Source organism: Rosa rugosa, chromosome 5 (assembly GCF_958449725.1).
Source record: "Rosa rugosa chromosome 5, drRosRugo1.1, whole genome shotgun sequence".
Classification (NCBI taxonomy): Eukaryota; Viridiplantae; Streptophyta; class Magnoliopsida; order Rosales; family Rosaceae; genus Rosa; species Rosa rugosa.
In genome coordinates, this window is record NC_084824.1 from 7700009 (window position 1) to 7826033 (window position 126025).

At 38.2% G+C, this 126025-nt stretch overlaps 10 protein-coding genes, 2 long non-coding RNA genes and 1 pseudogene across 14 annotated transcripts; 6 read left to right on the forward strand and 7 right to left on the reverse strand.

Moving 5' to 3' along the window:
• Positions 1-2740: 2740 nt before the first annotated feature.
• Positions 2741-7224, reverse strand: LOC133712158 (ubiquitin receptor RAD23d-like). The gene is made up of 11 exons (XM_062138242.1): positions 7056-7224; positions 6454-6615; positions 5779-5832; positions 4856-4935; positions 4712-4759; positions 4370-4541; positions 4029-4178; positions 3778-3909; positions 3589-3698; positions 3407-3485; positions 2741-3063 (listed from the first exon to the last, which is right to left on the reverse strand). Exons 1-11 carry the CDS (start codon positions 7119-7121, stop codon positions 2947-2949), a joined length of 1170 nt encoding a protein of 389 aa, XP_061994226.1. The 5' UTR covers positions 7122-7224; the 3' UTR covers positions 2741-2946.
• A 4966-nt stretch (positions 7225-12190) lies between these two features.
• Positions 12191-12924, reverse strand: LOC133712459 (uncharacterized). The gene has a single exon (XM_062138565.1). The coding sequence runs from the start codon at positions 12835-12837 to the stop codon at positions 12241-12243; it is 597 nt and encodes a 198-aa protein (XP_061994549.1). The 5' UTR covers positions 12838-12924; the 3' UTR covers positions 12191-12240.
• Positions 12925-18334: 5410 nt separating this feature from the next.
• On the forward strand, positions 18335-19320 carry LOC133709255 (uncharacterized). Its single transcript, XR_009846191.1, has 3 exons — positions 18335-18589; positions 18827-18891; positions 19264-19320. It is a non-coding gene; the product is annotated as an uncharacterized LOC133709255 (long non-coding RNA).
• A 20713-nt stretch (positions 19321-40033) lies between these two features.
• LOC133711142 (protein NIM1-INTERACTING 2) lies at positions 40034-40336 on the reverse strand. Its single transcript, XM_062137308.1, has one exon. It carries the CDS (start codon positions 40334-40336, stop codon positions 40034-40036), a length of 303 nt encoding a protein of 100 aa, XP_061993292.1.
• A 1423-nt stretch (positions 40337-41759) lies between these two features.
• On the forward strand, positions 41760-47473 carry LOC133711143 (alpha-xylosidase 1-like; annotated as a pseudogene).
• A 5526-nt stretch (positions 47474-52999) lies between these two features.
• Positions 53000-58168, forward strand: LOC133709292 (alpha-xylosidase 1). The gene is made up of 3 exons (XM_062134976.1): positions 53000-53301; positions 53405-54084; positions 55975-58168. The coding sequence occupies exons 1-3, from the start codon at positions 53078-53080 to the stop codon at positions 57849-57851; spliced, it is 2781 nt and encodes a 926-aa protein (XP_061990960.1). The 5' UTR covers positions 53000-53077; the 3' UTR covers positions 57852-58168.
• An 8526-nt stretch (positions 58169-66694) lies between these two features.
• Positions 66695-69197, forward strand: LOC133710117 (ethylene-responsive transcription factor ERF118-like). Of its 2 annotated transcripts, none has more exons than XM_062136112.1 (3): positions 66695-66819; positions 67149-67424; positions 67538-69197. In XM_062136112.1, exon 3 carries the CDS (start codon positions 67749-67751, stop codon positions 68790-68792), a length of 1044 nt encoding a protein of 347 aa, XP_061992096.1. In that variant the 5' UTR covers positions 66695-66819; positions 67149-67424; positions 67538-67748; the 3' UTR covers positions 68793-69197. The 2 variants fall into 2 exon arrangements, 1 of the variants encoding a protein (XP_061992096.1); XR_009846518.1 differs by lacking the exon at positions 66695-66819 and having other exon boundaries at positions 67020-67424; positions 67538-68878; positions 68919-69197.
• A 2326-nt stretch (positions 69198-71523) lies between these two features.
• On the reverse strand, positions 71524-74029 carry LOC133710994 (tetraketide alpha-pyrone reductase 2-like). Its single transcript, XM_062137152.1, has 6 exons — positions 73777-74029; positions 73454-73626; positions 72954-73139; positions 72645-72807; positions 72062-72251; positions 71524-71944 (listed from the first exon to the last, which is right to left on the reverse strand). Exons 1-6 carry the CDS (start codon positions 73880-73882, stop codon positions 71803-71805), a joined length of 960 nt encoding a protein of 319 aa, XP_061993136.1. The 5' UTR covers positions 73883-74029; the 3' UTR covers positions 71524-71802.
• Positions 74030-77711: 3682 nt separating this feature from the next.
• LOC133712277 (uncharacterized) lies at positions 77712-79642 on the reverse strand. Its single transcript, XR_009847276.1, has 2 exons — positions 79311-79642; positions 77712-78692 (listed from the first exon to the last, which is right to left on the reverse strand). It is a non-coding gene; the product is annotated as an uncharacterized LOC133712277 (long non-coding RNA).
• A 10969-nt stretch (positions 79643-90611) lies between these two features.
• Positions 90612-91104, reverse strand: LOC133711144 (uncharacterized mitochondrial protein AtMg00810-like). Its single transcript, XM_062137310.1, has 2 exons — positions 91092-91104; positions 90612-90982 (listed from the first exon to the last, which is right to left on the reverse strand). The coding sequence occupies exons 1-2, from the start codon at positions 91102-91104 to the stop codon at positions 90612-90614; spliced, it is 384 nt and encodes a 127-aa protein (XP_061993294.1).
• Positions 91105-94904: 3800 nt separating this feature from the next.
• Positions 94905-97962, forward strand: LOC133713165 (uncharacterized). Of its 2 annotated transcripts, none has more exons than XM_062139280.1 (8): positions 94905-95708; positions 95790-95921; positions 96022-96186; positions 96269-96694; positions 96845-97153; positions 97253-97340; positions 97440-97526; positions 97622-97962. In XM_062139280.1, exons 5-8 carry the CDS (start codon positions 97119-97121, stop codon positions 97901-97903), a joined length of 492 nt encoding a protein of 163 aa, XP_061995264.1. In that variant the 5' UTR covers positions 94905-95708; positions 95790-95921; positions 96022-96186; positions 96269-96694; positions 96845-97118; the 3' UTR covers positions 97904-97962. The 2 variants fall into 2 exon arrangements, with proteins under 2 accessions (XP_061995264.1, XP_061995265.1); XM_062139281.1 differs by having other exon boundaries at positions 96269-96685.
• A 1115-nt stretch (positions 97963-99077) lies between these two features.
• Positions 99078-101861, reverse strand: LOC133711145 (uncharacterized). Its single transcript, XM_062137311.1, has 3 exons — positions 100805-101861; positions 100534-100594; positions 99078-100104 (listed from the first exon to the last, which is right to left on the reverse strand). Exons 1-3 carry the CDS (start codon positions 101859-101861, stop codon positions 99078-99080), a joined length of 2145 nt encoding a protein of 714 aa, XP_061993295.1.
• A 5260-nt stretch (positions 101862-107121) lies between these two features.
• On the forward strand, positions 107122-108980 carry LOC133709346 (3-ketoacyl-CoA synthase 6). The gene has a single exon (XM_062135061.1). The coding sequence runs from the start codon at positions 107228-107230 to the stop codon at positions 108722-108724; it is 1497 nt and encodes a 498-aa protein (XP_061991045.1). The 5' UTR covers positions 107122-107227; the 3' UTR covers positions 108725-108980.
• The last annotated feature ends 17045 nt before the right edge of the window (positions 108981-126025 follow it).

Consider the following 126025-nt stretch of genomic DNA (forward strand, 5'->3'; position numbering starts at 1 on the left):
TTATAACGTCCGTTGGTTGCGTAAGTTGCAGCCGTTGTATTCCAGACTTCTCCATGATGATCGAGATGAGTGGGGCTAAAACGGGTCCAAGAAAGAGCACCTAGCTAGCTAGTGGTCCTTGAAGTTGAATAAGATGGACTCCATCAGCAGTGACTCACCCCACGACATCCATGCATGCAGTTGCACCATTTTGCTTGCTTCATCGGATTCTTCTGGTTTTGTTTGGGATGATTTTTATGGCTTTCGGGGACCAACTAGGGGACGCCCGCATTTTTGACTACATGATCGGCAGAGATTGGTTCGTCCGGTACGTAAGGTCCATAATCCCACAATAATGTGATTGAGTTGTAATTGTCTTTACGATAAGACGTTTTGCATCTTATTTAATACTTCTTTGAATCATGGAATGCATAAATTAGTGCATTGATTAGAAGGCGATATTCTAATATGTGAAGTTTCAAGGATAGAGAGCTTTCGGTTTGAAAGTGTAATATACAATATGATATGAATGGGGATATATACAGGGCAGAGAGAAAGAAATGAACAGAAGAAGGTGACACAGATGTTTGTAATTACTTATATAAATGGAACGTTTTAGCTTCTTAATCCTTCTTTTAGTTTTGATGTTTTAAGTTGCAACTGCAATAATGCTGCAAATGGTAGATACGGCCGGTACTGAATATAGGAGGCCGGTGGAATTCAAAATGCCTTTCGCTACGAAATTAATTATTTTCATTCTTTTCATCATGCATTTCATTAGTTACAAGTCCATTTCAATTACTGAAACAGAAGAACATTAGGTACCTACTCAGAAATTTAATAATTAGTCACTTTTAAATGATAAGCTAGCTGCAACGCAACCCTAAATATCAGTATGCGTAACAGCTCCCCTTGAGTTGAACCCTTCATTCAATCTTTAACTACTTCTAATTCCTTCAGTTTTATTGGCTCATTCCTTGACCAAACCGATTGATCAAGTCACTTAATGTACTTCTAATTTAACTTTGTTATCCAGTCTTTTTGCTTAGAATTTGTCCAAATTGCTAAACCCCACAGCCCATGGGTTGTTTACAAAATCATCGACCCTAACCTCATTAGTTTTATAGATTTTTGGAAAAAATTTAGATTATATATTTTAATGTTTGTCATCCACATATGATATAATAACAAATTTAGTGTTATTGTGGCATCGTGAGTCATTTTTCATATCCAATACTAACGTTAAACTAATAATGCCCCAAATAAAATAGGCTATGTGAATAGTGATGAAAGATGGCGTTAACAACTTTACGTAAATGTTTCTTCTTCATCATAAAGAATTCATTAAAAAAAAAAAAAAACAGAGAGAGAGAGATCAAATCGTAGAAATATTCTCTCTCGTCCTCTTGCTATTGCTCCTTTTGCTAGATCGGTGTTCAGATATATCATACATATCGTCCCCCAGCCAAAAACGCCCTAACTCAGTATGCAAAACTCCTCTAGTGCCACAAGCACATATTGCCGAAGGTTAATCAGTGGCTCTAGACGTTCTACAACATGTGTTATATCATGATCCTGTACATGACGGAACTCATAAAGAACAGAATGTCCAATACCTGATGGACTTCCGGATAGCTTTGAAATTTTGATCTTAGCGCTTTAGGGTCCCGAAAAGACAAATTATGGAATTTGGAGAGGACATGATTTTGAATCGAGCACGTCTGAGTCTGACAGTGATAACACTGTTATGTCCATTTTGAGTTCAATAATCATACATATCCGCAAGACGTCTCGCCTTTTTTGACGAGTCCTATCCCATGTTTGATCATTTTGGCACATTTGTACTGGATCATAGTGCATGCGCCTAACAAGCCTGCCGGCCACCACATATTCTCGTCGGCTAGGTCAAGTACCTTTTTGTTTTCCTTTCATCTTGAAAATATTTTGGGCATCTCTATCCCTCCGAGAATCGTACATAGGCTATAGGTCTCGGTAAATTGTCATACCAGAGAGGTTTGTGTAGTCGAAAATAAATCAGATTCTCGTTTAGAGCTTCCCTTCTTCCTTTTCTATGTTTACTTTGAGCTTCCATACGTACGCTAAGTTAGAAGATAATCTTTTGGAACCGGCTTTGAGAATGTCCAAGCAAGCACACATTTCTAGCGGAGCATGCCTAGAAAAACAACCTAATTTAACTTTCCCAACTGAGTCATGATGACATTAGCCTTTGCTAATTCGTTCCTCATATTCATCCATATTCTATATAGCTATGTAATATCTGTGACGATGACTGCTTACCTGAAACAATGTGTTCAGACCATATTTCATGCCCTGCTTCCTGATTGTGATTCGTGACTATAATTGGACCATAACACCCATTAATCTTGAATTCATGATGACACAAATCTTCCATTTTTTTGTCTCTCTACAAAGTCTTGACGTCTATTTAAGCCAAGTGGTGTGTTACATCATCTCTCCGAAAAGGCCAAAGGCATACTGTTCTGTCATACCCATATTGTGATAATGAGCTACCACTTTGCCATCAGCAAGCTATTCATCCCACTTACCCAGTCCTTTCAGCTCATAAAAAGCTTTAAAGAAAACATAATAACAATAAAAGGTAAAAAGTAAAACTCAATCTTCCATTATTCCCAAAACAATCTTCCTTTTTGTAACAATTGATTTGAGTAGTAACATTTCATTTTGGTTTAAATCCGGTTTTTAAGTATTTGAGAAAAGAAGTTAACATGCAGCCATGAAATGAGTATGAAGACTATTGTTCATTATAGACAATAAACAATTCTATTGACAATCCATATCACCGAAGCTCCAAACTTCAAAAACAGCTAAATGTGAGAAGATGCAATAAAATTAGAAAATGAAGGAAGCCACGAGAAGAAGGGGTACTTAGATTTTTCCTATCCTCCTTTTCTGATGGAGGGGGTTGAACCACTGATCTACCTTTGATCAATCCTCAAACTCGTGCATGTGATCTAAGAGATAGTTTGCAGCCAATTCTTCATTCCTGTTGCAGGCAACGAACACCTCCAATACAAGTGCTCTATCAAAGCCCATTGCTTCAAGCTGGCGTGGAAAAAGAAAAATCATCGTCATCTCAACAAGTAACAGAAAACAAATAATAAGCAAATTCAACAATTCTAATGATTCCCTCACAATCACTACCACAAAGAGTAGATAAGTAGGCCACATGAAGCAAGTTTAAGTTTTTCAACAGGAATAATTGATGCAACACTAAAATTATTCTGATAAGCCAGCCAAAACAACAAATTGGATGACTAAAATTACTAGCTCGGATCATTTTCGCTTTCTAAATGATGAACAAAACTGAAAATAGTTTCACATCCCTGAGATTCACTAATGATTACACTTAAGAACTTGTAGTATTTATAGAAAAGCAAGAACTTACACGTTCTATGGCTTCACGCTCCTCGGGAGTGACAGTTATTGCCTGTGGCATTGCTGCATCCAGTTGTCCCAACACATCCCTAACAATTCATAAATGAGCATCATAAAATCCAATATTGCATACAAACACGTATACCCCCAAAAGATGAAAAGTATATAGAAGCTAAAATAATAAGTTCTCACCCTTCTCCTCCTTCGACAGGTTCATTAATTAGGCGAAGGAAGTCAGCCTGATGTTGTTGAATTAACCTTACAAGCTGAGGATTTTGTTTTCCCAACTCTTGAAGCATAGGCTGTAACCAAAAGAGAAGAATGAGGGATGAATGAGAAAAAAGGGAAGAAATCACATTCCCGCAAGGATGGGAGGTAAACCTGCAATATTTGTGGATTAGCTTGCACCATAGCTCGCAAGGCTTGGAACTGTGGGCTGTCACGCAGAAAATCAAGATTACCCGCACCCGCACCCGCCCCCGCACCAGCTCCAGCACCTAGGTTCGGAAGGCCCTGTAGTCACACAAAAAGATAAGTATATCACCGAGAAGTTCGCTCCTCATAATTTATCGAAGCTGCATATCACTAAGTTCTCTCATCATAATTTATCTAAGAAGCTGCATGATAAGGACCTGTGGAAAGAGGTCTAAAGGATTGGCATTAGGTCCTGTTGAAGGAGTGGATGCTGGCTGTGCTGATTGAGGAGGTTGTGCTGGAAGGTTTGCAGCATCGCCACTCACAGGGATACGAGCTACAGGAGCTTCAGGTTGCTCAGGGATACCCTGCAAGAAACATCAAATTGACATCAAAAGAGACACAACCAATTCAAGGAGTGGCAGGGAAAACCACAGCCTGTTTCTTGTTGAAAACCAATACTCTTACCAATCTTTTTTTTAAATACTATTCAAACATCATTACTAACAGAAATGGTCTAGAAAATATACATTTAAAAGAAAGTAATATCTTCACTTACTGAATATAAGTAATCAATTGCTCTAGCTGGGTTGTTGAACGCAGCACGAAGAGCACGTACAACAGTATCCCTGTCCCAGGTTCCTCCACCCATATCCAGAATTTGCTGAATTGTTCCCTCCAAGTTGTTTCCAGCTACTAGATCAGATGCTGCTTGGCCATAGGAATCTAAACTGCTTGAACAATTATATTGAGTTTAATAATAAAACAAAAGAAAAATTATATGCCAAGTTGGTGGGGAAGAGATGTGGAGGAAGACACAGGGAGAATAGTAAGCAGAATACATATAGACTTGTGCTCCGGTTTTAAACTGAAAGCACAATCAGAAGGAATAAATACTCACTCTGTTGTGGCCGAAGAGACAGGAGCTGGCGTGGTAACAGATGCCGGCCTGAGAAATAAAGAATATTACAGACAGTAATTGTATTGTAACAGTATACAATATAACTGCATGCAAAAGAATGGCATAATAAATCTTAAGACTCACGGTGCTGATGTTGAGACAGGAGCCTGAGGTGTCGCGGATGTTGCAGTTGGAGCAGCTGAAGGTGTACTGGGCTGTGGTGCCTGTGCCAAAATATACACATACATTAAAAAGTATATTCCGTGTCAAATTTAAATATTGTACAAGAGAATATCTTCTCCCCAAAATATTGAACAGTGAAATTACATTAAGTACATTTACACCGTCAAAAAATAATAATGATAATAAATAATAAATATTTCATAACCAGAAGCATCAGATACAGCACGTAATAATTAACCGAGTAAAGAGAAAGTTGAGATTTTGAACTTTTTAAGCTGTTGACTACCGTTTTTTGTCAGCTGTCAAAACATCTTTTAAAGAAGTCCCTATAACCCTAATAGGAGTGCCTATCTCAACCTACAAATTTAAGTATCAATATCTCAAACTTTAGGTACTGATGCTATGGAATGAGCATGTACACAATTCTCCGCCTAAGGGATTCTATAATATAAGCACCATTGCAGTAAACGAAAATCCCAGACCGAACATAGAAACAGGAAACAGAATGGTTCAGTAATGCTCCAATACATCCTAATAAATGCAGTTTACCAAGATTGTTCACCTCACTGACTCTGAATAGAAAGGTTCTCTTTCCATAAGACCACACAAATAGGTATCCATTTAAAAAACAAAAAGCAAACCAAAGATTTACACATTCAAAATACACTCTATCTCTACATTATAACAATATGTCAGCCACAGAGAAACTAAAAAGTAACAGAATTCATCCAATCTATTATTAGAAAAGTAAATTGTGAATTAAAGAAACTCAATTAAGAACTTTGCATTCATCCAAAAAGATTGGACACATGGTCTTCTTTTCCACCCAAATACCAGAAAGAACAAATCAGTGAAAAGAATGACAAAAGAGATGTTGGTCTTACATTAGTCGTAGTTGCAGTTGACGCACTTGAGCCCTCACTGGATGAGCTCTTACTCTAGCATTTTTAAGAGCACCAAGTCAGTACCAAACTAGTAAGAAGGAATTGAAGCGGTAACAACTTGTCATCTTTACAACAGACAAAGAAAACAGATTGAGGAACATTATACATGTATGTGCCTGAGTTGGTGGGGGAAGGAATTTAGACCCCTTACGAGTTAACAAAAATCAGATTTGAAAGAAATGGCAATCAGAATGTCACCAACTTCGAGTAATAAAAGAAAAAAATATTACAATAGAATAAGTACTGATGACGTTACAGCAACAGTGCATTCACAATAAGACATAAGTTCCACAAAGAAATTTCAAAAGAAAAGACTGACATACTATATGCTTTCTTAGATGCTACATCTATTTTATCAAGGCACTACATATATAATGCAATCACGGTTACAGTCGCTAGTTTACTTTCCAAGCACACCTATTGTCGCTACTTTATGCAAAAAATCAATCCATCTGACTTTCGAAGATCATCCATTACCACCATATTCCTGGATTCATCCCTGCTTCCTAAACCTAAAACTATGTTTAACATCATCTAAAGTACTTGATACAACACACGCATATTTCTTTGAGGAAAAGGTAGTACTTTAGAGTACCGAATGGAAAAGAAAAATACCTTCGTCAACATTATCACAACAAAGCTATTCTCCACAACTTTGTTTTCTTCCAATGTCGTCCCATCCTTAAGTACTTTTCCTTGATGGATTAGCATCTGTTGTGTAGCAGGATATACATCCAAACCTTGAGAAGTTTCTATCGACTTCTTCACATCAGCAACCTAGAGATAGAGCAGTCGTTCATCATCACAAATATTGTAAATTGAATTAAATAGCCACACAGTAAAATTTGCACAGCATGAGGCAAAGTAAAATCAAAATTACACTCAATTCGTATACTGTAAAACCAAAGTCACGCCAAAACTCAATCAGAAACATCAATTTCACAACAAAATCGCAATAATCAGATTCTAAATTCACAAATTAGAAGCAAAAACCTAAGTCCTATTAATCCAAAACACTCTACTCAAGCGAATTCGGCACAGTACCTACGGCTCGGGAGCACAATCCATGCTTGAAAGTTATATCCTTATACCCAAACTAAGATTCATACATAACTAAACAGAGCAAAACCCTAGAAAAAATTCCAGTTACGATCATAATGCTCGTTGCGAATTGCCCCTAATAAATAACCAAAAAAATCAGAAGGATTGAGGCTAACCGAGTCCTGAGGCTTGACTTCGACTTCGAAGTGAGTCCCCTTGAGAGTCTTCACGAAGATCTTCATCTTCTCCGACTTGAATCGCCGCCGTGAAAAAGTCCCGAAGCTTCTGATCTGAAAAAGTTAGAAGAAGCCGAATGCGCAAGTAAAGTGGAGCAGGAGCAATAAAGAAAAAGAAAAACCCGAATTTTCGGGTTTATATACGAGGGCTACGTGGTGATCACTATACGCGCTGAGGAGATCGTGCGAGACACGCAGACCTAAATGGACGTTGAATTGAGATGGGCCGTGTGAATGGGAGCGTGGGTTCGTGATTTTCAGGCGGCGCGTTGGGTGTGTTAGGGATCGGTGAGTATAATGAGCTAGATTTTTGTGTCTGATAAGGTCTCTTGGAAATTTTGGCTGTTATATTTATCTCGTGTCAATGGAGGTTTGGATCACACCGTTTGATCCACCGCCGATGTGGGCCCTTTAGAGGCTAATTATTCTTACAACTTTTAGTGACTGGGATTGGGCTTAATTTCTTTTTCGATCCCATTATAGTGTAACTCTACTCCACATATTTGGACATTTATGTTTTAAGTCCAATCATAGTGTGTAAATTATTTCCAATTTTAGGCCTTAATCCTTAGGGATCAGTTTGTGGTATTGGACCGCATCTTCTACAACCTTTGGGCTTTTATGAAACATGCATTCGGTTTGGAGATTCACTTTTTACTCCACTAACACTTTTTTTTTTTTTTTTTTTTTTGAATGAAGGGTTGGTGCAGCTGCCCTCAAGCCTTGATTAATGAAACTGTTGAATACAAGAGGGGGACAATGAGCCTAAACCCCTGTTTACAATAAACAACTAGAGTATGTCCCGAAATAATATCAGAAATCTCTAGCAAATACTTGTATTCTAACAAGCACCAACTAGCATACACTACTTTCTTCTTCTTTTCAGAGAAAAGAACTGCACACTATAATGCCGTCGCAATATTTACATCTGATATAAGTACGTCCCCTAGCCAATGTTTTCATCTTAAAGAAGGATAAAGAAAGAAAGCGTAGGTATACTCCATCGCCTCGTCAACATGCTTTGAGGTTGATGACGTAACTCAGTGGCTCAACTACATATCGATCTTTTTCTATGTATTCCATATCGGTCTCTCTTTTGTCTTCAAGTGTCGCCATAACTCTCTCACTCAAATAAGGAACAAAAATGATGGACATTATTGTTAATGTATACATCCAACAAATCTCGAAGGTGGTGGAAGAGGTGAGTCAAATGTTTATCGAGTTCCCAATCCTTTAGGCTTTAGGTTGATATATTCTCAGTAAGGCACTGAAAATGTTTTAAATTGGACAATATGTTACTGAAAACTCATGCAACAATTTATTAAAAAATGTCAAACAACTTCATACATTAATCAACTCAAAGATTTACCAGTGAGTTATGGCTTGTTGATTTGTTGGACTGCAGAGGTCATGTTGAATCTCATTAGCATCATGAGTAGGTGGTTTATAGTGTGATTTAAAAACATAATAATTAAAAAATCCAAAATTAAGTTAGAAGTCTAACAAATAATTAAGATTTGCGGTCAAAATGTATTCACATCTGCCACATCTTGCCAAAAAAATTTGCTATCCTAGTGGTGTTGATAAAGGTAGATATATAGAGGTTAGAATATCAGAGTTTTTTTTTAGAGGAATATTCATATATTCTCTCAATTTCACAGAGTCTAAGCTCCCGAAGCATAAGAAAAGTTGCTTTTGTGTTTTCGGCTTAATCGGGAGACAAAACTCTAACAAATAACATCAATACTATAACTGGCATCACACTTTATTCAAAGCAACTAACATAAAGAACAAAAGTAAATTTATAACTGTTGATACCCAAATTTCCACAAGTTCAAATTTAAGGAGTGACAAGCAAAGGGGACGAGTCATCAACCTCGTGACCTAATTGGGTCTTCAAGCAAGCCCACTTCATGTCAAAAGGAAGCCATCTAGTTAGCAAGAGATACGACAGCCCAAATTCTCAAATGACTAACATACGTTTTAAAAGAAGCCGACACGCTAATTTACCATGCGATACGCGTAGACCCAAGCTAAGTTTGGGGCTTATACGGAAGGGTGTGGTGTGGAAGGTAACAGATTCTGTGAGGCCTATTGTTAAGTTAAGACCCATCGACAATTTTGGTTTTGGGCTTGGGCTTGGGGACGAAAATTCATGCTTGAGGGGCTAAAATCTCAACAAAGGCTAGTAGAGAGATGAAAGCAGGCCCAGCAAAACTCAAAGCCCATTAGAATTATCTCCTTACCAAAAGCCCATTACAACAACCTCTAGCCCAAGCCCGTTGAAAGCATCTTCTTCCCCAAACCAGAACGTCGTTCTATCAAAATTGTTGCTGGGATTAGTGCTTCACCATTTCTGGAAAGAACCCAGAATCTATGGAGAAGCTTTCTGATTCATATACCCAGTAATCCCGTTTCAATTTCCAATAGCTCTCAAACTTTGTGATTACAATTTACAATAGCAGAAAAAAAAGGGATTAGAATCCCTCAAAGATCACAGCAGCACAAAATCTGGGATCTTCACCACCCTATGCGGCTATGCCTATACCACCGACCTTCACTCTCATAGCCAGAACCAGCTTTCACCCTTTTGGTTTCATGGAGAAAACAAAAGTTGAAAGCTTTAGGATTATCCCACCAAAACTAAGAATACCACTTCAAAACCCCTGGTTATTAGCACGAATCTTCCCCGCCTATCTCCGCTATAAAAAGCGGGTTCATCGCCGTTGGAAGCAGACCATAACAACCCAAAAACATCAAGCAAGAGATCAAACTTTATCTCTGAATCCCTAGCCATCAATTCCCCAAATCAACACTAACACAAAACCCAGAAATCATGCCATTGCTGGAACTCGCTCTCTCTACTAAACTCCCAAGCATCTAGCTCCCACACCATATCCACCTATAAGCTATGTTTTTTGTGAAAATAGTTCTAATTGCTGCTGTTATCATCTAGCTGGTCACAACGAAGTTGTTCTCAGGTCTAACCTTTGATCGATTTTGGGCCTAGTCTCGCTTAATCAAGAGGGTTTTGCTGCCGAAAATCCAAAACACAAAAATCACCCTCACAATAACAATCACCCACCTAAGAACGCAATTATTGTATGAGACTTCACTACATCTATCTGGGAGCAAGCCACAAACCCGCCTGGATCCCACCCGTGTAAAACATGCTTGATTCCTCAGTTCATCACCGCCTCTTCGCAGAGACCCGAACACGACATAAATTTCTACCCGCGTAGATAAGCCGCATTTCCTCAACCGCCGATTCTCTTAGCTATCGTCCTAAAACATCGGTAAACACACCCCGTGTCAAAAACACAGCCTTCAAATCATAGTTGTGACCGGTGCAATAAGATCGTTGGCTCGCCTACGCAACAGGCAAGCACCGAAACTCATGGCTGCTACCACCGCCTACAACGAAGCGCTAGGGTTTGTAAAGAGAAACCCTACCTTCGACTAATAAATGGTTAGAAGATTAGAGTCGTAAACGAGCGAAGGTGATAAGAAGTTATTTGAAGTTAAGAAAAATTATGGGGTGTGAAATTTGCACACCCAAATTTACAAACTACACACCCTTTCATTTTTTTAATAATTTTTTATCTCACATTTTTTTACACTTCCTAAAATGCCCTAAATCAGAGTTTCCTTTTCTTTCTTTTTGGGGTCCTCTCTCTCTCTCTCCAGGATTGTTTTTATGCTTGTACTGGTTTCAATGTTAGCATTTGCGATTACTGAATCTGATCAACTTGTTAATGGTGTTTGTTAAGAATCCAGCTAGAACATGTAATGATATGGATTGTTGAGGGCCTGAGGCTAAATATTTGTCAAGTTATTGAATATCAATTGTAATGGAATTGTAACCTGTCAAAGTCCAGAGATTCAATCTGGGGACCTTGGAAAAAGGAAAAAAGAAGCCATTTTTCCATCTGGGTATTCACAATTCTGTTTTCTTATTCTGGGTTTTGAGAAAAAATTGAGTCTTGAAGCTTTTTCTCATCTAAGTTTTGAGAAAAGTTTGAATCTGGAAAACTTTTCTCATCTGGGTTTTGCGAAAAGTTTGAATCTTGAAGCTTTTCTCATTTGGGTTTTGGAGTATTTATGACCTTCTAATCCACCACCAGTCACAAGCGAGCGATTTTGAATTTGCTGGTGACCGCAACACCGTGGACGGCGGCGATAAATAAAGTTGGTCAATGAATCCCTGATCTTTAAACCAAACCAAAGGTCTGCAGATCAGATAAGTTAACAGCTAGCTCTCCATTTGCCCTCTCATCCCTGCTGAATCTAGCTAGCAACAACCTTCGGTGGATTAAATTCTATTTGAAACCCGCAGAAAGACAAGAACAAATACGCCTTCGCCGAGCACGCCTTCAAACTCGTCGCCAATGCATGGGCCCTTCTCTCCGACCCGGCCAAGAAGTCGGTCTTCGACACCGAGCTGGGTCTCTACAGCCCAGTCGATCTCACCGCCGCCGCCGGTCCAAGAGATGTCAGAAAAGCAGGAAGTGCGTGAGGGAAGTGCAGGTTTTGGAGAGGAGAGAGAGATAGAGAGGACCCAAAAAAAAAAAAAAAATTCTGATTTAGGGTATTTTAGGAAGTGTAAAAAAAGGTGAGATGAAATATTATTAAAAAAAATAAAAGGGTGTGTGTGGTTTGTAAATTTGAGTGTGCAAATTTCTTAGGTTTATCTACAGCTACCTAACAAATGACATAACTCATTCATTTTAAATGTTTTAAAGGTCTCAAATCCGACTCATCAACTGCAAAACTTTAGAAACTAGTAACACTATTTTTCTAAGATAATCTCTTTCTGAATTCTACCATGCCACACGCGTAAACACAAATCATGCTGCATCTTAACATGATACAACGTATTCTTCATGTTCTATCAATATTCTTTGACGTAATTACAGTTTAATCGTGTAAATTTTTCTGGAGTAGTAGATCGAACCAAATTTCCTTGAGTGCAACAAGGCATCTTTCTCTTTTGTTGTTCATGATTCCTAATTTCATATCAGTCTGCCCTACATATTTCTTATGACCCCTTTAAAAGATTAAAAAGAATTTACAAATCTGTATCAATGTATCATATTCCATTAGCCGTAAAACGTTTCGTTTCATCCTACTCCTCCGCAGGCAGCGTTTCAAAACGCCACGAAAAATCGGAGTAATCAGACGATTCAAAATACACATCTGAGTGCTCAAACAGGCCATCAAACGCCCCGTAACCGCTGTCATCAAAGTGACTACCAGCTCCGCCGTTAAACTCGAACGAGTCGTAACTCGGACCCTGGTCATCAAACCGCCACAACTCGCCGATTCCGGACGAGTCAGACGACACTCTGACCAACTCAGACTCTCTGTCGTTCGCCACCTCGCCGCTAAACCCGCCGGACGGCGGAAGGCCGAGCTCATCATCAGACGCTTCTAGAAGGTGTGCGAGATCCGGATTGGACTCGCCGGAATCTGACGTAAGATCGACCACCGGCACCGGAGCGGCGGCCGTGTCGGGCTCCGGACGAGGCGAAGTTGAGCAAGAATTGGAGATCTCTTCCTCGAAGCTCTTCATGAACGAGTCGAGGTCCTGAGTCGCCGGAACGGGATCGAAATCGTCGAGGAAGTCCAGTAGGTCGTCTCTGAGTCGCTTAACTTCGACCGAGTCGTGCTCCGAGTCGGACTCGTAGTCCCGAACTCGCTTCTTGATATTCGTGTCTTCCATTAAAAATCGAAGAAAATCTGATGAGAGATTTTTCAGGTAAGATTTTTCAGATGATCGTAAAGCAGTGGTGGTGTGGAAAAGCGATGAGAGAAGCGATCGATATATATAGGGGGACAATTTAGAGAGAGAAAGTGAGAGTGTGGGTGATGATGGTGACGCGGGCGCGTGGGATCGAATACTTAGGCCATCACGGACGCCTTGCCTTTTTAAAATTTTTCTTTTTCTCATTTCATCTGTTACTTCTTTCCATGATGTCTGCTTTTTCCAGATTTGTTTTCTATTAATTGGTTTGAATTCCGGGTTCAGGTCCGGGTCAGTTGTGTTTGGCCCACTCGCCCTTAGTCAATCACGGCGTTATTTTCTTTTATTTTTCTGATAAACCTGCTTTTCTTGACTCCTTCGTTGGGCTCGGCTCGGCTTGACTATGATGGTGGGATGGAGTGGATGAAATTCTTGGTAATAGCGAGGGTGTTTTGGGTAATATGGATTGGGTGTTTTAGAGTGGAATCAGTGGATTGAATTGAATTGAATGGGTATTGGATTGGTTTCGGGTTGATTGAGGTGGAATTAATGGGGAGGTGAGACTGACTTTTTCAATAAAGACCGGTGTGAGAGGAAGGTTGTAGGTAATTGATTACGTAATCTTTCTGGAAATTGGACGACCTTATTGGGTGGTTAATGGTTTGACCGTTTAAGTGATGACACCGATGGCTACTTGAACGAAGCAATTGCAGATAACATACGAAATTTCTTTTATAATTAGAGAGTCGGAGGAAGACGTATCTGTTTTAGCAGATATCTTGAAAAAATGAATATTAGGGTTTAGGATCTCAAATATTGATAGAAATCAATTCATTTTTTTTTTAAATTACACTTAATAGCGCCTTAATTATCAGCACGTGACTAAAAAATTATTATTTAAATAATATTATCACATTTAAAATAATAATACCGTATAATATAATGGTATGCCTATAAAGAAGAACAATTGATATAACCTCATAACCTGTCTTACATTGACTCCTATAACTGTTGTGATTTCCCAAAAATAGGGAAATGATATTTTGCAACACATACTGCATTTTTAAAGACATAAGTCGCACGCGAGAACGCGGCCTTCCGCATGTACATGTGCATGCAGGAAGGCTAGTGTAATATAATGATATGACTATAAAAAATAACAATTGATATGACATCTGAAGTGATATATCCCATCTGACTAAAAAAAAAAAAAAGTGATATATCTCATATCTTTTATTTTGTTAATTGTAAAACAAACTAACGAGGAGCTTCGATCTCCAACTGAATATTTCTGTCTTCTTTCAATTTTTCAAAAATACAATCATTAGATATGTCATAACTTATTAGTCATAAGTAACACATTTACGTTTGACTATCGAGAACTTCAGAATAATCTCTTAAAAATTTCAACCAGTGTGTGTAACACAAAAGTCTAAAAGGACGCCATTCTCGAATCAACGACATGTCAATAGGGGATCCAGCGGGTGCTTATTGTTCTGTTCCAACTCAAAGAAAAAATTGGGTGGGCGACAGCCCGATCCACATTTTCCTCTCTCCTCCGGTTTGGCGCGCAGGCGAGCCAAATTCCCTTTTGGCGCGCCGACAGCAACACATGGCAGAGGCAGATGATCGACACGTCAAAGTTAAACGTATGCGTAGGCCAGCCGCTGTTTTGATAAAGTCGACGGTCGTTGATTAGATTTTGGGTTTGCTCCAAGTTGCCGACTTGCCGTTTGGCCTTGGCTTTCAAGTTTCCACGTGGCCGTACCTTTTTTCAATTTATTATCTACCCGCCTTTAGGCGCCAGATTTCGCATCTGTTTTTTCAATAATGGCAATGTGAGAGGGAGAGAAAGAGAGAGAAAAGAGAGATCTAGAAATAAATTATTAATGCACTGGGCAAGAGTGGGTCCACCTGTATACAGGGTATTTAAAAGCATTCACATGATGCAGGGTGGGTGTACGTTATTTATGTCGTGGTATTCACTTTTCACGAGGAGTTTGGTGTTATGGTAATCAGGTAATGGACACAACTATACTACGGCTGCACTGCTGTACCATGGCCTGTACCATACGGCCATCTTTTGAAAACAATCAGTTTAGATTATAATAATAATACATGAATTTTTACGGTACAAATAATATCTAATCACATATTCACATTAAAGTTGATATGGTTTGATACAAGTATAAAGTTGTTCTAAAATAGTTTATAAGGAGTCGATCTAACTCTAAACCAAACTAATCTACATGATAAATTGATTTATTAATTTCTAATAATAAAAATCTTTAATATATTATACCAATCAATAAATAGCAATCCACCTAATACCCATAAAACCAAACACTTATTAAATGTATTAAATGACATAAAACTTATAATATATTGGTAAAATTCATGAACACATCAGATTGCTATTATTTGACATTCGTCTGATATACATTGAGCTTAGTTTAAGCTCGAGTCAACCACCACAGGTGGTCGAGTTGGTAAGAGCCTCGAAGTGTGGAACCCCCACACCCGGGTTCGAATCCCGCCGACTCTTATTGGAGTTAAATCCCAATATATTATTGGTGGCCAGGGGGGAGGAAGCGTTCTGACATGATCTCCAGACACGGATTAGTCTCTGGGCCTAGGAAGCCTTTGAGGAACCATGTGATCTCAATCAAAAAAAAAAAAAGTTTAAGCTCGAGTCTCCTTAGTTGACAAAATCCATAAAAACAAGTCTTTAATGAGCCTTCGTTCGATTTCAAGGTTGGATCAGAAAAATAGAGCTTGGTGATAGATGTTGGAATCAAAAGGTAGTTAAGGATTTGTACAGTGAGGTGGGTTAGAATCTAAGGGAATCCTAGGCTCTCTTGGCCTCGATGCCTAGAATCACAAAATTAAATGTTGAAATTTGAATCCCAAATCAAAACGGGTGATATTGCTAATATTGATACCATTTTGATCATATTGTATTGATTTATATATCACTTTATGATCACGTAAATTTTGCTTTGGTGAAACCGCACTGCAACTGTTGAATCTTTCTGGCTCGCCAATAAGAGAGAAGTCTCTTACTGCAATAAGATTTTCATCAAATTTGACAGATACAGAAAACTAGTGAACCAGAGAAAATGTCAATTATCCCGCCAGGCTTTCAGATTTGTTGAGGGAGGAGAAGAGGAGGAGTCACATTGACGAAAGGAAACGAGAAAACGAACGTCTGTTTGTATTGAAAATCAAACTTTTAGGTAATATAAGAAACAGCCGCTGACGTGGATGATTAAATAACTCTTGGATTTGAAACAAACGGGTGAGATTAGAAGTTAAGGACAACTAAGGAGAGAGGCTCGCCAAAGAGATGATCCTGATCCCTCATTTTTACACTAGAGTCCATCAAAATTGAGCTCATGCTTAAGTTAAAAGTTCAAATCAAGCTAATTTGAACTTGCAGGAAAAATAAAATAATTTTGTAAATCACTTGATCTGAATAAAAAACAAAAAAAATTGAGATTTTTCATCTCTGTATTCACTTGAATTAATGTGATTCACATCTTTTTCGTGATTATTTTAGACGGTGAATAATTAATCTCAAAGCTAGAATCGTAAATATTTAAGTTACAAATAATTATAATAATTTTGATACACGAGAGTTCGTGAAACTTTTATTTTACAGATCTTTAACATACACTACAAAAAATAATTGCAATGGCCACCCCAGTTAGCGTCGGCGCAAAAATGCCGTAGCTAATGGTCCTAGATTTGCTACGGGAAACAAGGAGTCGCAAAAAAAAAAAAAAATTGCGACGGCAAAAGGGAGCCGTAGCATAAAAATTAAAAATTTTGCGACGGCAAAGGAGAGCCGTAGCATGAAAATGCTTAAATGGCAACGGCATTAAAAATGCCGTAGCAAAATTTTTCCTAATACATGCTTCGCTGCAATTGCCGTAGCCTTTATTTACAAACTTAACCTAGCTCCAAGGCACCCAGAGACGAAAATTAGGCGCGTCTAGATTTTAGTTCCCTGTGAACTAAACACAAACTCCCCTGAGATCTGAAACCTAAACACAAACTCTCTTCTTTTCTTTCTGGCTAGGCGGATTTAGGCCTTTTTTTTTTTTAAGCTCTTTTCTTTTGATCGCAAAACAGATCGATTCATTCGATCCCCAAAACCAGCAAAACAGACCCAAGCGACCGCAGCTCTTCGCTCTTCACCATCCCCCAAGCCATAGCAGCTCCACCGCAGCACTCTTCGCTCGTCGCCCTCCCCCAAGCCACCGCAGAACAGATCGATTCATTCGATCCCCAAAACCAGCAAAACAGACCCAGCCACCGCAGCTCTTCGCTCTTCGCCCTCCCCCAAGCCACCGCAGAACAGATCGATTCATTCGATCCCCAAAACCAGCAAAACAGACCCAAGCCACTGCAGCTCTTCGCTCTTCGCCCTCCCCCAAGCCACCGCAGCTCTTCGCTCTTCGTACTCCCCCAAGCTACCGCAGCTCCACCGCAGCTCTTCCGCCTTCGCCTTCCCCCAAGCCACCACAGGTCTTCGCTCTCCGCCCTCCCCCAAGCCACCGCAGCTCCACCGCGTCTCTGCCTCAGACTCCCTCTGCTCCGTGCCTCTGCCTCGAAACGGTAAGTTCTAATTTCTAAACTTCAACCGCAATGAATCTTCAGTCTGCTAAAATCAATCCCAAAACCATGTCATTGCTTGATACCCTTTGAAACCATGATGATCTTCTGTACAAAGGAAACTAATTTCATTGTAAAGATTCTACCTTTAATTCATTTTCTTACAAATTCCATTCAAATCGACAGAAATTTCGATACGATTGGAAGTTTGAATTTGTATTTCATTATTTTGGTTAGTGGGTAGTTGGGTACTGACTACTGAATCTGCTGATCTATTTTGGATACATGAATTGGTGTTGATTGTTGAAACATTGATTATTGGTGTTGGTGTTGATGTTGATTATTCTTCAGTTCTTCGCATTGTTCTTCTGTTTGAAGAGAAGAATTAACTGTTGATTGTTAATTAATTAATTAATTACTAATTATGCTTTTACTTCTAAGTTTACTGTGAATGTGTGATTGTGTGATTTAGTCTTGATTGAGTGAAATTCCTTCAATTATTCATGTTACTGCATTGAGTGCATTCTGTTAATGAATAATGACTAAATTAACAGGTGCAGCAGAAAGTTGAATTGAATCATTCTTGTTGTTATATGTGTGTGTGTGCTCAAGTCTTATATATATGTTTCTTCTTTGAACTAGCTTTCAATCTTCAGACATAATTATACACTCTCTTCCTTGAGAAGAATCAGTGCTGGGGATCAATCCCTGGTGAGACTGATGTTTATCTAGCCAAAATAAATAAATTGAGACCTATGGTGCTTCAGAAATAGATATTATTTAGTTGAGTTTGCAGATAGTGAATTGGAGATTAAGGTTTTGAGTTGAGAAAAAGTTCATGGCCGGTGATATGAATGAATTGAGAAGCCTATACCTACTATTCTGCTAAGCTGGTTTCTTTTCAGTTCCCTTGCAGATAGTAGGCAATATGTATGTATGTTTTGTTTATTTTATGTTTCCCCCTGTGATACTTGGTGGTTTTAATTTTAAGTTGGTCAATTTTAACTTATTATATGTTCAATGGAGGGTCGCAGAAATAATCAAGAGAAGTAGTACATGGTGGAGAGATGGGTTCAGCCTTGGCAACAGAGGGATCAAATGAATATAATTCAAGGTAAGAAGGCAGTGAGTGATGGAAGTCTTATTCATGCATTTTTCTGCACTGTTATTGTTTTGCAGTATAATTAGAAAATTCACTCTAAGGTAGCGAGTTACTACTTATTAGTTTCTCTTGTAATTTTCAAATGAAACTCGGGTTCACTTTCCCGGGTTTTCTCTTAATAATATATTTTAGGCCCTAGCTAACTTGCTGGAAATATGTACAGGTTCTAAACATTTTTTCTGCTTATAGGAAGAAAGACAAGCTTGGTGAACCAATAGCAGCTCCACGACGGCTTGTTTCTTCTTTGTGGAAAGGTACACAATGAGCCCTATTATGTCTCAATCACCTTATTCAAATTATAGGTCTTCATTGATCATTTTATGAATATTGTTTTTGAGCACAAGGTTCTTAGAATTGCAATTAGTAAATGCATTGTCATTTATGCAACTCATTTGGAGTTCGACTTTAATTTAAATAGAGTAAGGATCTTTGTCATTCAATTTGAGGACAGTTGTAACTTGTATTATTAGTTTCTTATTTCCCCAATTTTCTTGTTTCTTCTCGTGCAACTTGTAAGTTGGGACTTTGGTCCTTGTAGTCTTTTGTTGATGGTTGGTTAGTCCATTTTAGATGTTAATGCTTAATATTAATTAATTTTTTTGTGTTGGCATGTGATTTTGATATAGATCAGCTATTGCTTCCAATGATGAAGTGAAATCATAGGAAAGGTACTTAAGTTCACTATTATTCAATTTTTCTTTTCTTTTCTAGTTCTGTTTGAGAGTGTTTACTTATGCTTGTTTTTCATTGAGACCTCAATAAAAAGGCTAATAATCGGTTTTGGTTTTTTGGATTGCTTCTGGGATCAGCATCTTGAACAGGGAATGGAAGATCCATAGCTTGATAGAAATCTAAAGACACAAAAAGAAGAAGGTAACTTTTGTCTAGTATTCGGTTTTTTGTCATTTATGTAAATTTTGTTTTCAAATGTTGTGACATGTATTGTTTGTTGGTTTTTATCATAGAAATTCCAAAGTATTTGCAGTGAAGGGATGGTTTAGATTGTGGATATAAATGGTTGGAATTGCAGCTTTGTGCATCAAGGTTCGGTTTGACTGCAGCTATTGTGGGTTAATCCTTTATCTGTGTTTGGTACTTTGTGTAGTCAAATTTAAGTTATTTATGTATTTGTTTTAGTTTGGTTTGAAGACGTGTTTGAATCAATTTTGTTTGTAACGTTTTGTGGTGTTGTTTGTTATCTTTTGTTTCATCATTCAAAGAGCGAGTAAGCCTTTCAGAGCTGAAGTTCCTCTTAAAGTATGTGAATGATACTGTAATTTCTGACTGTTGTTAGCATCGGGTTTGTGTTGCTTCTAATAATTGTTGTTTTGTTTATGTTTTCTAGATTCTATGCAAAAAAGTGTTTAATAATATCATAGAGCTCTAGCTTTATTAAATCGTCAGTAAACTTATCTTGCAGGAAAGACAGAGAGTTCAAGGTCTGCATCAAGTTGGCGAACAAACCTGGCCTGTATCAACCAATTTAATTTGTAGACGCCGTATGTACATTTTGGTTCCTTTCAAATAATAACTTATACAAATTGGTTGGTTCTAACTTGATATCCTTTGTACAGTTACTGTGTAATTGGTAGGTTGTTCTTAAACCCTGATTTGGTCCCCAAGATGACCTTGGATATGGCTTGGAATGTAGGAGAGGCTTTTACCAAAGCCTAAGGCCAACCCAATTTGGTCTGTCCCTAAGTTTTTTCACTTAATTTTTTCCTTCCTTCTCTTTAAACTAGGCCATGTAGTAGGATGTCTCAACTCCAAGTTTAATGTAATTTCTTGCAGATTTCTCAGCAAGGGCTTTTTATGAGCCGATTCTGGTGAGAGAGTTTCTTGAGAAACATTTTGGGCACATCAATTTATACAGAACTGGCCAGGCCAAAAAATTTCAGGTATCTTGCAATACAGTAAAGCCATAAGTTGATTAAGTTCTTATAGAATTATTTGTTATCTTTTCTTTGCTCTGCACAACACATACAAAATTATTCTCTTTGCTAATTTGAAAGGCGATAGAAAAGATTAAATGCTTACATGAACATCTTTTATATGTATGTAGTATGTTCATTAATAAGAAAACTGTTTTACACTTTAGAGCACTAATCTCAATCAATCTTATTCAAGAAGGCATTACAAATTGGGTATTAAACCTGGTGAAAAAACTATTCCCTCTTCATTTTTTAATTGAAAGTCTATTTATGTTTGACAAAGCCAAATTCATTGCTTTCTTGAATTCCCAATGTTGAAACTGAAGTTTGGTTCTGTAGTGCCCTTGGCTCAACACATTGTCATGCTGATAGGCACTTTAAGGATAATTTTAGATATAGCTGTAGTGATATAAATGAGAATGCCCTGGTTTTTGCTGCATTTTTTGGCGGTGGCTATCTACAGGAGTATAATTCTATTTAGAGCAGAGAACTAAACTGTAGTTGGAGCCTTATACTTATAGTTTCGATCTGGTTATAATCCTGCATTTTTCAATCCTGATATTTACTTTTTTGAGTTCTTGGGTTGCTTTTTTTCAATCCTATTGTCAGGCCTACAAATAATACATTGTACTTTGTTGGATACATTAAAAACTGAGGTTTACATAAGAAAATTAACCTGCCAATAATTTGTATTACAATACTTCTCTTCAATCATGTTAACAGTGTTGTTAGTTATCTACTTTTGCAGGTCAACTGTAGGAAATCAAATCGTCCAAGGAAAATTCTTTTTGGAAGTTGAAGACTATCGTGGTGGTTAAAGGTTGACAATCACTTAGATTTGTGTTTTTCAGTTCGATTGTGAAGTACAAATTTTATGCATAGAAAGAAACAATAACAAGTTTTCTTATACTTTGCAATGAAGTTCTATGTTTCTCTACCTATGGCCTTAGTTGCTAATTTGCTATACTTTGTAGGTTCATATACTTCTGAGATTCCTCTTATTTCTCATTGCACCTCTGTTTCTGCTAAATTTCAAGTCTCGCGGCAACGCGCGGGGTGCTATTTCTAGTATAACTTAATTTGTACTTCTTCTAATTACCTATACTGACACTGCAACAATTTAATTACATTGCAATGAAATAGATGAGCTAATGAACAATATATGTGTTGTGTATTCATGATATTTTTATCCCATTTTTGGATATTGCAAAAATACAGGTTTTGTTAAATAAAAAAAATATTGGTTGGCTACTAACATCAGTGAATTGCCGTAGCCAAGAATATATTTCTATATAACACCACACCGAAGCTACGGCAATGAGACCGTAGCAAAATTTCCTATTGAAAAATTGGCGGGAAGCAAATTAGTTTGGCAGCCAAAAAAAAATTGGCGGGAAAAAAATTTAGTAGGAAACAAATTTTGGCGGGAAGTAATTATGCTGCGACGGCAATTTGCCGTAGTATATTTTGTAATGGCGACGGCATTAGGGGTAGCATAAAACCGTCGCAGAGTAAGTGTCGCAAAAATTTTGCCGTCGCAAAAGTGGTCTGCTACGGCAAAATGCCGTGGCAAAAGATATTGGCGACGCCACCAACGGCGTCGGAAGCTTTGCCGTCGCAGAGCCGTCGCAAATGCTTTTTTGCTACGGCAAAATAGCTTTTCGCTACGGCAAGGCGCCGTGGCTATTGCAATTTTTTTTTGTAGTGATAATCATTTAGTGTGACCGTGTGATAAAGTTATTCGAGCGACCTAACATGATATTTTCATGTCTAGTGTTCAAATCTCAACTCTCACTGCATAAGCTTGTGCCTGCAATAGCTAATAGGACATTAATTAGTCTAACTCTGCAGTTTTTAACCATTAATTAGTCTAACTCTGCAGTTTTTAACCATTGAAAACTATGTTTCAGAAAAGTAGAAGCGTGCATTGCAGTCTCAGACCACCCAGCACTTGATAATCGATACCATTATCATGTCGTCAAGGACAAGCAGCACGCCTTCACAGTACTGCTCGCAAATCTCATCGTCTATCCTTTCTTTTTGGACTAATCTGTCAGCCACCTCCCCCGGTATCACAGCAATGGAATCCAATACACTTTATAAATTGACCTAGTTTTTTATTTCAGATATAGAAATATATTTTACTTTTCTATATTCTCATTCATGTTTTCCAGAATCTCACGTTTGATTTATTTGACCAAAGAAAACAAAAAGAGCTGGATTGATTTCGGGTTTCCAGCATCTTGTTTTAACGTGTTTGATAAAATTCAAACTGTACAGGTCAAAATGCATTACAAATAATAAACATTATTTATGTTTTTAACGTTAAAAAAGGCCATTAGTTTTGCTGGATTTGAACAACAATACAAACGTTGTGCGCTTCATTATTGTAATAAGAGTCAGATAAAGACACTAATTAATCACCCAAAAAAATGGCCTGCGAGCGACCTTTGGTTTTGTTGCTGTCCAATGTTGTTTTGATCACGTCGTGATAAAAACATTATGCCTGATTACGTACACTCCAACACCAATGGAAAACAAAATTCAAAATAAAATAAAAGGCCAGCTTTTGTGTGCTAATGGCCGGAGCATGTGGTTTCCATAAATGACTATGTACGAGCATATTCGGCTTTTTACTGACCAAATAAGAGTACTAGAGGAGACTTGTGTTATCTAGATACTCAACTCCGATCTTTTTGTCGATTAATTTACCACTAAGCATTTGATAATCACAAATGACAGGCGTAAGTTTTCAATACACAAACTAGTGGATGTTTTTTTTGTTTTTTGTTTTTAATAACTAGTGGATGTTCTTTTTACAATGCTAGATTGAGCAATTTTTTCGGTATCACGTAAAATTACCTGATGTGGTAATTGAATTGATATGAAATCCAACAACTCATAAAATTTCATTAAATGATGTGATTATATCAGATTAGTTGTCATATAAGGTGGTTTGTAGGTAGTACTTCAAAGTGATTGCCTAACATCACTCTTTCCACGAAGTATATGTTCGTACAAAACTACAAATTAGAGTTGACGCACATAACAAATGAAAGAAAATATTTGAAAAACAACATTGACTCTGACATTTATATGTCAAACTTTACTTGATGAACCAAAAAGAATAACCATCGTACAATCAAATTTATATACATGAAGAAATTACAATGGGCAAAAAGCGAGATAATATGAGTAAGTGCAATATAAAATAGATTATTATTATAGAGTATTCTCTATGAACCTCTATGAAAGTGAGTGAAAATGGATAAACATATAAAAAACATTTTGAGATGCTACTCAACCACTTTTTTTTTTCTTTTTTCTTTTTGGGTTAATTGCAATTTTAATCCATGTAATGCAAATCGGCTAAATTGCAATTTTAAAAATACAATGATTTCAAATTACAATCGTATCAAAACATAAAGATCAGGACACCAACTATCTCACATAACAAATTTCAAATGAGACAACACGCAATGACTATAGTCTATTACATTATCATTTAATTATTTCTAAACAACACTAATGTTGCTAGAGGTCTGGCACGTCACTCTACAGTTTGTTTTCAAGTCCCTCAGATTAACCAATAAGTGAAGTGAAAATAAAGATACGTTAAACATGCCTTTGTTTAAATAATTAGGGGGACAATCTTTATGGGTTCCTTGTTCAATTTCCATGACATAATTCTATGATGGCTTTTGGTTTCAGAAAATTGAAGATACCAAAGAGACTTGCGCACCATGATCACATTTTCTGCATGATTTGCTTGGCTTTCAAGAAAGATGGAGGAATCACATCCGAAAGTGGAAAATATAATTTGTAGACGTGGTGGCCCATATGACCCGAATTTTCTTAATCACGAAAATGCCATGAAAGTAATTGGTAGCTAAAATTATGTGCCCCTTTTTTTGATGGGTGGGAAAGGTACAAATTCCTACTCATCTTCCTACTTTATTTCTATATTTATTAATATTTGTGGTGACTTGACTCTAATCTTCCTCCTTTTCCTTTCTTTTGCTCGAATCAATTGCCTTATAAGATGGGCACCTAACAGATTAGATCTTTTTGTTCGCCAAGCTGAAACCTAAATTTTGTTACAACTACTTCCTCATTTAAATTTAGAGAGAAAAAGAAATTAGGGTTAGTAGATTCAATTATCTTTATGAAATTACAACTACATTATCAATTGTCAAATTTATCGCTGATTTATCTTGACCAACTTGCTCATTGACACTAGTTGTAATTAAAGATTTTTTGTTTAAAAATTTTATAACTGGAACTGTTCATTTGAGATCTTCTAGTCCTATACGCTTTACCACCATGATCTTTTTTTTTTTTTTTGACTTTGTCAAGGGGAACCCAAAGGCTTCCTAGGCCCAAGATAAACCCCTTCGGCGCATGTGAAATGCTCCAACTGTGCATTGCAGCACAGTGCCTCGCCACTTTGACAGCTTCGGGGTTCGAACCTAGGTTGGGGAGCATACCCAACTAGACAAGAACCACTAAACCACCATGATCTTTATCAATACTAAAATCGTTTGATTATTTGTTTGATAAGATGGATGATTCTATTTTGATTGGTTTTGAATAGTAATTATCTATAAGTGATGTAGAAAATGAATAATTCTTTGTGAAAATTCGTTAATCACAACTGCAGTGAGATTATAAATTTAACTCTCGCAGTCAACATCTCAAAATCTCCCACTTACAAAAGATCTCAAATTTACTTTATTAAACAATTACAAGAGCCTGAACTCATAATTATTATTATTATTTTTTTAAAGAATTTGGAACTCAGCCTAGCTGGAAGCAAACTTAGAATCTTTTAACTTATTGTAAATATAAAAATCTCTTCACATTACTATACCTGTGTTATACTTCGCCGGTAAAACATAATGGGAAAATGTTCATCTCTTGAAAACAATAAAGTAAACTCACCCACCCTTCATTCATGGAAACGTGTAGAAAATGGTTGAGGTCTGCATCAAAAGGACTTGGAAAATAAATGGGAAACCTAAAAAAGCAGAGATCGCTCAACTCAATCACGTATTATATAATACTAGCTAGATATGAACCACTAAGCTAGAAAGAAAGGATCAAACTTAACCTACATATACATACGCAAGTTAAACATGCCTTGAGCATAAAGTCCCCACAACATGGAGCATCTATCACATGTAAAGACAAATGTTACGAGACTAGGACTAGTGCTTAAAGCATTGTCCTTGTTAGGTACCTGGCTAATTTAACAAAAGAAGAAATTAGCTGTACTAGCTTCAATAATGTAGCCCAAATAATAAAGAGATTCCTAATTTCTATCGAAACACATAAATTTGTTCAAAACCGAATAAAGAATTTTATTTATCTAATTAATTTAATTTTTATATACTAAACAATAACTATTTCGTTCGCCCTATAAACAAATAATCAGAAAATTATTTTGATTAATTGATTGTAATTCAAGTGTTTTGGAGTTAGTTTGGGAAAATTTTACTTAGGTCATAAGTAATTGCACCTTTTAACTTGTGAAAACAGTTTCTTGCTAACTTCTCCAAACGGTCGTCAAAATAGTATGACTTTAAAACTATACAGTTTTCAAGTATGTTGTTAATGAACATCATCGGATGAGCAGTACGAAAGACAATAAAGTGAACAAAGGAAAGATTATGGGAGATAATACACTAGTTGATGCTCATAAATCTGACTTTTACGGTAGCTGTGGATTTGTAGGCAAACCAAGTGGCAGAGTTTCTTTGTATTCGTGGTCGTGGAAGTGTCAAAAGAAGCTTTTGAATCTTATGCCTAGTACTACACTACCTAAGAATTAAGACTATTCTACACTTTAGTGGGCGATTCCAATTACAAGGGCGGTGCCGTTGGAATATTATTTCTTAGGTAAGAGGCACTATTTGACGAGAGGAGGAGATCAAAAGAATGACAAGCACACCCCATCTTATTTTGTCTTCTGGGTAGAGTTTAATGCAGATGAATCATAGGTTACCTTAAATGTGGGTTTTTGTTCATTATTTAAAGTTGGATAAACAATCCATAAGGTGAAGAAGAAAACTCGTATGAATTGGTGGAGCGGCTATTCTGTGAGAGCGTGTCTTGTACGTGTAACGTCTTTATTTAGATGATGAAGCCGGCCATGTGAGTAGCTAGGAGCCTAGGAAGGTTTAGTGACCTAATGGGTTGGTGGCCATGTATTGCAAGTAATGTGAGGAAAGTCGTGATTATTGCACGAGTAAATAGACTCTCACTTTAAAGTAGGTTCGATCTAGCGGATCAGACTTTAGATCTATTTATTCTCAACAGAATAAGTCTTATCATTAATGTTTAGCTATTAATCGAACAACGAATCTTAATGTGACTCATTTCTAAATGAAATAGAGTAGAAACATGAAGTCGTTTCTATAGTGTTTATAGGCTGAACACAATGAACTATATGCTTCAATAAAGGTAATTGTAATAATGAAATTTCAACTTGGATCGAAATACATATGAGATTCCTTAACAAGATTTTTTTTTTTTTTTTTTTTTTGAAGTAAATGGGGTTTGAAACTCAGTCACGCTGGGAGGCTCATCCCCACACCCATGTTATTATTAATAATATTTTGTTGCATCGGGGGGACGTAATACATGTATCCAAGGTTTCAAATTTCGGTTTCGGTTTCGATTTCGGTATTTCAAATTTAAGGAAATTTCGGAGAAAGTTTCGATTTCGGTGGAAATTTCGGTTAAAAATAAAGAAATCAAATTAATTGCATTTATAAAATGATATTTTTGAATGAAACTTTTACATAGACTAAACTAACCTATAATAAACCTATTTACAATGTAACATCTTTAAAATTATACATTTATAATAGAATTATGATATTTTATATGGACGAGTAATTAACTAGTACGGTAGTAAATTGCTAAACTAGTGTTTTTATCTATGTGTATTGATAATGTGTTGTATATTGATAATGTAAATATGATTTACTTTTTTTAATAATTAGAAAATTACAAGGGGGTGGGGCGGGGCACGTAAAACCAAAACCTCGTGAATGAAAATGAACAAGTACAACAAAAGGAATATAAAAGCTACTGCGATGTGGTTCGATCTAGCTGGTTGAACTGCTTTCATTTAGTATCATACAATACTGCTCCCAAGTACATGATTTTTGGAAATGATTTTCGTACTTCATCACATGGTTATTGTATGTGTACGTGTTGTTCCCTTTCCACATGCAATCCATATATCGGATATTGTGGAATTACCTAATATGATGTTACAGTGTATGAAACATACAATATTTGAGATGAAGCAAAAAGAAAATCATGTTATGGTTAGAGCATTCAACTTTGTAGCAGATAAAAACAAAAAGGTTTTTTGTTGTATTCAACTTGATTGCAAAAAAAAAAAAATCAAAATTTCATATTTTCTCTATAAAAGTATGAAGTAAAAATTCATTGTAGGTGACATAAAATTTTAACAGAAATTTTAGAGAAATTTCGGACAAAATTTCGGTGTGAATTTTTAAATATATATTGTGTGTGTAGATATTTCGGAAATTAAGAATTTCGTGGAAATGTATGGAAAATTTAGGGAAACTTCTGACGGAAATGATATAGCATATGAATTTTGTTTCGGTACTTCAAAATTACGGAAATTTCGGCAGTTTCGGAGAAATTTAAAACCTTGCCTGTATCCCAAGCATACATATTTGCGTTACAATTATCCTCATAAATGACATCCTGAAAGAAATTAGGTGCCTCAACTAAAGAAAGATCCACTACATGATCTAAACTAGCAAAGTGTGCCAACCTGTGGGCTACACTATTTGTTTCACGGAAAACATGTCGAATTCTAACATAATCAAAAGCAAGCATAAAGTCTTTACAATCATCTAAAATCCGGTTATCCTCAGAATTGTCCACCACTTGGTGATTAAGCGCAGCAACTAGCAGTAAACAATCGCTTTCCACCTCCACATGCTTCCAGCCTCCACAAGAATTTTATCCCAGCCACACCTGATAATGATGTGGTGGAGGGCGAAAGGCCTTGGTAGGCCAAAATGATTTTAATTTTTTTGTTGGACTAAATACTCGTTACTCTTCATACTTTTGCATGAAAAACAGTTTAGTCCAAAATTTTAAAATTAAACAGTTTAGTCCTTATTCTTTCTAATTCTCACACAACATGTCCTAAAATGTCCTAGATATATATATATAGAGAGAGAGAGAGGCAGAAAAAAAAAAGTGAGGGGTATAATAGTCATTTTAGGACATGTTGTGTGAGAATTAGAAAGAATAAGGACTAAACTGTTTAATTTTAAAATTTTGGACTAAACTGTTTTTCATGCAAAAGTATGAGGAGTAACGAGTATTTAATCCTTTTTTGTTTTATCTATTTACCATCTTGCAAAACTAAGATAGGGGAAATGTACAAGATTGTCTTGTTTCTATTCTTGTGCTCATGACATATATAACAGACTACTTATTTCAAAATAAATTTAAAATTACATCTGTAGAACGCGCTCCACGCGCCATACCCTAAAAAACTTTGTCGCTAGTGGTCCTGTTTCTCGTCCGGTTGCGCCTCGGCGTGGGCGTAGGCTTCTGGCCACGCCGGCGTTTGTCGAGTGCGGCCGGACGAGATGATGATGTAAGTGGTTGGCATGGTGTTCGGAGGTTGAGGCTGAGAGGTTTGCTCTTGCCTGGGTTTCGTTTGAAGGTGGCGGCGGCACAGAAGGATTCGATCTGTTGGGTGGATCCGATCTGTCTCAAATTGTGCAGCAGACGGCGTTTGCGTTCGATCTGGTGGTTGGATCCGAACTATTTCGGATTGTGCAGCAGACGGCGTCGGTGAGAGGCATGATGCTGGGTTTGCTCCTCGTATCAGTCACTCGAGGTTTGGGGCTGTGGTGGGGGAGGACGCGATCTATTGGATCTCTGCCGGAGATGGGGTTTTGACGGCGGTCGGGGCTTGGATGAGGCGGCGGCGCGACAGAGAGCTGACTGTGCCAATGTCGTCTTGGGCCGATATCAAGGTTTGGGCCCTATTGGCCTTAGTCCGATGGTGGGCCTGTTCTAGGCCTGAGGTGCCTTGGGCTTGGGGTTTTACTCTGGGTCCAAGTCTATCACATTGGTCTGGTTTTTTAATTTATGTTTTTAGTTTTACTTGCTTTAGCTGGTTAGTGATGTCTCGCCTTTGGCGTGTAATAAGTCCCTACATGTATGTTGTAGGGCTAGTCGGGCTCAATGCCTGTGTATGCACTCTAAGTGTCTTGTCTGGCCTAGCGAGGCAGTGGTGCATTGCTAAATGGTCGCTGCCTCCTAGTGGTAGGATGAAACTGAGTGACGTCGGATTTATTTTCTGGCGGCAACATAGTGGGAAAGCTGTGATTTTGGTAATTATGCTTCGTTGTAATCGAGTTATCTTTCCGGTATGCCACTGCTTTGTCAAAGCAAATAGAGTAGCCAGTAGAGCACTATGTGTTAATTGATGCTTGTTAGAAGGACTAAATACTGTTTAGTCCTTCAGCTTTTGACCATAAAATACTTCAGTCCCTGACCTTCTAATTTCACACGTTTAGTCCTTGTACTTCAAAATTTCAGACCAATAGGTCATTGCCGTCTAAAAGTCGCGGCGAAATGTCTATTATGCCCTCAGTTCTTTTTTTTTAAAATAAATTTATTCCTTTCTTTGTTTTTTTATTTATTCTTTTTTCTTTATTTATTTATTTTTTTCAAACAAAAAGAAAGAAAGGAAAAAAAAACAGAAAAAAATAAACAGAAAGAAAGAAAGGGAAAAAAAAATTCTTTTTCCAAAAAAAAAAAAAAAATTAATTAATTAAAAAAAATCTGAGGGCATAATAGACATTTCTCAGTGACTTTTAGACGGCAAGGACCTATTGGTCTGAAATTTTGAAGTACAGGGACTAAACGTGTGAAATTAGAAGGTCAGGGACTGAAGTGTTGTATGGTCAAAAGCTCAATGACTAAACAGTATTTAGTCCTTGTTAGAATACATGTATTATGAAGAGACTCCTGATATTATTTCGGGATGTTCTCTGGATGCTTATTGTAATCAGGGGTTTAGGCTCTATATCCCCCCTTGTATTCGACAGTTTCATTAATAAAGGCTTGAGGGCAGCAGCACCACCCCTTCTTTTAAAAAAAAAAAATCTAAAATTTAGCTAATTTTAGAACAAAATAGAGAGACATTGAGGAGTCTGATGCAACTGCTATAATTTGATAAAAATAAAAAATAAAAAAACTCCAAAATAGCTAAGAAACTAAGATAGAGAGTTTGCTAAAGATACTCTAAAATCGGAATAATTGAATTATCTTGTCAATCAAAACTATTTAAGGAAAAGAGAACTGTAGAGAGAATTGGGAGAGTAGTTGTAACTTTTATTGATAATAGGAGCCTCTATATATAGAGGATACAAGTACATAATCTTTGAGTACAAGGAATCCTATTCTAATTAGAACTAGGAATCTAGAATATTCTCTCATATTACAACTATAGAAAGTAATCCTAGTTAGGTAAGGCACACATAAATCGAATATCCTTCAACACTCCCCCTTGTGCCGTCCAAACGTGATGTAATCGTGACACCATGGCGCTTCAAATGTTGCCTCGTTAAAAACCTTGCTCGAGTAATAAAAACTCTGTGGGACAAAAACAACCTCGAGGAGGAGAAAAAGAGTACAACACACCATTCACTCTTCGAGATCAAACATGTCGACATCATGCCTCCCCCTGATGTCGACATCTCCCCCTGATTGCTACAATCATGGGAGTTCGGATAACTTTCTCAATCCGATACTTTTTACATGTTTCTCGAAAGTGGATTTAGGTAACAACTTAGTAAATAAGTCCGCTACATTATCCTCTAATCGGATTTGAGTCACTTCAATATTTAGAAGTGAATGTTATCGCTGATAATGAAAGAACTTAAGCGATATATGCTTGGTGTTGTCGCCTTTGATGAAACCTAACTTCATTTGTTCGATACAAGCTGCATTATCCTTCTATATGCATTTCGGTTCATCTGTGGTAGACTTCAAACCAAAAATTCCTCAAATATGTCTAATTACAGACATTTAGCCATATGCATTCACGCACGGCTTCATGTAGAACAATAATCTCTGCATGATTCGAGGAAGTGGCGACAAATGTCTGCTTTGTAGACCTCTAAGATATCGCGGTGCTTCCCATGGTAAAGACATAACCTGTTTGGGAGCGACATTTGTGAGGGTCAGAGAGATACTCTGCATCAGCAAAATTCATCAAAACATCACCATCATTTTGACGGAGGGGAGGAGAGTGACTCCGGCCACTCTTGGTGGTGCCGGCGGCGGCCATCTCGTCGGTCACGGCGGTGGGGACGGTGACATTATGCCTAATGGGGTCCGATCCCATTCTTCCGTCGTTCATTTTCTCTCTGTAGGGATAAAACAAGCCCATAGCTATCGTACTCTTTAAGTATCAAAAGATTGTATTTACACCGTTTTAATGGCATCGCGTTGGCGCAGGGCTACATCTAGCCAATAAGTTCATAACAAATGAGGTGTCCGGTCTTGTATTGTGTTAAGTACAATAATGCGCCTATTGCACTTAAGTAAGGCACTTCTGCCAATTAACATGTCTTCATCATCATCCCTGGGATGAAACGTATCCCTCTTAGGGTCAAGACTACGGACGGTCATGGGAGTGCATCTTGACTTTATCAAAATGCCAAAGCATTCATTGACACGGTATACAAGTTCTAAATCAAGACAAAACCGTGTTCTCCCAAGGTCCTTCATCTCAAGCTCGGATTTCATGTGTTCAACGGTTTCCCTTAACTCTCAAAGGTTCAAATTATGTTCATCAACATAAACCGCAACAATTGCAAATCCGGAACTTATCATGGAAACGCGTGGGCATAGTTCATCATATCCCTTCCCAATTAAGTAGTCACTTTAGTGAGCGTTTCAACCTCATTGCAAACGCGCTCCGTGGTCTAGAGCCACTTGAATTGAGTAAATGAAGTCCACAAAAACCTTCATTATATTATGTATCTAGATCTCCATAAAGATACGTAGTGACCACATTCGTAAGATGCATGTTCAGTTATTTGGAAACTACCAAACTAACAAGGTAGTGGAGTGCAATGACATCTATTACGAGAGAATATGTCTTCTCGTAGTCGATTCTCGTAGTCGATTCTAGGGCGTTTTGTGAGAAGCCTTGCGCCATAAGGCGAGATTACCATCTCTTTTTCTCATCACGCTATCTAACGAAGACCTATTAATGTTACCACCAAGATCTGCACCGACGGCCGCTCCGCCCAGCCTCACGCCCCAGGTTTTGCAGCGACCACGGCATCTCAGGCCCGAAATCCTTCCTCTTCGTTAGTGAATCCGATTCAACCTGGATCACATCTTTCCATTTAGGCCAATTTTCTATACGTTGGCATTCTTCAACGGAGTAAAGTCCGATGTCATTGATCTCAATAATCCCACGTCCTCATATATACTAGTGTAGTTTGTAGAGATCTCTATATTCTCAGGAATTTGTTCTAACATTGAGGCGTCCCCCAACGATGTCTCTTGGACATAACCACAATCCAGAATATTCTCATGAGACGGAATTTGAATATCAATGATCAATGGATCAAGGTGTGCCAAACTCGCTCTCTTTCTAGGGCGAGAATCCATCGAACCTATGGGTCTCCTATGCTCTCTAGCAGAACCCATGGCCTATGACGCCATTATGCCACCTTGTGGCGTCACCATACCACAATCCATGGTGGTGGTATTGTACCCATCTCCTCAGGGTGGCACCATGTCCTCTTGTGGGGACATCCATCCTTGCAGGCATGTTTGCAGCAGGTATATGTGATCTCGTCACTTTTAGGGGATCAAGATGAGATATAGTGGGGACAGACCACGACAATTCATGTCGTTCTTGTTGAACGTTGACTTTCTAATCTCACCCTAACGACGGGAAGACCGTCTCATCAAAGTGACAATCCGCAAATCTAGAGGTACAGAGATCGCCTGTCAGGTGTTCTACATAGCGGTCTTATAGTTGGAGATTTATATTCAACACAAATATGCATTTGTTGCAATGACCCATTTGATGTGCTGTGGCGGCGCGATTGGCACATAAACCGTACACTCAAATATGCATAAGTACGAGATATTAGACTCGCACCCAGTCACTAGCTGTAACGCAAATAAAGGTTGAGTGGCTATGGGTCGTAGACGAATTAGCATAGTTGCATGCGATATTGCATAACCCCAAGCAGAAATATTGGTGCTCATTACCAATGTCCGGGCTACCATAGTAGTCGTTTAATTGTGGCTTTTTCGCGAGACAATTGGGGTGTGTACATGAGAATATGATGCCTAATATAAATTCCCAATGATATGCAATGGTCATTGAAAATTTTCGATGTAAACTCTCTAGTATTATCAAGTCGAATTGACTGAATGTGATGATCCAGGTAGTGAGCTCGTAGTCATATGATCTGGGCCAGGAGTTTATCATAAGCAGTATTACGAGTGGACGATAGCGCGACACGTGACCAGCGTGTCCGCACATCAACCAACACCATAAAACATCTAAGCAGTCCGCAAGTTGGTTGAATCGATCCACATAATCCCCTTGGATTCTATGTAAGAATGAAATTATTTCTTTAGTGTCCTTTGCATTCTCGATCCTAAAAAACAGGCTTTACAGAACGAAAGATTGGCCTTATAATCAACCAATGAAGGTTTTGGTTGGGCCACAATGTCACAATTGACTTTGAGAAGTAGAGAGAGGAGCCAAGTCTCCATACATGGCGTCAAAGCCATGATTTTGCAGAGGGGGGATCACGGCCCCGGCGTTGGCCGGGAGGTGGTGCATGGCGGCGGCGTCCCAAGGCGCGGCGGCGGTGCAATGCTCTCTTTGAATCGACTTTTGATTCTTGCTTCTCTTCTGACAAGACCCGCCCCGGATTCCACCCTGGAATCCGAAGTGGCCCTGCGGGACCCAGTTTTAAAGAAGGTTTATCAAAAATTTCGGCATAACCTCCCTTAAAAAGGGACAACCCAAAAACCTGCGGAAAACAAATTTCACTTCTAATAATCCAACCACATACTCCTGGAGCCACCCTGCTCCCATCATTCAACCAACCCAAACTCAAAAATAATAATAGTGTATCAAGTACTTCAAGTCTAAGAAACTCCAAGATTTAGGATTCTACAATTCACAAAGTTAGGTCGTAAACCTCAAATATAATTCATTACAAGTCTGGGTCACAAATCCCATAGTAATCAGAGCAAATCTAGGAACGTAAATTAACATAGAGTACAGTAGGTTAAACAGGTAACCTACGAAATGTGATGACGGAAGCGGATGCGGTCACTATAGCTCACTCCTGAACGCCGAGCAGCAATACTGTAAACTGGGCATTTGAAGACGAAGGGCCCAGGGGAAAAGTATTGAAAAATACGTTAGCGTGAGTGGACAAAAATAAACAAATTTTAATAAAAGGAAATTTAATACTTCCCCATTTATTTCTCTAAAAACTCCCGATGCATGCAATGTTTAAGGACAACAAAACAAGAGAAGTTCTGTACACGAAAAACTGACTAGCCCCACTAGTCACAAACTAAAAGAAAAGATTGAAACTCCGATACTCAAGAAAAAATAGGACCAGCCCCGCTGGTTAAACGGAAATCGAACTAGCCCCGCTAGTCAAAAATAGTAAAGTGAGTAGGGGAAGACGATAGCCATACGAGTGAGCCTCCCAGGCTCGGGTGATCGCCTCCCAGGCTAAAGTACTCCCATTACTCCCGTAATATACCCTTACGCCACTAAGTGTAGCGATAGGATACTGGGCTTCAGAATTACTGTCACAGAGACAGTAACCAGCGCCACAAAGGCGGAGGGCTTCGGTGATCCCATCACCTCGCCACAAAGGCGGAAGATCAAAGCTAGCAATGATAATAGTCACCCAAAGTATGGCAAAAGAAAATCCGAAAACCACAGTAAAATCATAAATACATAAGGCTTCCCCAACTCTCGCAAAAGAATTTCCATGACGTGTCCCACACGCCAAGATAAACTCATATTCAAAAATAAATAAGATAAAATAAGCATAATTCAATGACGTGACCCCGCACGCCATAAAATCTTCAAATAATAAATTATCCAAAACCATTTCCGAAAATAACCATATGCACGAGAAAGTAATACGATAAATAGGTTATCATCTCGGAAACAAATAAATAAATGCATGCATCATTCTTTGAAAATAAAAGTCCACTCACAGTATATGGTCAATCCTGACGTCGCTCGATATTTTCCTCGTATGGGGACTCCTCTCGTCCTGTACGAATAGCACTCGTAAAAAATATATTTACAGGACGGAAATTAACTTTACGATAATTAGCAATTGAAATTCAAAACGTCCCCCTTCAAAATCCAACTTCTCAATTCACATCGAATCCATCCGTAATTCTCCAATAATATTCATTCATCGATATATAAATTCTAAAGTGAATTCGAAAGAAATTCGGCGATCGAATTCACGTAAATCACCAACCGATAATTTATATTCAATTCATAACTCCTCAAATTTTCAATCAAACTTCATGTATAAAATTTTACAATCATTATAGGATTTATGGAGCCAAAACAGTAATTAAAACGCAGCTCTACGCGCCACCCACAGTGGCCGCGCGTGGGGCCCACGCGCCGGCAACCACCACCTCCGATGGCCACCAAATTCTGGCAGCAGTAACATCACAACATACCCAACAATTTCTTCAACTACAACACATTCCAATTTTACCTTAAAATATTCGAATCCGGCCGGTGAAGAAAAACCCAGAAAACTCAAGAACCCTAGAAATTGCAATCGTTAATTCGACCTCCACACTGCAAATTGAAATGAAAGACCTTAGGGGAAATGATCTTTGGCAATAACCGAACCTTCGACGCCGGTTTGGTGACCGGAGATGGCCGGAATCGCCGGAAATCGACGAAAACCCCAAACTGCAACTATGAAGAACTTTGCTTCGATCCAAGGTTCCTCGGCCAAATCGCCACAATATAAGGCCACTAGGGTGCAGAGAGGAGGGAGGCGATCCTGTGGTGGCCGGCTGCACGCCGGTTGGTGGCTGGAAGACGTGGAATCGAAGGAAGGAAGAAGAACCCGAAAGGGAAGGAAGAAAAGTCGGGGGAGAGGAGAGAGGGAAGGGGTGGGTTTCCGGTTTTGGAAACCTACCTCAATAATTTCCTTATTTAACTAAATTTTTACCATGAATAGTAACTTTCGTATTTCACTCATAGCTTTCACATATGAACTCCGATTTAAGTGTACCACATGTCCACGGACTCGGTTTAACGTCCCCTACAACTTACGTGAAGGAAATTTTCTCAAATTGTTAACCCATAAAAAGTCAACTTCTAGCAACCCCTAAATTGATAAATACGGGGTGTAACATCTTCGTTCTGAAAAAGGGATGTTCGTGTGAAGTCTTTAGTATTACGGATCATCATATCATGACCTGGGTGTCTCAAACGGTTTTGCCAAAGTCTATATGTGTCGGTGTCCCAAATGTCATCTCTTATGATGTCATTGGACTTAATTACTTGAATAGTGGTTACATATAACCTACTTGAGCGACACATAAGCTTCTCTGATACTTGTTTTTGTCCGTAGTCATTAGAGGTAATGCAAAGGAACTTATGTCCATTCTTACTATGTGTTTCCACATAAAAACCATTGGCTCTTATATCTTTAGAATAATAAAGTTCGTATTAAAGAATCGACACTTTATTAATAATAATAGCCAATGATTACATCAAAGTTTCTAGACCAAAATCTAATCCAAAGTAAAAATCAAATTTAGACAAATTGTAATTACTCAATTCTTTTGGTAACTCCAATTAAACATGACCAAAAAAGTAAGAAGAGATGTCGGTGGAGCAAAGCTCACTTAAATATCACTAATCTCAACTAGTTTCCTAGACATCATACTTAATTGGGTGAGCGTAGTGAGAAAGAGTTAAGACAATTGTCATTTATTGATTTAAGGCATAATTTCCATTACATAATTCTTGGAAAATAAAAGACTATTCGAAAAATCTACGGCATTTTATCTTCATCGCCAAATTTAAAGTCTCCTTTAACTCGATGTCATGATCACCGTTGATCAGATATTCCATAAAATACCATGAAGAGGATGCTCTCTTGATTGAGGTGTATTGACACAATACATATGGTCCCTAGGACCAATGGCGTTGGAATAGCATCACCATGGCCAAAAGTGGCGCCATGGTGTCCAACCCTGATACCCTCAACTTCATGACTCCTTTGGTCATGTATTCGCCAATTTTGGCGATTACCTTCTTGAGCAGTTTGATCATATGGATCATATTGTCCATGGCGACTTCTTCTAGCCATTGAACGGTGCTCATGGTAGTCATCTTGAGGCCTACCAAATTCTATATTCACAAATTTGTGGTTGTGCCTTTCAACACAAACCATAGCTCCAATTAGCTGATGGAGATTTGTGATTCGTCATTCGTTGATTAAGATTTGATAGAATTCAAAGAATCTTAATTCAGTGACGGGGAAGGTAGTTAGGGTTTTCTCAATCAATTGTACTTCCGAACAATATTCCATAACTATTTCAAAGTTAGAGAAGCAGAGATTATTCCATCGTGCTTCTAAGTTCGGAAGATCGTGAATGTTAACTAAAACGTTCACGAAGCGCTACCCAAAGGTTTCTAACGCTATCCTCATTCATGTACTTAAACTAGCGTGCCATCTTTATGTGGCGCTTCATCAGGGTAAGTGCTCTGAAATTATCTATCTCAGTTTGAGAGTCTTGAGCGGTTCCTTTAGAACTGTGCTCTTGGATTGTAGGCAATAAATCAAGGGCAATTAGGTGGAGCTCAACATTATGAGCCCACATGAAATATCCCATGCCCGTAGAATTCAATGGAGTAAAATTGAGCTCGTTCAAGTTTGACATCCTAAAAAAGAAAGCAAGAACGGATTAGTTTCGGAGTCAATGCTTCCACGAAAACTAATATAAGATTTATGAGCCTTAATGCTACTAAGAAATCGATTTCCAAGAATATTTGGATTATACCGAAACAATGATGTTTGAATGATCAAATTTTGATGCTCACGGACACTCTTAGTCCGTATCTTACGAACGCTCTTAGTCCGTAATATTTTGATGTTTCACGAACGCTCTTAGTTTGTATAGCGTGAATCCCCACGATTCCACTTTTATAGAATCAAACCCATATTACAAAAAGGTGGGATGTAGAAGAAGGGAGGTTGCAAGTCCCCAAAGAAAAAAAAAAGAAATTAAAGACAGAAAGCAAGAACTTTAATCTGAAATACTTACTTGGATTTCTTTTCTTGTTCTTCTTCTTGGTCTTGATCTTGAACTCGAAGATGATGGCACACAGGTGTGTAGGAGGAGGAGGAGGACTTGCGGCGATGGAGGTGGTGCACGGCAAAGGGTGGTGCGCACGGGTTTTGGGGTTCTAGGGTTTGATGTTGCGCATCCAGGATGCTTTGTAGAAAAATTTTGGCTTCTGATTTCAGGGTTAGAGCTTGTGCTGATAACGTGTTTAAGGAAAAGAGAACTGTAGAGAGAATTGAGAGAATAGTTGTAACTTTTATTGATAATAGGAGTCTCTATATATAGATGATACAAGTACATAATCTTTGAGTACAAAGAATCCTATTCTAATTAGAATTAGGAATCTAGAACATTCTCTCTTATTATAACTATAGAAAGTAATCCTAATTTGGTAAGACACACATAAATCGAATATCCTTCAACAAAAACATGTATTTGGACCTACAACTCATGGTTCAACACATCAAGGGTGGAGCCTTGTATGTATAAACGGGTTGGGCCAAGACATATGGCTTGACCCGACCCATCCTCTGGCCAAAATATCAAGTTTGGGTTATTTTAACAAGGACCATTGCGTCAAGCACAGCAGAGCCCAAAAGAAAGGAAATTTCAATAATCGGCGCGCAAAGTACAATATCATTTTCACAATTCTGGGATAGTTCCTTTCATGGCTCAATTTAATCACCAATCAATAAGAGACCAAGATACAAGAGAAGAGAATGCAGGTTGAATAGACTATCACAGATTGAAAAATTACATTACAATGGAATTTAATTTAACAAACCAAAGAACAGAACCGGCGCGCTTAGCCTAAAGCCTAAAGGCTAAGATACATTACGTGATTTACGTCTGCGGCTGCCCAACAGTAAAAAAGCCTAAAGGCTAAGCCTTCCCGCGGTTTTGGGTTGATTTCTTCTGCCAGAACTGGGACCGGGTCATGGAGATGGAGAACATTCCAATTTACAGCGACGCCTGTCCGATGAGATCCCAAGACGACATTTCTGGGACTGTCGTCTATCGGAGGATTTTTTCGATGAGCTTAGCTTTCTTCCGATGGAGGATCCGAATTGAGATCCAAACCCGAATCCGCCTCCGGCCTTTTCTCTTCCTCAAAGTCTCTTGCTTCGAAAGAGAGCCTCAATTTCTCTGACGTCGTCAACTTAGGGCCGGCTGCTCCTTCCGGTTTCCCAAACTGCCTGGCCGCCACGTGTATCCTCCTGATTATGGTAAAGAACTCCTCCACCTCCTCCTCCGTCACCACCGCGCCGTTATCTTCCTCCGATTTCGCTCTCTTCCCGTCAATTTCGCCCTCATCCTCGCGCTTTCGCTTTTCTGCATCCATTATTACAAGGTTTGTGTGTCAATTTTCAATTCTGGGTTTGTAACTTTGTACTATAGAGCTTGCTTTTGACTTTTGATTCGGTCTTTGTTTTCTTATTTTAAGATTCCTGGCTGGCTGATTAGTGATGCCATTATAATTGAGATGCTCTGCGTCATGCCAGTGACGTTTGCAACGTGCATCTGCAATTTGGAAATCCACTGCTTTTGGTTTTGGTCCTCGTTTGAAGTCCACTTTGCTCCACAGTGGACATAACAATGAATAAATTATAGAAGACCGAGGACTCATGTTTAACATTAGTCGTTTTATAGAACATCGGCCGGATTCGTATTCCTTCCAATTTTGAGTTGACCGATTCGTTGCACAATCCGATTGCATTCATATGACTAAGACTCGCATTTCTTTGGCTTACACTAAATTCAGAATTGTTTTGAAGTATAGAATTTGAATTCTTACTAAAATGTTTAATCGTTGATAACAAAATCAATATTTTCATTTTACAACAATTCTAATCGATAAACTAAAGCCAGTCAAATTTTATTTTTTAAACACAGTTTCAATTTTACTCTAAAAGAATTGGTTGAACACACACATTAATCTAAAAATACAAATTGCAAGTGAATGGAGCCAAAGCAAATGTCAAAATGGTCAGACTAAACCAGTTCAAACCATGTTTTCTTAAGCTCATAGTCTCAAAAATGGTAACCACTAACCACAACAAATCCAAACGTTAAAGTTACAGCATCCATGCCACCAAATCCCATGAAACCCAATTAACTCAGATCAAATTCCGGGTCCGGTTCCGCGTTCAAATCGAATCCCACATTCTCCTCCTTCGTAGTCTTGGCCATCCCTTTGACGCCGTCCGCCTCCTCGATTGCCCTCAACTCTCCGTCCACATATTTACTGCCACCGCCGTTAGCGCTCTTAAAGTAGTTGACTGCCACGTGTATGCGCCTGATGATAGCGAAGAACTCCTGAACCTCGTCCTCGTTCACCGTCGTTTCATCCCGCGCCTTCTTATGCTTGTGCCTCCGCGAAACGACGTCGTTGCCTGCCTGCTTTCTCTTCTCTGCCTCCATTGGTTGTTTTGTTTTAGAATGAAGGAGGCGTACATTCGCCCCGTTCTATTTATCATAAAGATTGGAGGGGACACTGTCCTCTGTCAGCGCCGTGAAGATTGTCGGCTAGCAAAACTCCAATAGCATCGCGACACGTTGCGTAATTCTGATCACGTGTTTCCGGGGTTTTGGGTTTCTGCGGAGATTTTTATTTTGGTGATTGTGTATGTGACAGTGTGACGTCAGTGAAAAATGGAGTGATGACATTGGCTGATGTATTATTGAACAATGGGCTGTTTGAGACCTTTAGGCCCAATTAAACCTTTTTCTTTTGGACAAACGCCCAATCAGACCTTTTAGACATCATGTTGGATCTAGTTTGGTTTGGGCCTAAACTCAGAGACGATAACTGCCAAAGGTGATTTCCAACAAAAGAACGAGTCCGTTGCTAGTCAAGTGTATATTTTTATAATTAACTTTGGACGAACATAAATAGAAAATAGAAAATAGAAGAATATGGAAAGTCTCAATTTCCTTTTCGGAACTTGCCAAAAATGATCTCACCCACCTGGCCACCTCACGTTTGCAATGTCAGTCTCTATATGTGAACTTTATGCTCTAAATCACAACAAGTGAGCCCCCCCCTCTCTCCCTCCCTTTCAATGCTCGAGCTCAGTGGTAATTGCTAAACAATGAGCTCTAGTATTGCCCACTTCGCTTCCTTGTGTCTTTATTTTCTTCTTGTTTTGGAGCTCTGTTTCTATGGTGTAAATTCAAACCAGACAGACCCTATAATTAGAGGCAAAGGCTACCGTTTGATCTCCATTAAAATATGATAGTATTAACCGAAAGGTGAAAGCATTGGTAATCATTTCTACTTGGTTACTTTCTTACTTGCTCTTTCTATTTCATTCCTCCACTAATTCATCCCTCTCCCTGTTTCTTTCCGTGGCCTTTTGGACTCAAATGGTTAGCAATCAAGCTATCTTAATGTCTGTTCCGTTTCATATGTTCACCAATCCGAGTCCTTATTTTTGTGGCTACACAGATTACAATTCAAGGACAAAAACAAAATTGAAGATTTGAAGAGAATGGAAAGTCAAAATATCTTCGATTTCCCTTCTTCTCTTTTGAATTCAAACTCTATTAATTCTCAAAGAATGTTTACGGTGCTTGATATGGAAACTAAGACTTCACCAACCTCACATATGAAGTTGACTGTTGACTGACTATCCCTGTATTAATCTATGGACTTCTTACACTGAATCCCCTCACTATCAGTCTCTGTTAGGACTATGGTAATATATAGGCAACGTGCTCCACTACCAGTTTCCCTTCACTGTGTTTTTATTCTCTTCTTCTCGTTTTGATCATCAGTTTTAATGGTGTAATTTCGACTCACACAAAGCCTACGATTAGAGGCAGAGGCTATCGGTTGATCTCCATTGAAGAGACACCAGATTGAGGGTTTCCGGGTTATCTTCATCTTAAGCATAAGGGCAAACTATGGTCATGATATCCCCCTCTTGCAACTCTTTGTCAAGTACGTATTTAGCTTAGAATACAAGCTACTAAATGCATATATATTCTGTTTACTTCACATTTAATTGGGAGCCAAAAAACATGATTTTTTTTTTCAATGCATTTCAGTGTTTTAAGAAAATGTGGGGATCGATGTTCATGACGTTTGGTTTAATGAAACTTTTGTTACTATTTAAGATGTTTTATTTGATTTTCAAAAAAAAAAAAATTTAAAGATTTTTATTTGAGGATTGTGGTACTTTTTTTCGGAATTCAGGAGTAACATCAGCATGATGTACAAAATGTTTAATTCCAATAATGTGGGCGTGGGTTGAGCGTCTCAACTTGACTGAGTTTCAAACCTTATTTTTTTTAAATATATAAATAAATAAATATATATATATATATATATATATATATATATATATCCGATGCGAACATATTCACGAGTTTTAGACATTATTCATATTTAGGAGAGTTGTTAGAAGAAAATTGCACTCAATAAACTTTAAGATTTAAAAGTATGAATAAAAGTACTATTCTTATAGCATATTTCTATGACCATATTATTGGCCGGATATAATTTGAAATTATTTTCTTACTATTTCTCACAATTTGACCGAGTATTTATACAAGGATCTCATTTATGGATACACATTTTTTCTTTTCTTTTTCCAAATTCGAAGACTTGAAGATTTTTCCAATATATGGGGAGTTTGGTTTGACTTAGGAGACGCTACATTTTATTTTCAAAGAGGTAGAAAAGAAAATACAGAATTGTAAAATGATTCTGTGTGGTGCGTGTCCATGTTTCTAAAATTGCACTTGACTCGTTAACCATTTGATTCTTCGTGATTTTACAGGCATGAAACGCAGGACCGTTTGAGGTTGCACATAACTGATGCTAAGAAACAGAGGTGGGAGGTTCCGTACAATCTCCTACCCAGAGAACAGCCTCGAAAACCTAAACAAATCACTGCAAGGTCAGCAAAGATCAAAGCTTCAGAGCATTCTGGCTCTAAGTTAGTCTTCGGTTACACCACAGACCCATTTGGGTTTGTCGTCAAGAGAAAATCAGATGGCCAAGTTCTCTTCAATTCCAGCTCTGATCGTTCAGACCCATTTGGTGCAATGGTTTTTAAGCACCAATACCTTGAAATCTCCACCAAGTTGCCCAAAGATGCATCCCTATATGGCATTGGAGAGAGCACACAGAAACATGGGCTCGGGCTCCATCCTAATGATCCTCATACTCTGTTCACCGCTGATATTGCAGCTTTCAATCTCAACACTGATTTGTATGGCTCCCACCCAGTTTATATGGATCTCAGGAATGTGTGTGGTGAGGCTTATGCTCATGCTGTTCTGTTGCTCAACATTAATGGCATGGATGTGTTTTACAGTGGTGATTCTTTGACATATAAGGTTATTTGGGGTGTGTTTGATTTCTACTTCTTTGCTGGGACTACTCCATTGGAGGTTGTTGGTTAGTGCACTTCACTTATTGGCAGACCAGCTCCAATGCCTTACTGGCTTTTGGTAAGCTCTACTCTAACCCTCCTTTAATCCTCCATGTTTGTGTTCCATTATTTGTTTTTGCTCAGTTTTGACTATAGATTGACATTTAGGAATAGGTTATAGGTCTTATTCTTGATGATATTGAGCCATATATATGTCTATGTCTATTGTGGTTAAGCAATACTTTAATATCCAATGTCTCAATAGGAATTATTGAAGTTTAAGGAACTGAACTATGGCATAGGGAGTGGGACAGTATCGGATTCTCTATGTAAAAGGTGGAAATAAAAAATTCCATTTCCAAAATCTATCTTATTGTTGTGATGTTGCTAATAGGTTTCTTGCTTGATGGATGCTTATAGTGCATTGCTGCCTGTTACCTGTTATAGGCTTTTAGCTCACAAGTCATTTAATGATAATGCTCCATTGCCTCATGCTTGAATTTGGGTATCGAGGCGTGTCGGTTCATCTGAGCATGTCTGTGGTCAGTACAAATTTTGTTTTTCTGTTTTTTGATGTACTTTTGAGATATCTCTTATCAGTTGATATATTTGTTTAAATGAGAAATTTAATTAGTCTGATAGTTCCTCTGCATTGGCACATGGTGGACTGGTGGTGCTGGGGTTGGGTGAAAGGAGACCATTCAAACATCGTCCGGTCACTGCCATGCCTTATGAGATTGGCCATCTTTGCCTGTAGGGACTTTAATGTTAGGTTGGTGGGTTAAAATTTGGAACTTGTGCAAGTGCACTGGTTCCTTTTCCATATTTCAGTTCACACTGTCAGATACTGGTATTAGTGGTATAGTTCTTGGATTGGCATTGTGTCAGGGACGATGACTATGCCCATTCACCTAAGCACATTAAAAACTCATTCAAACTGCTTTTGTAATGAATCTGTGAGTATATGATAAACCATTTAAATTTTTCTCTCACTTCATCCTTTACAGGATTTCACCAATCCAGATGGGGTTACCAAAACTTATCAGTGGTTGAAGACATAGTTGAGAACTATCAAAAGGCTCCAATTCCATTAGATGTCATTTGGAATGATGATGATCACATGGTCAGAAAATTAGCTACGCTTCACTCTCAACCCCAAGAACTACCCTCGGACAAAGCTTTTGGCATTTGTAAACAAAATACATAGCATGGCCATGAAGTACATTGTCATTATTGATCCTGGAAATGCTGTTAATCCCAGTTACGGTGTATAGCAAAGAGGTATTGCTAATGATGTTTTTATAAAGCATGAGGGTGAACCCTTCTTGACCCAAGTTGCACCAGGGCCTGTAACCTTCCCGGACTACCTCAACCCCAAAACTGTGTCATGGCCGGGTGATGAGATCCGCCGCTTTCATGAACTTGTCCCTATTGTTGGCTTATGGATTGACTTGAACAAGGCTGCAGGTTTCTGTTCTGATAAGTGCAAGATTTGAGAGGGCAAGCTGTGTCCGAATGGGATAGTTCCTGACTATATAAGCTGCTTGGACAGCAAAAACCTTACAAAGTCGAGATGGCATCCACCTTACAAAATCAATGCTTAAGGAGTGCAGGCGCCCATAGGGACCAGAATCATAGCCGCTAGTGCATATCACTATAATGGTATTTTAGAGTACAATGCTCGCAATCTGTATGGCATCTCCGAAACCATTGCAACTCAGAAGGCTCTTGTTGGCCTTGATGGCAAGCGGCCCTTTGTACTATCCCGCTCCACTTATGTTGGTTCAGGCAAGTATGCTGCACATTGGACTGGTGATAACAAGGGTACTTGGGATGACCTGAAGTACTCAAATCCCCAACGTGCTCAATTTTGAAATATTTGGGGTGCCGATGGTTGGCGCAGATATATGTGGGTTCTATCCAGCACCTACTGAAGGGCTTTGCAATCGTTGAATTGAACTAAGCGCATTCTAGCCCTTTTCAAGGAATCATGCATTCAAGCAGTCCCCGAGTCAAGAGCTTTATCAATGGGATTCGGTAGCTATCTCTGCTCGAGTTGAGCTAGGATTGAGTATCACATTGAGCTAGGTATGAGGTATAAGCTCCTCCCTTATCAGTACACATTGAGCTACGAAGCTCATGTCACTGGATCCCCATTGCAAGGCCAATTTTCTTCTCATTCCCATCATTTACTGAATGAGTGAATGCTATGGATCGAGTACGCAATTCTTTTTTCTTTTCTTTTTTATTAAAGAGGATCAAAGGGTTTCAATTCTTGCTAGGTAGCAGTCTTATGGTATCTCCAGTTCTTGAGAAAGGAAATTCAACGGTTAAAGCATTCTTTCCCCCTGGAACATGGTACAGTTTGTTTGATATGAGACAGGTCATTGTATCAAAACAGGGGAAATATGTTACACTTGATGCGCCTTTGCAGGTAATCAACGTGCATTTGTATCAGAATACCATTCTACCAATGCAGCAGGGTGGAGTGTTATCTAAAGCAGCTAGAACAACCCCTTTTAGCCTCTCGTCATAACTCATAACCTTCCCGGCTGGGGCAAACAATGCAAAAGCCAAGGGTAACTTGTTCCTTGACAACGACGAGCTTCCAGAAATGAAACTTGTAAGTGGCAACTCCACATACATTGATTTCGATCTTTGCAACTCTAAATCACGGAATGTGAAAGTGTGGTCAGAAGTTCAGGAGGACAAGTTTGCTTTAGACAAAGGTTGGTCAGTTGGTCACTTGACCACTGTGTTGGGAATAGATGGAAGTGGTGGATCATCAGCTCTTGAGGTTAATGGAAACTCAGTGAAAAGTGTTTTGAGACATAAAGTTGAGTGCAACGGAGCATACGTACCTAGAACTCTAGAAGATATCAAAAAAGAAAAGAAGAAGACCAAGAGCGTAATGGTAGAGGTTTGTCACTTCCTATAGGTAAAAACTTTGCCGTGTCATGGAAAATCGGTACAAAAGCTTGAGAGCTAGAGGGCGATTTGTTCTCCGTCACCACCCTTTTAGTTAAAGGTCGATACTTTTACCATCTCTGTTAAACGTTGTATGGAATTAACTCTTTTACAGAATTACAGCATTTCAAGTTTTCAGCTTAATTCCGATTTGTCAAAAAAAAATAGTTTGCAATTTCTTTTTCTTTTCTTTCTCTTTTCAACTTGGGGGTCCAGGACCCAAACAGTGCATGCGGATTTTGGAACAATGACAGGTGATGAGTATAGTGTGTTAAGGGTCCAGTAAGATTATCGTCATGGGCTAATCGAATTTGCATGCTGTAAATTGTGATGGACCATTGGTAGGTTTGGGACCGGCCATTTAACAATCGTGGTCAGTAGGAGATATAACTCTTGTTCATTTCAAAGGAGGACCAGTTTAATCCATGCTCGAGAAGAACTAACTACTGGTGCTTTTTGCTGTGCCCAAAATCGGCATCAAGCATCTTGGAATATCTTTCGGTGTGGGATAAGAAAGATCAATATTACAATGCTATATATGATGTACGCTGTGGTTGTTACTGATTAGAAGTTGTACAGGACATAACGCCAATTTACTTTGTCCATCTTTCACAGCCGTGATTCGCTTGGCTAGTGTCCAGATTTGGATTTTGAGGCCCCTGCATCTTCTTCAACCTTGGATTTTCTGAGATATATTGGGCCCGAAGATTGATCACAACTTAGGGTGAAGATTTTCCAAGAATTGTCTTCACGTGGTGGTGTTCGATCTCTTCGGCTTTCTCAGACAACGATACCTTAATTCTGTCTATTTGATGCGCAAAGGATTCTGCAGAAAGCAAACTAATTAATATAAAAACCTCATGTGGTTAAAGACGTTAAACAAAGGAGGAGGGTAAGTAGTGCACTTACTTAAGTTTAAAAACTAAGCGCGATGGTCTATGACTCTATGCATGTGGTCTTGGTCGTACAATCTTATTAAACAAGTAATGAAGTAATGAACGAACAAGACACGAGTATGGGGGAACCATGCATGGACAATCCAAAGTTGATATTTGTCTTCACGTACCCACCACGCTTGCTCCCGCCATTAATGTATGTCTGTATCTGATTTTTAAGCTTGATTCCTGCAAACCCTAGATATATTAAATTAAGTTTTAATTTCTTTATCTCGATCTCTTCAGATAATTAACACCGACTATTTCTAAAGTTAGCATCCAAGGAGACGCTTGTTCGTTATAGCTAGATTGTGTTGTTAGTCTGTTATATATATTTAAAGTACACAGACATCAGATTCTAGGGTTTCATCGAGCTCGAGGGAAAATGGAAATACAGTAATAAGTACTTTTTCAAAGACTTCTGTCCATGACGGTTTTTCTGCGAGTACTAAGGGATCCATATGCAAATCCCATGTCGTCTTTTGCAAGTGATAGAATCAATTTACTAAATAAGTACAATCACAACTTAATTGGGGAACACTCTATAGTGATTCCCATGCATGTTTTTCGAGATTTAGTTCATAGATCGATACTCATAAACTATAGAGACTAGCTCACTTCATTTTTGTTGTAGTTAGTGTATAATTTTTCGTCAGAGTACTATAATCATTGTTTATCTTATGATTTAAGGCATCACCATCAGGACTTGCATCAAATCCGCGATTTCAATTAATACATTAGAAAATAATTTAATAACGAGTTTAGTTGATAAAAAATAAATATGATGATATTTCAATACGCTCAAAAATTAAAGCTCAACACATCATAGAAAATTATTAGTAAATTAATTTAGATTTCCCCTTTTTAGAATAATTAAATGAAGTAACGTGCATCATTACACATTCTCATGTCTCTAAAGATCAATATATATGCATGTACTTCTCAATATGATAGAGACTGGCTTCTCAATAAGACTTTCATTCAAAAAGGGCCGAGTTTAGTTCACATGTATGCTTTTGGAGTCCACACCCACTTGGAAACGATCGACTACAAATATCCTTTACCAGCACCTAGTTATCACAACAATAGTATCTAATCTTCAGTTTAAGTCCATATAAAATTCACTTTTGAATTAAGGTCTTGATTATATGCATAAAATAACTTTTGTTGCTGCTGTTACATTTGATAAAGAAACAAAATAGTTCATGGCCTTATCCGAATTGTAGAAACAAATTTGTGGTATATATATATGCCAAGTTACTTAGTTGAGCGAGTGATCCAAAAACAAGCATCCAAGGTCCAAATTACCTGCTTCGTTTGATTCCTTTTGATATTCGAGCTACCCAATTCTATTGTTCACCATTCTTTTTGTTTCTAAATTAAATCAAAGCATAAAGCCAGATGCAATTATAGAAATGAAATATACTAATTGTTTGAGCCCAAAAGTAATTTTGGCAATATCCTTTAGTGGATCTAGCACAGCGGGCCGATACCTGCGGCCCAAAAATAAGCCTACTAGGGTTTGGGTTATAGCTTCGCCCATTCCAGAATCCATAAGGAAAACGAAACCTTATTGGAATCAAGTAGCAGAGATTGACTAGGAAACTTCAATCAATAGTCCTTCTACAACAAGGAGCAGTCAAAACTCTAGGTATATATACCAGGTTTCAAGGAAGAATTAAGGACCTCTCTCATATCAATCAATCCTAGCGATTACAAAGCCTCCCCGGAGCAAACCTTCAACCTTGTTGAAACCCGGTGACCGTGCGCCAGTCCTAGTCTCTCCAAGAGCCGACTGTCAGCATCACCAGACCAACCCGGCGACCGCACTTCCAGTCCCAGTCTCCCAGCGAGCCGACTGCGAGCGCAACCGCCACCGTTACTACCAGCGAAGCAAGGGTAACGCCCTCGCAACCCAGCGAAGCTAAAGTCACGCTTTAGCGCAACCCGTGCTTTCTCCAAACTTCCCAGTGATTGCTCTGCTTAGTCTACAATACTAAGTATCGATTCGGTGAACGCAAGAGACCACAACCAAAGTCCTTATCCGTAAGGCAAAAGTCCTTTTCCGAAAGGCCAGAGAAGAACCCTGTGACGAGGTTGGTGCTCTCCTCGTCCACAGCGCTTGAAGAAGAAGTCAGGTCAATGGACTACCCCAACGACTGCACCCCGCGGTGCTGGCACGCCTGCGCAATCACTCGCTCAAAAGAGACAGTTTGCAAGCCAACTGGTTTTGGAGCCAAACACTAATCTTTACAGTCATGCATGGAGGTTAAGATGTGATATGAGACACAATCATGGCTTTGGATTTTCATCTTATCTCACAGGTTTTCGCATGGAATTCTCAGCATGTATATTTGTTTAGGACTTTATTCATCGCCCAACCCACATACACAAGGGACCACCCTGTCACGTTTTGATGCTTAATTTATAGATATATGTTTGACGACTTTCTGAATTTTATTTCTTGACCATATAGCTAGCTAGCTAGATCTTTTCAATTTTAAGCGATGAGGTAGCTGGATTTGAGATTTTTATCTCTTACAAGCGACTTCGGATTCGACTCATTCGAGTGAGAGCGAAATGAGACGAGGACGAAGAGAACACTATATCCTTCAAATAATGTGGTGGAATGGGGTGATTGAGTTTTCTCTAAGGCTGCCACTTGGTTTGGTAATTACCAAATCGACTAAATATAAACCGATGTTTTAAGTTTGGTAAACCGGTTTTTTAGTAATCGAGACCGATAAAACCGAAATCGAAAATTACCGAAAAAGTTGGTTTGGTTTTGGTAAATACCGAATATACTGATTATCTAAATATTAGCTTTATATACTATGATTTTCAATACACATACATATATATTAAGAAATAAACATAAAAATTTTCATAATAGTATGAACATTACTACATATACTACATGTATTTTAAGTAACCTAGTCAGAGATGGTTAAATAACCTAGTTTTACTAAAAATGACTCAAACTTGATGTCATATATACAAAAGAAAGCTATAATTATGAGATGAGTACGAATTTTACGACTATAAAATTGAAGAACCTAGTTTTGTTCGTTCTAATTTTAATTACAAATAATTAGTTGTTCTAAAGTTGGTAATACCGAAAACCGAAATACCGAATTTAGTAATTATGATTAAAAACCGAAAATTTTGGTTGGTAATTGGTAGCTCAATTTTAAAACCGAAAGTTTTGATTTTGAAGTTAGTAATACCTATAACCGATTCGAACCGACCGAGTGACAACCCTAGTTTTCTCTATTGGTCATTGAAACTAATTCATAGGCAATTGAAAAAATTTATAATTTTAAAATAGAAAGAAATCATATAAACTAAGAAATCACTAAAGCAAGAGCCGGTAATTAAGCAGGCAGACGGAGTAAGAGGATCTTCATGGAAATCATATCCTCATGTAATGCATGAGGTGTACACTTACATTTTGTAGGTCATTATGTTTTCAAATGATTTCAATATTTACCTGATTTATTAGTTTTTCCATTATTTTATTCTTAACAAATAACAATCACACAAAGATTCAATTTGCAAATTAAGTTAGCGAAAGACTTGAGGTTTATGTGCAGTTTTCATATATGGTTCAACATTTTGTGAAATAAGCGTGATAATAAAAATTAATTTTGTCGAAAAGAAGATATGAATTTCTACATTAATACTACTTTCTCTATACTAGGCCGAAAAAAATGTATATGAGGCATGGAAAACTTGGAAGTGTTTTTTTTTGAGGACTTGGAAGTGTTGGTCATGGGAACATATATCAACAAAATCAGGGTTTTGATTTCGTCATTTTTGGCCTTCAACTTCCACTTCGTCACTCAAGCAGCCTAATAATAAGCCTTCATTAATTTCATCAATCATTCTGAGTACGCTGCACTTCGGAGTCTCCTTACTACATCTGTCCAACCCTCTAAGGCTCTTTCTTCAAATAACGTTTTACTTTCCTAGATTTCAAGAAAAATGAAAGCTCAGATCGATAACACCAAAACCATGCATGCCATTCTCACACTTCTGTACCAGAAAATAGCAGACGCTGCGCTGTTTTCATTTCCAACGTTCTGAAAAGTTCTCTATGTAACTCCATATCCCTTGGCCTTTTCCATCAGATTAATATTATAGTTCATATCAACTTATTTATCCGAAAATGAATAAGGAGACTTCGAAGCTAGCCTAGTTGTATTAAGATTCCATTAAAATAGTATGAGATTTTAGGTGGTGAATTAAAACACAGTCATAACAAAAGCATCACAAAAAGCAGAAAACCTTTGTCACTTTCTCTTTTTCTAAGAAAATCAATTATTCATGGTAACTATTTAAGGTGCAAAAACATCTAGGATTCTGGCTTCCGTATAATGAACTAGTCCAACAATTCTTGCTTTAGAACACCCCTAACCAAGTTTACGACACTTTTAAGCAAGTGACTGCCATTGTGGTAGCCGCAAGAGAACACAATCAAGTCAATAAACTAATTAATCTACCAATTTTCCGGAATTTCAATATTGCCGGAGTAGCATAAAAAGTTAAAGCCTAACCCAAGTCTACCGCGATTAAAGCAAAGATAACTGAGCTAGGGTCCAGTGCGGCCGTGGTACTCTCCAATCGGTGGCCCACACGCCATCATCAATCACATGTATCATGACTCACTCTACTGGTCTAAACTCCATATCAGTCTTCTCCATTTTATATAAACCCCATCCAGTCCCAACAGTCTCTCATTCCTCACTCTCCGAAACTCACTCAGGGGTAGTAATAGTAATAGTAGTAGTAGTAGTAACTATGTGGTCTTCTACCACCACACTATGCCTCTGCTCCCTTCTCCTAGTTTTACTTCTCTGTTCCTCCGGTGCAAACTCTTACACCAACCCCAAGATCATCGGCAAAGGCTACCGTCTCATCTCCATTGAAGAAACCCCCGACGGCGGTATTCTCGGCCACCTCCAGCTCAAACAGAAGTCCAAAACCTACGGCCCCGACATCCCACTCTTACAGCTCTTTGTCAAGTACGTAAAACCAAGAAATAAAATAAAACACTAAACAGTCTCATGTGCCGAGTATCCATGCTCTAAAATGCACTAACACCGTTTGATGTTTTGATTGCTACAGGCACGAGACGGATCAACGGCTGAGGGTCCACATTACTGATGCTCAGAAGCAGCGGTGGGAGGTGCCGTACAACCTCTTACCCAGAGAGCAGCCTCCGTCGCTGAAGCAGACCATTGGGAGGTCAAAGGATCCCATAACAGTCTCCGAGTACTCAAGCTCGGAGCTCGTCTTCAGCTACACCGCAGACCCGTTCGGGTTTGTGGTGAAGCGAAAGTCAGACAAGCAAGTACTGTTCAACACCAGCTCAGATTCTTCAGACCCTTATGGGGAGATGGTGTTCAAGGACCAGTATCTTGAGATCTCCACAAAACTTCCCAAAGATGCATCCCTCTATGGGTTGGGAGAGAACTCCCAGCCCCATGGGATCAAGCTCTTCCCAAATGAACCTTATACCCTCTACACCACTGATGTCTCTGCTATCAATCTCAACACTGATTTGTATGGCTCCCACCCAGTTTACATGGATCTGAGGAATGTGGGTGGTGAGGCTTATGCTCATGCTGTTCTGTTGCTCAACAGTAATGGCATGGAGGTGTTTTACAGAGGCAATTCTTTGACATATAAGGTCATTGGGGGTGTCTTTGATTTCTACTTCTTTTCTGGGACTAGTCCACTGGCTGTGGTTGACCAGTACACTTCTTTCATTGGCAGACCAGCTCCAATGCCCTACTGGTCTCTAGGTATGTTTTTCTAATTCTTATCCCCCTTGATGTTGTTCTTGGTTTATTTCATTAATGTTTGTTCTGGCTCGGATTTGGATTAGGAATTTGGGATTATTGTTCTTCTGCAGAATCAAGAGTCTTGTTTTGACATATAATATGCTATCCAAGTGGTCCCAATTTGCAAATTTTTTGCTCATGTCTCTGTTTCTATGAATTTTAATTCAAGTTGATGATTTTATAGGAATTAGGTGTTTCTTTAATGTTTAATTTATCCCCTAATATATGATATGCCTTGTGTGTGTATGACCATGATTCTCTAGTCTAAACAATATCAGAATAGTAATGAGTAATCGAGTATAGACAACAAGATTAGCTGTATCTTTTATAATCTCGGTTGGTGGGATGGTCTGGTCCATTTTTTGGTTTTAGTCCTTTCCTGCATTTCTTTACACCTATCTCTGCAGAAGCAACTTTTTGTTACTTTTCCTTGTTTAGTGATGAAAAGTAACTTTCTAGTCCATATTAGAGATATAATCCTTCGTAAAGTTAGAATTTTTAATCATCTCCCTCACCGTCACAGATTTCTGTTTTTTTCTTCCAGCCATTTTTGTATCCTTGCCATCTTTTTCTCTTCTGAATAACTTTTTATCATCTCTTTTCTATATGAGGTGGTTATTGAGTTCTCTATCTCCAAGTTCTATCAAAACGCTGTGGTGTTTGCTGGAAGGGTCTGTTGATGGTAATGTTGAAAGCCATTCCAGTCAGAACTTAATGCTCTCTGATCTCCATACATCACTGCCATGCCCTTTGAAAATGACAACCGTCTTTGGTTGTTGGGCATTCTACAGCGTGTTAGTATTATCCCTCATACTTTATAACTATTGTCATGTCCTGGGAAGAAATTTATAAAGTCCGAGTTTATGACAGTGGTTCCTTTTACCTATTTTAGCTCAAGCATTTAATAATAATGCTTCTTCCATAGCCTCATATATAACTGATGGTTTAGAGGCTAGTTGATCTGTTCTATTCTTGTTTGTTGGATACAGTCAGTGAATACGGTTTTGTCTTATGAATGAATTACTTATTTATGTGAGTAATTTGTGTCACAAGTCAAAAATTAATTCTGACCCTCACAAGCCAAGGTGACCGTCCTTGGTTCTGTTGTCTCCCTTGCATTATTAGTTTTTGCCAAGTTGGTGAGAAGAAGTTGGAATTTATGCTAGTACACGGTGCCCTTTTGATAACTTTTTGTTGCCTCATATGACACCAGTGTCGTTTTACTCTTTTGGACTATTTGCTGGTTTCTTGTATTTCTGTTTTGAGTGATACAGTAAACAACTGAGACAATTTGAAGGAAATGTAAATTTTGCTAGCTTGATCCACTAGACATTGTTAAATGTTGACTATGGTGGCAAATGACATGTGTTACTAGTGTACTGGAAAGAATTGATAATATCTGAGAAAAACAGTATGCCCAATTCCTGCAACAATTACATGAGATTGCTTCAAATAGGACAACATTTGCTTTTTATCAAATCAAATATATTCATCTCTTTTTCTCTCTTACCTGATTCTTTTGAGTTTTGTCATATTGCTCTTCTCTTAATTATATAATTCTCTTTTCCAACTTTTCTTTTATGACTTAATCAGACCAAGTTCTTTTTTTCTACTTATTGGTTTTCAGTTTCACTCTGCTATGTGCATCTTTTATGCTCTTTTTTTTTTTTTTTTTTTTTGCTAATCTTCAACATATGCCCCAGTTCACTGGTGGTTTTCCTTATCTTGTTCAACAATATTTTCATTCTGCTATTAGCTCCTATCAATTTAGTGTCCTGTGATTGTATGTCCCCTTGACAGTTATTATTTTCCAAGCCATTTTCATTGATCTGTGTCATTTTAATTGTACAGGATTCCACCAATGCAGATGGGGTTACCACAATTTATCAGTGGTTGAAGATGTTGTTGCTAATTATGAAAAGGCTCAAATCCCTCTAGATGTCATGTGGACTGATGATGATCACATGGACGTGCGCAAAGACTTCACTCTCAGCGCCATGAACTTCCCCCGGCCAAAGCTTCTGGCATTCCTAGACAAAATTCATAAGATTGGCATGAAGTACGTTGTCATTGTCGATCCTGGAATTGGTGTTAATAGCACGTATGGTGTGTACCAAAGAGGTCTTGCTAATGATGTCTTCATCAAGTATGATAATGAACCTTACTTGGCCCAGGTTTGGCCAGGGGCTGTAAACTTCCCTGACTTTCTCAATCCAAAAACTGTTTCATGGTGGAGTGATGAGATCAAGCGCTTTCATGAACTTGTCCCTGTTGATGGGTTATGGATTGACATGAACGAGGCTTCAAATTTCTGTTCTGGGAAATGCACAATTCCAAAGGGGACGACGTGCCCTACTCCGGGTATACCTGGCTGGATATGTTGCTTGGATTGCAAGAACATTACAAAGACGAGATGGGATGATCCACCTTACAAGATAAATGCTTCAGGGTTGCAAGTCCCCTTAGGGTTCAAAACCATTGCCACTAGTGCATATCATTACAATGGCGTTTTGGAGTACGATGCTCACAGTCTGTATGGTTTTTCCCAAACCATTGCAACTCATCAAGGTCTTCAAGGGATTGCCGGCAAGAGGCCGTTCATATTAACCCGCTCCACTTATGTTGGTTCAGGCAAGTATGCTGCACATTGGACAGGTGATAATAAGGGAACTTGGGAGGATTTGAAGATATCAATCTCTACTGTCCTCAATTTTGGAATATTTGGGGTGCCGATGGTTGGCGCAGATATATGTGGCTTCTATCCAGCACCTACTGAAGAGCTTTGCAATCGTTGGATTGAAGTAGGTGCTTTCTACCCCTTTTCAAGGGATCATGCAAACTTCGCTTCCCCAAGGCAAGAGCTTTATCAGTGGGAGTCGGTAGCTGAGTCTGCTAGAAATGCTCTTGGTATGAGGTATAAGCTCCTTCCTTATCTCTACACTTTGACCTACGAAGCTCATATCACAGGAGCTCCAATTGCAAGGCCACTTTTCTTCTCATTCCCAACATATACTGAATGCTATGGCTTGAGTACTCAATTCTTGCTAGGGAGCGGTCTTCTGATCTCTCCAGTTGTTGAGGAAGGAAAATCTGAGGTTAAGGCATTGTTTCCCCCTGGAAGCTGGTACAGTTTATTTGATATGACACAGGCTGTTAATTCAAAGGGACAGTATGTTACACTTGATGCGCCTTTGCATGTAGTTAATGTACATTTGTATCAGAACATTATTCTACCAATGCAGCAGGGTGGAACCGTGTCTAAAGAAGCGAGAAAGACTCCTTTTAGCCTCGTAGTAACCTTCCCAGCTGGGGCAAGCAATGCAACAGCGAAGGGGAACATTTTCATTGATGATGATGAGCTTCCAGAAATGAAACTCGGAAGTGGCTACTCCACATATGTTGATCTCTATGCAACCGTAAGTCGAGGATATGTGAAAGTATGGTCAGAAGTTCAGGAGGGAAAATTTGCTATAGACCAAGGTTTGATTGTTGAGAAGGTGAGTGTGCTGGGATTGGATGGAACTGGAGGAGCATCAGCTCTTGAGGTTGATGGAACCACAGTGACAAGTGTTTCGAAGATAGAGCTGAGCACATTGGAGCAGGAGTACCAAGAGGAGGTGGAAGATGGAGAGAACAAGACCAAGAGTGTAATGGTCCAGGTCAATGGTCTATCACTTCCTGTGGGGAAGAACTTTGCCATGTCCTGGAAAATGAGTGCCAAAGGTTGAGAGCTAGAGAATGAGCCTTTTCCGTTAGTTTAGATCTCTTTATTACTTTTTTTATTTTTTATTTTTTTCCTTTTCTGAAGCTGTTAGCAGCGAGAGTGTTGTTCGTTTCATGTTTATTATTGTGGGTTTTTGATGGTGAGGAGATGAGCCAAGGATATGCTCATCCTTTTCCATGTAAAAGAAGCCAACAAAGTGAGCTTTAGAGAGTCTTCCATTGTTGTAGCTGCTAGCATGTATGGAATAAGGCAAATTTCAAGTCTGTTCAAGGGAAAGTGGAAAGTGAAGAAGAGATTGTTGTCAACTTTTCTACTTGCTTATTTACTAGTTACTGCTTTATTCCAGATTGATTCATCTCTTTGTCTTATTCTTCTAGCGGCTTTTGGGCTCAAATGGAAATGTAAAAAGAAATTGATGTAATCATCAAAGCTACCTTAATGTTTGGACCAGTTTGATATGCTGACCAATCCAAGTCCATTTCTTTTGCGGCTACACAAATTACTAAAACTCAGGGATAAGCTTTTTTGAGAAAAGGGCGGTGCGGCAGCCCTCAAACCTTGATAGCCTTAATTAAAGAAACTGTCGAATACAAGGGGGGACAATGAGTCTAAACCCCTGATTACAATAAGTAGAACATCCTGAAATACTATCCACTCAGGGATAAGCTTTGTTTCTCGCAAATATGAAATATCTGACCCTTCCAACCTCAGCAAATGTGTCTTACTCTTACTCGGCAAATTATGCAGCTCCATGTTCAGCAATCTCTCCCCGAATTTTAGTGATGATTGTCATCACTGCACTCTTCAATTCACAAAGTGACGTTATGTGCGTATTTCTCGTCATTAAATAATGCAGCTTACCTAGCTGAAATTTTATCATGTTTCAGAGCATTATATAACCATTCGTTATACAAGCATTCGTCGTATATTTTGTTGGAATATAAAAGTCCAATCTGTAATCAATTCTGTTTCTGGAAGCAGCATGTGATTTTGAAGAGTTCACCAAGTACATAAGTCAAGTTTGGTATCAATTAAGTCCCACATTGAAATTTGAAAGTTGTAGTGAATTTGTACTACTGTAGCAGCAAGCAATATTGGTCAAGTCTTTCAATGCTCACCAATTTAGTCTGAATCCTCAACCACTCCAGTCCCTTTTTAAACCTCTTCTCTCACTTTGGCTTGAATTTCTCATCAGCTAAAAAAGTTAAAGAGCCTTGCAAATCTGGTAGGGTGCAATTTATTAAAAGCCTAACACAATGTACGTATAATGAACCTTCCGATTAAGTATATCGTGGAAGGTTCATGATACATACATAGTGATAAGACAGATTTGACCACAATTACAGTATGATCGTACGTACATATTTCGATTACCATTTATAGGGAGATGATTTAAGGTAATATGGCTTATCAGTGTAATATACTTTTAGTGCTGCACTCTCATTCTATGAATCGAGACTACACACTCCGGCATACTTTTATGATCGGAACCACATGTATCGCTAATGTTCTAAATTTCAAGTTTTTATGGCAACATAGTATAGTATATATTTTTCTTTGCAATTCCCATGTCTTTTCTAAAACTATTTTTATCCTACTTGTTTTGTTTACTCCGTAATTTGATACCCTCCTAGTTATATCTAGAAGAAGTGGAGATTTTATATCACTGTTTCACCCTATCTACTTGTATATTTATCTAACGTGATTAGAATCATGCGATACACTTAGAATTGCGATTTTATTTCCAGCTTCATCTATGTAGTCAAGTTTAGTAGTTGATGGTCAATCAATCTTAGTTAGTATTCTACACAGTAGAGTATTACATTCCATGTACCAGCATATACACTGCTCTAATAGTCACTTTACACGAAATTGCGGGCAGAGGCCCACCTAAGATTACTGACGGCACCGGTGCAGGACATTGTCACCTCTATGTCTTCGTGTCGGATTGTGGTTCGAAGAAAGACCGGGAAAAGCGGTGTTTTGGCGGGAGAATGACGGTTGGTGTGCACCCTTTTGGCGGGAAACTGAAGCTAAAGCCGCCCACTCCGGTCCACTCATAGCAATTAGCGTAACCCACTAGGCCTCCTCTGACATCACCCATATTCTTTGGTCAACTTTGATGCATCAATCATGCCCATGCCATGACCATCATCACGCCATTCACTTTAAGCACATGATTTTGAGCCGTACGATCAAGTCCCTTATGGTCCTTGACTCTTAGTACAATAGAGGGAGTGATGGATATGAGACCGCTACCTACCGCTACTGTATTCTGTGGCTGCCTTGGGAGACGGGACACGTGACCTTTTTTTTTTTTCTTTGCTTTCTCCCGAATTTCGAAGCAAACACGGTCACGTGCAGGGTGTGAGAAAATCTCACCAAGAAGAACAGGCCGTGGGGGCCCGCGGATATCGCGTGTCTAATAGGAAAATGAGAAAAAAGGGAGATTAGGTTATGATGAGGTCGGTCTCATAATAATTCCCTCTGCAGTTTGGTTTCCTTTGATTGGGGAATAGAGCACGCGCCGACGTATTTTTACACCTCCGGCACACTCGACGCGTTTCGGCAAGGGCGTGAGGGTTGAGACCTTAATATAATGCAAGTGACTAACTGAACCAATTTACAAGTATTTTGTATCAGTCTTTTTTCTTTGATCACACAAATTTTCATTAATTAAATTCATAATAGTACATACATCAAACTTAAACTTGTTGCAACCATTATAGGTGATCGAGTTGGTAAGAGCCTCCAGGTGTAGAACCCCCACATCCGGGTGTGAATCTCACCTACACTTATTGGAGTTTAAATCACAATCTATTCTTGGTGGCTAGGGAGGAGGAAGCGTTTTGACATGACCCTCCGCGCACATATTAGTCTCTGAATCTAAGAAGCTTTTGAGGATATCGTGTAATCTCGATCAAAAAACAAATTAAACTTGTAAATGATCAAATTCTAAACTTAACGAATATTATTCATTAATGGCACGTTTACTTACTTGGAATGGAAAATAATCATGAATCGGAGACAAGTGGAATGGGAGAAGAAAGGAATCGGTATTGATTCCGGAGGAATGATTCCTAAACCCATCTCCCCCCTTCGTAATCGAATTCCTGAGTATTCAGGAATCGATTCCTGATAAGGAGGCGGGACCTACATCCATTCTGATTCCTTCACGTGTTAGTAAACGCAGGATTTCTTTTACCCGGAATCATTCCGATTCCTTTATGTGTTAGTAAACGCAGGAATGTTTTTACCCCGTAATCATTCCCTTTCCTTCCAAGTAAGTAAACGTGCCCTAAGATCACTCTGAAGCTAGCTTTGTATCGGATAATGCTTCGTTGCCCATATGTGGGTAGCACTTCTTAACCACCCCTAATGTGTATAACTCACAACCTAACACTTGTCCCATTTCTCTTTGTAAAATCTGATAACCCTTCTCTTCTTTCTTCCCCATAGTTCTAGTTCTTCCCTTGTAATCATACCGACTTGAGAGAGTGAAAGCTCACAGTGGGTTGGAGGTGAGTGCTCGGAATGATGCTGTGGTCATCGAGGAGGTTACATACTTGGAAGAAGAGAGAGAACAACAAGATCGAGGAGGGAGTGGAAGAGAAGAGTTATTGCTGCTAAGATATATTATGTACTCATAGCTCAGGGCAGCTAAAAGCTTCAAGTAATGTGACAACAACGAGGTCCTTATAGCTTATGTGTTAAACCTGGTTGAGTCCTTGAAGAAGATGTCACTATTGTGCGAAGAAGTGGAATGTAGAATAGATGGGGGAAGAGAAAATGGACAAGTATTGGACTGTGAGTTATGATGGTTAGGAAGTGCTGCCCATATGTGGGCAGCGAAGTATTATCTCTTTGCAACGAGTCGTAGACAATTAGGAATTCCTCGCTTTCCCAAGGCAAAATCATTTTCTATTCACTAGCCTGTCTCAGCATTCAATTATGGTACGATGAAAATACAAAAAACTCATAAAAGATAACTCAAAATAGCAATAACAAATCCCATTTAATTACCAAATCCCATAGGAAATCTTGATAAAGAGTCGAGTTGTCATGGACTCCTCGAAAATGCCAATCTAGAAAGTCTAACTGAAAATCGGCATCACCAAAACGACTATGTAATGCATGAGGGTGACAAGTCACCCTCCAAAGTGGCCCAACACACAAACTGGGTATGCCCAACAAGCCGAACCTGCAACCTATCCCTGCAACTAGTCCCAAAAGCCTAATCTCAAGAACAGGTAGACGAGGCATAGCCCTTCAACCCCATCACCATGTCGATGGGTCGCCTATCCCAACAAGCATCATTGGCGACTGAAGTAGAAGACTACTAATATAGAACTCAGGTGTCCGACATCGCTAGCAAACCATGTAAACCACCGAAATCAATGTTTGAACCGTTATTCCATTGCACAAGAACCACCGAAAATCGAGGCCAAGAAACTTGTAAACTGATCAACCAAGATCCACGTTTAGTGCTATCACCGACCCGCTAAAAATCAAACCAAGACTACATCCAAACAATCACAGCTTCTTCACCCGCCAAAGTCACTATAACCCCGTGTGCACCCACGAGGGAGAAGCTGCAATATGCCAAGCAGAGCATTCTATACTCGAAGCGGAGGAAAACTGCCACCGTCGCTAGCCACTAGAATGAAACCCTAGTAGATATGGTTATTAATAATGCATTTTTAAGTGTTTTCTATCAGTTAATAAATAAAGAAGGGAAAAAAAACTAATTTTCAAATTTAAGATCGGGAAAATTTAACAAAATTAAACTTTACACATGCTTGAATAACATACCAAACCAAAAAAAAAAAATATTTGAATAACGTAAAATTTCATTTACAAATTTATTGCAAGCAACTTGTAAATGAGATTTCACAAATACATAATATTGTTCGTCACGTTTTTTTTTTTTTTTAATCAAGCCCAAATCGAGCAGCAATTTCATTCATCACAAACCAGAATGACCAATACATACCGTTTCGCAGCTATGAAAGTGCGTGGCTTCATAAATAAGCTTAGGGAGCTATGAAAGTAAACAAGCCACTGACATAATCCAAGCCTAAAACAACCAGGCCCAATTTACTCAAGCCCATATGAGAATATCCCAAGAACAGTTCCACCCAAACTCTAGCAACCAACCCAAATCTTCATCTCCGTCATGATTGCCGCCCAATGTTGCCTCGTCCAACACTGCTATAGGGCTTCGTCGCTGCTGCATCCCAAAGCCGCCAACAAACAACCCCAACCACCGTGAACCCCAAAGGATGAAAATCAAGCAAACCCAAATCCATGTCTGACTTTAACTAGAAACCAGATCGATGCAATCCACAGCGAGGGCCATCATCACCGCCACCAACCCCATAATTAGAGCGCATGCAACGCGTTCTTTTCAGGAGAATCTATTGAAAAATAATAACAATTATCATTCGTAGTGTTATGTTAAATTTCACAATGTTTTATACATATTTCAGGGAATATGAAGAAATTGTCATGTGCTTCAATATTACAATGGAGAAGTTTGACAAGTATTACAATGGAGATACTTTCATATGTTTCATTTGCGTTGAGCTAATTATCCTCTTAACAAGATGACGTAGTAAAAAGTCAAGTTGTTCCGTCACTACCGTCTCATATTTTTAATGAAAATTTTCATTTAATTTTTTTTTTCTGAAAGAAATTTTCATTTACTTTCTAATGTGGATTAATACAATCCAAATCAAAATTTGGGTTATCAACTGGATTCTAAAAGTATGGAATGTACAACCTATTTGTATAATTGCATTAATACAATTATTATGATTTGAGCGATTCATATTAGCAATGACAATTTATCTAATTTTGTGCAGACCATAATTGTTGATTGAACTGTACCAATGGCCATCTATGGTAAGTCAATAACCACGCAGAGACTACCCCTACCAATATACCGATCTATATCAGCTTCGTAAACTTACAATCTTCTAAAAAACCCTAGCGTCTTTTCTATTGCCGCAGTCGTTTCCTACCCTAGCGTCTTCTCTAGCGTTTGAACAGCGCTCGTCCGTAGGGATGGCAAAAATCCTCAGATGGGCGAAGCTCTATTGGATACCCACCCCTATTCCCCTAATATGGGGGGAGAATTTGGGGACAAAATGGGGAATGGGAATGGGGATCGCTAATCCCCACTATCTAATATTGGGGATGGGGCGGGGATGGTATTGTGATCCCCATCCCCAAACCCGCCCCAATAATATATACATATATTTAATTTTTATATTTTTTAATATTATATATATATATATTAATTTATAGGATTAAATATTGTTTAGTCCTTGAGATTTTGACCATAAAACACTTCAGTCCCTGACCTTCTAATTTCACACGTTTAGTCTCTGTACTTCAAAATTTCAAACCAATAGGTTCTTGCCGTCTAAAAGTTGCGGCAAAATGTCTATTATGCCCTCAGTTCTTTTAAAAAAAAAAATTATTCCTTTCTCTGAGGGCATAATAGACATTTCGCCGCAACTTTTAGACGGCAAGGACCTATTGGTGTGAAATTTTGAAGTACAGGGACTAAACGTGTGAAATTAGAAGGCCAGGGACTGAAGTGTTTTACGGTCAAAAGCTCAAGGACTAAACAGTATTTGGTCCTAATTTATATTAGTTTTTTTTTTTTTTGAGAAAATTTATATTAGTTTTTTTATAATATAAATCACAAATATATATATTTACTACTTTACTTTAATGACTACACTTTTACAATATAAAAGGCACCATATAAACCCTAACTTCATAAATAACAACCCAACCGTTCCTATCGTTCTCTCTAACCTTAATTGAATTATGATTTATGAATTTAATCATGTTATAATTTTATTTGTTGTAGATTTTGATTTTAAAAAAGACAATATGAGAAAAAATTATTTGATTTATTAAATTCTTATTGGGGATTTGGGACGGGTTTGGAGGCCTAGTCCCCAGTGGGGATGGAGACGGGGAATCCCCAATATATTTTTATAGGAGATTGGGGCGGGGATGGGGGTGGAGAATGACCCCGGGAATGGGGATGGTATTGTGATCCCCATCCCCAACCAGCCCCATTGCCATCCCTACTCGTTCGGCGGTGGCCCAACGTCACTGCCGGCCTTTGGTCGCATTGATGTTGTGGTGCTGCCGGACGGGTGGTGGTCTACAGAGTTCAGTGATAGTTCTTGGGTTTCTGGACGGGGAAGAAACTAACATTGGTTCACCTGCGTTCATTCTTTTTTGATCCTCTTTGGCGACATTGCAGGTCGCGGTAGAATTACAAGGACTGTGGTCGGAGGCTGTGGAAGAGTTGTTGGCATTAGGACCTTCATATGTTTCACTAAACTACCTAAACATGAAAAATTCTCGTTTGAAGTGACAACTTCGTTCAAATCAATCTCCATCACCAATTCTGTAAATCATACATTAGAAAATCGGTTTATTAAATTAAGAATTTTCAATCAGTCTTATAAATACCGAAGTAAATGACAGTCGAAGATGAAAGATGACCTTCATTGGCTCATTTATCAATGTCGTAACCATAGACCTGTTGGTAAGTTATAATTCCAACACTGTAAATGTTATGAGTTCGATTCTCACTGCCATATGTAAGGGTGGAGTAGACTAAGGTTTTTTATTTATTTATTTTTGTTTTTTTAAATGTTGTAACCGTAGACTATTAGGAACCGTAACTTTATTACAAACAATTGTAAATGCTTTAATAAGGGTGGGGTGGACTAAAGTTTTTTGTTTATTTATTATTTTTGTTTTTGTTTTTTTAAATGTTGTAACCGTAGACTATTATGAACCGTAACTTTATTACTCTGTATGCGTTTTATCTTTAATGAAACAGTTGTAAATGCTTTAATGAGGCCGTTATAGATTTATATTGTATTTTGATTTTTTTGAGGCTTTGAAATTATCAACTATAAGTGGATAATAATTATATTCACTTGTAACTGACTAACTGCACGTTAAAGATGACATAGGTTGACGAGTATTTCTTTGATGAAAAGCCTTCTAATTTGATAAAAAAACACTTTTTATTTTATTTTTACCGTCATTGTTTTTTAGGTCATTAATGTGGTATTGAAGAAAGGCTTATAAAATGAGGACAAAATCTTCGTTCCCATATATGCATATTAATTTCAGTTGTCTTGGCTCTCAAGTTCACAACTCACCCATGTTTTATTCTCGCTAAAATCCAACAGTGCATATTTACTGATATCACAAAATAATCACCGTCCTGATTTTCTCCAAAAAAAAAAAAAAAAAAAAACAATAATAACTCTCCCAAAAACAGAAAAATTCATTTCCTTTCACAGGAAACTTTTTATGAGGCTCACTTTTTATAATACCAAACCTTTTTCTCATTCCGGGAAAATATATAAATGCTATCTCGTAATATATGGAAATATTATATTGGAAATTAATAAATTTGGAAAATCACTAAATAATTAGACTAAATAATCCTGATTTTCTGCGGAGTAGTCGCTCCACTCCCCAATCTGAAAGCTATTGCAGACTCGTGGCGCTGCGTTTCTGAATTCCCAAACACGCCCCTCTCGAGCGCGTGTCTACACCCGCATTGTCAGCCGTCGGATTGGCTTGTGCGCAGCAGAGTTGTGAAAGTGCGAGTGTGGCACGGAACCCTGGGAGTAACAAACTAGACAGCTGGCATGATATGCATGAATGTTAGATGCTATGGTCATGCACCATGAATGGGCCTCCCCCCCCCCCCCCCCCCCCATCCAGGCCCATGCCAGCTCATCAGCACCTTTCATAGTATCTCCATACAAGGACAGAATTGGGTAATATTTATTTACACCTCTCAGTTTTGACCGCTAGGGCTTTGTGTACATGTATGGCGTTGGCAGGAGCAGAGAGTCAGAGAGACTGAGGAGAGCAACAGAGACTGAATAGAATATTGGGCGAGAAAGCAAACGCAGGTATCTAAATTATTTTATTTATTTATTTCTTAAATTAAATTAAATTTCTTGAATTTTTCTGTGAAGCTTCTTCTATGGAGATTTGCGTTGGGTTATTTACTGTGTTTTTGGTTTGTTTAATGGGGGCAAGGCGGTCGTCGTCACCGACCGTAAAATCGATAATAACTATTTAACCACTCACTGTCACGTTTTGGGGGAGAGACAATCGTGGCCATAGATTTGTGATCCTTTTCTTTTGCTTCTTGCTTTTGACCTACCACTCTATATCTAAGCCATCACTGCCTTTAACAAGCTTCCCTTTTGCTTTGCCTTCTCTATCTCTAAAACAGAGTAGGAGTATTGAAGAGAAGAACATAGAGAGGGTTTTTGGGTGCTCTGAGGAACGGAGAGAAGAGATTAAAGGAGGCTGATTAGAGAGATTTTATGTCGGCTTGTTTTGATTTGGTGTTGATTGGGGCTCTGTTGCAGCAGCTCTGGATTTTATCTTCAAATTCTTCTTCTTGCTCAAAGGCTTGTTCTGCTATCTGCTTTATGCTCTTCTGCTGGTTCTGGCAGAGATTCAGCCTGGTGCATCCGCCGGTTTCGATGAGTTTGAAACCCATAAGGTATGTTATGTTGATTTGATTTCTGGCTTAAACCCTTGTGGGTTTTTCATTTTTGTGATAAATCTCATAGTATTTTTTTTTTTAATTCTGGGTTTTGTGTTTTGATTTTGCAGGGATTGTTCTGGATTACAAAGCTTTCAGCCTTTTCATATAAAGCGATTTTCTTTCCTCTTCTTATTCTTGAGAGTGGATCTTACCTGATACCGCCCTGATCTTGAATCTCATCACCAATTTTGATCTTTTTTTTTTTTTTTTTAATTTTTTTTTTCTGGGTAAAAATTTTGGGGGGTTTTGGAGAGTGTTATCTTTTTACCAGTTTCGAAAATGCCTGAGCCTCGTAATCCACGGCTGAATCAACGGAATAGTTTCAAGAAGTCTAAGAGGGAACAACTGTTTCCTGCTGAAGAGCCCAAGATGGTGAGGAAGGTTCGGATAATCTGCTCCGATCCTGATGCTACTGACGACTCATCTTCCGAAGATGAAGGAATTGATAGAAAACTTCACAAACGCATGGTGAAGGAAATCACTCTTCCTTTAAATTTCACGCGCCCATCTAAGCTTGTTGTTGAGCCCGAGGGTTCTTCCAACAATGGAGTCAAAACCCCAACGCCTAAACCCAAGTTGGGGGTTTTGGCCAAAACCTCGAAAAAATCATCCAATTCGCCCTTTCGAGGTGTGAGGCAAAGAAAATGGGGCAAATGGGCGGCTGAAATTCGTGACCCTTTCAGCAAGACTAGGGTCTGGTTGGGAACCTACAACACTGCTGAGGATGCTTCCAAGGCCTACGAGGAAAGGAGGCTCTACTTCGAAAAGATGCTCTCTTTGGCCACAGCTTCAGAGGTCAGCTCTGAGAAAAGCAACACCACCACCACCTCTTGTTCTGCCGTCGTCTCTCGGTCGGTCAACAACACCCAACAACCTGCTGTTTCATCCGAGGAGGAATCTGACTGCGTCTACTCCCAAAGGTCTCCGGCTTCAGTTCTGGATGTTGAGACCTGTGCTTCCAACAACATTCGCAGTGGTGGTGATTTGGAGAATGGTGGTGATATGGAGACTGAAGATGTTGGGACTAATGCCCTCGGGGAGCTGCCAATTCCCAACGACTTGGGATTCATGGACGAGCAGCCATTTGGGCCGGAGCTCAACTTTGATGGGATTGAACCAGTAAGCTTTCAAGCGGAGATCGACTCGCTTCTTCTGGATGAAATTGGGCAGTTTTTCAACGATTTTGGTAGCATTGATGATGTCCATATTGGTGGTTTTGAAGGAAATGAGCCCAGCAATCTTCCTGATTGTGACTTTGGGGATCTTGGCAAGGAGGACTTTGCTTGCTGGATGAATGAAACCTCCAACATACAATGCCAATAAGTTTTGCAGCTAGATATCTAGTTTAATCTCTGTTATTATTTAATCTCTGTTATTATCGTATAAGTTATCGTTTTTGAAGCCTGTAGGTGAATCCCATGAACTCTTAACTTGGTTTAAAGCCTGTAGGTAAATCCCATGAACTCTTAACTTGGGTTCTTGAGAGAGAGTGGTTTATGTGAGAGTTTATTTATTAATTTGTTTGTTCAAGTGAGATTAGAGGCATGTGCAGCAGCATTGTAGGGTTTAAGTATAAGTCCCTTGGGTTTTCTTGTGCTATTAGAGCTTTCCAAAGGGTTTATGCTTATCTGGATATATAGATGAGAGTCTCTGCACATGTTCTCTTTATCTCTTCTTCCCCCGGTGATGTAGCAAGTATGAAATGAGTTATTGCAGTTAATTTTCTCAGCTTCGCCCATCTTTAATTTCAAGCTTCAATCTGAAATGCTGTGTGAATTTTATGTACAAGATTTCACCAACTACATTGGTATTCATTTATGATGTGCTGCGCTCCAAGTTGTTCATGGCCCTTTTGTGAATCGCTGTCTGGTGAAGGAGCACAGACCTCGTGCCTCTCTTTATTCTCCAGTCTTTTCAATACTAAATTCTCTGGCACCAAGTGTGACTCTGACTCTTCTCTCATACTCACTGGTCCTTGCGTTCGGTATGGGACTAGTACTGAAGTGCTGGCTGGCCCTGAGAGGCCTTGGGTTCTATTCCTTCTTCCAAAACGTACCGAAGGTTGCACCAGAAGGGGGGGCCTGGATGGGGTTTCTTTTGCCAAACAAAGCATATCTTCAACCAGAGGCAGTAAAAAAGGATCCTTGTTGATGAGCTGGGCTAGCTGTGTTCCATTCCATTTGCCTATGCTCATACTCTCATGTCTCATGACTCTCATCTCATCCGCCTGTGCTCCTCATTTAGTGGCTCTAGTGACTTAACTAAAGGGTGTTTGGTGACAATGCTTCAATGTGTCTGTTTCCTTCTTCGGCACGTGTTTGAGTTTTAGCGATGGATCTTCCGACATCATGTGACACAGCTACTACTAATTTCGACTTTGGGTTGATAGCCCTCTAATAATGCCGCTGGTGAGTCTTGGCAAATCCGGTAACTTGTACATTTCTCGTCACTGTGTAGATAGTGTGTCTGATAAAATATCTAACAACAATTGAAAAAAATAAATAAAAATAAATCAAATACTGATGAGTGAGTGATCATACGGTGATCTGAGTTCGTGTTTTTCTGCCACTATGGAAAAGATTCGTGGAGCCACAAGGGCCGCAACAATTATGTTCTCGGATTTCCTAGAGGTTTAGGCTTACCAAGTCAAATTCTATTCTAGTGCAGTTCAGTTTCGATAACAGAGTTAGGTTTTCACCCAATAAGTTGTGTTATTGTGTTTAGCCTCAAAAGCTGACTCAGCTAATGCGTTGTGACTTGTGAGTCACTGAATCGCATTATGCAGCTTAATCAAATCATTAAGGCTAACTAAATTGTGGGTAATTGCTTGGTTGACTTGCTCTCCATTAATCTATGTTTTTGTCATATCAGTTTCTCAACAAAAGAAGAATGATCCCCCTTTTTCCCATCACTTTTGAATAAGTGGAACGTCTGGAAATGATTGATTTTGATTAGGAACGTTGAACAAAAAGATGTTTACTGTAGTGATCGTGTGTTAACTGAAAGGCCAAAAATAACTGGTGCTTATCACGTACCTGCATAATTTATGCCAATGCTTTAAGCTGAATAAACCATAATTATGTCTAATTATAATAATATGAATGAATGACTCAGCTACATTCCCTTCTACATATTAATGTATTATCTATCACACTCCCCAATCAGAGGGAGCTTTAGATCAAGTGGGTGATAGGATTGGGTTCTATTATTGTTGTTTGATTCTATTGAAAGGAGAGTCGTTCTTTAATCGGAAAATATACCATTTTCAGCTCACAGCTATATCCCAAAATCTCAAGGTCCTAATCAACTAAGAACTGTTTCATAGGACTCATTATTACAAGTTTTACTGCGTTAGATTTCGAGTTTTAGGTTAGTTTTATTGTCGAGCTCTAGCAGGTTTCATGTAGAAAAAGTGTGCTTGGGTAGTACATTTTTTCTGTCGTGTCTAGGGGTTACTGTGTACATCATGTGCCGTGCTCATGAGTCGAATGACGCTATTCTTTAAAAACAAATTATTACTGGTTTTACTATTGAAGCCTTGAAGGGATGACTTTAACCAAGTATAAAGGGAAAAAGTAAATTTGAAAAAGGTAGGGAAAAATATAGGGTTGTCATTCGGTCGGTTCGAATCGGTTATAGGTATTACCAACTTCAAAACCAAAGCTTTCGGTTTCAAAATTGAGTTACCAATTTCCAACCAAAATTTTTGGTTTTTAATCATATCTACCAAATTTGGTATTTCGGTTTTCAGTATTACAAACTTTATAATAACTAATTCTTTGTAATATAAATTAGAATGAACAAAATTAGGTTTTTCAATTTTATAACCGTAAACTTCGTATTCATCTACTAATCATAGCTTTCTTTTGTATATATGACATCAAATTTTATCTATTTTCAATAAAACTAGGTTATTTAACCATCTTGGACTATGTTACTCAAAATACATGTACTATTAATTATGTAGTATATTGAGTAATGTTCATACTATTATGAAAACTTTTATGTTTATTTATTAATATACATGTATGTTTATTGAAAACCATAGTATATAAAGCTAATATTTAGATAATCGGTAGATTCGGTATTTACCAAAACCAAACCAACTTTTTCGGTAATTTTTTATTTTGGTTTTATCGGTCTCGGTCACCAAAAAATCGGTTTACCAAACCTAAAGTATCGGTTGGTATTCGGTCGGTTTGGTAATTACCAAACCAAGTGGCAGCCCTAGAAAAATATGACAGAAAGAGGGTAAAGATGAGGAGAACATAACACCCTTATTAATAGAGACGGATTAAACTAGGAGAAGTTTGCTGCAATTTGTGGGATCAATTCACAGAAACCCTTTCTCTTGAAAACTTGTGATGCAGTCATCAAACATTTTTTCGAGCGTTTTGAAAGGAGGAAAACCCAGTTGAGCAATTTTAGTGGTGTCCATGCTATGTGGGTTATTGTCTCCTTCCTTGCTGCTACACCTACAATACAGTATTGCCATAGTTAATATTTAAGTGAAAACATAGCTTTCATGAATGACGAAGCTAAACCACACAGGTATTTACTGAAAACTTGCTTGTTCTGCATTTTCTACTTACTTGCTTTCATATGAATAAGATGGATATTTGGCCTTGAGCATCTCAATGATCTGCGACCAGTGCGCTACCGAACTTGAACATATAAGCCTGCCTGATGCTTTTCTTTCCTCCATTGCCAGAATGTGTGTAGCTACAACATCATCTATGTGCACAAATCCTACTGTTGTATTTGGGTATTCCCCTCTTAAACCTAATATATAAAATGTAAAGCTATGAGAGTTTACTTCTTAGTCGAAATAGGATCTTCGATATACAACCAATTAAGACTCATTCTTTTTGTGCCATTGGTGCAAAAGAGAGCACTTAACTAACAAACTATGCAAGTTTTTGGTTAATTAGCTAATCCTTTCTTATGCATGAGAGCCAAAATGAATGGATTTTCACTTTTCCAAAGATAATTCTCCTTTTTATTCTCTTTTGCACAAAATGATATAATTACCTTACACCTTCTATATGCTATAAATATGATGAGAGAAGTGCCACTAAGAATTGAAATACTTTTGCCAAAGTTTAAAGTGCATAGAAGGCAACTCCCTCCCATGACAATAACTCGAAATTATTCTGCTGATGAGGGAAACCTAACCTTTAAGTATTGCCAGTATCATCAGTATTGTGCTTGAAGGTTGTGGTGCTAGCAGAGGACCAACCACGAAAGACGGATTCACCACCACTAGATCCATTCCACTCTCCTCTGCGATTCTCCACGCCTCTTTTTCCGCTGTTGTCTTTGCATAGGCATACCAAAGCTATATGCAAACAAGAATTTCGATCACCACAATACATTAGTGCAACAATCCAAAATAATGAATGGCAAAATCTCAACTTGCATACAACATCTCTGTGTTGTCATGTAAGCATGCTACTTAACACAGAAGGCTTTGAAATGATTTACATTGAAGCGTTTGCAGTATTCAGGATCGCTCCAATGTGAGTCATTGAGAGGAGAGGCCTGTTGGGCATCGTAACGGTATCTTATTGAAGAACAAGAAGATGTGAGCACAACCCTTTTCACGCGTGCCTTCGAACAGGAACTCAGCACATTCAAGGTGCCCTTTATACATGGATCAATCAAAGTCGCCTGCCACATTAATAAAAACAAGAAAAAAGTTCATTCAAGATTCAAAGGTTTTTTCCTGGATTTCATGACTTTAACAGTTTAACCAACTTTCAGCACACTGTTGAATCATCAGACACTTAATTGGTATGAAGTTGAAAACATAATAGGATTGGATTACAATTAAACTTGCAATATCAAGATTCAAAGTTTTTCCCTTTTAGCCTGGATACATGAGCTTTTTAAGCATCAATTTTACTGAGTAACATTTAATGGGAATGATATTGAAAACACATCTGATTTGAATAAGAAGTTGCAATGTCAAGTAGTAGCTTTGCCTGAACATTGTTATCGTACGGAACGAGCACTGGTGATGCGGTGTGGAAAACCCCATCCACGCCTTGTATGGCTTCATCAAAGCTTCCTTCCACCATTAGATCAGCTTTGATCAGCTTAAGCCTTTCCTTGGCTTCATTCAACTCCCGCAGATAACCGACCTTCCCCAAATCCTCTGTGGTCAAACAGATGAAAAGGGTTATGTAAAAGCTACATAGCCATGTCACATATGTAACTGTAATTAAATCTAACATAAACTTTTTGAGTGTGTGTGCATTCTTGAGTATTGAAGCTCGAGAGCACTATAGAATTTTTGGTAAGCTACCTGGGTCTCGCACAGTGGCCCGCACAACATGGCCATTTTCTAGCAAAGCCTTCACCAAGTAAGCAGCTATGAACCCTGTACCTCCAGTCACACAATATTCAGGCATCTTTCTTTCTCTGCTAACCAGCTAGGAAGCTGTTCCTTACTTTGTTAGAGTTGCATATAAATGGAGCGGTGAAAGTGTGAAGCCAAAATAAAGAGAATGGAGTGTCATGTGCTATGCATTTTGCGTTTGTCTCATTAGTTTACAGAACATTGTTCAGGTTTGAAGTTGAGAGGAATTTTGGCAGATAGCTCATTCAAACAACGAGGTGGCCGGTGATTCATATAAAATATTTTTCATATATCTCCACCTATAAGTCGGTCGAATGTGGATGTTTTCCGCATTGTCATACTATTTTTTTTTCTTAATATTGTGAAAATCACAATTCAGTCAATTTAATTTTATTAAATTTTCTACAATAAGCTTCTAATTAAATTTTATAACAAATTATATATAAGTTTTTTTTTTTTTGAAAGGATTTGATGTAATTAGATATCAAAGCCATAAAAACAGGTCAGAGTCTAACAGAACTTACATAAGAAAGCCCGAGACAAATCGGATAACCTATCTAAGCCACTCAAAACTCATTAAGATCTAAGGAACGCTCGCTGAACAGCAAGCCTAAGCTAAGCAAGAGTAGTCTTGCTCTCTAAGGGAGAAATATTCATCTAGTCTAATCTGCCAGTCACTCAATTGTGGTACAAATATCAACTAGAAACGTCTTAGAAAAGCCTATAGAAATTACCCCTCCTTCAAAAGGCTTGAGTCCAGAATGTCTAAAAGCTTGGAGGACTTAAAAAAGCGCGAGTCCCTCCCCCATAGGGTTGGAACCAGCACCTTCTTCAGTCTCCTCAGTAGCTAACAACCTCGGCATCAGGTTGCTCCTCGGGCTCTCGTTGGGGATCTGCAGTAAATAGCCCCCATTTTCAGATATGAGCAAAAAAAGCCCAATTGCTACCTTCGGCCCAGTCATTGCCCTAGGCCCAATCACATGTGGCCCAGAAAATAGTCCAATCAAACCGGTAATCAACCCTAGTTGGGTTTCCGCCGAATTTTCAGGGACTGCTTCCTGCCCATCTTTCGCCGCCCTGACTTTCAGACGACCAATCTCCGCCACCAGCCCAAGCACCGCCGGCACCAGCCCAGGTGCTACAGAGACCCATCGCGGTGCCTCCACGAAGCGCGCCGAACCACCATGGCCTAATCCGAGGAAGCAAACCACGCCGGCCCAATCCGGCACCACTAAAGGAAACGAAACACGCCGCCACGCCGACGCAGAGCCCAATCGCCCCCAGAACTGCAGGCATCGACCCCAACGGCGCAGCTCCGACCCGATCCGCCCAACCTTGTTCACAAAAACACCCTCAACTGACAAACGCTTCAACCGGAGTCTCCGAAAGTCGAGACCCCGACGTCGTTGTAGGAGAAACCACCATCTCTCCAAGCCTACTCCGTCGTCGTCCTGCCACTGCTCGGTCTGGAGAGTACGAGACTCCCCACCGCCATCACGAAACTTAGGTTTCGTCTTCCGGGGTCGCTCCGCAAGTGTCGGAGGCCCTCCCATTCTTTCACAGAAATAATCTATATATACCAACTTCTTTGATATAAAAAGAAGAAAAATAATTAGTGACTACCATATTGATATGTTCCTGAATAAATTAGCAATTAATTTCACAATAAATCAATTATAGTAAAACATATGTATTAAATAAAAATTTATGATACATAGCCAGCCTAATTTTTTTAAAAGTTATTCTCATTTATTTATATAATGAGGAGGGGCATAGATGAAAGTTTGATGAAAAAATGAGACAAAAAATATAAGGGATGTGCATTGAGTAATTGAGGGTGTGTATTTAAAATTTCTCTTATAGTTATTACTAAAATATATATATGTAGTTATTACTAATATAACATAAATCACTTTGTTTCGGATAAACATTTTGGACGACTCTTTTTAGCTAATGATGTTTGTCTCTGTTAGCAAATGATCGAATTGCTTAGCTTAGGGTAAGTCCACCCGTAGTCAAGAAATGTCAAGGTCGAAAAGTCAAGAAACTGTTCACTGCCACTGGACATAGGTTTCCACCCGTTCTGTTTATTGACTAGTCAGATTTACTGTTCATTGAATTTATTTATTTTTTATTGGAAAATTGAAATAGATTTGATGTAAATAGATGGTAATAATGGAGATTTATGAATAATTAATGTCATAATTATACAATTGACTATTTTTCTAATATTTTCGGTGGACAAATTATGAGCCACCTATAATTACCGACAATTTATCTTGAAATGAGTGAAGCCACCACCGACAATTTTTCATGTCTAAGTTAGTGTGCTTTTATTTGGCTAATGTCTATGTTTTTTATGTTAGTGTGATTTTAATTTGGTTTGTATTATGTTTTTTATGTGCTATGATTTTGAATATAAGGTGTGTGCTTTAATAAGAGGAATTTTCAAATACAACTTTTATTTCATAAAATTTACAATACAATTACACAACATGCATAATCACCTAATTATTTAAATCATGATCCTCATCCTCTCTAGGAATCCAATTTGTGTTTGAAGGGTCATCATTAGGGTTAGGGTTGGTGGAATCACCCGTAGAGAAAGGTGAAAATTGTGGTTGTGTAGGATATCCCCCGGGGTAAGGTGGTTGCGGATAGTATCCACCCATGTAAGGGGGTTTTGGGAATCCACCGGTGAAGGGAGATTGTGGGAATCCACTGGTGAAGGGAGGTTGTGAGAATCCATCGGGGCAAGGTGGTTATGGGTATGCACCGGGGTAATTATAGTTCTAAGGAATTATATATAAGTTATTGATAAAAGATGACTTAACAAATACATCCTCTAAAAATTGAATTAAACATATAAAGACTAAATCTTACAAATAAAGACTAAATTTTTGACTTTTAATCCCCTTATGTTACTTTTTTATGAGAATAATCCATTTATCTTACTTTTTTTTTCCTTCAGAATAATTCTTTTATATTACTTCAGAAAACCTCACTCTCCTACTACTCTCATCTCACCGTCTAATCCTGCTACTGCACTCGTCCAATCATGCTACTGCACTCGCTGCACTCATACTCGTCCAGTTCTGCTACTGCACTCGTCATCCCCTAATCCTGCTACTGCACTAGTCCAATCCCGCTATTGCACTCGCTGCACTCATACTCGTCCAGTTCTGCTACTGCACTCGTCATCCCCTAATCCTGCTACTGCACTCGTCCAATCCCGCTATTGCACTCGCTGCACTCATACTCATCTAGTTCTGCTACTGCACTCGTCATCGCCTAATCCTGCTACTGTACTCGTTCAATCCTGCTCTCCACTTACCACATGTCATGAGTTAATTTACTTTTTTTATCCTTAACTAATTGACTAATTCTTTTGACTTTTAATCCCTTTATATTACTTTTTTTTTTAGAATAATATCTTTATGTTATTTTTTTTCCTGAGAATAATCCATTTATGTTACTTCTCAGAAAAAAAAAAAAAAAAAAAAAAACTCTTCCTTTTACACATTGCTAAGAGAGAGAATCTGAAAGCTCTTCGTCAAACTTCTTTTTCTTCTTTATTGCTAAACGTGTCCTTAGTTCAGTAGTAGCTTCTTTTGCTGGAGCAGCAGTAGTAGTAGCAGTAACAAGAGTAGTAGCAGTAGCAGTAGCAGTAGTAGTAGCAGTAATAGGAGCATTAGTAGTAGCAGTAGCAGTAGCAGGGCAAGAGCAGAAGCATTAGCAGTAGTAGGAGCAGGAGCATTAGCACGAGCAGGAGCAGGAGCAGTAGCAAAAGCAGTAGCAATTAGATCTGTCAATCCATGAATGAAATTGAAAATATAGAAAATCGCATTATTCCCACAGCAATATTACCAAACCAGTAGCAATTAGTCAAACCCATAGCTATTAGTAGTAGTAATCAACATGCAAAAACAAAAGGGTTTTGTATAACAACAACCTCATTGAGGACTTTCATCAAACACCTAATGTGCATGAGTTCCTACCCACCAAAACTACTCTGTTTGTACACCTTATTTTGCTTATTCCATAGCCAAGAAATTGCTAAAGAGCAAGAAAAGACATACATTAATGAGCAATGCGTGTGATTCCTCTAATCAACCCCAAGACCAAGCTCCCAAACAGATCGTGCATGCTTTTTTTCTTTTTTTTTTTCCCTTTCTGAGAGCCAAGTTACTCCTGGGAAATAATAGTCAGCATATGTAGCTTTATTACAATCTAGTGAACCAAAGATCCAACAAAACCAATCCCTTAAAGAAAAGCCACATGCACAGCATTCCGCCCAGACCAATATTGTAGTAATGAAATGACAAATGAGACCCATTGGAATCTCACATATGCAGATACCACGGTGCTATATATATGAAGAGTTGTCACTATCAATCTTCAGAGCAGAAATTAGAAACTATTCAAGAAGACAAGAAACAAAGCACACACGCATCGTATCCTTACGTACAAAAAAATCCATGGCAGTTCACGATGATCCTCCTCTGAGCTCCAGGTTTAGGCCTAATGGCTGACTCAGAATAACTACTTGTTCATTATCTTCGTCCCAAACTCGATGGAGAAGGCTTTCACCAAGGACTTGTTCCTTTCTGCGATCTCTATGGAGAATAAGAACCCATGGCAGATATGGGAAGCTTTCAAAGAATCATAAGTGAAAGACCAATTAAGAAAGAGAAGACCTCTACTTCATTACCCAACACGAGAAGAAGTCTCCAAAGGACTCCCGCAAAAGCCGAACAGTGATAGTGAGAACTCTTCATATATATAGTGCCGGAAAACCCTCCTGAGCAGAGACGGATGCAGCAGCGAGGGCCAATACAAGGATCTGGACGAAGAAGAAGGACCTGAAAATGAAACTCGAGTATTTTGATCAATGGCAATGCCCGTAAATTATGTCGAAACTTGAGTATTTTGGTCATTTTCCATTAAAATGTGGGAGTCAGGCTTGTATCATTTAGCTTTTGGGTCTGGGCTCATATCCTTATTTGTATAAATCTTTTTGAAAGTGGGTTTTCTGTGTTTACATCTTTGGTCATGTGCTACTATGTAATTTTCTATAAATTTTATTGAATTGCCACAAAAACACACATGTTCAAACAATATGAGATTCCGAAAAAACTTGTGAATTCCATTTTTGTACTTAAAAATTCTAATACACCTTCAAAAGCAATCCCGAACCAAATATTTTTTTGGCTTTAGGCGAAACTAATGAAAAAACTGATGCTTGCCACTGGACTACTCTCCAACACCAAATGATTATGGCCATTTATTGCATTTACAACCTCTGTTAAGAGTTTAATAAGAAAATCATGGAGGAATTAGGTGGTCGCCTCTCCTGGCTCACCTCAAATCTAAGCTCTGTGTAAAAGAGTATAAGTTGCAGAAGTAATGCAACAAATATTGTATTTGACAGAAAAGTTATGGAAGCTCAAAGTTTGAAACTTAAGAAACAGAGGACAAACCTTAGGAAGATGGACTGTCACGCTTTGGTCTTGATATTTGGGTACCAAAATAGAGTTGCTCCTTCTCACTTATAGACTTTTATATAAACAGGCCCGTCAGGCTCATCTACTGATCGCTCATAATATGGGCCTCAGCAGAACAATATCAGCTCATGATCTCCCCATGTTATTCAATCTACTACACTCGTATGCCAACAATTTGCCAAACTTTCCAGCTTGAAAGTCGTTTCTCCTTTTCCATATTTTTCTCTGAGGGTAGGTAGCCAAATTTGAAAGTTGCAACCCTACAAACTAAGTCGCATAGTAATTGGGGTTTTAGTAAGAAGATAGAGCTAAGATGGTTGGGCGCTAGCTAGCTGCGGGTTGTGTCATATATGATAGTATGATAAAATGTATAACCACTATGCAGTTGGGAGATGTCAATACCAATTAGCTTCTAGGGAGGATTAGATTAAGCTAGCTGTTGGGAGATGATTCGTCTCATCGGTTACATGTCTCAATAAGAACGGAGGAGGACCGTGATGGTCGCATGATCATGATAGATAGTGTTGTTTATCAGGTTCACACATGGCTTCATTCTTTCTATGGACTAGGTTTTTCAATGGCACATGGGAATTGCTTGCCCAAGAAGGGAAAGCAAGGAATTGATTTGCAAGAAAAGGTTGTCAAAGTTAGCTCTGCACTCTCGTACTAGCGTGGGATGCTTTCAAGTGTTTTTTTTCTGTCGTGATCAACTGGATATATAAGTAATATGTTTATGTACTATTTGACAATCTTAGCTAACGTTATTACTTGCTTCAATTCACGATTTAATGGTGTAATCTGATTCACAACTTGCGTATAGTATGTACGAGAGAAGGACTAGCATTCATAAGTCATGACTAAATTAAAGTATATATGCCTTGCATGTTGTTTAAGTATAGGATGAATGAACGTACCTCGTCGGGTACTTTAAAAGTGACACATTCGAGTTTCACACTCATTTATTTGCCGGCTTGTTATCAGTTGATTAACATATGTTTTGCATGTTGTCTAAGTATAGCATGCATGAAGGTATGTATTTCGGTATTCTAAATGTAAAACTTTTAAATTTTAGAGTCATTTGTTTGCCATCTTATTAATTTGATAACAAAATCTACACATATAAACATCAAAACTCCTACACACTAAAGTAGGATTTACTGCCATTTAAAAAAAAAAGTAGGATTTACTGCTTATATACATCATTTCAATTTATATAGGGTTATATAATACGAAGTTTGTGAAGCAAAATTTCATTTTTTTTGAGTCACCATGTAATCAAATTCAATAATCGGAAGCATACAACTCACCTTATTTTTGCCCCTCATATAATCTCTCTATATAATTTCTACCAACATCAACGGTCAAACTCTTTTATGACTTACTTGAAACTCTTCATGGGTTTAATTGGTTTATTGGGATTCAATCCCCCATTTTCTTGTGGACTTTTACCATTGGGATCAACTTGACTTACCTCATTTTCATTGTTTTCACTGAGTTTCATTCGGTGTCGCTAAGTTTTAATTGTAGATTACTTTACTTTTATGCATAAGGGTTTCATTTAGCCCCTTGTTTCTATTGTATTGACATTCTCTCTTTCTAAAAACTGAAGTTTGGCTCCCTTTAACCCAAAAAAAAACCCTAAGATAGTTGCCTAGCTATCCTCATCCGCATACTTTCGTTTGGAAAAAATACCTAATCTTTTTACATTCTTCATACTGCTAACCACAGCTTTAAATAGGTGATGAAACCCTACAGAATATGGGCCGCACCGTCATATATATTGTCCATGACAGGTTCCAGATTTATATCATTGTCATTGTGTTAGCGAGCAGAAGCCAATGATGCTATAGCCAACATTCAGATCAATCCTCCATTTTTTTGTGGACTTTTATCATTGGGATTAACTTGACTTACCTTATTTTCATTGTTTTCACTGAGTTTCATTCAGTGTCGCTAAGTTTTGATTGTAGATTACTTTACTTTTATGTAGAAGGGTTTCATTTAGCCCCTCGTTCCTATTGTATTGACATTCTCTCTTTCTAAAAAATGAAGTTCAGCTCCCTTTAACCCAAAAAAAAAAAAAAAAAAAAAAAACCCTAAGATAGTTGTCTATCCTCATCCGCATACTTTCTTTTGGAAAATATACCTAATCTTTTTATATTCGTCATACTGCTAACCACAGCTTTAAATAGGTGATGAAAACCCTACATAATATGGGCCGCACAGTCCCATATATTGTCCATGGCAGATTCCAGGTTTATATCATTGTCATTGTGTTAGCGAGCAGAAGCCAATGATGCTATAGCCAACATTCAGATGAATATATCTACCAACTTGTACCCAATTACGTTCCAACCGATTCATCAGTATGTTACAAGGTCACCTCATTTGGCAAAACCTAGCCTAGCTACTACATCCTCATCCAAATGTGTCATGGCTTTGGAACTAGCCTACGTATTGGTGATATGAAGATAACTTTGCCTTCAAACATTTACTTTCCTCATTGTCTGAATACCTAGAGTAGACTCATCGTGTTTATTTTGATCCAAGCAAAATTAAAGGATAGCCGATAACTAATAACTAATAACTAATAACTAGAAGTGCTTAGGGTTAGTTCAAGTGGTGGGGTTAGAAATTAGGTCAAGACTTAAGACTAGACTAGACAAGTTGAATTTCTCTCCAATATAACTAAAAAAAAAGAATCTCATAAATAAAATTAACAGATCTAAATGAAAAGATATGTGAGAAAATGTATTAATCAAGTGGTCGCTAGACTCACTAACCAAGTTTCTAACCATGATTTATACGCTGCTATATTCTTAATGGGTGGGCTCTCCACTCACATAAAAGACTAAAAGTCCGTCATTCATTAGCGAAATAGGCCGGCTATCTGGCACAGTGATCTAATGCAATATTTTAAAATTGTTATAGACAGTTTGATATAATAAAATTATTTAAAATTATGTCGTCTTCAAATACTTAACCGTAAAATAAATATGTAAAATCAAATTATTCGAATGAACATTTTTCATTGCTCATCCTCATATATAGTTAATATCCAAGCTAGACCTGAATATTTGTAACTACTGTTTTCACGTACTCTTTTGTCAGGATAGCTTTCGTTTTTTGTTTACACTGCATCCAACTTTGTAAGGTCGACGTTTTGTAAAAGTGGCGAGGCACTGTGCTGCAATGCACAGTTGGAGCATTTCACATGCGCTGAATGAGTTTATCTTGGGCCTAGGAAGCCTTTGGGTTCCCCTTGACAAAGTCAAAAAAAAAAAAAAAAACTTTGTAAGGTCGACGTTTTGTAAATAACAGTTTTCCTTCGTAGAATAATTAGCAAAACTGAATGGGTCGATCAGTGCAAGACTGGAGAGACGATTTCTGAAAGCATTTATCAACAAAGTAGTTAGAGATTAATATATTGGTGATCAGGAATCTATAAACACCACACCAATATATCAGTAGCCATATCTAACACCGTGCCATGCTCATCAATTAAGTTATCAATTCATCATCAGTAACAGGTTTTATTCATTATTGATGCTTTCGCCCTCAACCCCACGATCGGAGATTGCCCGTCACTATTGTGGGGAAACACACAATCTACACCTAATGAGGAGGGACGCGTGTCTTCGGCGGTCCTAACTGAACCAAAAAAAAAAAAAAAAAATCTTTGCGCCGTATAATGGAATTAAGATATATTACTATACTTTCTCTCAGGTGCACTCATAAAGTTGAACAATCATATATCTTTCTGATCAGCAAAGGAAAACTCCTCTGCTAGCTAGACCTCGATGGGGTTCAACTTGAAGTTCTCGGTTATACTATAGTTGCCAAGCTACAATCACTATGAAAAGTACACGAATTTAAATTCCAAGGAAGATGCACAAATTCTATCACTCTAAGTTGATGATACGCCTTACACTCATAAATTGTGGAACTAAACTTGGACACCACATGATGTACTTTAGGACCTTTGGCTCTTTGGGCAATCTTTTATACCTTACGAGTTAATAGTCATTCCACGGTAGTGGGACTCGGCTCGCACAGTTATATATGTTCAGTCCATCAAATTGTCACTATCGTTAGTACTCTTCTTGTTACATGTATACAATGATAATGAAGTGATCAAATACTCCAAAATACAAATTGAATATTACACAATAATGACTCTAAAATACTTAAATCAACCGGACTCATTATCTGAATGAGACAAAAGAAGAAGAAGAAACTCATATACGTATCATAAGCGATCGGTGGCATGAGCAACATCATTATATTCTTGAGCTACAATAGATATCTAGTACATTTAACATATGGGTGCGGCTATATATTGCCACGATACCATTTTCTATTATATATTATGAAAATCTCTCTCTCTGTCTCTCTCTCTCTCTCAATATTTCTCTCTCAATATTAGCAACTTTTGTTTTTAATCAATTGGTTATGATTTAGTTTTTCTTATAGATTTGTAATTTAAAAAATTAGTGTACTTATTAGTCATTTTACACATGACTAATATAGTTTTCAATAATTCAAATGTTTGTAGGGTGATCGAACTAAGAAAATGATAAGGTGGTAATAGCCACACCTTAATGTACAAATATCATTGTCTCTAATTGATGCAGTCAACATCATTTATTTATTGATTTATTTTATAAAAACATGAGCTGCGAATGACTTAATTACCACATAATTAAAAAATTAAGTGCATTTAATCTTTATGTGCGGCGTTTATTTGTTCTAGACGATGAAGAGCAAAAGCTGTGTGGTTGAACATTTGAGGATCGACTATCCCATTTGGGATTTAGTGCTTGTCTAATTGCATGCATGCCCACAACAAAGAGGACACACGTAAAACATTTGAGGATCGACTATCCCATTTGGGATTTATATTATATTCTCGGAAATTACTTATTCAAATTATTCACGTAAAACATCTCCCTTATAATTACTCTACATTAAAGTCTTCTCCTGCCAAAAAACCTTCTCCTTCTCTCTTTAAATGGTGTCCTCCAAAACCTGGCTACTTAAAACTTAATTTTATTGGTTATGTAATTTTGAACTCTAGTGCAGCTACTGGCTTTGTTTTTCGAGATTACACTGGAGAACCTGTCTTAGCAGCTAGCAATTTTTTTTGGAGTACAAGATGTTCTCATAACAGTAGCTTTAGCTTTACGTGCGGGACTACATGCAGCCTGGTTACATGGATTTACATGTATTGAAGTTGAAGGTGATTCTAAAATTGACAGTATTAACGGATCTTTACCAACTCCTCGGCGAGTGAGACATGTTGTACAAGACATTAAAACCCTTGCAAACATCACTCAGGCGGCTTCATTCCGTCATACTAAGAGAGAGGCCAATTTCCTAGCAGATGCCACTGCCAAAAATTGGACATAACAAGCGAGCTCAAAGGGTTTCGAGCACTCCCCCTCTCAGCTTCGTCAGCTTTCCTTCCGAACAATTTGAGTGTTGGTTGTTGTCGTGGCTTTCAGTTGCCACAAAGCGGGTCAAAACAGTGATAAACTACGACCAAAATATCGAGTAATATAAAAAAATTGTGGATGATCCGCCAAAAAAGTAACAAAAATGTATGACCAAAATATTTCGAATAAGAGAAATATGGATAATCCAAAAAAATTAAAATTTTGATGAAATTATGGAAAAATTATTGGATATAAGGAACTTATACCGATTTTTTTTTACTTTTTTTTTTTATGTAAATAAGTAAAATGAACTAAAAGTGCACTAAAATAATATATCGAAAAGATGTTGCATTTAATGTCACTACTTGTTAAAACCGAAATTCAAGAATATTATCAATATTTTAGAAAAAGGGTCATCTATTGATGACAATGATTGGTTTTACTCTCGGTGATTTCAAGGAGATTGATAAGCAGGCCAAGAAAGTCGGCACTCTTCGAGTTAGGGTGGAAATTCCTTTCAATAGACCACTGCCCTTCAAGCGCTGGTATTGGGTTGAGGATGAGGTCGAGTTTCTCTGCAAGTTCAGGTATGATAAACTCTTTGGTCGATGCTTGAGTTGTGGTTTTGTTACTCATGTAGGCCTACCATGTTCGGGGCCTCCATTGGAGGAGGATGATTATTGTGCAACACCGGTAACTAATCTATCTCCACTGACGACGCAACTTGTCACATCTGGTTCGGCGTCGACTAGTACAGTGAACACAAGAACTCGGGCTAGGGTTTCGATGACAGGTACAAATGTTGTATTTCACACTGTGGTTCCCAATCAAATGCCGGAGCGGTTGCTTCACAACTCGACAATGCTGGTGAATCGTCCCCGGTGCCAGGCTACTATCCAGGAGCTGCCAGAGATGATGGCTGCCTCTGGCAATATAACAGGTAAAATGAGACATAGGGAGGAGGTTGTTATCACTATCTCTCCCAAGAAGCTGAAACTAAGCCTAGTTGTTGGAAAAAGAAATTTGAATTTGGAACCGGAAAGCTTGGGATTGGTACCAGTGTTGCAGTCTGAGGAGCAGCCTATTCAGATGAAGAGAAAGAAGGGCAGGCCTGCAGGTAGTAGGAACAAACTACCTTATGGAGAAAAGAAAAAAGCAACACAGAAGGATGAGAATAGGGCAGTTAAGAAGAAGCTTTTACCAAAGCTCAATAAGGCAGATGCAGGTTTAGGCTCCAACTCGAAAGGGAAGGAGCTGGTTCCTTACTAGTTAAATTATTTACTTCTCTTTCAAGCCTATGTGAGGGGGGTGAAGCTTCTATATGTCTTCTATGACGTTTCTAATCTGTGTTTGTACCACAATTGCATGTCTGGCAAGCAAGGGTTAGTTGAATATTTCTTCCGTAGAAGTCAAGGTTTGATCACTTTTGTATAGGTTTGCTAATCAATGAGCGCACCAGAGACTTTAGTAGTTTGCTATAGCTTGGATAGGGCAGTCTTTTATTTTTGGCTTTCTTATGTAAGCTTTGCAGACTACAGCCAATTTGGCTGTTGATCTAATGAATATCAACTTCTATTTCAAAAAAAAAAAAAGGGGAGTTGTGATATAACTATTTAGGCTAGCTAGGGAAACATAGAGGGAAAAGAATACAGATAAGCATGTAAATGATGTGTACCAAACCGATATACTGAAGATAAAGACCTTTAAGAATTAAATTTTTGACTTGATAACATGTATATTGTTCTAGTTCTGGTAGTCCTGTACAATTGATTTATTAGTGCAATTGTTGGCACATTTAACAGTTAACTGTTTTGGTAGTCCTCGAACAAAAAATCTGTTATTGATGTGAAGGTTTTACGATGCTCTCTCTTTTCCTCTCGCGCCGCTCTCCGTTAGGGTTTGTAAGCGATGGCGGCTTGGATCCTTTGGGCTGGGATGGAGTCCCAATCTCTTCTCTGGGCTCTCATGAGGGTGGCGTCAATGTCGTCAATGTCTCTGTGCGTTGGCTATCCCTGGCATCAAGAGGTTTTGGCCTCCTCTTTATCCTTGCATGTTTTCTGCTTGGTGGCTCGCTTCAGGCGTATCGGGTGTGTTTCGACGGCGGTTTGAGTAACGGAGACGTTGTTCTGAAAGGGGATATTTTGGTGTTTTGGGATGGCGGTGATCCAGTTGTTCCACCGCTGTTTGGCAGTGAAGACGATGGTGGTGGTTTTGCTGCTGGTATCGACGGCAGTGATGGCGTACGTGGGTGCTGATGTGGCCTTTCTTCTCCGACTGTTCCCGGCAGCAAGAGTCACAGCCCAGTTCTTGGGATGATGGTGGTTAGCGGTGATGGGTTGCAGGCAGGTGATATGGCCCTCGTCGGCGGCTTAGGCAATGCGGTTAGGGGAGTAGGTCTGTGGTCTGGTGGTGCCGTGAATTTCGATAGGTGTTAATGTCTAAAAGTTCGGCGGTAGCTGAACCTTTGTTAACGCTGATCCGGTGGGCGGATCGATACTTATGGTGTTCTCAAAGCCTCCGCTACCTGCCAAGTAAAATACAAAGGGCGTCAGAGGGAGACCGCGCTGGGCGGTCTTCAACTCTCCGATGCCTAAGTTAGTCAATGTATTTATGTTGACAAAGTAATAGTAGGTAAAGTATTGAATGCGTAATTAATGAGGAGAGAGGAGAGGACATTTTATAGGTGAGGAAGAGGTTGATCTTCTCTTTGTTTTCGATGTGGGACTGATATGCTTCAATTCCCAGTTTCAGAAGCTTCTGATGCCATCTTGGCGCGGCGCGTGGCGGCGCGTTGGCGGCGATCTGGAGGTGGTCCGACGTTGGGGCTGTAGCCCTCCTGGCGGTGTGTCTGCATGTCATTCCTTTGGTTGGAATCAGTACCTTCGGCGGTACAATGAGTGTAGCCCGTTAGAGCTAATTATGCTTGCAAATGTACATGTATGTACAATAGGGTTTGGGCCCCTGGGTGCGATGCATATAGCGGCTGTTATGGAGGTGGTATCGGTTTGCTGGATGCTATGGGGTTTGGTCAACAAATCAGAGGTGATTTGGCTATTGGCTTTGCGGGAGGTGCAGAGGCTGGTGGAGGAGTCGCGGTCGTGAGCTTGAAGGTTTTCAATCTGGGCGTGGGGATGAATAAGACCACAGCAATAGTACCCCCTTCTGTTGGGAAGGACCACATGTCTTCTGGTAAAGATCCTGAACTGGAGGAACGCACTCTCATGAGTGCCCTAGCGTAGGGTTGCTTCTTGGGAACATGAATAAATTGGGATGGTCTTTTGATTGTCGTCGGAGACCATCCTAGTAGTGTCGAACTTGGTTTCTACAACACTTGAGCTTCATCTCATGGATTCATTATGTTTGATTAGTCTAGGTTTCTTAGATTTTTCATTCATGACTTTTTCTGTCGTTGCCCGGAGTCCGGGTGAGTCATATTTGTAATGTTTCCTACTTTACTTCAATGGACTGACACCCCCGGCGTTCAAAAAAAAAAAAAAACTGTTATTGATATATTTATACAATATGAAAGGCTTAATCAACGCCATATATATGCACCCAACTAGTTAGCTCAATTAGTTACCATATCTAATTTTGTTTTCTCTTTGTGAGAAAACCCTAATTCTAGCGCTGTCATTTTCGTGCCATGCTCCTCTTCTCGGCGTCTTTTTTTGACGTCTCTGAGCTCTCTATCTCCATGGCATCAATTGAAGACATGATGGCGAGCTTTGCTTTTTCCTTCACGCTGGCAGGGGATGAATTGGTGGACATCACCAAGTTGACTGCAGGCCTGTGCAGCGCGCCTCTCATGCGTTCTTGACCACAAAGACGATGCCTATCAGGGACGTACGCCATTATTTCCAGCGACTATGGATGCTCTAGAAGGGGTTTCAAATCCAGGAGAAGCCCAAACCCAAAGACCGCCTTATGTTTTCTTTTGAGGATTGTGGGGACTGCATAATTGTTTTTAAGGGATGAACATGGAATTTAAATCGGGCTACATTGATCTCGCAAGAGTATGATTGCGCAACCTTGATTGACAAAGTGGATTTGTCATCGATCATCTATTGGGTACGTATTACTAATATTTCACCGTTGTTTGAGGTGAAAGATACTGTTGTGAAGATTGCGTTAGTGGTAAGGAAATATCTTGATATGGATGAAAAGCGTTCTAATTAAGTATGAGAAGGAGATTAGGGTTAGGGTTTCACATGAAATCTCTAAGCCTTTCTTCCTAAAAAAAAAAAAAAAAAAGAATTGAAACTTGCATAAGGTATTGAGGAGGAGATCTCCTTCTTCTTTGAGAATTTGATTGGTAGGTGTTGAAACTGTGCTCTGATTTTTCATGCTAATGGTGTGTGCACTGCTGCTATTTTGCCTTCAAAGAAGTTAGCGACTAAGGCTGGGACCTCAATGATTAATTTTGTTGAAGGCAGATTTCAATTGGGAAGTGTAACCTTGAAATTTCAGTCTTTTATTTCATCTCCTGTCGCACGTCCGTTGTTTACGGTTTGCTCGGAAAACCTAGGAAGGATAAGAGGCCAATAGTGATAAGTGATGCATACTCTAGGTCTGAGATAAGTGCGGAAGATGTTTTGGCTGTGGTACGAGTGAATGAGCCTTTGCAAAGGAAGAGGTGATGGAAGGTAGGTAGGCTTTTTTCTTGCCTCATAAGAAAGTGAGAATGCCGGAATTCACTACACATATTTCTGCAAAATCTTTTGGTTTTGTGGAAACACCGAAATGTGTAATGGTACCTATAACTGGGGCAGATGATGAAAATAAGGAGGTCAAAAAGAAAAGAGGAAGGCCTTTGGCATCAAAGAACAAGAAGAATGTGCTGCTATGGATGATAGCTTTGAGTATTTACTTAAAGAAAAGAGAGAAAGTTGAGAGAGAAAGGTTTCTAAAACTGATCGTATTGCTTCACTGTAACAGAATGAGGGAGCAGACCCTATTTATACAAGAAATGAATGCATAGATGATGGCCACGTGATAGTCATCTGTGCAGAGAGCTAACTAACTTTATAACAGCCTGGCATCATATGATTACAATGAAGTAAGCCTAACTGAAAGCTAAGTAATCTAATTATGCTAAGCAAATTAAACCCTAATTAACAAAGTAAACCCTAATTAACTGAAAAACTAGTTAATTAGGCTAACACTGTTAATACCCCTCCTCAGCTTGATGAGGGTAGAGCACTCATTAAGCTGCCGCAAAGATAGTTATGCTGAGGTGAACACAGGCCTTTTGTGAAGATATCTGCAAGTTGATCATGAGAAGAGACAAACTGAACTCGAATAGAACCATCTTTTACTTTATCTCTTGTGAAATGAACATCGACTTCAACATGCTTAAGCTTGGAGTGTTGAACATGGTTTGAAGCCAGGCTAGAGCAGAGATGTTGTCACAATAAAGAATAGGAATGTGAGCAAGATCAACATGTAAGTTTGTGAGCATATTGATAAGCCATTGAAGTTCTGAGGTAGTATCTGCCATACTTCTATACTCAGCCTCTGTAGAAGATCGGGAAACAGCAGTTTGCTTTTTACTACACCAAGAAATTGGGGAATTATTGAGGAGAATCACAAACCCTGTGGTAGACTTTCTATCATTGGGATCCCCAGCCCAATCAGCATCACAATATGCCTGCAAATCAGCTTGAACTCTATTATGTTTGGAGTCAAAAGCACCCCTCCTTAAAACAATACCATAATCCATGGTGCCTTTTAAGTATCTTAAAATATGTTTTGCAGCATGTAGATGTTCCTCAGTTGGAGAATGCAAGAATTGACAAATAGAGTTAACACTAAAGGCCATGTCAGGCCTGGTAAAAGTCAAATATTACAGGCAGCCAACTAGGCTTCGAAAAGGTGTAATATCAAAATGAGTAAAAGGAGTACTAGAGTCTTTCAACAGTTTAATACCAGATTGACATGGAGTGACATGAGTGTGACAAGCATCCATACCAGCTTTATGAATGAGATCTTTGGTATATTTATGCTCGGACAGAAAAATGCGATCCTTTAGATACCTAATTTCTAGGCCAATAAAGAAATGGAGATCCCCCAAGTCTTTCATATCAAATTGAGCTTGGAGAGAAGCCATGACTTCTGAGGTAAGATCTTCACTATCCCCAGTGATGATAATGTCATCAACATATAACACAAGATAGACCCTAGAAAAACCAGAAACTTCGACAAATAAAGAGGGATCTGCATAAGAGAACTTAAAACCAATAGAGGGCAAAAAGCTGGTAAATCTTTCATTCCATGCCCTAGGTGCTTGCTTCAGTCCATAAAGAGATTTTTGCAACTTACATACAAATGAGGAACATGTAGGATCCACTTGGCTAAGTCATGTAGACCTCTTCATTTAGAATCCCATGTAGGAAGGCATTTTTGACATCCATTTGATGAAGTTTCCAACCAGAACTAGCAGCTAAACTAAGAATTAATCGAACTGTAGTATGCCTCACAACAGGTGAAAATGTTTCCTCAAAATCTACCCCATATTCTTGACTGAAGCCCAACTAGTTAATTAGGCTAACACTGTTAATAATGGAACCATTAAGGTTGACTTATTCCACCATTTCTCATTGCCCTAATTCTAATGGCACTAAGAAAGTTTAAATTTTAGTTTTTATTTCTGTTTTTAGATAAATTAATGAATAAGTGGTGGATGAATCTCCTGGGGTTTCTATAATAAACTATGGGTTCTTTTTACACTAAATTAATGAATCTCTTGGAGTACCACAATTGAGTGCATTGACAAAGGGATATCCAAGGTAGTTTTTTTTTGTTGTTGGATGAATTGTCATAGTTGTGTAGACTCTTGAATAAGTGAGCAAAAATGTACTAGTGGGTGGTACCCATTTTCCCTTACCTGCTTTGACCTATAAGTTAGGATACAAACATACGGGAATTAATTGTATGTTTCGTTTTGGCTTTGGGATTAAATGAAATATCTATCACTTTGTCAAAAAAAAAAAAGAGTAGATGTTTTCCCTCTCGACTTTCCTCAGTTTCCTGGTCATGAAACCTTTGTTTAAAGACATGCATATCATATATATAGAGACTAGAGCTTGTACAAAAATTGATGGTAGATTGATAGGTATACATGTCGGTATAACTTGATCAACTGTATCAAGTTAATTAGTGTCTCTTTCTACTTCTGTTGTGAGTAATCAAAGAGTTTGGAAGAAAATTTGGTATGCCAAAATTCCTAGCTCGGCCAAGGTAAATGCATGGAAGATTTGTCATAACATTTTACCTACCTTAGACAGATTGGCGTCTAAGAATGTGCTACTAGAATCTCATAATTGTATTTTTTTGCAACGAAATGGAGACAATTATTCATCTATCCAGAAATTGTGTTTTCACTAGAGAAGTATTGAATACCAATTTACAGATTGCTAGTAATTGTTTTAGTGGTCATTCTGATCTCTTGGATGCTATCAGTTGGTTGAATCTTTGTTCTGGGAAACTACTAAAGACAGTGTTTGATTAGTTGTTGTTTTTTCTTTGGGGAATTTGGAAAGAAAGGAATGATAGAGTGTAAATCACTTCATCTTGTGATATCGCTCTCATGTCATCTATTAGACTGAGTAATTTCATTTTTCACAATACGAAGCTACAAAGTTCTCAAGGGGCTAGGAAATTTTTGAAGTGGAAATGTCCTCCCATGGGTTGGTTGAAGGTGAATTTTGATGAAGTTTACAATCCTGTGTCTAGCAAGGCAGCTATTGGATTCTTTGTTAGAGATTCTCAGGGGATATTTCTGGGAGCAGTTGGGAAGTGGTGACTCATGTTCAATCTGCTGAACATGTTGAACTCATTGCTTGTAGGGAGGCAGTGGATTATGTGTTAGACCATGGTCTCTTTCCTGTGTTGTTGGAGACTGATTGTTTGGTTTTGAAACAACAATTGTGTCAAGAGGAGTTGCATCATTCTTCATATCTTGGAAGGTTATATGAGGCTCTCAGACAAGATCTAGACGCAGGGCATCAAGTTCGGATTGTTCATGCTAGTTGGAAGGGAGGCTAATAAAGCTGCACATAAGTTGGCAGCGTTTGCTGCTGAATCTGACCAAGTTTTCTTTTGGTCTAATACTCCATCTTTTATCCAAGATGTAATTGAGTCTGAAAAATGTACTCCTTAATCTTTTTATCAGTTATCAATAAAGTCTAAAACCATTCAACTCAAACAAAAAGTTAATTAGTGTAATCATATATCTTATATATGTTCTTATATATTAAGTCAATTATCCTTAATATGGTTAAATTTTTAAGCGTCAATAATACCCTCATATAATAATAAGCTGTAAGTTATTTGATAAAAAAATTAATAATTAAGATATAATAGTAAATTAATTTAAAAAATGAAAAATTATAACATTTTTCACAAAACATGAAGAAGTTACCTCAAATATAGGAGTGAGAAACAGAGAAACACCCTATATAAACATGCATGGATTTGAGTGTTATATTTTATTTTATTTTTATTTTAGGGTTAAATACTGTTTAGTTCCTGAACTTTTGCTCAAAAATTTTGCTGAAAAAACACTACAGTCCCTCGCCTTTTAATTTGGCACGTTTACTTCTTATTCTTTCAGTTTTACACCCAATAGGTCCATTCTGTTACACTCCGTTAAATTGTGCCGTTAACTTCCTATTTTAAGGATAAAATTACTATCATAACCCTGACTTTCGCTTTCTTTAATTTTTTTAATTGTTTTTATTCTTCTCTTTAATTTTTTTAATTATTTTTATTCTTCTCTTTTATTTTTTCTTTCTTTTATTTTTTAATTGTTTTATTCTTCTCTTTTATTTTTTTTCTTCTTATTCATACCAATAAAATTACTTTTTAATTGTTTTTATTCTTCTCTTTTATTTTTCTTATCTTTTAAGGATAAAAATTAGAGTTTTTTTTACCAATAACTACAAATAACTACATATATTTACCACTAGCAGACTACAAACCCAATAACCCGTGCGGCCTACAATCGTAACGGCCCGTTAGCCAATGTAAATAAAAAAACACTCAAATATTATGAAAATTACGAAGGATGCCACTGAGACTCACCTAAGCTATTTCTCCCAAAATCAAAGCAGTTTCAAAATCGAAACCGTCCTAAATCCAAAATCCTCACTAAATCGACATCTCGGACTCCGGCGAAGCTAGGCGGCGAATTCAGGCCGCGAAGCAGGCGGTGACTCCGGCGACGAAGAGGAACTGCTGAGGGTCAGTAGTATACTGACCCCCAAAGCAAAGCCCTAGGTCTTTTCCGACGAAGCCCTATCCAATTCTGAGGAGGAGGAGCCGATCAACGACGAGGACAACTCCCGCGGCTCCGATGACGAGGCCGCGCCGGCCGAGAACGACGATGACTTTGAAGAAGAGGTATATTTTCGATTAGGAGAGAATTCGGTTTGTTTTGGTTGGATATGAGCTTAGGTGTTGGCATTTGTGTGCCCTAGAGTTGTTTTCTTTTGTAATTTGTGGAGTTTGTTGCGTTAGGGAGTCGTGGTTTAGGGATTTATTAGGTTTGCTTGTTGTTCTTGGGAGTTTTTTGACTGATTTTTTCTGCATGTTCCGTTTTCGGAAGCTAGAACTGAGTGTTCTCCTTTCCACCTTGAAGCAGTGATGCTCTGGTTCATGGATGTTATACCAGCAAGCTTTAGGATTAGGAGGCTTCAGATATGGAGGAGCTAGTGAGATAGAAAGCTGGATTTCAGTATAAATTTTGTGTTGTCCTCTATTGTTGTGAATGTTGACGTTCAAGTATTGTGGTGCTAATACGAATTTAATGCTACATTGGCATTGTTGATTCACAGTACACTTGCTATTATCTTAATTTTATAATGTATTATTCCTTGATTTTTAGTCTTTTACAACAGTTGTTTTTCATTCCTTTAATTTGTCATGCATGTAGATAGTGTTTTGAGAAATCAGAACAAATGAAGTTGAAACTAGGAGTATTCTTGCATTGGGAAGTTTTGAAAAATAAAAGTATTGCATTTTTGGGCACACTTTGTCATCCCTTCTTCTCTGTGTTGCCGATTGACTTGCAGGATGGAGATAATGAAGTGAGCAAACGCGAGAAGGCCAGGCTAGTATACTACTGGGAGTCAGTATACTACTTGGGGTCAGTATACTACTGGGGGTCAGTTCACTTCTGAGGGTCAGTACACAGATATGGCAAAGAGGAAGGCCGCTGCAATAGACAAAGACGATGTACCGGTTGGAACAAAGAAGATGAGAGCACAGAGACCGGATTACATACAGTATAAGTGTAATCTGCATGCATTCTGGGCTACCATCGACACCCACCGAACATCGATTGGAAAATAGGCTTGGGGGAAGCTAAAGAAGACGCCGTTCTGGGGGTTCATTAAGCCATTTTATGAAGAGGAGATCAAGAAGGATCAGATCTGCAAATCAGATGACCTTACAAAACGTTTGCTGCAGTTTTTTGATTCGGAAAATATGGTTTTCCGGTTTGGAGATAGTGAGTTCAAAATCACAGCTGCTGATGTAGAGGTTATATTTGGGATTCCAAACAAAGGAGAAGAGATAGATATGGCAGCGAGACAGTCAAAGGGTGACACAGAAATGATCAAAAAGCACTTCAACAAATGCGATCGTTGTGTAAGAAAAAGCGACATAGATGTTGCATTAGAAAAAGATCTTCCTAAACGATCCAAACATAATGCAGATGATGTGGCAAGGTTGCTGATCTTGAGCCTTTTGGCCTCGTTCTTAGTATGCGCATCAGGACACACACTTGCATGGAACCTTGGGAATGTTGTTTGTTCAGATTTGAAAAGAGTTGAAGAAGTACAATTGGGTAAAAGCAGTTGCCGATGCACTGAAAAGAGGGCTAGCAAAGGTGGAGAAAGACAAAACATGTGCATTGTCGGGATGCCTACTATTGATAATGGTTAGCATTCTATCAATAATGTTATTGTGCCTCAGTACTCTTTTTATTTTCTTTTACTAACTTGTATTTTTTTTTTGGCAGTATTGGGTGTGCGACAAGACTGAAATAATGCCACCAATCCCCAACAGAGAAGAGTACAAGCCAACATTTGCAAAGTGGGGGCTTCCGAAGCTACATGCTTCAATGTTGGAAATCACTGACGAGTATTTTGAGGTAAAATAATACTACTGAATTTCAATACATTTAATTTTTTTTTTCTTTTGACATTCATTCTAAAAATTATTCATCGTCTCTGTTGGACTTTTTGAAACAGAGCTTGTTTGACAAGAGCAAAAACAGTGAAGAAGAGAATGAAATGGAAGTGGGCGATGAAGAAGTGAGGGAGGAGACGGATGAAGAAGAGGATGACATAGTAAGGGAGGAGATAGCTGAAGAAGAAGAGGATGAAATAGCAAGCATACCAACATTTGGTGAATGGGTAAGTTCGAACATACTGTGGTTCAATACTTTTATGCATTTTTGTTGGAGATATGACTAATATTAGAAAACAAAATTATCAGATGCCTCCTAGCAGCCAGGAGATGAAAGATAAACTGGAGAAAAGCAATGAAAACATGAAGGAAGTGTTGGACAGCCTTGACAAAGCTTTAAAATAAAAAATGAATGAGGAGAATTGGGAAGGAGCTCAAAAAATGGTAAAAGGCTGAGGAGGATTCAAAAGAGATTGAATAAGAGGATCAGCACACTTCGACAAAAGATAAAGGCATTGGAGGATGAGAAATTTGAACAATATGAGGATGAAAGTGATAATCATACTGAGGTGCAGCAGCATGCAAAAGAATCAGATGACCAAGAGCAACTACAGGCTGGAGCAGGTGGAAAACAGAAGGATGATAATCCTACTGAGGGGCAGCAGCTACAAATGGTAATTTACCAAGAGCAAGACCAAGGAAATTTGAACACTGATGCACAGACCGGTAAGTCCGGTAAGTGAGATTCTCACTCTCTTTCAATTAAATTTCAATCTCTCCAATAATTTCACGTTTTAAATGATAATCTTAGTAAGTTATTTAGTTTCAATATGTTTGTAATTGAGGCTCCTTTAAGTTTAGGTGATTTATGTTTGTATGGTGTAGAAATGGATGAGGCAACTTCAGTGATTATTGAATGCCTTGAAGACTTGAAGAAAGGGGAAGAGAAAGGAAAGAAAGCAGAAAATCCAGTGATAATGAAACTGAGAGGGGAGAATAGAAAGGACACAAAGGACTCCAGCAAATACATGTACGATACTCCTCCAGAAATAAAAGGGAAAAATGCTCTTAAGCGATCTCCATCAAAAGCTGCATATAGGCTGCATGGAGTCAAGTGCACTAGGATACATTGGAAAACTTATCTCCCAAAGAGCAAGAAATGATACAAAAGTTCTGGGAAGAAGCTGAAGAAGAGTAAGAACATAAACCAATCCTTACTAAGGGTCAGTAGCATTGTATATTAATGTTTTATATTGACATCAAACTAATACTTGCTATTGAAAAAAAATGCAGTGAACAATTTTGGGATGGAGGACAGTTTGGGAGTGTCTCAAAGCCTGATGTGAAAGCTCTGCTTGAAGGATCGTCAATAAATTCCAATGTAAGTAACCTATTAACTTTACCGAGAGACTTATTTTTTTTCCTTTAATTTATCAAGCATAAAACTAAATGGACAATTTTTCTAAATGTTGTTTTGAAGGTGGTCAATGCTTACATAGACATAATCAAAGGCGATTTAGAGAAATCGGGCATTAGAAACCAAGGAATCATGACGACATATGTGTTGGTAAGTATGAATTTACGCATTGCTACTGTCTGTCAATAGAATTGATTACAAAGGCTAGAAAACGTAAATAAAATTTTGTTTTGTGTTGGATTCAGGATTCAGTGAGAGATACATCACCAAGATTGAAGTATAATAATGTCTTTGAACCCATGATGACTCTCTTAGGACACTGCGACAACATATTCATCCCATTGATCACAACTGAAGACTACCACTCCACAATGCTTAGGTTGAACAAGAAGGCAAAAGAATGGATTCATTACAATCCAATGCGCAAAAGAACAAATCCTGAAAAAGGCAAAGGCTACGAGAATGCCAAAGAAGTGGTAAGTTTGATGGGTTATTTGATATTTGTTATGTGTATTGACCCTCAGTAGCTTGATGGGTTGTTTGAGATTTGTTCACTCCTATGGGTTAATTGCACTTTTATATACAGGTAGAAGCAGTGACAAACGTGGATGCTTGATGTGAAAAAGTTGCACAAGCAGAACAAGGAGAGGAGACTAAAATTTGTCAGAGTATAAAAGAAGACAACAATATATGAGGAAATACAGATTGATGAAAATGCAGAGAAAACAATCGCTTGGATAAACAAAATTGATGTGGATAACTTAAAGCTGGTTGAAGACCTGTATTGTGGACAGCAACCTGATAATTCGTAAGTGAAACAACAACGTTACTGAGTCTCAATACTGTTAAGTACATTGAGTGTCTTACATTTCTTTTTTCATTTTGTAGGTTGGACTGCGGACCTTATATCCTACACTATATAGAGAATATAGCAAAGAACAGGTTGCAGATAAGCAAAGCAGATAGAGGCGTTTTGGTTGACAAGGTTTTGGGATTAGAAAGAGAAATCAAAGAAAGCTTGAAGAACATGAGAAGAACCATGGTGGAGAGGTTTCTTAACCATGACGAGGGCTGGTATTCGAAAGTAGGTTACACTCAGTAAAATGACAGATGAGGATTAGGATTTTTGTGGATGTGGATTTTTGTTTATGAGTTGAATGGATTTTGACATAAGTAAATTGACAGAAGCGGGCTTTTTGAAGTCTTCTTTACCGGTTAATGTTAATGGAATTCAACTTTGCTAATTTACTTTCAACTTTAATGGATCCATATACAATGGAAAGAACTGCAAGTCGTGCATGTTAGAATGATACTGAGGCTCAATAATAAATCTACGATCCTTCAGAATGATACTGAAGCTCAGTACATTAAATCTATTGTACCCTTCAGCATGATACTGAAGCTCAGTACATTAAATCTAGTGTACCTCAGCATGTAATCCTACATATGGTCTTCAAGTCTTGCTTTGAACGAAATCAATACTACAACTCAAGAATAATAATAAGAAAGTATAAAATGGATTAAAACCGGCAAAAAAATTTCCTTAACATAAATCTTCAGAAAGCTACTGAACATCAGTAGACAGTCAATAGTCATAATCCTGTTGTATCTCAGCAGTAAATGAAAGAAAACTAAAGTTACTTCATAATAGAAGTTCAATGAATCAAAAATCAGCAACAATTGCACCTATTTTCGACAAAATCATATTGGAACATTGCATGTCTTCCTATTATGCCTCCCCAATTGGCCACAACGGCCACACGTCCTCTCCTTTGAAGACACCTCGCCAACAGACTTGATACGTTTAGTCTTGGGCCTTCCTGGAGGTCTTGTGGTCAGTGGAGGTTTGATAGATGTGCTATCAGAGCATTGGACATAGCTCTGCTCAATATTGGGAATGAGCTTAGTACCAAAGGAATAGCTCTTGAAATACTCCTCTTTAAAGTAATATCGTTCGATAAACGGGTAAACCACATATCCCGCTCGCTGGATGGCAGCAAGAGCGTGAGAGCAAGGAAATGATTTAATCTGCCACTGACGACATGCACAAGTCTGGACCATTATGTCAACAGATGTTGAGCGTTCGGAGTGAACCTCATAAACAAACTCATCCGACCTACTAACTGTCCAATCTCTCCCTATTTCCATATTTTTAACAAGTTCAGCTTGCATTACTGGACAAAGAGGAAAACTCCACTTTCTTACCAATAGCTTCCTCTCAACCATCTTTGCCATCATCATCACGCGGATCTTCTCCAACATAGGAAAAATTGGGAGTTCCCGAGCCTTGAGAGTCCAACTATTAAAAGATTCCGCTGTACTATTGACCATCTCACCAAATCTATTACCTCGAAAGAAGGCATTACACCATTTTTCAACAGGTAGACCTCTAAGGAATTGCGCAACAAGATCCTTGCCCTCATCAAGAAGCTCCCTCAGGTTATGGTGATACTGACGCTCAGTAGATGAGTATGCAACCTTGTAAAACTTATCGACAATGGTGACGCGGAGTGCACTGTTGTTATTACCCTTAAACAAGTTTTGGAGATTATTCTTCAAGTGATACAGGCAAAAGGAATGAGGAGACTCCAAAAAAACTCTAGCCAAGGAATTCATCAACCCTTGTTGTCGATCAGAAACAAAAGTAATGACTCTGCCTTGCGGGTCTAGAATTGTCTTCAAGATCCCAAAATACCAATTCCAATTGGCAATGCAAAAGGGAAAAAACCTGAGGGAAAAATTAACAAATATACCGCATCAAAAACAAAATTATGGAGGACAAAGAAAGCAGAAACATAAGACAATACTACTGCACCTCAATAACAAAGCTTAGATGACATTGTTTTTACGGAAACCCTAAACCCCTAAACCCCTAAACCCTAAACCCTATTATGAAGGACAAAGAAAGAGGGAACATAAGACAATACTACTGAACCTCAATAACAAAGCTTAGATAGGCATGACATTGTTTTGACGGAAACCCTAAACCCTAAACTCTAAACCCTAAACCCTATTATGAAGGACAAAGAAAGAGGGAACATAAGACAATACTACTGAACCTGAATAACAAAGCTTAGATAGGCATGACATTGTTTTGACGGAAACCCTAAACCCTATTATGAAGGACAAAGAAAGAGGGAACATAAGACAATACTACTGAACCGGAATAACAAAGCTTAGATAGGCATGACATTGTTTTGACGGAAACCCTAAATCCCCTATTATGAAGGACAAAGAAAGAGGGAACATAAGACAATATTACTGAACCTGAATAACAAAGCTTAGATAGGTATGACATTGTTTTGACGGAAACCCTAAACCCTAAACCCTAATACTTTCATGACAAAAGTACTGTTCGTCAATAGCATTAGTCTACCATCCTTTCCACAATATGAATCACAAAAATAAAACGAAAATCATAATCATACCTTGATTACCATCCTTTCCTGTAGCAGAAAGAAGCTGACCCTTATACTTGCTCTTCAGATGTGCACCATCCACGAACAATAGAGGTATGCAAGACTTGAAACCCTCAATAACTCCACCAAAACAAAGGAAAAGCCTCTGAAAACGACCAGTGAATTCATTACACTCCAAAATAAAGCAAGACCCTGGATTACTCTCCATCACGGCATCACGATACCAAGTTAACATTGAATAGGAGTCCTCATCTGAACCATGCAACTCTTTCATTGCTTTTTCTTTACCTTTCCATGCAACACGGTATGTAATATCAAGACCATAGTTGTTCTTTAACCTATCCATAATATCATGTGGCTTGAGAGAGGGATTTCCACGAAATTCATCATTAATGAGTGTCTTCACAATAGTAGAACTCAAAAGCTTATGCTTTTGCTGTCTCAGAACACCAGAACAAGTATGCACATTATTAAGCTGCCTAATATAGAAGAAATTATTGGCAGGGCATAGTGACGCATTGATGTACCATTTGCATCCCTCAGATAGCTTGTTGAAACATTCAGCAATTACCCTCCATTTGTCATTTATCACATAGACAAAGACAAACCCAACCTCAATTGCATACATACATAACTTTTGCCGAAACTCCACAGCTCCACCTCTAAATTTTTGGTCCACACACTTAATATACTCTCTCCACTGCTTAGACATGCAAACTTTGGGATCTTCAGGCCTAAAATCACCCAAATAATCAGTCTCATCAATCACCGTCGATACCACTGACACACAAGAAGAAGCAGCAGCAGTGGCAGTACATTGAACTCCATCAGCAACACAATTTGCACCAAAATCACAAATCCTCACCAAAATGTCAACTGAAGTTCTCTTAAACTCAGCTAAAGACCTAAACATCAACCTCATATCTAAATCAGAATTGAGAGCACAAGAAGGGTAATCCGGAAGGGAATACTTCAACTCAAACAAGCCTGGCTTAAAACCCTTAAACCGCATGCAAATTTCATTGAAAAAATCGGCGAACCTTGTCGTACCATCAATGAAGACCATCATAGTCTCTGATAGGCCTCATCATATGGCCCTTGGGCCCTAAGCCCGCCCGGCCCGTAGGGCCGAAGCCCGGCCCGGCCCTTCCATTAGGGCGGGTCGGCCCGACCCTTTTTTATTTAGGGTAGGGTATGGGTCACACAAATAAAGCCCAGCCCTACCCTACGGCCCGGCCCGATTGAGCCCGTAAAGGCTAGGCCCGGCCCGGCCCTAACCCGGCCCTAAAATTTATATTTTATTTTTGTTATTTTCTATTACATGTGTTATATGTATAAAACTATGGAAGTGTAGAAAATTATTTCAATCTGCCATATTAGGAAATGAGTCTTTTAAATTGAGCCATATTTTGAGAAGAAAAAACATAATTTTTTTTTAAAGAATTAACTGTTAATTCGGCAAAAACGCCGTCGTTTTAATATAATCTTATGGGTATTTTAATATTTACCAATAATTACTGTTAACTAATTAACTGTAATAATTACAAAGCTATTATTTCAAATTGGACAATATATTCATGTAATACCAATTTTGAAATAAATCAAGTAATCAACATAACTAAAAATAATCAATTGGTCGAGTTGAAACCATTTTACCAATGTAATGTTAACTTCTTAATGAGCAAAATGGGGGACGAAATGGAATTTTTTAAAATACACCGCTGGATGTTATTTGCATATGAATATATGTTAGTGGTAGAAATTTCAGCAATTTCCGCCTTCGTTTGGACCTCGATCTACCCGGTCAACTCAATACCCTAAATAGAACATACAACAAATATGCTCTTAACCGGTCCTTGGCAATTCACTTTTTTCGATCTTTCAGCTCCCACACTCTCATGGGTAGGGGGTCTACTTATGGATGTCAAAATTCCGCAACGTTTGTCCGCGCATGGTGCCGCTCCCCTTAGGGAAGTTTGCTTGTGCAAAGCGTTGACCGCTCCGTTAGGTGCCTTATTCACGGCGGATCGGCCTAATTTCTTTACACAATACCTATCACTATTGTATAAACATATAAGAATTTTCCGATTGATCGATTTTCATTTCAAAATTTTTGGATCGCACATAATCCTTATATGCCTATTAATGTAGTATAACTAGTTTATTAGGCTTGTTACCCTCCATGAGCAAAATGGGGGACGAAATGGAATTTTTTAAAATGAACCGCTGGATGTTGTTTTCATATGAATATATGTTAGTGGTAGAAATTTCAACAATTTCCACATTCGGTTGGACCTCGATCTACCCGGTCAACTCAATACCCTAAATAGAACATAAAACAAATATGCTCTTAACCGGTCCTTGACAATTCACTTTTTTCGATCTTTCAGATCCCACACTCTCATGGGTAGGGGGTCTACTTATGGATGTCAAAATTCCGCAACGTTTGTCCGCGCATGGTGCCGCTCCCCTTAGGGAAGTTTGCTTGTGCAAAGCGTTGACCGCTCCGTTAGGTGCCTTATTCACGGCGGATCGGCTTAATTTCTTTACACAATATCTATCACTATTGTATAAACATATAAGAATTTTCCGATTGATCGATTTTCATTTCAAAATTTTTGGATCGCACATAATCCTTATATGCCTATTAATGTAGTATAACTAGTTTATTAGGCTTGTTACCCTCCATGAGCAAAATGGGGGACGAAATGGAATTTTTTAAAATGAACCGCTGGATGTTGTTTTCATATGAATATATGTTAGTGGTAGAAATTTCAACAATTTCCGCATTCGGTTGGACCTCGATCTACCCGGTCAACTCAATACCCTAAATAGAACATAAAACAAATATGCTCTTAACCGGTCCTTGGAAATTCACTTTTTTCGATCTTTCAGCTCCCACACTCTCATGAGTAGGGGGTCTACTTACGGATGTCAAAATTCCGCAACGTTTTTCCGCGCATGGTGCCGCTCCCCTTAGGGAAGTTTGCTTGTGCAAAGCGTTGACCGCTACGTTGGGCGCCTTATTCATGGCAGACCGGCCTAATTTTTTTACACAATACCTATCAATGTTGTATAAACATATGAGAATTTTCAGATTGGTCGATTTCCATTTCAAAATTTTTGGATCGCACATAATCCTTATATGCCTATTAATGTAGTATAACTCGTTTATTAGGCTTGTTATCCTCCATGAGCAAAATGGGGGACGAAATGGAATTTTTTAAAATGCACCGTTGGATGTCGTCCGTATATGAATATATGGTAGTGGTAAAAATTTCAGTGACTTCCACCTTCGGTGTGTGTATTAAATATGTTCAATAAAAAACAATGAGTCTTTTATTACCAATATATACCATTAAGCCATATTTTGAGAAGAAAAAAATAATGTTTTTTTTTGTTAAACAAAATAAGGCCCTTTTTTGGCCCATTTCGGCCCTATTTGGCCCTATTTGAGGGCCGGCCCGACCCGGCCCTTTCTGCCCTAACGGATCGGGCTTTTCGGGCGGGTAAGGGTTAGCATATTTAAGCCTTGGCCCGACCCTACCCGGCCCTAAATTTTGTTGACTTTGACTAGGCCCGGCCCGGCCCGACCCTAAGCCCTAAAATTTAGGGTAGGGCCGGCCCTAGCCCGGCCCATGATGACCCCTAGTCTCTGACATGTAAGTGCACCTAGCTGTCATCTCTGAATACATATTTCCTAGCGCAAATGCACTACAAAAAGTAAGAACAACACATATAATTGCATATATTTACCAAACCTTTTGAATGTCAATAACATTAAGCACTCAACTAGCCCTCCACCTAATCTGTTGAATGAAACTAACCGAAATGAAACATTTACGAGTAGTTGAACACAAACCTAACCAGATTCATCGAAGAACAAAGCAACAACTAAATCAAAACGTGCAAAAATAATAATAATAATAATAATAATCAAATACAATGTAAACAAATTGAAACTGATCAAATAGAAGGAAACTCATCAAATTCACTATATACAACTAATTGAAGCAAATGAAAAACACGAATCGAAGAAGAGGGAAGCTAATCACTAAATCAACAAGATAGAAATTCACAATTAAGCTCGAACCTGAGCTTGTGTTTGGATTTAAATTCTCCATGATGAACGGAGGCTTCGATTACACTCAGACGCACAGAGCACTTAGACCTCCAACAGAATCAGAGCTCCGATGTACTCCAGCGGCTTCAATGACGCAGAGGTTGAACCAGCTTTGAAAATCACGATAGCTTTGTGGTCTGAAGCCTTCATATCTGTTTAGGAGTTAGTTGAGGTTATTTTGGTAATATCCTCATTAACAGAACAATTCAAAAAATGGAAGGAAAATGGCCGCATGGGCTTGGACTTTGCTATTGGTTCAGCTACAGCACCGCAAGGGAATTGGCAAAAAATAGGCCTGCTATTGGTAATAAATGGGCTGAGATTGTAGGTATGGGTAATTTGCTATAAAAATTACTATTATAGTCCCTCCCTTGTTTCTTCTGTTATGACTAATTTTATTGGGTGTTTGGGTGAGCCGGAGAAGAGATTAATTTGTTGCTTAATGCCAATAAAATTAGTCATAACTTTTAATACGACTTTTATTAATTGTTTAAATTGTTTTTATTCTTCTCTTTTATTGGTGCCAATCAAAAGAAAAAATAAAAGAGAAGAATAAAAACAATTAAAAAAATTAATAAAAGTCGTATTAAAAGTTATGACTAATTTTATTGGCCTCAAGCAGCAAATTAATTTCTTTTGCGGCTCACCCAAACACCCCATAAAATTAGTCATAATAGATGAAACAAGGAGTAAACGTGTCAAATTAAAGTGAAGAATAAAAACAATTAAAAAAAATTAAAGAGAAGAATAAAAACAATTAAAAACATAGTAATTTTATTGGTATGAATCAGAAGGAAAAAAAAAAGAATAAAAATAATTAAAAAATTAAAGAACCAAAAAAAATAAAAGAGAAGAATAAAAACAAATAAAAAAATAAAAGAGAAGAATAGAAACAATTAAAAAAATTAAAGAAAGAGAAAGTCAGGGCTATGATAGTAATTTTATCCTTAAAATAGGAAGTTAACGGCACAATTTAACGGAATGGACCTATTGGGTGTAAAACTGAAAGAACAAGGAGTAAACGTGTCAAATTAGAAGGCGAGGGACTGAAGTGTTTTTTTAACTAGCAAAAGTTCAGGGACTAAACAGTATTTAACCCTTTGTTTTATAAAGGCAAATCCAATTCACCCCATATAAACAAGAATAAAATTTGACTAATGATGTTAAATTTGTCAATACTGACGAGGTGGTGTTAGCTCAGTGGTTATGGCACCCACTATCTAAGATTCAGATCATGAGTAAGAGTCACATGGGGGTAGGAGTGAAATCTTTTTATCCTCTTCAAAAAAAAAAAAAAAAAAAAAAAAAAAAAAAAAACTAAACTCCGATATCAGGTTGAAAACCGAAAACCAAAAAGTTGATTATTCTCATTCTTTCTCTCTTCAAATCTGTCAGTGTTCCAACCCTGGCCTTCTTCATTCATGTGTTAGTTTCACTACAAAATTAGGAAAGGAACCACTAACAACTAGTTAACAACCACATTAATTGGGAAATTTATTTCGCAAAACAAAATAGCGATTTGACTTTGTTATTTCAAAAAAGAAATGCTTGACTTGATTTGACTTTAATCTATTTCTTTTTATTTTTTCAGGACGCAGTTGGATCTCAATGTCCAGTTTATAGTGTTTAAGATGTGGGTTAACAATCATTAATTCTAGCTCCAACACTCTTCTCCCTAAACTAACTTACCGTTGAATCTTCTACTCTGGTAATGAAATTGTTAGTTTACCACAGTTCTCCAAACATAATTATATGAGTAATATGACATTAAAATCCAAACTAAAATGACACACCCATGACCCATATTAACCAATTTACTGGCTTTAACTTGTATGAAATTTTTGGTTTAGAAAAGATATAGAAATGCATGGATATAGCTAGGTTCTGCATGCAATGCATACTTTGGTAACAGGAGGGAGAGGTCAAATATAATGGGTTGTGTAACAAGGAAGGATAACAACCAAAAATAGAAACAAGGAGTTGCTAGCGAAACCTAGTTTTGTCACCAGCTCTTGCTATTTGGCATAGGCGGGATGATATGATTCGGGGTTTTAGTTTAGTTACATGTGGAAAAGGAAGGGGGGAGTTGCGGAAAAAATTAATAACGAGTTAAGTGAGCGTTGGAATGACGTGAAGTCCCTCCATTAAAGCCCCCCATCTGCCTCCTTCAATTCCCCGGTCCCGTTGCCTTTAAATCCCACCCCCTCCCTTTACACCAAATATCATATCCTCCTCACCATTCTCCATTCCCAGGCCTCGATCTCTCCATCTTTCTCATTCACATTTCGTACAAACTACATACAACAGCAATGCCTCCAATCTTGCCGGACTTCTCCAACTCCGTCAAGCTCAAGTATGTCAAACTCGGGTACCAATACCTCGTGAACCATTTCCTCACCCTCGCTCTAGTTCCTATAATGGCCGGGATTTTTCTCGAGGTTCTACGCATCGGCCCGGAGGAGGTTCTAAACTTGTGGACCTCCCTCCACTTGGATCTCGTCCAAATCCTCTGCTCCTCTTTCCTCATCATATTCATCGCCACCGTCTACTTCATGTCTAAGCCACGAACCATCTACCTCGTCGACTACGCTTGCTACAAGCCACCTGTTACCTGCCGCGTCCCCTTCTCCACATTTATGGAACACTCCCGCCTCATCCTCAGCAACAACCCTAAGAGCGTCGAGTTCCAGATGAGGATCCTCGAGCGCTCTGGTCTTGGGGAAGAAACTTGCCTTCCCCCAGCCATTCACTACATCCCTCCCCAACCCACCATGGAGGCTGCGAGGGGCGAGGCGGAGCTCGTCATATTCTCCGCAATGGACTCTCTATTTGAGAAGACCGGCCTTAAACCTAAAGACATAGATATTCTGATCGTCAATTGCAGCCTGTTCTCGCCGACTCCTTCTTTGTCGGCGATGGTGATCAACAAGTACAAGCTCCGAAGTAACATCCGGAGCTTCAACTTGTCCGGCATGGGGTGCAGCGCCGGTCTCATATCCATCGACTTGGCACGTGACCTTCTTCAGGTTCATCCTAACTCAAATGCGGTGGTGGTCAGTACGGAGATCATAACTCCGAATTATTACCAAGGAAAAGAGAGGGCTATGCTTTTGCCCAACTGCCTCTTCCGTATGGGTGGGGCCGCCATACTCTTGTCCAACCGTAGATCCGAGAGCCGACGTGCCAAGTACAGGTTGGTCCACGTGGTCCGAACCCACAAGGGAGCCGACGACAAGGCCTACCGCTGCGTGTTCGAGGAGGAAGACAGGGAGGGCAAGGTCGGAATTTCACTCCAAAAAGATCTGATGGCCATCGCCGGCGAGGCCCTGAAATCCAACATCACCACTATCGGTCCTCTAGTACTTCCGGCGTCGGAGCAGCTCCTCTTCCTGCTAACCCTCATCGGAAGAAAGATAGTGAACCCCAAGTGGAAGCCTTACATTCCAGACTTCAAGCAGGCGTTCGAGCACTTCTGCATCCACGCTGGAGGTCGAGCCGTTATCGACGAGCTTCAGAAGAATCTACAGTTGTCGGCGGAGCACTGCGAGGCGTCGAGGATGACGCTGCACAGGTTCGGCAATACGTCGTCGTCTTCGCTTTGGTACGAGTTGGGGTACATTGAGGCCAAGGGGAGGATGAGGAAGGGAGATAGGGTTTGGCAGATTGCGTTTGGGAGTGGGTTTAAGTGCAACAGCGCCGTGTGGAAGTGTAACCGGACCATCAAGACGGCGGCTAATGATGATGGGCCCTGGGCCGATTGCATTGAAAGGTACCCGGTTCATATTCCTGAAGTCGTCAAACTCTAGAATTGCATTGGTGCTGGTGGTATCTTTTCTTTGGTTTCAGCTTTTATCAATTTGCCGCTAAATTCACAAAGTTGCATTTACCCTACGTTCATGGTCTCCCGTATTTTTTTTTTTTTCTCTCTCTTTCAAATTTCTTATGGCTACCAATTTGCATAGAAGTTCAAAATGTGCTCTTCTTTTATGTATTAATCATTGTATTCCATGTAAGGAAACCACAGTTGATCGAGTTATTATTGAAGTTTGCAATTAATTATTAGGTCGATCTATTATTTAGAAATTAACAGGTATATTTGATGGGAGCTAGCTAGCTACATTCTATGTGTCAAGGAAGAAGATTTTACTTACAATAGCTACAATTCACTCGCACAGATAATGATTTTCATCACCCTCGTATAACTGAACAATAAGCAAGGATGAGGATGAGATATATGGTTCGATTTGATCGGCGGCTTTAAATTTCGTTTTCCTACTTTTGTTATGTTGTGTATTGGATTTGGGTCGTCTTGTTAGGCTTGCTTTTGCAAATTTGGTACGTAATTATAGAAGTAGTTAGAAAGAGAGTGACGAACTGAAGCAACATTAAACTCGACGTGTGCCCAGTTTTAATCTGTATTGCGATTGTGATATGACGAGTGCCCCAATGTCTGTTTCGGTATATACATAAATGATGAGAGCACCATCGGGGGACATGACATAGCTCGAAAGAATTAATGGTGGTTGTGCTCATCAAACTCGCTTGTAGAAACTAGGAGGGTCATCTTTGACTGGAAGAACAATGCTATATTCCCTTAGAGAAAACTGTTTTTATTTTTTTTCTATGGATTAGAGGAAGAGTGTTTCTATTGGGACCTCCAAATCTGCTCAGTTGACCTCACTTCATTATGAATTATTAAATGACATATATAATCTCTTATAAAATGACTATTAAGGACAATAATTATACCAAAAAAAATTATATTTAATTTCTCTATACTTTCCAATTCAATAATATTATATTACATTCTTTATTATTTTCCTTATCTATTTTTATTTTCCAATTTCACTACATACTCATTAACGCATTTATATATATTTAATAAGAATTAAAACTATAATCAAGATCATGTGACATAAAAGTTCCTATCATCATATAGGTTGAACGCATATTGGTGAGGGATAACAAAAGAAATCATATTATGACCTAAATCCTAGTCTATCTATTATATTTGAAAAAAAAAAAAAAAGAGCTAGCAGTGAAAAGAAAATCTAAAAAACTATTAAATAATTAATCATGAGGTACAAAAAATAGAGAAAATAATTAAACATTAAGAAAAATTATTCTTCATTTTTTTTTTTGCACATCTACAAGAGAAAAAACAAAGTAAAAAAAAAACAATTCTTTTTTTATTAAAAATTATTATTATTATTATTTTTTTGAATAAAGCCCAATACCTTGTGTTTTTCTTTTTTATTGGATAAGAGATTTATGTAATCTAGTTAAGGAATGAGTATGTAATTAATGATGGTTTGATTGCAAATTATATGAGTGAAGTTATTTCAGGAACTTTTTTTTTATCGGGTTAGTTGTTAGTAACTCACACACCCATGCAGTGGTATCCCAGCGCCAGGACACCTGCACCGACATTGCGGCGAAAGCCTGGCAAAGCCAGACTAATCCACTGCACCGCAGACGCACGAACCCAAAGGGTCCCTCACATCTGCTAGCCACGGGATGGAGCTGGGATTCGAACGCTAGACCTGGGGGTTCCAGACTAGGCCATTCGACCAACACACCACACCACGTGGTTAGTTATTTCAGGAACTTGAGTGAGGTTTAGTGAGTAAATTTAGTATTTGAAAATTTAATAAGAGGTGTAAAAAGCAAGGAGATCAAGTGGGTAAATTTGGAGGTTCCAATAGAAAAACTCTTAGAGGAAACTGTCATTATTGGCAAATCTCCAAAACAAAATTTGGGTGTTCCAAACTGGGGTACGTGGAGTAACTTTCAAGTTTTGATAAAGAAAATACTTTATATATAGTATTTACGTATTAGATCACGAATGAACAGAAACGAAACGGTGAGAAACATCCTAAGACCTTGGGCTTGATTCTAATACTCGATTACGTTTCGAAGTAAGGTATTTAATTTGACACAATGTGATTAACAATTGTGATTCAATTTTTGATCCTACTCAAAAAGTTATTATGTAACATACAAATATGTTTACATGTTAACAAAAAATGCGTACATACTTGCACCATCTCAAACGTGTGAAAACTCACTTTTATCAAGTACCATTAAAAAGATAGACAATTGTCCCAACTTTAATCGATCTGTATATACATACACGCTCATTTTTATTAAGTACCATTAAAAGGATCGACAAGTTTTCCAACTTTGATCCGTATATGCATACATGAATGACGAAGTGACAAAGGGTACCCCTAAATAGGGATGGATGCATTGAATTTTTTTGTTGCACCGGCCGCTAGCCAGCCAGCCAGCTACTTCTTAACTATTTATAAGGAGGTTCTGGATATGATGGAATTGAAGTTGTAGAGATATAGATATGGCTTCTCTACCCTGAAATAGGGGTGTAGGGTAGGCTAGGCGAGTACCCCACTTCCAGATGTCAAAAATATTGAGGTTCTTGATTTAGCTAGCTACATGCTCAGTCAATGCCCTAATAAGCGTTAATGCATTGAAAGCCTGAACTTTCTGGTATGAAGGAAAAAACAGTAATCAATAAAAGTGGTCGAGCTATCTCTCCTACCTACGTATAAACACAAAAGATTGTGATCATATCTTGTGGACTCGTGAAAGTCCCAACTCCCAGAAACATGCAGAACCCTAGCCTCCATTTTAGTTTCACGTCTATATTAAACCATGCAGATATTAACTCCTCAAACTAAGACTCTTTCATATGCATGGTAAAACTCAGAGACTTGTTTCACCAACTTGGAAGTGGAGGGAGATTCAAAAATTGTTGTTGATGTGGTCAATGGAGTCACTCACCCCCCTGGAGACTGCGTAAATTGGTGGAAGATATTTGATGTCTAGCTTCTACTTTTGGCTTTATTGTAAGATCAAATATGGACATAACACATATCATCATAAAGTAATTGATGATTAGCTTAATATCAATCCTAGTTTAACATGGATACAAACAGTAAATCAATACTAGTAACTTAATGAATAGCTAGTGTATCAATTCATTAAGGATAGTAATCCATTGCTTAGTCGACAAGAAAGGCTATAAGTTGTGATACATTAGGAATCTAATAGTGAAACCTAAACCGACAAGGAATGCTTTAATGGGAAGCTTCTTGAGGTTTAAGTCTCATATATATACAGATGAATTGGTCCCTGATTACTACCACGACTATTGCATATTGTTCTGTCCATTGAGAAGCAAGTTGGTAAGTAACAGAAGACCATATTCAGTGATCGTGTTTAGCAGCTGCATAAGATGGAATCCATGACAGTGATTGCTGAAGGTAAGCCTTAATCCTATTATGATTGTTGTGCATATGTTGTGAGCATGTAACTATGGTTTTACAATTGGTATCAGAGCATAGGCTCACAAATATGAAAAATCGTTTTAGGGTTTTGCAAAACAAACATAATTTTTTTTTAGGGTTTTTTGCTTTACGGGTCAAGTAATTGATCAGGTTACTGACCAAGTCACTGGTCATGTAACTGGTCAGGTACCTGACCAAGTAAGTAACTGACCAGGTAACTGACCAAGTAACTGGTCAGGTACCTGATCAAGGTAAGTTACTTAAGTCGACTGCTGCATCTGGTTAAATATAAAATTCACGCTTCCGCTATGATTTTTTAGCAGCAAATTGGGGAAAAAGCAAAAACAGGTTTTTCTGTGAAAATTGTTTTCGATTCATAGCATGATAATTAAGTTTTGATTGTGCCCAAGAACCCTAGTTGCATTCCCGGCGTGCGTTAGGCTAGAGTAGATGGTGACCGGATGAAATTTACAATTTCTTGATTGTTCTGTGGTTTCTTGGAATCGAATCAATTTTGGTTATGCTTGAATATGCATGTTGAATTGATTGATGATATGGTATTGTATCTGTGATTGTGTAAAATTGTATGAAGAACAGAAATCTCCCAGATTTTGTTTACACGTTAAAGTTGACAGATACAAGAGCTTAATTTTCTTACAAGGATGAATCTGGATAGAATGTAAAGTAAAAGAGCTCATATGTTTTGTGGTTTTCTGTTGGCATAAGTGATTATGATGCACAAAGCATCCTTCATTGATGTTGGCAGAAAACATTGATCAGGTACGTGTAACTGGTCAAGTAACTGACCAAGCAACTGACCAAGTAACTGTACCTGATCGAGTAACAAAACTGAAATTGTGTTTTGTGTTTTAAAACTATGCTTCAGTTTTATCTTCCAAAGAAGTGGTTAAGTATGGTTTTAGAATACAAAACAGCAGTATGCATGCTTGATGAAAATAAATACGGATACTTAGAAATTTTTCTTCTGTCTAAAGATGTGGATAAATTTCTTTGGATAACTTGTTTTCATTGAACATGGCATATTGATAAAGAACTCCAGGATATTAAGTTTCTGCTCAAAAGTGATGCTTAATATTGTTTTTGTTATGGACTGACATGAATGCAAGTATGGTTGTTTAGGTTTTCTGTATGTTCTTGTTTTGGTTACTTAAAGCTAAATAAAACACAGAAAACTTAAACATATTTTCTTTACAAACTGAGAACTCACTCGAATTTTTGTTTTGCTCCTTAGGTAACTCTTACATGAACTTGAACAGTGTCTTGATGTTAACTGGAACCAACTATAGAGCTTGGCTAGACTCTGTGGAAAATTATATGGGAATGCATGAGAACATAGACTACTGCTTTACTAAGAATAAGCCTGAAGAGTTAAATGAAAAGAGCACCAAGAAAGATACTGACCTTTACAAGAAGTGGCATAGATCCAATAGAATGGCTAAGAACCTCATCAGAACATCTATGTCTAAGACTGTCAGGGGAAGTATAGAAGAGCCTGAGCTAGCATCAGATTTTCTGGAACTCATAGGTGCTAAGTTTAAAGAAAGTGAAAAAGCAGAAGCAGCTAGGCTGACTAAGGAGTTTCATGATTTGAAGTACATGGGTTCAGGGGGAGTTAGAGAGCATATTATGAAGATGATCAATATAAATGGCAGACTCAGGGAACTCTTAATGGGGGTTAGGGATGAGCAAGTAGTGCATTATGCACTACATTCCTTGCCTAACAGTTTTAGTCATCTTAGGACCAGTTACAACTCTCAAAAGGGAAACTGGACTCTAGATGAACTTATATCCATCTGTGTGGATGAGGAATCTAGGATCAAGGAAGAAAAGGAACCTGCTACAACCATTAACCTCATTGAGAAGCCTAAAAGGAAAAAGCCCCAGAACAAGCTCAAGCCTACCAAAGCCATAACTAAGAGTTCAACAGCTGCAGTGGCCAAGGAAAACAGGCCATTCAGGTTCAAGTGCTACTTTTGCAAAAGAGTAGGACACATGAAAAAGGACTGCACTGGCTATAAGAATTGGTTAGTCAAAAAGGGTAAGATTTTTTCTAATACAGTTTTTTCCTTAGAAATTAATCTTATAAATGTTGAACCACAGTCTTGGTGGATAGATTCAGGCTCACCTATTCATATTACTAATTCTTTGCAGGGATTCATAAGGAGGAGAATCCCAAAAAGTGATGAAGTGAACCTGTGTGTAGGCAACGGCATGAGAGTGGCAGTCAAGGCTATTGGAACCTTAAAGCTCGATTTAGGATTAGGAAAATTATTAGTTCTGGACAATGTTTTTTATGTACCTTCCATGAGAAGGAATTTGGTTTCAGTTTCTCTTTTAGTAAAATCTGGTTTTAGACTTGTTATGGATAGTAATGGAATTCTTATTTCTAAAAATTCTGTTCAAATTGGTTCTGGTGTTATTATGAATGATTATTTACAGTTAAATTGTTCAATGGCTCAACAAGAAATTTTACTTGTTGAAAATAACACCAACAGTACTAGCACTTTAACAGGTGTTAAAAGAACCAAACTAAATGAAAAGTCTGCATTTTTATGGCATAGAAGACTCGGCCATGTTTCAAAAGAGAGACTGAAAATTTTGGTGAAAAACAACATCCTAAATGAACTTGATTTTTCTGATCTAACAGATTGTGTTGAATGCTTTAAGGGAAAAATAACTAATACTAGAAAGAAGACTGCATATAGAAGCCAAAATTTATTAGAACTCATACACACTGATATATGTGGACCATTTAGGCATCAAACTATCTGTGGGAATGTGTATTTTATCACATTCATTGATGATTTTTCTAGATACAGTTATGTTTATCTACTTTCAGAAAAGACACAAGCATTGAAAGCTTTTCAAATCTTTAAGTCTGAGGTAGAAAATCAACTAGAAAAGAAAATCAAAACAGTAAGATCAGATAGAGGGGGTGAGTTCTATGGCAAGTACACTGAATCCGGCCAACAAAAGGGTCCATTTGCCTTGTTTTTGCAAGACAATGGAATTAAAGCTCAATATACAACACCCTATAACCCACAACAGAATGGTGTTGCAGAGAGAAAGAATAGGACTCTTTTGAACATGGTTAGATGTATGATGTGTACAACAGGTTTGCCTAAATTTCTGTGGGGTGAGGCTTTAAAAACTGCAAATTATATTTGCAACAGAACACCTAGCAAAGCCATAGAAAATACTGCTTTTGAGCTTTGGTGTGGCAGAAAACCTAGTCTTCATCACTGCCATGTTTGGGGATGTCATGCAGAAGCTAGGATTTATAATCCAAGCTTGAATAAACTTGATCCTAAGACAGTTAGTTGCTATTTTATAGGTTATCCAGATAAATCTAAAGGCTATAAATTATATTCTGCTCATCATTCACCTAGAATTTTTGAAACACATCAAGTAAAGTTTCTAAGTGAAAAAGTTCACAATACAAACCTTGAGGATTTAACCTCAGATTTTGAGGAAATTGTGTCGGGTGAGAATATAAGTGTTGTATTGCCTTTAGAACAAGATGTAACTGATCGAGTCACTGGTCGAGTAACTGACCACGTAACTGTCCCTGATCAAGTAACCGGTCATGTAACTGGTCATGTCACTGACCATGTAACTGACCAAGTAACTGTACCTGATCATGTAACTGACCATGTAACTAGTCAAGTACCTGTCACTAGTCAAGTCACTGACCAAGTAACTGTCGCTGGACAAGTAACTGACCATGTCACTGGTCAAGTAACTAACCAAGTAACTGTCACTGGTCTAGTAACTGACCCTGTAACTGATCAAGTCCCTGTCAACCCTCAGCCTAGAAGATCACAGAGAGCAAGAAAACCAACTTATGGGGGGGAAGATAGTGACTACATTGTTTATCTGCAAGAAGCAGAAATTGAAATGGACTGTCCAGAGGACAATGATCCAACTACATTTAACCAGGCTATTGAAAGTAATGAATCTCACCAATGGCAGCTAGCAATGGAAGCAGAAATTGATTCCATGAGCCAAAATGCAGTTTGGGAATTAGTTGAACCTGACCCTAATCAGAAACCTATAGGTTGTAAATGGGTTTTCAAAACCAAAAGAGATGCAAATGGCAATGTAGAGAGACATAAAGCAAGATTAGTTGCCAAGGGTTTTACACAGAAGGAGGGCATTGATTTTACTGAGACTTTTTCTCCAGTTTCTACAAAAGACTCGTTTAGGATAATCATGGCTTTAGTGGCTCACTTTGATATGGAGCTACACCAAATGGATGTTAAGACAGCCTTTTTGAATGGTGAACTAGATGAAGTGATTTATATGAAGCAGCCAGAAGGTTTTGTGCAAGCTGGAAGTGAAAACTTAGTATGCAGGTTAAGAAAATCAATTTATGGCCTTAAACAAGCTTCTAGACAGTGGTACAAGAAATTTGATTCTGTGATTTCTACTTTTGGATTTACAGAGAATCTTGTTGATGAGTGTGTTTACTTGAAGACAGTTGGGAACAATTTTATTTTCCTAGTACTTTATGTTGATGATATACTTTTGGCTAGCAGTAACATTAAACTGCTTAAAGACACCAAGAGCTTTCTGTCAAAGAATTTTGACATGAAAGACTTAGGAGAAGCATCCTATGTACTAGGCATTGAGATTAAAAGAGATAGAGCACAGAGACTACTTGGTTTGTCTCAACAGAATTATATCACCAAAGTTTTGAAGAGATTTGGTATGGAGAAGTGTGCAGCTGGAGAAGTCCCCATGTCCAAGGGTGATAAACTAACCAAGAAGCAAAGTTCCAAAAGTGATGTTGAGAAAGAAAATATGGATTCAAAGCCTTATGCTAGACTTGTAGGAAGTCTCATGTATGCACAAGTCTGCACTAGGCCAGACTTGTCTTTTGCAGTAGGGATTTTATCGAGATTTCAATCTAATCCAGGCCATGAACATTGGGTAGCTGGGAAGAAAGTGTTGAGATACCTGCAGAAAACTAAAAGTCACATGCTAGTTTATAGGCAAGTGGAGGATCTGAACCTCGTTGGATTTTCAGATTCTGATTTCGCAGGGAATTATCCAGACTCCAAGAAGTCAACTTGTGGATACGTGTACATGCTAGCAGGAGGTGCAGTTGCTTGGAAAACCATGAAGCAAACTCTAGTTTCAACCTCCACCATGCAAGCTGAATTTATTGCAGTATATGAAACTGTGTGTGAAGGACTTTGGATCAGGAATTTCTTGATGCAGACCAAAGTGTTAAGTCACATTGTGGCAGACACACTTGTGATTTATTGCGATAATGAAGCTGCAGTTTTCTTTAGCAAGAACAGTAAAAGATCAAATAATTCTAAGCATATTGATTTAAAGTATTACAGTGTTAGAGAAAGGGTTAAGCATGGTGAGATAGCTGTTTTGAGCATTGACACGAATTTACAGCTAGCAGACCCCTTCACCAAGGCATTGTCAGTAGCAGCATTCCAGAAGCATACAGCCAACATTGGAGTTTTAGCTAGTCTAGATGCTTAGGTTCAGTAGAGAGTTAATCCAGTTGGAGCAATTTAAATTTCTAAGGTTTTTGAGTTCTTGTATTTTTTTTAGTTGTGGTCTTTTGACTTTATTTATCACAACTTGTTTGTAATGACAGATTTTATTATTATCAATAAACTTTTGAGGTATTTCCAGTTATGATTTTGCTGCAGCTTTATTGTTTTATTTTGGAAATTATCATCTTGTTTTGAATATCATACTTGCTATCAGATGGCTTAAATCATGTGAAGCATGATGTTAAGGTTCAAGCAATATTTTTTAAGCCATCAGTGTTCAGTAAATTTGCTTGAGTTTCTGGTTTTAGAAACATAAAGTAGGACCTAATATATGTTTACTTGTTGATACACATTAACATATATTGTATCACTTCTGGTTGAACATATGTAGATTGCAGAAGCTTGTGTTAGTGGTTTTGAAAGTCTGCATTTTTGTTAAAATGTATACTGTTTCTTGCTCTACATAAGTAACTGTGATCTGACCATGTTGGAATGGATTTTCGATTTGAGTTTGTTATCTGGCGCGCACTTCAGTAAGTTAAGTAGGTTTTGATGTTCTCTGGTGCAAATCATCGAGCATGATATGTGTGAGTCCAAGGGGGAGATTGTAAGATCAAATATGGACATAACACATATCATCATAAAGTAATTGATGATTAGCTTAATATCAATCCTAGTTTAACATGGATACAAACAGTAAATCAATACTAGTAACTTAATGAATAGTGTATCAATTCATTAAGGATAGTAATCCATTGTATCGACAAGAAAGGCTATAAGTTGTGATACATTAGGAATCTAATAGTGAAACCTAAACCGACAAGGAATGCTTTAATGGGAAGCTTCTTGAGGTTTAAGTCTCATATATATACAGATGAATTGGTCCCTGATTACTACCACGACTATTGCATATTGTTCTGTCCATTGAGAAGCAAGTTGGTAAGTAACAGAAGACCATATTCAGTGATCGTGTTTAGCAGCTGCATAAGATGGAATCCATGACAGTGATTGCTGAAGGTAAGCCTTAATCCTATTATGATTGTTGTGCATATGTTGTGAGCATGTAACTATGGTTTTACATTTATCTCTTTTCGTCATGTGCTTAGGGAAGTAAATTTTGTGGCGGATGCCTTAGCAGATTTAGGCTACAATTGTAACGATGTCTTGTGCTGGCTTGATAGAGTGCCTGCCCAGGCCTCTAAAGCCTTATTATTTGACGTTGTAAACTCTAGTTACTCCATAAGCTTTTCTTTATAATCTTATTTTTTCTTGCCTCAAAAACTCAGAGACTTGACGTAATCACTTAGCCTTACGTGAAGTGGTGATTACAAGTAGTTAACTGATATAACTCATTTGAGGCACTAAAAAAACGGCGTTTGGCTGTTAATACGTTATTATTACATGATCCAATGATCCATATCTTTCTATCCAATACTGAGGGGAAAATTTTAAGAACAGTACATGAAATATTGACCATTCCGAAGTTCGGTACATCAGGTTTCAAAGAATTAAGATTGGTACATGAAATTGCAATTTCGACACACTTTTAGTACATGACGTCAATAACACCGTTAAGCCTATGTAATTATACAATTTTTGAAGGGTAATTTTGGTTTTCATCTCTCCTCTCTCTCTCTCTCGCTCTCTTTGTGGGTTTTTAACAGATTGAAGAAATCAGAAAGCCAGAGAGAAGCTCCATCACTTCTGCAATGGCCGCCGCTCTTTCACCGACCTCCGGCTATCCTAACACGACGTACGTTCTCTACGCCTCCATCTCCAGCCTGATGCCCATAATCAAAGTTCACAATCTCCTCGGCTATGTCGACTGCTCCATCACGCCGTCGGAGAAGTTCCTCCCGAACGACGCCGGAGAACCGACGACCGCGATCAGCTCAAGCTACGAAACCTGGATGGCGAACGAGGCCAAATTTAAGCCGCCCGAGATGTCAGAAACTTGGTCAGAAAGTCGTCTTCTTCCTCCTCCTCTTCTTCTTTTGCGGCCAAGACTCGATTAAAGTTGGGAGCTTCAGGTGTGATTCCACCTTTGGTGACTATGCTGGTGTCTCCTAACCCAGATGCTCGCCAAGCTTCTCTGCTAGCTCTTCTCAATCTCGCTGTTCGCTATGACCGGTATAGTTTCTTCATCTTTTTCCCTTTTTTTTTTTTTTTTTTTTTTAGATTTCTATGTGTTTTATTCACTTATAGAGCTGTTTGAGACTAGTTTATGCTAATTTGGATGATGGGTTTTGTTGGGTTTGTGCTGATTTTGTTGCTAAAAGTGAAAGATTGAAGCTTTTGGTGCTTCTGGGATTGTGTTTTTGCAATGAGGAAGGGCATACTGCTTTGGTTTGTCCTCACAGAATCGATTTCACATACCAGGGCATACATAATCAATAATCGAAGCCTCAACTGCAGGACTTAATGTTAATTTCTAGTAATAATTTTCTTTTTTTCTTGTGTCTATCGATTTAGTAATTTGAACTGGTTAATGGCTTTGGGTTTTATCTGCTTTGCTCATTATGTACCTAGCTTTTTATCTCTGTCAATAAATTTGATGTTTCTATAAAAAAGAGAGAGAGAATATATATATATATATATATATATATATATATATATATATATATATATATATATATATATATTCATCAATAAGGCTTGAGGAGACAGATTTGCCCCTCAAAGTTTGACGGAAAGCACCCTAAATAACGGAAAGAGTAACAACATATACCGATTTTGGGTCGAAATTGCAATTTCATGTACCGATCTTAATTCTTTGAAACCTGATGTACCGAACTTCGGAATGGTCAATAAGCAACAAGTTTTATTAGATGGAGAGTGATGGATCACATTCACATTAATTCCTGTGCCATGAATTATATATGTAGTCTGCAGCTGCTCTGCCTCTCTTTAATTTCCTTCTGTGGCCAATTGAAATGCTCAAAAGTATTATATTCGTGAAGTAGTCATTGAGTTCGATCTTAAGGGGGTGGGCTACCTAGCCAGCAGCGAAAACCTAGAAGAAAATAAATTGTGTGCACACGCCTTCCCATTAATACAAAACGTTTACTCTCAAGTTTCAATTATTTATTGTTCCAGTAGCTGTGGCCAGTTACACCTAAAACCTAAAGAAAAGAAATTAAGAATTTTTGCACTGAAAAATTCTTTTATGCAATGTTAATGCAATTGAACTAGCAGAGATTCAGTTGATCTCAGCTGTTAATATTTATAGGTAATACTTTTTTAATAAAAAAAAAATGTACTTGATGTTATCCTCCATTCTTGTTGGTTCTCTCATTTTTCACGGTATTCCCCACATTTTGATCTATCATATATCCATCTATTCTGAATTTATTTCCACATATTGAGATTCTTAAAAAATATATATATAGGGAAAATTTCGCAAACAGTACACCAAGTAAAGACCACTAATAATTCTTATACATAAAGTTCCAAACCAAATATTTCGGTACACGAAATCTGAAAGTCGACCCACTATCAGTACACGATGTCAATTTTTGACACCAAAATGTCCATTATGCCCTCAGTTCTTTTTTTTTTTAATAAATTTTTTTTTCTGTTATTTTTTTTCCTTCGTTTTTATATCTTTCTTCTTCCTTCTTCCGAGCTCACTCCCTCGCTTCCAACGCCGCCCTTGCCCTCCAATTGGTGAGATTTATGGTCCTACAGCTTATATTTGTAACTCAGCCAATATTTAGTCATGTGAAAAGAAAGAAAGAGATAAAAACGAAGGAAGAAAAAAAAATAACAGAAAAGACGAAGGAAAAAAAATAACAGAAAAAACGAAGGAAAAAAAAATAACAGAAATTTTTTTTTATTAAAAAAAAAAAGAACTGAGGGCATAATGGACATTTTGGTGTCAAAATTTGACGTCGTGTACTGATAGTGGGTCGAGTTTCAGATTTCGTGTACCGAAATGTTTGGTTTGGAACTTTATGTATAAGAATTATTAGTGGCCTTTACTTGGTGTACTGTTTGCGAAATTTTCCCATATATATATATAAGTTTCTCACTGACAGGGTTTCTGTGTTGGCAATAAGATAGTTGCTGTACCTATATATTGACCGCCAATAAACCAACTATTAATCTTTTGCCCTCACCCTCTGATGAGGGAATTATATATTGATCATGAGGGAATTATATATTGATCAGAAGATATTATCAGAAGGTGAAAAAGACAAATCAATTTCTTTGCACCGTTTGCTAGCTTATTGAATATCTTTTTGTTTGTTTGAAATGCCTTGGATAGATATAAATCTGTATATTTTCTTTTCGGTTTGATGTATATATTATCCTTCTCCTCAAGTTAATTTGAACTTTTCATCTCGATCTTAGTATTAGGTAAAATATTAAAATTTTATTTTAGCTGAGGAGAAGTAAAAGAAATGTTAAGCACAATATTACCCAGCATATTAGGCAATTTTAGTGGATAGAGTATGTCAACCAGCATTTCTCTCCAATTAAGTGCTAACAACGGTTCCAGGCTTTACTCCATGTATTGAAGTTTTAAGGCTCGATAAGTCTTAACATTGAAAAATAAACACAATAAGATAGAAGTAATAAGTATCTGAATAATATGTTTTTAATATTGTAGTGTCATGTTCTTTAATGTCTCATTTATTTCTGTCATCCAAAGTAGTTATTTGGCAAAAATATCAACACTAGTATGCTCGTTTGTTGGTTTGATTGGTATGTCGCTCACAGTTTGAAAAATGGCAGTAAAACTGAGCTCATAGATTTGACGAGCAGAAGCTCTAAAATTTACCAATGTCAAGCCAAAGTACAAAACAAAACAAATACAGGTTAGTAGTTGAAGTTCGCTTTCAATTGGGCAGGTAAAGGTTTTGACTTTAAGCAAATTAATAGAGAGGCAGAAAGTTCTCTGGAAGTGACAACTACCAACCAATATATAAGGGATTAATGTAACTGACTAACTGCCCAGAGACCGTCTAATAATGATTCAAGGACTTTAGGTCATCAGAAAATAATTTCAGAGATAGTTTTCAAAATTATCCTTTATTTTATTCCCAAAAAAAAAATTATCCTTTATTTGAAATAGTTATTTTACAAGAAACAAAACAATCTACAGTGTAATTGACATATTTATTTTGATGGAATGCAAATTTTGGTACATGATGTAGGCTCTAATTGTGCTCAAAAACCTTAGATTTATGTTAGGTTCTTCTCATATTCTTGACTTGCATTAAGTCACTCGCCAAACAACATACGTACAACGTCTTGACCCCACTTTATTTTGTGAATTTTCTTAATTCTGAATTTGAAAAATTATACAAAAAAATCGGATTGACAATTTTGAGATCCATAACTTCAGGAAGTCTTTAAAAATCATTGTTTAAAAGTAGAAAAAATTTTGTGAAAAAAATAAAAATATGAGATTTTAACCAAAATTTGCACATTGATTTTGGTGAAGTATGTCTAACTTAAAAATTTTTCAAGAATCTATGCCTAACAACAAAGGTATATCATATGATTTCCAGGAGCCCAATCTCACATGGATTTATGCACCGGAATGATGACTTTGCTTTGGTACGTAAAGGTCATTGGCAGACCTCCACCACTATACACGGCGATATAATGCCACACATGAGTTCCCTTTCTTGGTTACATATTTTCCCTTTTCTTTCAATTTCAACTTCAAACTGAAGAGGTGATGACAAGTTACTTCACATCATATCTTTGTCTGTCAATATATTTGTTAGCGGAGAAGAGAGACTAGAGAGAAATGTGAGAATCACAGAAATTTCGAGAAGAAAAATGAGCTTGCTTACATTACAATGAGAACGTACAGGTATTTATACCTAGAGCTTAGCTGCACAGATGAGCAACACGTGGTAGACAGCTGTAGGTCACTAACTAATTAAGCATGAACTAACCCTAATTAGCAAGACTAATTAAGCACTAATTATAACAGATATGTAACAACTTTTCAGCTGACGAACCGTGCTAGGCTAAGAACTATATTTCTGTTAACAGCCCTCCTCAGCTTGATGCTTAGACATGAGCTTCAAGCTGGTGCAAAGATAGTTGTGTTGTGGTGAGCAGAGTCCTTTTGTGAATAAATCTGCAATTTGTTCCTTTGAGGCTACAAACTGAACCTTGATTGTACCAGCCTTGACTTGGACCTGAGTGAAGTGCACATCAACTTCTATATGTTTCAGCTTTGAGTGATAGACTGGATTGGTTGCAAGAGCAAGAGCTGAAATATTGTCACAGTGGAGAGTTGGTATCTGAAGCAGATTAATGTGAAGGTCCTTAAGTAGATGAGTTAACCATAGTATTTCTGAAGTTGTATCAGCCATACTCCTGTATTCTGCTTCAGTGGAGGACCTGGAGACTGTGGATTGTTTCTTGCTACACCAAGAAATAGGAGCGCCATTAAGCATGATTACAAACCCTGTGATGGACTTTCTATCATTTGGATCACCTGCCCAGTCAGCATCACAATAAGCTTGAAGATCAACAGGTTTAGCACACTGAGTAGCCCTCCTAAAGCAAATGCCAACATCAAGAGTACCTTTGACATATCTAATTATTCTTTTTGCAGCAATAAGATGTTACTCAGTAGGGTTGTGAAGAAACTTACAAATAGAATTAATGCTAAAAGCAATATCAGGTCGTGTAAAAGTGAGGTACTGCAAGCAACCAACAATGCTTCTGAAGTGTGGAATATCAGCAGAGTTCAATGGTTTTCCAACATCTTTGATCAGTTTGACACCAGATTGACAAGGAGTGATTTGAGAATGACAATCATCAAGTCCAGCTTTATGAATCAGATCAGTAGCATATTTATGCTGAGAGACAAAAAGTCCACCATGCTTGAGATAAGTAATCTCCAAGCCAAGGAAAAAGTGTAACTCACCAAGGTCCTTCATATCAAACTCAAGTTGCAAGGCATGTTTGATTTCTTCAATAAGAGTCTCAGAGTTACCTGTGATAATGATATCATCCACATAGAGCAACAAGTAGACCTTAGAGCATCCTGTAATTTTGACAAAGAGACTTGGATCCGCATATGAAGTTTCAAAGCCAATTGAAGGTAAGAAATTAGTGAACCTCTCATTCCAGGCTCTTGGAGCTTGTTTAAGTCCATACAATGACTTATTAAGCTTGCAAACATGTGTAGGCAAATGTGGATTCTCAAATCCTCCTGGTTGGGACATGTAAACTTCTTCAGTTAATAAGCCATGCAGGAAGGCATTTTTCACATCTATCTGATGTAATCTCCAACTTGTTTAAGTCCATACAATGACTTATTAATCTGACAGTTGTATGCCTTACAACTGGTGAGAATGTTTCATCATAGTCAACTCCATATTCTTGACTGAAACCCCTTGCAACTAGTCTCGCTTTATGCCTTGTTGTAGTGCCATCTGCATGTCTCTTAATTTTAAATAGGCATTTGCAAGAAACTAAATTTTTGTCTGGAGGAAGTGGAACCAAAGTCCATGTCTTCTGCTTAATTAAAGCATCATATTCTTCTTGCATAGCTTGCTTCCATACAGGGATCTGTAAAGCAGTTTTGTATGAACTAGGTTCTACATCTACAGGATTAGTGCTAGCAGGAGTCATAATAGACCAGAAGCACTTCTTTTTCACAATTCCATTCTTACTTCTAGTAATCATTGGATGATCATTCTCAATTGTAGTGAGACTAGTGATGGGATGAAGTAGGTTAGCAGAAGAGCTTTGATGAGTTGGGCTGTTTGGTGAGCAATTTAATACAATGGAGATGGAGCTTCCTCCAACAGAAGATTGAACAGTTAGAGCACCATTTTCCTCCTCAAAATGAATCTCAGTGTTTGTATTAGGTCCAAAAGCAGGATATGAGTCAGAGGCATTATTAGAAGTAATGACAGGAACATTATCAATGAATTGACATAACTGTGTGTCTTCTACAGGATCATTGTTAGTAGCCACAGGAAGTGATGATGCAGACAAATTAGATGTAGAGATTTCACCATCAGAGCTATATATTTGCATTAGGGAAAATTACTGGTCCCCCCTTTAACTTTTGGTGCGTCGACAGTTCAGTCCCTGTTATTCCAATTTTAACAGATAACTCCCCAAACATTCAAATTTCACACAATTTGATCCAAAATTACCATTTTACCCCTCACTTATTTTTTTTTGTTTTTGTTTTATTCTTCTCTCTCTCTCTCTTTTATACATATGTATCTATATGTGTGTGTGTGTGTATGTATATATATTTTTTATTCTTCTC

Bases quoted from the DNA above. Each gene is read 5' to 3' on its own strand.
- LOC133712158 (XM_062138242.1), bottom strand. From the start codon at position 7,121: ATGAAGATCTTCGTGAAGACTCTCAAGGGGACTCACTTCGAAGTCGAA. The intron at 4,542-4,711 runs GTGAGTATTTAT...TTGTTCAAGCAG, and splicing joins GTCTCTTCGGCCACAACAGA to TTTAGATTCCTATGGCCAAG. The intron at 4,179-4,369 runs GTAAGTGAAGAT...TGTTTCTTGCAG, and splicing joins CAATTGATTACTTATATTCA to GGTATCCCTGAGCAACCTGA.
- LOC133712459 (XM_062138565.1), bottom strand. From the start codon at position 12,837: ATGGAAGACACGAATATCAAGAAGCGAGTTCGGGACTACGAGTCCGAC.
- LOC133711142 (XM_062137308.1), bottom strand. From the start codon at position 40,336: ATGGATGCAGAAAAGCGAAAGCGCGAGGATGAGGGCGAAATTGACGGG.
- LOC133709292 (XM_062134976.1), top strand. From the start codon at position 53,078: ATGTGGTCTTCTACCACCACACTATGCCTCTGCTCCCTTCTCCTAGTT. The intron at 53,302-53,404 runs GTACGTAAAACC...TGATTGCTACAG, and splicing joins CTCTTACAGCTCTTTGTCAA to GCACGAGACGGATCAACGGC. The intron at 54,085-55,974 runs GTATGTTTTTCT...TTAATTGTACAG, and splicing joins AATGCCCTACTGGTCTCTAG to GATTCCACCAATGCAGATGG.
- LOC133710117 (XM_062136112.1), top strand. From the start codon at position 67,749: ATGCCTGAGCCTCGTAATCCACGGCTGAATCAACGGAATAGTTTCAAG.
- LOC133710994 (XM_062137152.1), bottom strand. From the start codon at position 73,882: ATGCCTGAATATTGTGTGACTGGAGGTACAGGGTTCATAGCTGCTTAC. The intron at 73,627-73,776 runs GTAGCTTACCAA...GTTTGACCACAG, and splicing joins GGCCACTGTGCGAGACCCAG to AGGATTTGGGGAAGGTCGGT. The intron at 71,945-72,061 runs GTAAGTAGAAAA...ACTGTATTGTAG, and splicing joins TCTTATTCATATGAAAGCAA to GTGTAGCAGCAAGGAAGGAG.
- LOC133713165 (XM_062139280.1), top strand. From the start codon at position 97,119: ATGATACAAAAGTTCTGGGAAGAAGCTGAAGAAGA. The intron at 97,154-97,252 runs GTAAGAACATAA...AAAAAAATGCAG, and splicing joins TGGGAAGAAGCTGAAGAAGA to TGAACAATTTTGGGATGGAG. The intron at 97,527-97,621 runs GTAAGTATGAAT...TGTTGGATTCAG, and splicing joins TCATGACGACATATGTGTTG to GATTCAGTGAGAGATACATC.
- LOC133711145 (XM_062137311.1), bottom strand. From the start codon at position 101,861: ATGGTCTTCATTGATGGTACGACAAGGTTCGCCGATTTTTTCAATGAA. The intron at 100,595-100,804 runs GTATGATTATGA...CCTTCATAATAG, and splicing joins AGGAAAGGATGGTAATCAAG to GGGATTTAGGGTTTCCGTCA. The intron at 100,105-100,533 runs GTAGTATTGTCT...TTTTTCCCTCAG, and splicing joins AGCTTTGTTATTCCGGTTCA to GTTTTTTCCCTTTTGCATTG.
- LOC133709346 (XM_062135061.1), top strand. From the start codon at position 107,228: ATGCCTCCAATCTTGCCGGACTTCTCCAACTCCGTCAAGCTCAAGTAT.